This window comes from Oncorhynchus mykiss, chromosome 17 (assembly GCF_013265735.2).
Source record: "Oncorhynchus mykiss isolate Arlee chromosome 17, USDA_OmykA_1.1, whole genome shotgun sequence".
Classification (NCBI taxonomy): domain Eukaryota; kingdom Metazoa; phylum Chordata; class Actinopteri; order Salmoniformes; family Salmonidae; genus Oncorhynchus; species Oncorhynchus mykiss.
Window position 1 is genome coordinate 58194982 of NC_048581.1, and position 144179 is coordinate 58339160.

The 144179-nt window shown below is 42.4% G+C and overlaps 3 protein-coding genes and 2 long non-coding RNA genes across 60 annotated transcripts; 2 read left to right on the forward strand and 3 right to left on the reverse strand.

The window, feature by feature from the left end:
* Window positions 1-2100: 2100 nt before the first annotated feature.
* Window positions 2101-54444, forward strand: LOC110494220 (gastrula zinc finger protein XlCGF57.1). 50 transcript variants are annotated; one of them, XR_005037024.1, is made up of 25 exons: window positions 2106-2504; window positions 4083-4251; window positions 4557-4742; window positions 5245-5391; window positions 5970-6096; window positions 6348-6431; window positions 7199-7282; window positions 11891-11974; window positions 14086-14169; window positions 14492-14575; window positions 15244-15327; window positions 16682-16765; window positions 19218-19301; window positions 20225-20308; window positions 24125-24208; window positions 24638-24721; window positions 24966-25049; window positions 25905-25988; window positions 26883-26966; window positions 27912-27995; window positions 28430-28513; window positions 29487-29570; window positions 30043-30161; window positions 30836-31891; window positions 54429-54444. XR_005037024.1 is itself a non-coding variant. In XM_036950271.1 (24 exons), the coding sequence occupies exons 2-24, from the start codon at window positions 4207-4209 to the stop codon at window positions 31007-31009; spliced, it is 2226 nt and encodes a 741-aa protein (XP_036806166.1). In that variant the 5' UTR covers window positions 2106-2504; window positions 4083-4206; the 3' UTR covers window positions 31010-34300. The 50 variants fall into 50 exon arrangements, 49 of the variants coding, with proteins under 49 accessions (XP_036806179.1, XP_021424743.1, XP_021424753.1 ...); XM_036950271.1 differs by lacking the exon at window positions 54429-54444 and having other exon boundaries at window positions 30836-34300; XM_036950272.1 differs by lacking the exons at window positions 2106-2504; window positions 54429-54444 and adding an exon at window positions 2648-2876 and having other exon boundaries at window positions 30836-34300.
* LOC118940481 lies at window positions 19677-24966 on the reverse strand. Its single transcript, XR_005037025.1, has 2 exons — window positions 24255-24966; window positions 19677-20354 (listed from the first exon to the last, which is right to left on the reverse strand). It is a non-coding gene; the product is annotated as an uncharacterized LOC118940481 (long non-coding RNA).
* LOC110494223 (coatomer subunit zeta-1) lies at window positions 50132-60789 on the reverse strand. Its single transcript, XM_021569123.2, has 9 exons — window positions 60668-60789; window positions 60326-60394; window positions 57091-57172; window positions 56800-56891; window positions 56642-56697; window positions 54948-55025; window positions 52171-52222; window positions 52008-52046; window positions 50132-50845 (listed from the first exon to the last, which is right to left on the reverse strand). Exons 1-9 carry the CDS (start codon window positions 60683-60685, stop codon window positions 50798-50800), a joined length of 534 nt encoding a protein of 177 aa, XP_021424798.1. The 5' UTR covers window positions 60686-60789; the 3' UTR covers window positions 50132-50797.
* A 4481-nt stretch (window positions 60790-65270) lies between these two features.
* hnrnpa1a (heterogeneous nuclear ribonucleoprotein A1a) lies at window positions 65271-72382 on the reverse strand. 6 transcript variants are annotated; one of them, XM_036950316.1, is made up of 13 exons: window positions 72182-72382; window positions 71414-71530; window positions 69211-69357; window positions 68835-69045; window positions 68635-68712; window positions 68505-68546; window positions 68291-68368; window positions 68015-68179; window positions 67689-67891; window positions 67477-67547; window positions 66001-66955; window positions 65507-65608; window positions 65271-65366 (listed from the first exon to the last, which is right to left on the reverse strand). In XM_036950316.1, the coding sequence occupies exons 1-10, from the start codon at window positions 72191-72193 to the stop codon at window positions 67485-67487; spliced, it is 1116 nt and encodes a 371-aa protein (XP_036806211.1). In that variant the 5' UTR covers window positions 72194-72382; the 3' UTR covers window positions 65271-65366; window positions 65507-65608; window positions 66001-66955; window positions 67477-67484. The 6 variants fall into 6 exon arrangements, with proteins under 6 accessions (XP_036806211.1, XP_021424805.1, XP_021424804.1 ...); XM_021569130.2 differs by lacking the exon at window positions 66001-66955 and having other exon boundaries at window positions 67477-67546; window positions 67700-67891; XM_021569129.2 differs by having other exon boundaries at window positions 65507-66955; window positions 67477-67546; window positions 67700-67891.
* Window positions 72383-110777: 38395 nt separating this feature from the next.
* Window positions 110778-114039, forward strand: LOC110494225. Of its 2 annotated transcripts, XR_002469240.2 has the most exons (4): window positions 110778-110863; window positions 111075-111386; window positions 111477-111579; window positions 111820-114039. It is a non-coding gene; the product is annotated as an uncharacterized LOC110494225 (long non-coding RNA). The 2 variants fall into 2 exon arrangements; XR_002469239.2 differs by having other exon boundaries at window positions 111075-111579.
* Window positions 114040-144179: the final 30140 nt, after the last annotated feature.

A 144179-nucleotide genomic window follows, 5' to 3' on the forward strand; every position in this document is an offset into this window, starting at 1 on the left:
CTCTTTCACTAACAAATACAACCATGGGTTGTAAACTCTACAATTCACCAGGATGGCAAGGCAGTCTGGGAAATATGCAGATAAGGCTTTACTAGCAGTGTGTTAATTTAACACTGAAAAGTGGGGACCAGTATAGACACTGGACCGGTGTTAAATTTAACACTGGAGAATACGCTGTTTACAAATATCCCGCTGATAAAAACACAAAGGTTATTGGATAACTATTTGTAAAAGTGTTTGCATAGGCCTATGCCTATTGATAGAGAATTATTCAAAACCTGGCAATCCTTGATTCGGAGACATGGTATAGCCTACCCTTATCGTATTCTAGTCATTTGGCAGACACTCTTATCCAGAGCGACTTACAGGGGTGATTAGGGTGCCTTGCTAAAGCACATATCAACATTCGAACCAGCGACTTTTTGGTTACTGGTCCAACGTTCTTAACCGCTAGGGTATCTGCCGCCCCACACACTACCGGTCAAATGTTTTAGAACACCTACTCATTCAAGGGTTTTTCTTTATTTTTTACTATTTTCTAAATTTTTGAATAATAGTGAAGACATCAAAACTATGAAATGGCACAAATGGAATCATTTGGTAACCAAAAAAGTGTTAAACAAATCAAAATATATTTTATATTTGAGATTGATCAAATAGCCACCCTTTGCCTTTGACATCTTTGCACATTCTTGGCATTCTCTCAACCAACTCACCTGGAATGCTTTTCCAACAGTCTTGAAGGAGTTCCCACATATGCTGAGCACTTGTTGGCTGTGTTTCCTTCACTCTGCGGTCCGACTAATCCAAAACCATCTCAATTGGGTTGAGGTTGGGTGACTGTGGAGGCCAGGTCATCTGATGCAGCACTCCATCACTCTCCTTCTTGGTAAAATAGACCTTAAACAGCCTGGAGGTGTGTTGGGTCATTGTCCTGTTGAAAACAAATGATAGTCCCACTAAGCCCAAACCAGATGGGTTGGCGTATTGCTGCAGAATGCTGTGGTAGTTAAGTGTGCCATGAATTCTAAATAAATCACAGACAGTGTCACCAACAAAGCACCGCCACACCATCACACCTCCTCCTCCATGCTTTACGGTGGGAAATAGCGGAGATCATCCATTCACCCACACCGCATCTCACAAAGACTCAGCGGTTGTAACCAATTTGGACTCCAGACCAGAGGACACATTTCCACCAGTCTAATGTCCATTGCTCGTGTTTCTTGGCTCAAGCAAGTCTCTTATTATTATTGGTGTCCTTTAGTAGTGGTTTCTTTACAGCAATTCGACCATGAAGGCCTGATTCACACAGTCTCCTCTGGACAGTTGATGTTGAGATGTGTCTGTTACTTGAACTCTGTGAAGCATTTACTTGGGCTCCAATTTCTGAGGCTGGTAACTCTAATGAACTCATCCTCTGCACCAGAGGTAACTCTTGGTCTTCCATTCCTGTGGCAGTCTTCAGGAGAGCCAGTTTCATCATACTGCTTGATGTTTTTTTCTTCTTCACAGGACTGGGCAGGGATGCAGCCATGGGTGGACTTGGGAGGGCATTGGCCCACCCACTGGGGAGCCAGGCCCAGCCAATCAGAATGAGTTCCCCCCCCCAGACGATCCCACAGGTGAAGAAGCCGTGTGTGGAACTCCTGGTCTGGCTACGCGTGATCTGCGGTTGTGAGGCTTGTTGGATGTACTGCCAAATTCTCTAAAGCGACATTAGAGGTCTCTGGTGGTGGAGAAACTAATATTAAATTCTCTGGCAACCACTCTGGTGGACATTCCTGCGGTCAGCATGCCAATTGTACAGTCCCTCAATGCTTGAGACATCTGTGGCATTGTGTTGTGCAGCAAAATTGCACATTTTAAAGTGGCTTTTTATTGTCCTCAGCACAAGGTGCACCTGTGTAATGATCATGCTCTTTAATCAGCCTCTTGGTATGCCACACCTGTCAGGTGGATGGATTATCTTGGCAAAGGAGAAACGTTCACTAACAGGGATATAAACCCATTTGTGCACAACATTTTTGAAAAATAAGCTTTTTGTATGTATGGAAAATATTTCAGCTCATGAAACATGGGACTAACATTTAAGATTTTGCGGTCATGTTTTTGCTGCGTGTAATTCAACTGACACCCGAATAGACTGTGTGCATTTGACCAACAGATTGAGAGATTATTCAGACAAAATCCTAGTTGCTGGTGTTTTTTTTTTGAGGGGGAAGGCTGAAAATCTACGTGTATGAATACAGGCACTGTCGGGGCAAAGATACGTCTTTCTACACTGAAATTATACGTGGTTCAGGCTACTAATTGATCCGAACTAAAATGGAGTAACGTTTTCACCTTCCAACATGGCAGACGTATATACCCATTTTCTCCAATCACATGGCAAGGTTCTCCTCGGGGAGCACATCCGGTGGCGTTTCCTGTGTTTGTAAATTGAAAGAAATTGGAACTCAGGCCACGGGCGTCGAAACACGACAAACGAGGAAAATTTAAAGGTAAACACCAAAAAACGACGTTTGAATATCACAAATGGTTTCACTTATTGTATGTTTAGTCGTGTATCAGGCGATATTTGACAGATTCGACCTCCGTCTCTAAGCAAAAAAGCAGTGACTGACACGACTTGTTAGCTTGACAACAGGGGAGGGGGAGTACGCATCGACCATCACGAATGAATGTCTTTATCGGGAAATCTTGCTGTACTAGCTGCTTAGTCGTTTTGTGGCTAATCTGATCGCAATCCTCAAACTTGATTTTATATAGCTGGCTGTATTTATCCAGATCTAATCATATCGAAATTGCCTAACGATAAAATTATATTTCGATGTGTTGATGGGTGGCAACTGAAGTTAGTAAGATGTGATGATGTACGTGGAAGCCACTACTAGCTAACGTTAGCTACGTCGTTATTAGCTAGCTCTCTGTTTCTGTTTTGGCTAGCGGCTAGTTAACTCCGATACAAATCATCGAGAGGCTATGATTACATTAACAATTTTGTAACTAGCAGACTCTTAACCTGAGCGATTAGTGCAATAATCTTTAAATGATTATAAGATTACGAGATAATCCTTTTAATTGTTGGGTTAAGCCATTTAAATGTAACTTCAAGTAGCTAACGGTTATTTCTACCATTGCAGGCTAACTAGCAAACGTTAACTAACCAGCTACGTTTTATTAAATGTGTTTCACTGTATATTACTACTTGATTGTCCATTACCTTCCCACACTAGCTAGTTATTTCGTTAACTTCGCCAATTACGAAGTTAGTCAGTAGCTAGCTGCATCCAGGGAAAACTGCTCATATTTGCAACGATAACTAGACATTAGTGTATCAAAATGTTGCTGCTGGCTGCATGTAATAATGTTAGCTAGCTATGGGGTTGCTAAAAGATAGCTTTAGACTTTCCCTGGATCATTATTTAGCCAGAGCCATATTATTTGACTTGTTATTACATTACATATATTTAGCTAGCTAGAGTTAGGTCAACTTTTTAAATTTGGAATATCTAAATGCATGGCTTTGGCTATAGCCATTAACTTGCCAATGTTGGTGCCATTGGTTTAATTTGTAAAATGTTTTTCAGCTGTATGGCTATTCTTATAATGGTAGTCAGTTAGGTTAACCTATCTACAGTATCAGCGTTTTGTCCCAAATTCATGGTAGCTAGCTATACTGTATATAGTTCTTACACTTGTTTGCTAGCTAACATTAGCTATATGATTATGTACACAATTGGAATTGGGTCCCTGACTGAATGGCTTGACCATCCCATTTTGGATATTAGCTAGATGTGTTGTATTAATGTGACCCATGTTCAGGGCTTGTAGGAGCAGCTCTTTCAGGATCATATTTCATAGCTAGCAAAGTGACCTGATGACAGTGACAAACAAGGAGTAAACCAAATGACCGTCTACAGTTATTATGGAGATGCTAGTTTTTGAGTTATAATTGGGTTTTGTGTGGTTGGTGCAGTTACAATCTGTGACTCATTGCTGGTTTTATTGTTTTTAAAAATAATTTCATTATTATTGAATGTATTTTTATGTATTGTCCACATCCTCCTCTTCCTCAGTTTTAGTGCTAGATGAGTGTGGTGGGTGTGGCCCCCCGTCAGACTGACCATCCTGATTGACGGATTCCTGGATGACCTTGTCCCCGCCCCCATCCCCGCCCTCACATACACCGTTCCCACTGCAATGTCACACCTGCCCAGCAGCTCAGTCCGCGACCATATGAAATGGGTTTGTTTTCCAACAAAAAAATTATAAAATGGCTACAAACAACATGCCTACTATTAGGCAACATTATACAGTATCTTTTGTCACTCAGGATGTGGTCGTCATAAAATGTAAAGTGCTTGATTTTAATTTTTATCATTGGGTTTCATACTGTTTCTGGTGTAACTGTAACTTGGCCTCTGACAGTTTGAGTGTTTGTCTTCTCATTTGTTTAGCTCCTCTACACCCAGACTGGTTCTGTTTTATATATTTTCTAAATGTATGATTGGTACTGGATTTCCCTGACTCGGGCTCGGTTCTGTTCCTAGGCGGGGTTGCTTGGCTGTGAGGCTGTTCTCTCCAGTATGGCCCTGATGCAGGCCAGCTCCATGGCCGGTCCGCCCAAGAAGATGATGGCTCCGCTCGGCCATGGTCCACCACCCCAGAGGGATGGTTTAGACCGCGGTCCTCAGAGCCACATGATCCTGCCATCTGGAATGAGCTGCCCACCCCTGGTTAGGAGGAGCTAGGGAAATGCAGAGGGGGAGGAGGGAACTTTGTTGTTTATCATTGTCACCTACTGAAAGAACAACAAATTAGAAATTGATATATTTCCCATTGGCTAAGTCTCAGAAGTAACTTACTGTGGCCTGCTAATATGCCTAAATAAGTCTTCATTAATGATTTAAAGAGGCTGCCAGAATATATACACCATTTAAAAGTAGTCATAGGTTACATTCTGTATTTCTCTCTTTTGCCAATGTTTATTTTTATTTTTTACTGTTCATTATTATTTGTTTTCCCAGCATAATCATCTAAACGATTCTAAAATATCCTGTGGTTCATGTTTAAATTTCACACATTTAGAAAACATTCTTTGCATTCCATTCTTGTTTTGTTTCTGTCTTGAAATGTAGGCCTTATCTGTAAGGTCATTTCTCATTTTAAGTTTCATACAATCTCCACCAGGAAGGCTGATTCACAGGCTCCTCTCTCCCTCTTGTATGTGCTCCCCAGCTTATCCGGAAGGAGGCTGACTTCCACGCCCCCCGCCTGCTGGACGAGAAAGAGATGAGGGCCAACGAGGACATGCAGCTGAAAAAGAAGAACAGGAAGTCAGGAACGCCCTGTAAAGTGAGAGAGCAAGACGGGAGGGGAGGGAAGGTCAGTGTCTCTGAATTTTAAAGCAAAACAGCCTCCGTGTGTTTAGGAGAGATTGTGTTATAAAAACGGTCTGAAGGTGTGTTTGTGGGTGTTTGGCTCGCTTTGTGCTTCTGTGTGTGTGTGTGTGTGTGTGTGTGACTGACTTTTTTTTTGTCTCTCGCTGAGTTGGTGCCTTTGAGTTTGCACATTTTGTGTGGGGGGAGGAGTGCAGATGAGATGTGGAGGGGGTGGGGTTCTCTGGAGAGGAAAGAGGGGGGAGGGGAACACAATAACTGTTATTGTGTTTGAGGGGGGAGCAGTAACATGTGGGAGGGGGTTTAACCCTTCTCTAGGTTTTGCTTTAAATGGCCAAAATGGTCAAAACATTGTTTTAATCCTGTACTACCTTATTTTAATTCAGCCTTTATGTCAGCACTGGCTTTTCTCATACTAAAATGATTGTATCATATGTTTCCTTCTATACAACATGCTTGTGATGATTTAGTAGATGTGTACATTTGCAAGTTTTATTTATTCTGTATGGTGTATTTAGGCCTACAATTTTATGCTGAGCCACTATTCTGTCATATCCTGCCTAGGTGGTTGTTGTGGATGAGAATGGTAACTGTCCAATATCCAAAGTGCAGAAAAACTTCATCTGTGATCACTGTTACGGAGCCTTTAGGAGTGGATATCACCTGAAGAGACACATCCTCATTCATACAGGTATGTGTCCCAACCACAATGGCCTACTACTGGAGGTTCTCCATTACCAGTTAGGGAGATGTTTAACATGCTTAGCTAATACAGTACGAAAATACATAAGGCCAGCAGAAACACCCGTTTGAATTAAGTGACCAGTGATTTTAATCTTGAGATGGCCTCCAAAAAGATATTGTCTAGTGTCAGATTTTCATTCACAGTTTTTGGTGTTCTCTGTGGGGACCTTTCACTAAAACTGGTACTCTTCGGTTTAGGGGAGAAGCCGTATGCTTGTGGCATATGTGACATGAGGTTTATTCAGCGTTACCACCTGGAGAGACACAGCCTCATTCACACGGGTATGCGTCCTCTTACCGTACCCATCTCTCACTAAACAGGCTACACCTGTAGTGCTGCACCGGAACCCAAGTGTACAGGGTTTTCAGTGTTCTTTTGTCATTTGGACAGTAATTTCCAACAAAGCTCAACATTCCTTTCACCTCAACTATGTGAAGGAGAGGGTTATCACAAATGTACAAATGGGTCCCCCAACACCAATGAGAGTACAAATGAAACATCTATTTGGTACAAATGTTTATAGATTGGCCATAGGAGGCTGCACAAAGGTCACAATTTTAGGACAATGTTGCTTTTAGTAGGTGAAGGTGTTGCTAGTTTAGCAGTAGCTTTTTGTATGCAGTATGAGATTTTGAATAGAATTTACTGCATGGACATCAAGCGACTGATTTTCTGAGACATTTTGTAATATTGGTAAGTAGACCATTTGAAGAGTGGTCTATAGCTTCTATATTGGAAAATTAAACACTGCTTTACACGTTTTGCATTTTTAATTTACAGTGAAAAATATTTGATTTAGATTTTTTTGTTATCTGATATTTATGAAATTCTCATTTGACCAAAAGCAAGATGCATTCGGATCATAGTCAAGTTTTATGGGTGTGTTCATCATTTGGCCATACGTTTATCCTTGTAAATATAACCAATAATCCTACTCAAGTTCATTTGAGTGGACAGTTTGCAATTTGGAATAAATCCTTTTTTTTTTTTTTTTTTTTCAATTCTGTGCAGATTGAATAGCTAATATTTGTATGCTCTGTGTGTATAGGGGTGAAGCCGTACGCTTGTTCCATGTGTGACATGAGGTTTTTCCAGCGTTACCACCTGGAGAGACACAGCCTCACTCATACGGGTATGAGTCCTCTTTCCGTACCCTTCTCACATAAAACAAGCGACCCATTTTACTCCTGTTTGTCATAGAGCAGCCTCTCAGTAGAAATGTATTGAGTGTAAAATCAAAAAGACAGCACGGCAGTTGGCCGGCTTCAGGAGATCAGGATGTGACAAAGATCTTTATGCTCGGACAGAAACCATGTGGCCTTCATATAGATAGAAATGCAAACTTAATATACAGTTACTGTGCCTTCAGAAAGTATTCATACCCGTTGACTTATTCCACATTGTTGCGGCCTCTAATTCAAAATGGATTACATTTTTTTTCCCTCTCACCAATCTACACAAAATACCCCATAACGACAGTTCTAACATGTTTTTAGAAATGTTTGCAAATGTATTGAATGTGAAATACAGAAATATCTTATTTACATAAGTATTCACACCCCTGAGTCAATACATGTTAGAATCCCCTTTTGCAGTGATTACAGCTGTGAGCCTTTCTGGGTAAGTCTCTACGAGCTTTGTACACCTGGATTGTACAATATTTGCACATTTCTTCATTTAAATCTTTGTCAAATTGGGTGTTGGTCATTGCTAGGCATCCATTTAAGTCTTGCCATAGATTTGCAAGACAATTTTATATAGAGCTGTAACTAGGCCATTCCGGAACATTCACCCTCTAGGAACTGTTCGATCGCCAAACCAACTGTTCGATCGCCAAACATTTCTGTACGATAAGCCTTGCCTTCCAATTATTTGACTTCATCTCGCACTGTTGGCAGTAGATGCACCCGATTTCAGCGGCCTTGCACGCCGAGTAGGAGACATGTCCCATTCTAAACTTTTAAAACCATGACTAGAGAGAGACTGTCAATGTCTATATTAAAGCGCTGCTGTTTATCAGTGAGTTCATGTTTACGTTTTTACTTAGCACTGTCAACACTTTCTATTCTACACTTTTTTTCTTATCAGCTGTTCTCCCTACTTCCACTCGCTCTACAACTAGCGCTGCAGTTGCAATGAATGAATGAGAAGGAAAGTGTATCGATAGGCTTGCGTTTATTAGCGGCTTGCACCTTTTTGTAATATCGAGGAATATTTCATTTGTCTGGTCATAGGAGTAACGGCATACATTTTTGCATGAGGTAGAAACGGTGCGGCTCGAGTTTCGCCATCAGCTGGAAGAACGTTTTTTGGTCAGTGTCAGGGGAGGAAAGAGAGAGTGGAGGGATGTTGAAAGCCGGACCGTTAGTCTGCTGCCCTCTCCCTCTGCTGAGTCTGGCTCCATCAGCCCAGCGAAATAAAAATATAAAGCAAATTATTTAAATGTTATTTAACTTTTTAAATTTAACCTTTATTTAACTAGGCAAGTCAGTTAAGAACAAATTCGTATTTACAATAACGGCCTACCAAAAGGCAAATGGCCGCCTGCGGGAATGGGGGCTGGCATTAAATATAGGACAGAACACACATCACAACAAGAGAGACCACAACACTACATAAAGAGAGACCTAAGACAATAACATAGCATGGCAGCAACACATGACAACACAGCATGGTAGCAACACAGCATGGTAGCAACAGAACATGGTACAAACATTATTGGGCACAAACAACAGCACAAAGGGCAAGAAGGTAGAGACAACAATACATCACTTGAAGCAGCCACAACTGTCAGTGTCCATGGTTGAGTCTTTGATAGAAGAGATTGAAATAAAACTGTCCAGTTTGAGTGTTTGTTGCAACACGTTCCAGTCGCTAGCTGCAGCGAACTGAAAACAGGAGCGACCCAGGGATGTGTGCGCTTTAGGGACCTTTAACAGAATGTGACTGGCAGAATGGGTGTTGTATGTGGAGGATGAGGGCTGCAGTAGATATCTCAGATATGGGGGAGTGAGGCCTAAGAGGGTTTTATAAATAAGCATCAACCAGTGGGTCTTGTGACGGGTATACAGAGATGACCAGTTTACAGAGGAGTGAAGTGGCGTGTCTTAGAAGGAGCATTGGTGGCAAATCTGATGGCTGAATGGTAAAGAACATCTAGCCGATCGAGAACACCCGTACCTGCCGATCTATAAATTACGTATCCATAATCTTGCATGGGTAGGATGGTCATCTGAATCAGGGTTAGTTTGGCAGCTGGCGTGAAAGAGGAGCGATTACGATAGAGGAAACCAAGTCTAGATTTAACTTTAGCCTGCAGCTTTGATATGTGCTGAGAGAAGGGAGTATGGTTAGACGGTACACTGTCCAAGTACTTGTATGGGGTGACTACCTCCAGCTCTAAACCAGGGCTGTCCAACCCTGCTCCTGGAGAGCTACCGTCCTGTAGGTTTTCACTCTCCCTCATCTAGCGCACCTGATTCCAATAATTAGCTAGTTGATGCGCTGTATCAGGTTGGTTATACCCGGGGTTGGAGTGTGAACCTACAAGAGGGTAGCTCTCCAGGAGCAGGGTTGCGCAGCCCTGCTCTAAACCCATCAGAGGTTGTAATCACACCTGTAGTAATCACACTTAGCTGTGCCTCACAAGTAATACATTAACTGGTCTATTACCGGTGTGATCATATTGCCTACCTCAAATGTTGAAATATAATTAAAAAGTGGTCTGAGAAGAACAAGAATGCATTTAGGGCAATTCAAGCAAAGCTAATATGCGGCGATAATGTTTTGGGCCTGTAGCCTACAGCACAAATGCCATTCCTACAGTACTGTTTTATTTATTTAATTTTTTTACCTGCTTTTCCTCCCCCTTTTCGTGGTATCGAATTGTTAGTAGCTACTATCTTGTCTCATCGCTACAACTCCTGTACGGGCTCGGGAGAGACGAAGGTCGAAAGTCATGCGTCCTCCAATACACAACCCAACCAAGCCGTACTGCTTCTTAACACAGCGCGCATCCAACCCGCAAGCCAGCCGCACCAATGTGTCGGAGGGAGCACCTGGCAACCTTGGTTAGCGCACATTGCGCCCGGCCCGCCACAGGAGTTGCTGGTGCGCGATGAGACAAGGATATCCCTACTGGCCAGACCCTCCCTAATCCCTAGTCCTTGCCGATGACAACCATACCCATAACATGATGCAGCAATGCTTGAAAATATGGGGTGTGGTAATTAGTGATGTGTTGTTGGATTTGCCTTAACAAAACACTTTTTATTCAGGACTTAAAGTACATTTCTTTGCCACATTTTTTGCAGTTTTACTTTGGTGCCTTATTGCAAACAGGATGCATGTTTTGGAATATTTTTTTCTGTACATGCTTCCTTTTCACTCTGTCATTTAGGTTAGCATTGTGGAGTAGCTACAATGTTGATCCATCCCCAGTTTTCTCCAAGCTGTTTTAAAGTCACCATTGGCAGCATGGTGAAATCCCTGAGTGGTTTCTTTCCTCTCCAGCAATTGAGTTAGGAAGGACGTCTATCTTGTATAGTGACTGGGTGTATTGCTACACCATCCAAAGTGTAACTGTTTTAATTTAACTAGGCAAGTCATTTAAGAACAAATTCTTATTTACAATGGGTCCGGATGATGCTGGGCCAATTGTGCGCCACCCTATGGGACTCTCAATCACAGCCGGTTGTGATACAGCCTGGATTCGAACCGGGGTGTCTAGTGACGCCTCAAGCACTGAGATGCCTGTGCCTTAGACTGCTGCGCCACTCAGGAAATGTAATGTGTTCAAATTTTTAAAATGTATTTTTCTTTTTTACCCATCTGCCGATAGGTGCCCTTTGCGAGGCATTGGAAAACCTCCCTGGTCTTTGTGGTTGAATCTGTGTTTGAAATTCACTCCTTGACTGAGGGACCTTACAATTATCTACAAAGATGAGGCAGTTTATTAAAATAATTATGTTTAACAATATTATTGCACACAGTGAGTCCATGCAACTTATGTGACTTCTTAATTAAGCACATTTTTACTCCTGAACTTTAGGCTTGCCGTAAAAGGGGTTGAATACTTACTGATTCAAGACATTTCAGATTTTAATTTATATATAAAAAGGCCAGTAAAATGCAATCTCTATTTAATCAATCTTAAATTCAAGCTGTAACACAACAAAATGTGGAAAAAGTCCAGGGCTGTGAACACTTTCTGAAGGCACTGTATATGTTTTTAAATGGTTTAAAACTACCAGACTCATGGGGCAAAAGTCAGTCTCTTGCCAACAGAGGGAATGCTCTTGATGTCCAAGCCTTGCACATTACTTACTGGTCGTAGTTCATGGCTAGTTATTGTAACTGATAATGGCTTGAAGTTGGTACAGATTATTACTGATGACAATTTTGTTTTAGGTAAAAACTTATTTTGATGTCAGTGAAGGGTTTCCTCTCTTACACTTTGCCAGCTAACATTTCTGTAGTTAATTCCAAATTGTTGCCATTGAACCCAAATTGAATTTGATTGGGCATAAAACATTTTCTTGTTTTAACCTTAAATGCACACTGAAGTGTTTGTCCCCAGGGGTTAAGACATGGCAACAAACATTTTACCTCTAGTACTACAACTAATCAGTCCTTACATTTGTGTGAAATGTATATGGTTATAGTTTGGGAGTTGGGTGTTTTGTGTTCCACTTTATGCAATAGGAACACTAGCTAATATATTGATACTCTGTGTGCATAGGGGTGAAGCCGTTTGCTTGCAACATGTGTGACATGAGATTCTTCCAGCGTTACCACCTGGCGAGACACAGCCTCACTCATACGGGTACTGGTCCGCACACCGTACCCCTCTTAACAATGGGCTATAAACACTGATGCTGCACTTAAGCACCAATACACAGGTTCCTTATGTTGTACTTGCGTAGGGTGGCGTAAAGCCACAACAAACTAGGGTTTTAGAACCGCTTAACAATTTGTGGCTTTCAGTTAATATCTCTGGATTCACTATCTTGGCAATTTCATTGCCTTGGTAAATTGCCAAACCAACCCTTTAGTAGGATAGTACTAAAGGGTTATTATAGCCCTTTTGAAATATTTTGAGTGCATTCAGAAAGTATTCAGACCCCTTCACTTTTCCACATTTTGTTATGCTACAGCCTTATTCTAAAATTGATCAAATATTTTTTCCCTCGTCAATCTACACACACTACCCCATAATTACAAATTGAAAACAGGTTTTTATACATTTTTGCAAATGTATTAAAATGAAAGAACAGGCATACCTTATTTACATAGGTATTCATACCCTTTGCTATGACACTTGAATTTGAGCTCCAGTGTATCTTGTTTCCATTGATCATCCTTGATGTTTCTACAACTTGATTGGAGTCCACCTGTGGTAAGTTCAATTGGACATGATTTGGAAAGGCGCACACCTGTCTATATAAGGTCCCACAGTTGACAGTGCATGTCAGAGGAAAAAACAGGCCATGATGTCAAAGGAATTGTCTGTTGACCTCCGAGACAGGATTGTGTCGAGGTACAGATCTGGGTATGGGTACCAAAACATTTCTGGAGCATTGAAGCTCCCCAGGAACACAGTGGCCGCCATTATTCTTAAATGGAAGAAGTTTGGAACCACCAAGACTCTTCCTAATGCTGGCTGCCTGGCCAAACTGCGGAATCGGCCGAGAAGGGCCTTGGTCAGGGAGGTGACCAAGAACCCGATGGTCACTCTGACAGAGCTCCAGAGTTCCTCTGTGGAGATGGTTGTCTTCTGGAAGGTTCTCCCATCTCTGCTGCACTCCACCAATCAGGTCTCTATGGTAGAGTGACAAGACGGAAGCCACTCCTCAGGAAAAGGCACGTGACAGCCTGCTTGGAGTTTGCCAAAAGGCACATAAAGGACTCAGATCCCAAGAAACAAGATTCTCTGGTCTGATGAAACCAATAACTTTTTGGCCTGAATACCAAGAGTCACGTCTGGAGGTAATCTGGCACCATCCCTACTGTGAAGCATGGTGGCAGCATTCTGCTCTGGGGATGTTTTTCAGTGGCAGGGACTGGGAGACTAGTCAGGATCAAGGGAAAGATGAATGGAGCAAAGTACAATAATTATAAAATATTAGAGTGGTGTGTTAATGTGTTTTATACATCTGTTTTTTTCTAGTCAGTGGTCTCTAACCAAGTTTCTCATGTATTTGATGACAACCTGCTCCAGAGGACCTCAGAATGGGGTGAAGGTTCACCTTCCAACAGGACAATGACCCTAAGCACATAGCCAAGACAATGCTGGAGTGGCTTTAGGACAAGTCTCTGAATGTCCATTGGGGGTACCAGCCAGAGCCCAGAACCCGATCGAACATCTATGGAGAGACCTGAAAATAGCTGGGCAGCAACTCTCCCCCCTTCCAACCTGACTGAGTTTGAGAGCATCTGCAGAGAAGGATGGGAGAAACTCCCCAAATACACGTGTGCCAAGCTTGTAGCGACATACGCAAGAAGACTCGAGGCTGTAATCGCTGCCGAAGGTACTTCCACAAAGTACAGAGTAAAGGGTCTGATTACTTATGTAAATGTAATATTTCAGTGTTTTATTTGTAATAAATTAGCAAAATGTTCTAAACCTGTTTTTGCTATGATATTGTGGGATATTGTGTGTAGTTTAATGAGGTGAAAAAACGATTTAATCCATTTTAGAATAAAGCTAACTTGACAAAATATGGATGAAGTCAAGGGGTCTGAATACTTTCCTGAATCAACTGTTGAATAATGGAATGTCTCAGTGCAAGCTTTGCATGGCTATTGTGACGTCTCAGATCATTTTAATTGCTGCCCTTGTTCTGGTGCATCAGGCTTTCTTCGATGAGTGTTAAGGACTACTTAAGCATAGGGCAAGAGGCAGACTTCTCTAAAGTTGGTGCTCTGTGTGTATAGGGGTGAAGCCATACGCTTGCTCCATGTGTGATCAAAGATTTTTCCAGCGTTACCACCTGGCAAGACACAGCCTCAAACATACGGGTATGGGTCCGCTCACCGTACCCATCTCACATATTTAGGTACTCCAGTGAAATAGTTTTACGTAAGACCATCGAGTTTGGATTCGTACAAACAATGAAATATTGCAGATGGACTCCAAGAAGCTCTATAGGAACAGCTTTAATTAGTTTTGCAATGTTATGGACACGTTTCACCGCTGCCACTACTTTTAAAATAGGCCACTGAGTTTTCAAAAATGTTTGTCCATATGTTTGTCTGGCACAATACAAACCCAGTTAATATATGCATGATGCTCCTAACAAGCCTTATATACTGACATGACTGGTGATCTGTGTGTGTATAGGGGTGAAGCCGTACGCTTGCTCCATGTGTGACATGAGGTTCTACCAGCGTTACCACCTATCGAGACACAGCCTCACTCATACGGGTATGGCGTCTGCTCACTGCTGCCTCACTGGAGCTAGTGACGCAACATTATTCAGTTGAATGTACATGTTAAGTCCCCAACAGCCCCATGCATTGTCAAATGTTCTGACAAAACGTATTTGTAGGGTTAGGCCACTTTTTTAGCACTCAATTATACAGGATATTCAGTGTTGGATGTCCTTGTGTTGGTAACCCCTTCTTAATCTCAAAAGTGAATGGAATGAAAAGGCTTTGTTGGAAACTACTGTCCACTGGAAAGAGTGATCTCAATCCATGTTATCAAATATTAGTGGTGTGTTGTTTTATACATCTGGGTTTTTTCTAGTCAGTGATCTCCTACCGAAATTTATCATAATTGACTCATATTTTTAATACGGGGAGTGATTTATCACCAGATGAGATCAATTTAAGTGCTGTTTTTTTTTTTAGCTTTAGAGAAAGTCATTGTATGATATGAGAAATGTAATTGCAAGTACTCTTAAGGGTAGTTGCACAATTTTGTTTTTTCATTCTAGTTCCCCTCGAAGTGATTTGTTTATACAATTGTTTAAGTTGTATAGCAGGAAATCCAGCATGTTAATGTCTAGAATTTTTTTTTTAAATCAGGGAATGCATATTTTAAAACTGACAAAGATGGCTAATATTTGTCTGCTCTGTGTGTGTGTTTAGGAGTGAAGCCATATGCTTGTTCCATGTGTGACATGAGGTTTATTCAGCGTTACCAACTGGAGAGACACAGCCTCACTCATACGGGTATGTGTCCTCACTTTAAATCTCCCTCTCGCTTCAATCTGACATTGCAAATGTCATGCATGAGCCCCACTGCAATGAGTTGTCTATGTCATGTTGGGGTATAATGGAATTGAATTCATACATATGACTGCATCAAACTCGAGTTTGTATTGTTAAAGGCATTTTATTTCAAAATCAAAGACTGTTGTCCCATCACAGCACTACCAATACTTAGCCTTGATTCCTGTCAGATCTTAGAGAAAGGTCTTGAATATTGTTTTATTTAGGCAAAAGATTTCCAAGCTAACCAGTTTTGAGGACTATGATAGATTTGAATCAAACCCCCAAATCATTGCACAATATTTGTAAATCAATGTCCCAGGTCCGATTAAAACCTTTGAACCCGCATGTTGGAATTGAGCTTGAGGTCTGGCTAAGAGCCACAACTTCAGGCTGACTGTATTTCCAAAAATGTCCTATGGAAGCCATCTTTGATGGTGTTTAGGATAGCAGGTGAACCAGACCGCTTCAGGCTTTGAGACGTCACAATAGCATGCCAAAAATCACATGGTTGTGTCAATGTGTTGTGTTTAAATATGTACCAACTGCTTAAAATGTTCACATCTAATGTTCATATGAACAGCATGATGTGAAGTCATGTGTCCACTGCCATTTTCACCCCAAATTCTAACCTAACTCAGCAAAATTGCAATTGTTATTAGCTAAACCATTGGAATCATTGGTAGCTAGTAGCCACGCTTAGGCTACAACAGTGATTTTTCCTTGCATTATGGTGGTGTATTAAAGCATTGCCTTTTCTTAGCATTGCCCTTTTGAACATTAACTGCCTAATACTCATTGGGCGCTAAAATCGAGTCCCAATTGGATTAGTAGATTGTACCTTTTTGACCAACTGCTGTAACAAGATTTTCTGTTAAAGAAAATTGTCTGGTGAACAAGACAAACTGTGCTAAGCTTATTTAGCTGCACTAAAGGTAAAGAAATAATCCACTCAAATCTTTTGGTATTTTTTTTCGTTCGTCCACTGTTGATATAGTCCCAAAATCTTTCGCTTGTCAGCGATCAAGTTTTCAAGATATAGGTCTTTCAAAAAGCTATTTGTCACGTGCCACATCAACATGGTGATGCGAAACACTTCTTCATGATGTGGAAAGTCATCATTTCGTTCTTGAAAGTCGTATATCGGAACTCGATTGCTGAAATGCAAAACATTTTTGGACAACCATCAGTGCACTAAATTTAAAAAATAAAATATTTTTGAGTGGATTATTCCTTTAAGATTGATCATTTTTGGCAGTTGAACTTTTTTATACTGAAGTTGGTGCTGTGTGTGTGTGTGTGTGTGTGTGTGTAGGGGTGAAGCCATTTGGTTGCACCATGTGTGACAAGAGGTTCTTCCAGCGCTACCACCTGGCAAGACACAGCCTCACTCATATGGGTATGCACCCTCTCACCTTTTCCCTGTAATTAAACCCTAGTATACAGGGTTGGCAGGATTTATGAATTAGTCATGCACAAAAAAAATGTTGTTTTAATATCCCCAGAAAGTTCTTAATTTAATTCTGTTAAAGATGAGAATGGGTTAGTTTTGCCACCGGGTGACATCATCAGCTCATGTGATGTGTTATGGTTGTGGACTAAAGCATGAGGGGGGGGGGGGGGGTAACATTTGAAAGATTTTTGTGAATACCTATTACGTTGTGGCAAGTATTGAAATTAGTAGTTAACTACCAATTGATTTACCATCCAAGTATATACATATAACTAAACCTAAAAAATTAGAGGCACTAAAATAATATATTGATGCTCTGTGGGGTTAGGTGTAAAACCTTATGCTTGCACCGTGTGTAACATGAGGTTTGTTCAGCGCTCCCACCTGGTGAGACACAGCCCCAAACATACGGGTATGGGTCCACTCACCGTACCCATCTCACATATAGAAGCTAGTTAAGGATGTTAGTATATAAAAAAAAATCGCAGGCACACATTCAATAACGATTTAGGACTTTGATCAATAATTATCGTGATTTGCAGTCCTTTGCAAGTTAACGCCTTTGATGAAAAGTGTTGTATTGCATCATTGCTATGTTGTACTTGTGAAGTTCCCAGTAGAACTAGGTCATAAGCCGCCACTAGAAAACGACTTTATTTTCGCAACATCCTAAATTGAAGCACTTTAAGAAGGCCTAGAACTACCACCAGATAATACAATCCCTTAATCTGTGTTGTATGAGATCATGAAGGGCAATTTCTTACATTCTGTGGATGGATGCCTTGTCAAATTGCGGTTCATCATAAACGAGTGGCCATACCTACATTTTGCACACTTTGTCAACACCTTTTTGATGAACCCCAACAACCGCAAGCTATTGAGGTGGTAGTGTAATCAGATTCTAAACGGCCAATACCCGGGAAGTTATTGTGTGGATCGACATCAGTGTTTTTATAAGATATTTATTAAGTATACAGTGCAGTCGGAAACTATTCAGATCCCTTGACATTTTGTTACGTTACAGGCTCATTCTAAAATGGATTAAATATGAACATTTTCTCATCAATCTACACACAATACCCTGTACGGACAAAGTATAAACAGGTTTCAGATATTTATTATTCTTATTTACATAGGTATTCAGACCTTTTGCTATGAGACTTGAAATTGAGTGCAGGTGCATCCTGTTTCCATTGATCATCCTTGATGTTTCTACAACTTGATTGGAGTCCACCTGTGGTAAGTTCAATTGGACAGGATTTGGAAAGGCGCACACCTGTCTATATAAGGTCCCACAGTTGACAGTGCATGTCAAAGCAAAAACCAAGCCATGAGATCAAAGGAATTGTCTATGGAGCCCAGACAGGATTGTTTCAAGGCACAGATCTGGGGATGGGTACCAAAACATCTCTGCAGCATTGAAGGTCCCCAAGAACACAGTGAACACACATCATTCTTAAATGGAAGAAGTTTGGATCCACCAAGACTCTTCCTAGAGCTGGACGCCCATCCAAACTGAGCAATCTGGGGAGAAGGGCCTTGATCAGGGAGGTGACCAAGAACCCAATGGTCACTCTGACAGAGCTCCAGATTTCCTCTGTGCAGATGGGAGAACCTTCCAGAAGGGCAACCATCTCTGCAGCACTCCACCAATCAGGTCTTTATGGTAGTGGCCAGACGAAGCCACTCGGTAAAAGGCACATGACAGCCCACTTGGAGTTTGCCTAAAGGCAGCTAAAGGAGAAACAAGATTTACTAGTCTGATGAAACTAAGATTGAACCCTTTTGTCCTGAATGCCAAGTGTCACGTCTGGAGGAAACCTGGCACCATCCCTACGGTGAAGCATGGTGGTGGCAGCATCATGCTGTGGGGATGTTTTTCAGTGGCAGGGACTGGGAGACTAACAGGTCTCTCCGATCTAACATATCTGTAGAGACCTGAAAATAGCTCTGCAGCATCGCTCCCCATCCAACCTGACAGAACTTGAGAAGATATGCAGAGAAGAATGGGAGAAACTCCCCAAATACAGATGTTCCAAGCTTGTAGCGTCACTCCTAAGAAGACTCGGCTGTAATCGCTGCCAAAGGTGCTTCAACAAAGTACTGAGTAAAGGGTCTCAATACTTACGTAAATGTCATATTTCAGTTGTTTCTTAACACATTTGCAAACATTTCTAAAAACCCGTTTTTAAAATTTGTCATTGAGGTATTGTGTGTCGATTGAGGGATATAAAAAAAAATATATATTATAATAAGGCTGTAATGTAACAATGTGGAAAAAGACGAGGGGTCTGAATACTTTCTGACTGAACTGTAAACGTATACATCTTAATTTTGGAGGACTTTAATTGACGGACAGTGGGGCATAAAAATAATATGATGTTCTGTGTGTGTATAGGGGTGAAGCCGTATGCTTGCACCATGTGTGACAAGAGGTTTTTCCAGCGAGACCATCTACGGAGACACAGCGTCACTCATATGGGTATGGGTCCATTCTGGTATACAGGGTTGGAACGATTTTTGCCTATATTCTAACTACTGCACGAATCAAGGATGGCTAAGAAAACATCATTTGTTTATGATGAAAAACAATTCGTTGTAGAATTTTATTGACCCCCCCCCCCCCCCCCCCCAAATCTTACTGCTTGAAATCAGGATGTTGATAAGTGTTCTTTGGTTATTGTTGATCATACTCAATGTGATGTGAAGTTTATGGTATTAGATAATTCAATTCTCATCTGTGCAATTTCTTGCATTCTCTGTGGGTGACACCTAGTAAAATTGCCTCATCCTAAAAAAAAATTTTTTTTTTATTGGCCATCATTAATTCACACAACTTACCAACACCCTTTTTAAAAAAAAATATACCCCAACAACCGCAAGCTATTGAGGTGGTAGTGTAATCGGATTCTTCAAGGTGAATAACCTGGAAGTTATGGTGCGTTCGATTGCTGTTGGAAATAAAATAATATGACTTCCCAACTCGGAAATAACCACTTGAACGACCCTCCAAGTTGGAGTGGTGGGAAACTTGGGCCAGTATAAAAATACCAGAATTTCTGAGTTGCGACATATCGTCCCTGTATTTGACACTTTTTGACCAAATATGGTAAAGCGAAGCCATTTACAGTAATGTAGCTAGTTTGGCCCATAATGTGGGGTGACACATTGCTAACGTGGACAATCTAGCAACGTTGGTTCTTTGCCATCAAGTTGAAATGTCATTGTACGCACTCGTGTCATATTTACGACTTCACCAACTGTACAATACGAGAACCATTCCAGCACATCACCATTTGATATCAGTGGTTTATCAGAAGTAAATGTATACACACCTAAGCTTAATTTTGGAAGACTTCAGTCAATGGAGAGAGACTTTAAAAACGCTATTTTCTCTGTGTACAGCGGTGAAGCCGTTCGCTTGCACCATGTGTGACAAGAGGTTTTATGAGCGCCACCACCTGCGGAGACACAGCATCACTCATATGGGTATGGGTCTGTTCACCATGCCCGTGTCATTAAGATCAGGCTACACCTGAACCCTGGTATACAGAGTTGGCAGGGTTTAAATGCCAACCACTGTGCATATTAAGGATGGCCAATAAAATATACAATGCCTTCAGAAAGTATTCAGACCCTTTTGACTTTATTTGTTCAGGGCAGCATAGCCTAGTGGTTAGAGCGTTGGACTAGTAACCGAAAGGTTTCAAGTTCAAATCCCCGAGCGGAAAAGGTAAAAATCTGTCGTTCTGCCCCTGAACAGGCAGTTAACCCACTGTTCCTAGGCCGTCATTGAAAATTAGAATTTGCTCTTAACTGACTTGCCTAAATGTAAAATAAATAAAATCCACATTTTATGTTACAGCCTTATTCTAAAATGGATTAAATATTTTTTCCCCTCATCAATCTGCACACAATATCCTAAAAATTATGACAAATAGGTTTTTAGAGATGTTTGCAAATGTATTAAAAATAAAATACAGATACCTTATTTACATAAGTATTCAGACCTATTGCTGTGTGACTCGAAATTGACCTCCGGTGCATCCTGTTTCCATTCATCATCCTTGATGTTTCTACAACTTGGAGTCTACCTGTGGTAAATTCCGTTGATTTGCAAAGGCACACAACTGTCTAGATAAGGTCCCACAGTTGACAGTGCATGTCAGAGGAAAAACCAGGCCATGAGGTCGAAGGAATTGTCTGTAGAGCTCCGAGACAGGATTGTGTCGAGGCACAGATCTGGGGATGGGTACAAAAACTTTTCTGCAGCACTGAAGCTCCCCAAGAACACAGTGGCTGCCATCATTCTTAAATGGAAGAAGTTTGGAACCACCAAGACTTCCTAGAGCTGGTCACCCGGCTAAACTGAGTAATCGGGGGAGAAGGGCCTTGGTCAGGGAGGTGACCGAGAACTTGATGTTCACTCTAACAGAGATCTAGAGTTCCTCTGGAGATGGGAGAACTTTCCAGAAGGACAACCATCTCTGCAGCACTCCACCAATCAGGACTTTGAGTGGCCAGACGGAAGCCTCTCCTCAATAAAAGGCACATGATAGCCCGCTTGGAGTTTGCAAAAAAGGCACCTATAGACTCAGACCATGAGACACAAGATTGGTCTGGTCTGATGAAACCAAGATTAAACTCTTTGGTCTGAATGCCAAGCGTCACGTCTGGAGGAAACCTGGCACCATCCCTACGTTGAAGCATGGTGGTGGCAGCATCATGTTTTTCAGTGGCAGGGACTGGGAGACTAGTCAGGATCAAGGGATTGATGAACTGAGCAAAATACCTTCCAACAGGACAACAACCTTAATCACACAGACAAGACAACGCAGGAATGGCTTCGAGACGAGTCTCAATGCTTTTGTGGACCTGCCAGAGCCCATACTTATACCCGATCGAATATCTCTGGAGAGACCTGAAAATAGCTGTGCAGCGACGCTCCCCACCAAACCTGACAGAGCTTGAGAAGAATGGGAGAAATTCCCCAGATAAGGTGTGCCAAACTTGTAGCGTCATACTCAAAGAAGACTCTTGCTTCAACAAAATACTGAGTGAAGCGTCTGAATACTTACAGTACCTGTCAAAAGTTTGGACACAGCTACTCATTCAATAGTTTTTCTTTATTTTCTCTATTTCTACATTGTAGAATAATAGGGAAGACCTCAACTATGAAATAACACATGGAATCATGTAGTAAACAGTTTTAAACAAATCAAAACACATTTTAGAATCTTCAAAGTAGCCACCATTTGCCTTTGACGGCTTTGCACGCTCTTGGCATTCTCTCAACCAGCTTCACCTGGAATGCTTTTCCAACAGTCTTGAAGGAGTTCCCACATATGATGAGCACTTGTCTGCTTTTCCTTCACTCTGCGGTCCAACTCATCCCAAACCATCTCAATTGGGTTGAAGTTGGGTGATTGTGGAGGCCAGATCATCTGATTCCGCACTCCATCATCTCCTTCTTGGTCAAATAGCCCTTACAAAGCCTGGAGATGTGTTGGGTCATTGTTCTGTTGAAAAACAAATGACAGTCCCACTAAGCGCAAACCAGATGAGATGGTGTATCGCTGCAGCATGCTGTGGTAGCCATGCTGGTTTAGTGTACTTTGAATTCTAAATACATCCAGTCAGCAGCAAAGCACCATCACACCACCTCCATGCTTCACGGTGGGAACCACACATGAGGTCATCCGTTCACCTACTCTGCATCTCACAAAGACACGGCAGTTGGAACCAAAAATCTAACATTTTGGAATCATTAGACCAAAAGACAGATTTCTACCGGTCTAATGTCCATTGCTCGTGTTTCTTGGCCCAAAGAAGTCTCCTTCTTTTTGGTGTCCTTTTAGTGGTTTCTTTGCAGCATTTCAACCATGAAGGCCTGATTTCATGCAGTCTCCTCTGAACAGGTGATGTTGAGATGTGTCTGTTACTTGAACTCTCTGAAGCATTTATTTGGGCTGCAATTTCTGAGGCTGGTAACTGTAATGAACTTATCCTCTGCAGCAGAAGTAGTTCTGGGTCTTCCTCTCCTGTGGCGGTCCTCATGAGAGCCAGATTCATCACATCGCTTGATGGTTTTTGCAACTGCACTTGAAGAAACTTTCAAAGTTCTTGACATGTTCTGGTTGACTGACCTTCATGTCTTAAAGTAATGGACTGTCATTTCTCTTATTTGAGCTGTTCTTGCTGTAGTATGGACTTGGTCTTTTACAAAGTAGGGCTATCTTCTGTATACCACCCCTACCATGTCACAACACAACTGATTGGCTGAAACTCATTAAGAAGGAAAGAAATTCTACAAATGAACGTTTAACAAGGCACACCTGTTACTTGAAGTGCATTCCAGGTGCATACCTCATGAAGCTGGTTGAGAGAATGCCAAGAGTGCAAAGCTGTCAAGGCAAAAAGACTGCTTTGAAGAATCTCAAATATATTTTGATTTGTTTAACTTTTTTTTGTTGACTACATGATTCCATATGTGTTATTTCATAGTTTTGATGTCTTCAGTATTATTCTACAGTGTAGAAAATTGTAAAAATAAAAACCCTGGAAGGGGTGTGTCCATTTATGACTGATACTGTATGTAAATGTAATATTTCCTTTTTTTCCTTCAAATTTCTAAAAAAATAAAGGAATGTCTAAACCTGTTTTTTGCTTTGTCGTTACGCTGTATTGTTTGTAGATTGAGAATGTTTTATTGAGTAAGGCTGTAACGTAACAATGTTGAACAAGTCAAGGGGTCTGAATACTTTCCCAGGGCACTGTAACTAGTATATGATGAAAGTTGGCTATATTGTGGTATTTTTACTTTTCTTTCAACTCAATAATATTTGAATTGATCAAGTGTTACCATAATTGGTTTTCTTGTCTCGCGGAAACACCTTAACACACCCAATCCTGCTGCTTGAAATTAGCATGTTGATAACAATAATGCAGCTTGGTACATATTGTTGGTCATACTGTTATGTGGTGTGAAGTTAATGGTAAGATATCACAAACTTGTCGTCATCCTAGTGCAGATTTTATTGGCTACCCTTAATTCACGCATCTTGTCAACACTTTTTTTTGATAAAACCCCAACAACCGCAAGCTATTGAGGTGGCGGAGTATTTTGATTCCTCATGGTAAATAACCTGTAAATTATTGACATCCAGTGATTTATTTATTAATTAAAAAAAAAATAGGAAATCAATGTAGTATAAATGTGTATATACTTGAACTTTTTAATATTGGAAGACTTCACTCGATGAATAGTGAGACACACAAATAACCTGATGTTCTGTGTGTGTGTAGGGGTGAAGCCGTTCGCTTGCACCATGTGTGACAAGAGGTTTTATGAGCGCCACCACCTGCGGAGACACAGCATCACTCATATGGGTATGGGTCTGTTCACCATGCCCGTGTCATTAAGATCAGGCTACACCTGAACCCTGGTCTACATACTCACGCACCAGACCCTTTTCCCCCTTTATTTATTTCGGATAGTTGGTTTTCCCCACAAGCGCTACACATTGACCACAGATTTTGACGATGTATAACCTGCAGGTCTTGTATATTTCGCTAACACACCACACGTCTCTGATTTGGAGCCATGCCTCAAATTGGTTTGCTAAGATCAAACTATTACAAATACGTCACTTCGTAAGTTCACACCCACTAAGGCCAGATTTGAGTTGTTGGTGTACCACCGGCTAATAAAGCACATCAGATGTTTATATGCAGTCATTTTAGTATACAGTTTTAACTGAACTTAATAATATTGACTTAGTGAGAAACAAAAAATAATCTGATGTTCTGTGTGTGTAGGGGTGAAGCCGTACGCTTGCACCATGTGTGACAAGAGGTTTTATCAGCGTCACCACCTGCGGAGACACAGCATCACTCATATGGGTATGGGGCTGATCACTGTACCCGTGTCATTAAGATCAGGCTACACCTGAACCCTGGTCTACAGGGGTGGCAGGATTTAAATGCCAGTCATCATACACAAAGAAATGTGCAGATAAGATATTTGATAACAATCTCCCATACGTTCTGATGGAAAGCAGTGGCGCTTAAATTAATACACAATATTGGAGTACTTTTAGTGGATGAATTTTGAGAACCTAAGTAATATATTGTTTTGTGTGTATAGGGGTGAAGCCGTACGCTTGCACCATGTGTGACAAGAGGTTTTACCAGCGCCACCACCTAGCAAGACACAGCGTCACTCACATGGGTATGTCATTAAGGCTATTGGTGAAATGTTTGCATGTTAGGTTTGATATCCAAAACGCCCATAATTCCATTTCCCTTGAGGATGAGAAGGGCTAATATTACTACCAGATGTTGTCATCAGCTCATGTGATGTGTTTTGTTATTTGGGGAAAAACAACTACACCGACTGTTCGATAACTCGCACCTCAATAGCATGCGGATTCAGATAACTTGCGTTATCTAATTGTTTATTTTCAACCCGAAAATATTTGAATTGAGCAAGTTCTTAAAAAAAAAAAAAGTAGAAGTAGGTTTACCATCTGAAAACGGGTCAGTTCTGCTACATGAAAGCAGCTTGTTGATAACAGAACGGCACTCTGTACATATTATTAGTTGTCCTGTATTCTGTGTGACGTGGTGTTTTAGGTATGAGATGGTGAACTTGTCATTAAGTGTGATATTTCTACATTCTAAACCCTATATTTCCTACCATAATTAAAATGGTGTTCTATAAAGATAACATTTTGTTGCTCAGCCTCAATTCACGTATATACAAAAATATATCATTAACTTGTGCTTTGTTGGACTCCCAAAACCACCGCGAGTTATCGAAGTGGCGGTGTAATTTACATTTCTTCAGTGTGAATCCTCTGTTATAATTCAGTGTGAATCCTCTGTTATAATTCAGTGTGAATCCTCTGTTATAATTCAGTGTGAATCCTCTGTTATAATTGCATAGATTTACAACCAGTGGTTAATAAACAATCAACGCGTACACATATTAATCGACTCAAACATTTTCAATTGCTAGACTGTGAAACAGAAAAATAATACAATGATGTTGTGTGTGTGTGTGTGTGTGTGTGTGTGTGTGTAGGAGTGAAGCCGTATGCTTGCACCATGTGTGACAAGAGGTTTTATCAGCGCCACCACCTGGCGAGACACAACGTCACTCACATGGGTATGGGTCAGCTCACTGTACTCCTGTCATTAAGACCAGGCTACACCTGAACCCCAGTATACAGGGTTGGCAGGATTTATAAACTAGTCATGCACAAAGAAATGTACAGGTGAAATATATTGTTTATTTTATTATAGGTTTTAATATCCAAATAAGTCCAGAATTTAATTACCCTTTAAGGATGACTCTGTTGGGCTAATATTACCTCCAGATGGCATCAGCATCAGTCTTCTGGATAAAAGCATTACATTTTTTGGCTAGAAACTCCATTGACCACTCAGTAACTCATGCCTCAGTAAGTTTAAAGAAACATGTATTTTTTTAAATGATGGTTGTGGAGATGTCTTCCAGGATTTGTATGTGTTTTTTTTCTTTCTTCAAACCAGACAGTTATGTGTTGTTGTAAATGGAGGTCATTGGAAACTGTTAGATTTCTACAATCTGAAAACACCCAATCCTGCTCAGTGTTGCCAACTTGGCCACTTTGCGCTAGAGTCACTAGATCTAGCAAAGTTTTGGATCCCTCCTCCCATTTCTACCCCCTGAAAGTGATTAAGACAAATTCAGCAGTATTCAAGGCATTCTCAGAGGGTTTGCTTCTGAGAGGTTTCAGGAATTAGCAACCGGCTATGTGATGTTCACATTCCTTGCAATTTGTTGTCATCTAACAACTTCTAGTGACAAATTGTGCAGCCAATAGCTTCCCCCCCCCCACAAAAAAAAAAGTTGGTAACACCGGTCCTGTTGTGTGAAGGCAGAATGTTCATAATAGCCATGGGTATATAGTCAGTCCTGCTGTTTTTGTGCTTGGAGTTTATGGTGAACCAAATATTGGACTTTAATATGGCGTGTGAGGCACAACAGTAATGTATTGATGCTCTTGTGTGTGTATAGGAGTGAAGCCGTACGGTTGCACCATGTGTGACAAGAGGTTTTACCAGCGTTACCTCCTGGCAAGACACAGCCTCACTCATTTGGGTATGGTCCGCTCACCGTACCCACCGTACCCAAGATTAGGCTACACCTGAACCCCAGTATACAGGGTTGGCAGAATTGATATGCTAGTTGTGCTAAAATAAATATATAGGTGAAATGTTGTTTTAGATGTTCAGTTTCATTACCCCAAGAAATCCATGTAATTTATCTTAAGGATGAGAAGGACTAGTTTTACAACCAAATGTCATCAGGCCATGACATGTGTTGTGGACTAAAGCATAATAAATGCAGTCTTAATTGGCGAAAATAACTACACTGACCACACAGTAAAACATGCCTCAATCATTTTTAAATTGGAATAACTCACGTTTGTCGAGATGTCTTCCAAAAGGTTAGGTGTATTTTCAAACCAGTTATGATGAGTGTTTTTGGAATTGCTGTTATTGGGAACCTGCAGAAACGGTTAAAGATGTCTACAATCTGAAAACATCCAACCCTGCTCAGTGTTGCGAACTTAGCCACTTTGCACTAGATCTTTTGGATCCCCCTCTCCTTTCCCCCCTAAACATGACTAAGGAAAATTCAGCAACATTTAAGGAGTTCTGGGTTTTAACTCTGAGAGTGTTCAGAAAGTCAGCGACTTGCTTGCAGTGAATTTGCCTATTCAGAACAGCAGCATACGCACTCACTGTGCTGATGATCACATGCCTTACAAATTTGTGTTGACATTATCACACAAATCAATGTTCTACTTCGTCTACAATTTCTAGTGATATATTGCCCTACCAATACCTGTTTGCTTTCCCCACAAAAAGTTGGCAACTCCAGTTCTGTTGCGTGAAGAAGGTTGATAACAGCACCTGGTGTATATTGTCTGTGCTGTATTTGTGTCTGAAATGTGTGGTAAACCTAATAGTGGAAGACTAACGAGGTAAAGCTGTGTATTGATGCGTGTGTGTGTGTGTGTGTGTGTGTGTGTGTGTGTAGGGGTGAAGCCGTACGGTTGCACCATGTGTGACAAGAGGTTTTACCAGCGATACCACCTCTCAAGACACAGCCTCACTCATTTGGGTATGGGTCCGTTCACCGTACCCACTGTACCCACTGTGCCCAAGATCAGGCCACACCTGAACCCCACTATACAGGGTTTTCAGGATCTATATGCTAGTCGTCATGCACAAAGAAATATAGGTGAAGTATTGTTTTCAAGTTAGGTTTGATTTCCAGAAGTCTGGATGAGAAGGGATATTTTTACCGTTTAGACTACAATCATCAGCTCATGTGATGTGTTGTGGCTGTGGACTAAAGCGTTTGAAAAATACATAGTAAAAAAAAAATGGTTGGAGAAAACATCTCCCTTATTCTTCCGTCTGAATCCCCCTGTAAATGATTGCATGGATTGAAATGAGTGGTTAAATTTGAAGCATAAATGGATATACTGTACTTTAAACTTCCAATTGGAGTGTGAGGAACAAAAGTAATATCTCAATGCTCTGTGCATTCAGGTGTGAAACCTTACGCTTGTACCATGTGTGACATGAGGTTTGTTCAGCGCTACCACCTGACAAGACACAGCCTCACTCACACGGGTATGGGCCCGCTCACCGTACCCATCACACATATAGCAGCTAGTAAAGGATGTTAGTAATGGACTTTCACAGATGAAAGTATTGGAAGAGTTCTAGAAAAGAACGGTTTCTCATCTACATCATTTTGTAACGAGAAATTACTATTTTGTTTTTTTAAGTTTTAAACACTGCAGCAATGCTATTTGTAATACATTCTAGTACATGTTCCATATTATCTGTTTAAGAAATGCCGTTTTAAAGCTAGACCCCTAAAGATCTTCAGCTAATTGCGAATTTATCATTTGGATGTCAAGATAATGAATACATCATTTATTAGAATAATGAAATGTTTCCAACATGTCTTGACCAGGCACTTCCATGTAGGCTTAAATCATTTATATTTTAAAACAAGGTGGCGTTTTAGGCTTGTGAGAGATTGTCTAGCTACTTAGCTAGACAATGATCGTTTAGTGTACATTTCTGTTAACTTGTAACTACAACTAACATTGTGAAATGGTTCGTTTTCGATGTTGACACACATGGTACGTTATTTAGTGATATTTACTTTACGATATTTGGCTTTCGAGCCAGTTATTTTGTGGTCGGATAATGCATTCTGCAATGGCTTTATTGACACACAATTCCAGATTTTATTATGTACTTTAATTCGGTGCTTAGTTCACAATTAGTTCACAATTGCATGTGTTGATTGTTCATATTTAGCTACTCGTGTTTTTTTGATGTAACAATTGAAATATCAAAAGTAGTCTTCATTTGAGCTGATAAAACAAGTTAGATTGCAGCATCTTCACATCCTTGTAATAGATTGTCCACATTGTGACATGACAAAAAGCACTTACTGTAATTGTAACATGCTTATGGTAGCCAACTTTTCTCTCCACGAATAGTGTTTGTAGAGCTAGCTTGAGCTCTTTAAGTTTTGTTTGTACACATTGGAGAATGAGAGCTAATGTATTGCTCTGTGTGTGTATAGGGGTGAAGCCGTATGCTTGTTCCATGTGTGACATGAGGTTTATACAGCGTAACCACCTGGAGAGACACAGCCACACTCATACGGGTATGCGCCCATTTACCATACCCTTATCCCCAAGAAAGGCTATTTTTAATCAAAACAAATACGACCACAACAAACTCGAGTTTGGATTGTCAAGTCATTTGATGGGATGTTGAACCAGCCTCAAACTATCAAGTAAAACGTTTCAGGGGCAATCGAGTTGGTATGATGAATATCATCTTTTTTTTTTATACAAAAATGGAGATTCCACTCTAATCTACACATAATGAGTTGATGACAAAACATCTTAAAATGTTACCGGAAGTGTAGTTTCCTATCATGCTTAATTCCTGTCCAGAAATTGACTTAGTTTTGTCATGAGAACTAAAGAAACCTAGTTTCCCATCACTTTAACAAACATTTGTAGATGCAGTTAATGTAACCAGGAGACTTTAGTAAGAGCAAATCATATACAGTTTGTTGTGGTTGGACTCTGTGGATTTGATGTGATGAATCTGTTTGTGTGCTCTTTTAGGGGAGAAGCCTTTTGCTTGTGACATGTGTGACATGAGGTTTATCCAGCGTTACCATCTGGAGAGACACAAGCGTGTCCACAGCGGAGAGAAGCCTTATCAGTGTGAGCGCTGCCAGCAGGTAAGAGAACTTGCGCGCACACACACTTAGACACACACACACACTTAGACACACACACACACTTAGGCACACACACACACCCAGGCATGTACACATACACACACACGGCCGCCCGCATTGGAAAGATACCTTCTCAGTGTGAGCAGTACCAGCACATAACAGAACACGCCTTACGTGCTGGTACTGAGGAACGCATGCACACGTGGACCCACATGGAAATGTCCTCTTACGTCACAAAACATCTGTCGCAGGGTGAGCAGTGCCAGCTCATAGCAGACTGTTATCACAGAAGCACACATACATACTGATACAGGCACGCATCATACCTATGCAGCACTTGTAGCAAAGATGTGCCCTACCAGGTTAGAAAAGTTATTTTTGAGGGCGAGCAGTGCCATCACGTAAGATAACGTATCTCACTGGTGATGCACACAGTGACACATACCAACACAAACAGATGCCTGCCCGTGTCAGTGTTCTCCGTACTAGCAGTGCCAGCAGGTAAGATAATGTGTGCACGTACTCTGACAGGCGCACACGAGCCTCCATGCACGAGAAAGTCCCATTTGACCAAACAGACACAGTGGGTTTAGTTGTATTGGGCATGTGTCCACACACTCATCTGTTTTTTTAAATGAATGCTGAATAAATCCTTCTCTATGTTTGTGTTGTAGAACTTCTCGCGGACGGACCGGCTGCTTCGACATCGACGGCTGTGCCAGGGCAGGGGTGTGGCCAAGGTGGAGAACCAGCCGTGCTGCGAGCCCCGCCCTTACTCCCAGGAGCCCCCGCCCGCTCCACCAACTTGGAGCCCCCTGCACCCCCCTCCTGGTCGGCTGGCTGTCTGACTGACATTCCCCCCACCCCCATCGTCCCTCCATACACTTACACACATACACGACTACCACCTCCACAGAGAGACAGGACTTGCCACAGGGTCTTTGTCACGCAGCCCTGCGCTCAGTGGCCACACTCTGGCAAAGACTGATCCTGCAGCTCCAGTCCTGAGGTTACTATGACAGAGGGACAAATACAGGTAACTGACAAAATAAAGGAAACACTTGAGTAAATGAGGGATACAAAGTATATTGAAAGCAGGTGCTTCCACACAGGTTTGGTTCCTGACTTAATTAACATGCCATCATGCTTAGGGTCATGTGTGAAAATGCTCAGTTGTCCCTTATTTTAGCTCCTATGACTAGAAGGAGAGATCTGTGGCTTTGAAACGAGTCTCAAAGGTGCATAGGGGTTTAAAGTGTGTGTGTGTGTGTCTCAGTCACCAGATCTCAACCCAATTGAACACTTACGGGAGATTCTGGAGCGGCGCCCGAGAGAGTTTTTTCCTCCACCGTCAACAAAACACCAAATGATGGAATTTTTTGTGAAAGAACAGTGTCGCATCCCTGCACTAGAGTTCATGTAGAATCCATGCCACGGTGTTTTGAAGCTGCTCTGGCTCGTGGTGGCACAATGCCCTATTAAGACACTTTATGTTGGTGTTTCCTTTATTTTAGCAGTTACCTGTTTTTATTTGTTGTGTTTTGTCGTCTTTTGAGAGCGAGTTTCCTTCGATAGTTAGTCTAGTTTGTTCTTAATATATCAGATCCTTTCTCAAAGTTAAGTTTTGTATTATTTAGGTTTATTGTTTGTGCACTTGGTGGTACTCTTGGGGAGGGTGGGGTTACTGTTTGTCGTTACAACCTGGTAATGATGAATGTGTGTGTGTGTGTGTGTGTGTGTGTGTATATATATATATATATATATATATATATACATGAATATATAACAATATACAACAGAGGATGTCTGTGGAAAATGTAGAACATGTAGTTTGTGAAAGGGGGGAAAAGGGAGAAGTTGTCAGACTGGTACAGGTGTCAGAACTGTTAAAGAAAAAGGGGTTCCATATAGTTAATTTAGGACGGTATAAGCAAGTGGAGGACGTCCTAACAGGTCAAAGGTGAAGGGTCAGGTCAGAGGATGTTTTATTGGATAGAGGATGTGCTGATGACTCAGGAAGTGGCACAGACAGGATGACGGCGTTACCAATTCCCATTACACCCTTTAACGGTGTACGTATGTACAGAGGTCTATGTGAGAAGATCGCAGGCTCTTTCACGCTCAGTTCCATTACAGATGTACGTGGAAAACAACGGCACAAGATGGCAGCTTCAGCAAGTCCCATTACTTTGTGTTTGTACAGATCCTCATGTTGAGAGGATAGCAGGAGGTATACAAAATCTTGTGGCCTTAGAGCGTGCTTATTTTTTATATGTTTTGTATTTTATTCATTTGCCTTTTTGTTTTTTGAATTAATGGTTTAATTATTATTATACGATTATAAGGACGAGCCACTGCCTTTTACAAGCGGGGTATATTTTTCCAAAGCTGTCAACCTTATAGAACACTGCTTACTGCAATGGCACTATAAGGCATAGGCTTATAGTGCCATTGGCAAATCCTTCCTCTGTTCTTTGAGATAATTGATATAGTGCTGGTTATTATTGTTAATAATGTAACCCCTTGTGTAATCATTCAGTAACCCTGGGAGTTTGACAATTCCAGTGAGATGCTAATAGTGCTAATATCAGTCAGGCAGTGCTTTGGCCAGCTACAGGCCATATCGATCATTTTGTCATAGCTAAATCAGCAATTGCTTCACTACACACTAACAAATGCCTTTTCCTGAGTTATGTGGGGTATGTGTGTGTATAAAGGATTTGTGTTATGTTCTTTCTGGGGTTAGCCTTAACCCAAATAAGATCTGACTCTTAAATAATCAATGTAGTGCTAAATGATATTGTAATGAATGACTCTGTAACATGTAACAAACTTTTAAACATGTCTGTGGTTTACCCCCTCTAATTGTAATGGTTACAGAGCACGGAGATGCTCTAGTTAATGTCTACCTACTCTGACATTTTATCTATTTCTATGTGGGTTAGTCAGTGGGTCTGTTGGCGGTGTTCCCCAGCAGCCTGTCTGGACTAGTAGAGCAGCCTAGGAGAGGCTCTCTGAAACTTGGCCCTGAGGACTCCCTGTGTGTGCTGGACTTCACTTCAACCGAATCATTGAATTTAATTCATGTTTCTCTATATCACCATGCTACTACTGTTAGTGAAACAATGTACCTTTGTTTATTTAGTAATACCGTATGTATATTCCAGAAATGTTGCGATGTACAGTCGGCAGTAGTTAAGAGATTGAACTGTTCAATTATGCCTGAGTGATTTAGAGGATGCCATCCAGCAAACACAGGTGCCTCCTAGTACCAGGGTTAAGAGACTCCAGCTTACTGTATGATTTGGCAAGCCCATTCCCTAAGAAATGTGGGGGAAATGCCACCAGTGACCACGACTGCCCACCAGTGAGGCCGTAGGGCAAGGCGGGTTGCCATGAACTTTTAAATCCCTATGTTCTTGTCTTTTTAAGTATTGTTATCAATCTTATGGTGAAAATGCAATAGAATCTCTTTTGTCTGATCAGTTAATACAGTGAAATGTTTTTTTCTTCTAAGCATCAGACAAAGGATGGAGCGATTTAGAGAAGAGCTCTTCTCTCTTCCCCATCGCATTTGACGATTCTGTTAATGTTTCAAGGACCTTTTTTTATTTTATTTCTGAAAGTATTGTAAACACTGGAGTGATAAAAACAAAAGACAAAAAAACATGGAATATGGATATTTTTCTTTTTTAAATCAGTACTAGATTTTAGTCTTTAGACAGAGCCTCTTACTCCTCAACTTGACAAAGAAGATGGACAGAACCATTTGGATCAGTACTGTGTTGAGAGCCCAGGGCATCTAGTAATTTAAACATTTAGAGGTGGTAGTACCTCAAGACAATGACTGTTTTCATACAAATCCCCTTCTATTTGTAGTAAATGATATTGCTAGAGGTAAGCAACAGCATCTACAGTAGCTATCACAGGTTAGCCTTTTATTTTTCTCTGTTAGTCTTGCATGCAGTTCTGGTCCTCCAGTTAAGATGGGATCTTATATTGATTATTCTTTTGTGTAGGCAAAATAAGTGCATCAAAAATAAATGAAATAAACCTTGTGATCCAGTTAGTTTTAATTGTATGGAGTAAGGGGAGAGGCTTCTTACCATTATGCTGAAATAAAAAGACTTTGTAAAAGACGTGAGTTTTGTGTCTGTTTTTAATCCCAACAGTCCTGTCTAGGATCGATGGCGTGATGGTGAGTGTATGCATATGTGTCCTCAGGGGGGTGCCAAAGTTGAGAGGAAATATGAGATGAACACAGAATGATTATCAGGAATCTACAATATGACACTGACTAGCCTGAGTCCCGGTATGTGCTATCATGTCAACTTGTCACTTGGTGTCATGCCAAGCATGTTTGGCTTGACAATGAGCAATGGACTTGGCAAGAGCACAAACCTGACCTGGGACCCGGGTAATATGGCACCACTGTCTGGATAGAATAATTTGTTCTTTGGTGTTTTATTGAAACATTGCTATGCTTAGTTATATACTCTTCATTGGGCCTGATATAATAAAAAAAAACATTGATGCTGGTCCTAAAATGTAACTGGGATGACTTGTGGCGTCCTCTAGAGAGCCTATACCAAGCAGTAGTTGGTGTTCATGTGTTGGCATGAATTCGAAAGGCATAGTTGATATAACTGCAACCCATTTCTTGTCAAATTAAATGGCCCGCCTTGGGTTCAATTAAACCGTGTTTGTGATCAGGAAGTTATTTTTGAATGTATTTCCCCAGAAACACTGACCTTGGTCCTTCACCCCACATCCCCCTCAAACAATCAACACCTGCAGAGGAGGGCTGAACATAATGAGATGGCAGGGAGGAGGAGAAGAACTGAAGCAGGGAGTTAGTCAGGGGTGTCCTACTCAAAGGTCTGTTTATTCACCTTCATTTTGATAGGGAGTCACTGCTGAGACCAAAGTCTCCCAGATGAGCCCTGTTTTTCTTTTCATTTTTTTCCCTCATTTAACCTTTAACTAGGCAAGTCCGTTAAGAACAACTTATTTACAATGACGGCCTAGGAACAGTGGGTTAACTGTCTTGTTCAGGGGCAAAATGACAGATTTTGTACCTTGTCAGCTCGGGGATTCAATCTTGCAACATTTTGATTACTAGTCCAATGCTCTAACTACTAGGCTACGCTGCCGCATTGATATGGAGTTGATCCCTCCTTTGCTGCCAAAACAGCCTCCACTCTTCTGGGAAGGCGTTCCACTAAATGTTGGATCATTGCTGCGGGAACTTGCTTCCATTCAGCCACGAGCATTAGTGAAGTCGGCACTGATGTTGGGCGATTAGGTCTGGCTCGCAGTCTGGGTTCCAATTCATCCCAAAGGTTTTCGATGGGGTTGAGGTCAGGGTTCTGTAGGCCAGTCAAGTTCTTCTGCACCAAACTCAACAAACCGTTTCTGTATGGACCTCGCTTTGTGCACGGGGGCATTGTCCTGCTGAAAGAGGAAAGGGCCTTCCCCAAACTGTTGCCACAAAGGTGGAAGCACAGAATCGTCTACAATGTATGCTGTAGCATTAAGATTTCCCTTCACTGGAACTAAGGAGCCTAGCCCGAACCATGAAAAACAGCCCCAGACCATTGCTCCTTTTCCACCATACAGTTGGCACTGGCAATTCAGGCAAGTAGCGTTCTCCTGGTATCTGCCAAACCCAGATTTGCCAGAGGGTGAAGCGTGATTCCTCACTCCAGAGAACTCGTTTCCACTGCTCTAGAGTCCAATGGTGGCGAGCTTTACACCACTCCAGCCAATGCTTGGCATTGTGCATGATGATCTTATGCTTGTGTGCGGCTGCTCGGCCATGGAAACCCATTTCATGAAACTACCGACGAACAGTTATTGTGCTGACGTTGCTTCCGGAGGCATTTTGGAACTTGTTAATGAGTGTTGCAACAGAGAATGTTTATGCGCTTCAGCACTTGGCGGTCCCGCTCTGTGAGCTTGTGTGGCCTACCACTTCGCGGTTGAGCCGTTGTTGCTCCTAGACATTTCCACTTCACAATAACAGCACTTACAGTTGACCGGGGCAGCTCTAGCAGGGCAGAAATTTGACAAACTGACTTGTTGGAAAGGTGGCATCCTATGACAGTGCCAAGTTGAAAGTCATTGAGCTCTTCAGTAAGGACATTCTACTGCCAATGTTTGTCTATGGAGATTGAATTGCTGTGTGCTCGATTTTATACACCTGTCAGCAACGGGTGTGGCTGAAATAGCTGAATCAACTCATTTGAAGGGGTGTCCACATACTTTTGTATATATAGTGTATATTATGTCCTGGGAATGCCCCCAACATCCAATTTAATGGTCCTTATTGTACGGTGCTGTGATAAAGTATGTGTGCAGAAGGTTACTCCAGAAAATTCCATAATATTCAGGATAGTGTTGAGTTAACTTTCAACAAAGAAGGTTAGTTGGGGAAAATGTATTTGTTTCCATGGTTCATTCGAGATCTAACTTAAATGATCTTGCTAACTCATTGATCCTGCTTTCTGGAATACCCCTGAGGCCACACCTTTCTTTGTTTCCTTCTCAAGGATATCTTAAGCCTCTCCACCTCAGTTGACCTCAACACTGACTGCAATGCTTTCAGACTTTTGGGATTGTAATGAAACCAGCTCACTGAGGCATCACTCATAGAGGGCACTCCCTCTCTCTATATCTCTCTCTATCCCTTTGTCTCTCCCTTTCTCGTGGGTTCAGCCATACACTGTAATTTACAGCACCCTGGAGCTCTGAGCACTTAACACAGAGCCTTCCTGATTAAGGGGAGAGTATGTCTGCTGATAGGGGGGAAGGGTGTGTGTGTCTTTTCATAAAGCAGCCCACTGGGTACAGATGTCAATTCAACGTCTATTCCACGTTGGTTCAATGTAATTTAATTGAAAGGATGTGGAAACAATGTTGATTCAAACAGTGTGTGCCCAGTGGGAGGTGTCTGGGTATTGTTTTTAGAGGTTCGCTAAATAACAGACACCTGGTAAGGTAGCATGACAGTTTGGTTGGACATTTGGCATATTGCCGTGGGGAAGATTCTAGAACTTTGATCAAGCTTTTATTTATCTATTCTCATGGACCTTTCAGACGTTTCTGAAATTAGAAAGGGTTAAACCCTCCTTTCCTTTCCCAATGGTCGAGCCAGGATCCCTCACTGTCATAAATCATGAGTCATTCTTTAAAAGCACCTCAGACCCAGACACCCCACCCCTCTTCCCACCATGAGGTCCAGGGGTGGCCTCTCATTTAGTGGTTAATTAATAAATTAATCAGAAGCTCTGTAACTGCAGTGATTGGCCCTAGGTCATCTATCACGGTATCACCATGGTTACTGTCTGTGGTAATTAAAGATTATATTTAAGCTCGTCGATACATGTCCTGGAGGGGTCTGTGGCTTCATGACAGCATTTACACACACTCACAAAAAGACACAGATAAAAACATGTTAGTTGTAAATTCTCCAAACATTATGAGAGAGTAGAAAGCTATCTGGTCCATTTCACAAATGGGTGAAATGAGATAGGAAGAGATTGTGGAATTTGATGAGAGAGAAAGTCAAGCCACAAAGGCCCAGAAGATCTAGGCCAAAGATCATGTTGACTTAAAAGGAAACAGAACGGCGCTCGGTCATATGGACATACAGTGTGATCCTACATTATCACCCTTGAAAAGAGGAGCAAAAATGACTACAAAATAAATCATTAAATTACTGAGCTATATTGCTAAAAAAAAGAAGGGGAAATTAGATAATTTTATATTAATACAATTGCTTAGAGAAAGAGATTTAGTTTAACAAGGCAGGGGTCAAAATTATTGACACTCCTGTTTTCAATACATTTTGATACCTTACCTTGCGAGGATAATGGCACTGAGCCTTTTTCTAAAATGTTGTAGTTGTTGGAAAACACATTGGGAGGGATCTTAGGCCGGCAGCATACTACCCTGCATCCAGGTTTGGTCCTGGTCAGTCCCTGGATGGGAGACCAGATGCTGCTGGAAGTGGTGTTGAAGGGCCAGCACTCTTTCCTCTGGACTAAAAAATGCCCCAGGGCAGTGATTGGGGACATTGCCCTGTGTAGAGTGCAGTCTTTCGGATCGGGATGTGAAACGGGTGTCTTGACTCTCTGTGGTCAGTAAAGATCCCATGGCACTTATCGTAACAGTAGAGGTGTTAACCCCGGTCTCCTGACTAAATTCCCAATCTGGACCTCATACCATCATGACCACCTAATCGGCCCCAGCTGCCAATTGGCTCATTCATACCCCCTCTTCTCCTCTGTAACTATTCCCCAGGTCGTTGCTTTAAATGAGAATGTCAGTCAACTTACCTTAATATCCTTAATACCATTAGTCTGCACTTATGGACTGCTACTCTTCAATTCAAACCGCAGGTTTTCAATGGGTTTCAAGTCCGGAGACTGAGATGGCCACAGCAACATTTTGATTCTGTGGTCAATGAACTATTTCTTTGTGGATTTTGATGTGTGCTTGGGGTTATTGTCTTGCTGCCAAGTTTCACCACCATATTTTATGGTAGGTATTGGGTTCTTCTCTGCTTATGCATTCTCATTTCGACACCAAACTGATGCCAAACCCACCACTGGTGGGTGGAGCTCTTTTCATGGCATCTTACCAAAGCACTTTTTCCATTCCATGTGCCAATGCCGTTAAACAAACTACAGGCGTTTACATTTGTTGGATGACATGAGAATAGAGTTCTTTGGCCAACAATACCAGTGGTGGGTTTGGTGTCAAAATGAGAATTCATGAGCATGGTTGTGGATCTTTGATGTTATGGGGCTATTTTGCTTCCACTGGTCCTGGGGCCCTTGTTATGGTCAACGGCATCATGACCTTTACCCAGCACCAGGACATTTTAGCCAAAAACCTGGTTGCCTCTGCCAGAAGGCTGAAACTTGGACGCAAGTAGATCTTTCATCAAGACAATAACCCCAAGCACACATCAAAATCCACAAATAACATTTTTATTGGCCACAAAATCAACATTCTGCAAAGGCCATCTCCCATCATTGAAACATTGAAAACCTGTGGTTTGAATTGAAGATGGCAGTCAATAAGTGCAGACAAAGGATATCAATGATCTGGTAGGATTCTGTATGGAGGAATGGTAAAATATCCCTCCCAATGTGTTCTCCAACTCATAAAACCTTTTAGAAAAAGGCTCAGTGTCATTATCCTCGCAGGGTGAGGTATTGAAAATAGGCGTGTCAATAATTTTGACCCCAACCTCTTTTAGAGAGAAAATGCATTACTTGTTAACCAAAATATCTTTCTCTGATCAATTGTATTAGTGTAAAATAATGTCATTTCCCTTTTTTTTTTGCATACAACATAGCTCAGTATTTGAATTCTTTATTTTATACAGTAATTTTTGCTCATCTTTATCAAGGGTGTCAATCATTTCATACCCCACTGTATATCAACAACCAACCACTCTGTGCCTGATCTAGAAAAGACTTATGAGTGTCAGCTTGTTTACTCAGCAGTGACATAGTGGATTGGTGAGAGAACCCTCTGAGTTATCTTAAAGTGAGCGTGCATTAGCTTCAACTTCAACCATGATTTAGACTGGTCAACACTAGTGTATGGAGGGGGAGCAGAGAGGTCAGCTTAATGGAGAACTGTAACTTCACATGCTTTTAAAAGCCGTGTAAATTCCTAACTGAAGGGAAAATGACACCCCTTGCTGCTTTTTCCATGTGTTGTAGAGCTTGAAAAACGACTGCCTTAACACCACCTACTTACTGGGGAACTAATGTTATTGCCTCTAATACTGTCTGCTACCCCAACTACTAGTCCCATTGTGTCTGTGATTAAGGCTAGCTGCTGTATGATTGGCTAATCATGAGCTGGAACTAAATGTTGTTTAATTACCCACACATACCAAAATGTATGCAAGCATGATTCTAAGTCTCTTTGGACATAGGTGTCTGCTAAATGGCATATATTATATCATATTGTATTGTGGTTCCTGATTGCTTCCCTGCAGTATTGAAACCATGATATCATAGCCAATGCATGTTCATCATGTTGTTATATTTGCCATTTACTAGGACAACGTAAGAGAGCAGGCACTTTCACTGATAGACCTCTTAGCAATTCTTTCAGCTGAGATTAGTCTAATAAAAAGTTGTAAATCAAAATGAATATTGTAAAAAATAATAGTCTGCAGCATCATCGTTTATTAAACCATAAATCGATGGTAAACGGGGTGAATCTCTGAATGAGAATGAGGGTCGTCTTCTCATGGTTAGCGCAATCCAGGATCCTTGGGACGACCCTAAACCCTAACATTAACTCCTACCGTTACCCTAACCTTAACCCTTACTTCAACCATTTTAAATGCCATCTTAATGGGTGTCCCGTGTGGCACAGTTGGTAAGAGCATGGTGCTTGCAATTCCATGGTTGTTGGTTTGATTCCAATGGAGGACAAGTATTAAAATGTAAGTTGCTCTGGATAAGTGACTTACAATATTGTAACCCTGAACAAGCACACCTGATTTGAGTGTATTTTATTTTTACAGGGACATGGTACATTAATCAACGTTTCAGTAAAAGTGCCGGTTTTAGCCAGCCGGCTAATTTTCATCTGCAGTCCCTGGGCAGGTTATTAAAAACAATTACAATATAGACAATCATTAAGCAGTGAGCACACGCAGAGCAACATAGGACAAGCAAGACATAGCATACAGACAGAGCAACATAGGACAAGCAAGACATAGCATACAGACAGAGCAACATAGGACAAGCAAGACGTAGCATACAGACAGAGCAACATAGGACAAGCAAGACGTAGCATACAGACAGAGCAACATAGGACAAGCAAGACGTAGCATACAGACAGAGCAACATAGGACAAGCAAGACGTAGCATACAGACAGAGCAACATAGAACAAAAAGCAGCAAGACAAAATTCATAAAAGCAACAAAGTGTTTCCACACCTCACAAGCAACAGACAACATGGAAAGCGGCAATACACAGCTAGGGATTATGTTCACAAATCTGATTGACCTTTAGCCATGTATTCACACATTTTGTGAAAGTGTGATAGGTGGTGCAGTTATGTGTGTCTGATGGCAATGTATTCCAGACATGGGAAGCTCTCACAGAGAAAGCGGATTTACTAAAGGTGCTTTTCCTTAAGGGAACTATACAGTCACCTCTCATGGCAGACCTTGTGGATCTGCTGCCATATGTTTGGGTTTTCTGTTTAACAAAAATACTGAGTGGAGGGGGAGCCAGGCCATTTAGGATCTTGAATACAAGACATGCATCGGTGTATTGCACAAGATTTTCCCCAACTCAGGAGCTCATGCTTTCTGAGGATGTAACAGTGATAATGGCTATTGGGCTTCCTATCAAGCACTTTGAGAGCCTGTTTGTAGACAGACTGAATAGGTTTTAATGTTGTACAGAAAGCTTGGGCCCAACTAGTCAAGCAGTCTGTTAAGTGGGGGAGTATCATAGATTTGAAGTACAGTTTTGCTACCTCTGTAGTCAAACAATTTCGTATAAATCGGAAATTAGCTAGGTTGAATTTGGTTATCTGAATGACCTTTTTCACATGCTTTTTAAAAGAGGTTGGAATCAAGTATGATGCCAAGGTACTTAAAACATCTAGTTCAGTTCATCTGAACAGTTCATCTGGTTCAGTAGCATCTGTTGCCCTCTTTGTGAAGAACATGCAAACAGTTTTTTTCACATTGAGATGCAAACACGAGTCACTGAGCCACTTTGTAACCTGGACCATTGCAGTAGTGAGTTCTTGTGCAGCTTGTTGTTTGCTCTTTGCATGCATATATATCACTGTATCATCTGCATACATTTGAACTTCAGACCCAGTACAGGCAGAAGGCAGATCATTAATGTACAGGCTGAACAGGAGGGGCCCCAGTATTGACCCTTGGGGCACGCCCACATCATAGCTAAGAGTGGGCGACAGCTCATTGCTCACTCTGACACACTGAGTTCTGCCTTCAAGGTATGATTTCATCCATCTCAAGGCATCGGGGGAAAAGTTGAACTTGGACAATTTTGTGATGAGAATCTCATGGTTAACAGTATCAAAAGCCTTCCTTAGGTCCAGAAACACAGCCCCAACAACGCCCCCTTTGTCCGTCTTGGACTTCACATTTTCCAGAAGAAAGCAGTTGGCCGTTTCTGTGGAGTGTTTCACTCTGAAGCCAAACTGCATGGAGTGTAATGTGAAGGAGCTATTGTTGAGGTGGGCAATCAGTTGTTCTGCTACACACTTTTCAACAACCTTTGACACCACAGGTAGTATACTAATGGGCCTGTAGTTACTCATGTCAGCAGGGTCGCCCGATTTAAAGATGGCCGTTATTATGGCCGACTTCCATACTCTTGGAAACACCCCGAGACCAATAGACGTGTTGGTGACCTTAATAATGGGGCCAACGAGTGACTCTTTGTAGTTTTTAAGAAAGGTAGAGTCCAGCCCAAACACATTTTTGGCTTTAGAGTTCTTTAGTGAGCTAATCACCTTGTTCACCTTTGACTTAGAAACCTCCCTTATGATGAAGACAGGTTGAGTGTCATTCACTAGCACTGAGCCCAAGAAACAAGTGGAGGGGTTCTGTGTCAGTACCCTGAATGAGTCAATAAAGTAGGAATTGAAGGTTATTGCTATTTCGATTGCATCCTGTGTTAGATTGTTATTCACCATGATTTCTAGTCTTTTTGCAGTGTTACTATGGTCTTTCACTGTTAACTTTATTAGATACTCCAAAGTCAATTTAGAATTTCCCTTTGCTTCACCAATTATGTTAATAAAAAAGTTTGCCTTGGCCTGTCTGATTTCTTTAATCACCTTATTTCTCAACATGGTAAACCTACGTCTGTCATGCTCCAATTTGGATCTTAGGGCTATTTTTAGAGCATAATCTCGTTCTTTCATCAATTTCCAGATTTCTTCATTTAGCCAAGGAAGAGTTCTCTTTTGGCCAGGTTTGGATTTTATTTTCTATAGGAAACCATTTATTGTAGTCTGGATTGTGGATAGAAAAACCTGACTATCAGCTTTCACGTCTGTATGGGACAAGCGATCATTCCAGTTAATTCCCTTAATTGCGTTTTCAAAATAGTTTAATTCACTCTTAGGTATTCTTAGTTGATCCGGCTTTCTAACAGTAGAGAGGTTAAACCTGCTCTTAGACAGCTTTCTGGCTATAAGTGTCAGATTATGATCAGATAGCCCAGTAACCATATTGAATGATTTAGTCACTCTCTCTGGTTTATTACTGAACACCAAATCAATCTGTGTTTTAGAGCAACAAGTCACCCTGGTTGGTCCTTTAACTAGCTGTGTAAGGTCAAAGGGATCCGTTTGAGGGTTTTCCTACAAGACTTGTCTTCATAATTAATGTTAAAATCTCCCATTAAGATGACCTCTTTCCCAAAATCACATTCCCTAAGCATGCTATTAAACTGATCAAAAAACACACTTTTGGTGGAAGGTGGCCTATACATTACAATAAGGGTAAAAGACATTTGGGGAGACAGTGTAACGTTCAGGCCAATACATTGTAGTTCATTATCACATGACCACTCAATTTGTTTATATCGGATATGTTCTTTAATGTAAATCATCAGACCCCCTCCTCTTCCTTCAATCCTGTCTCTCCTGAAAACATTGTAGCCAGGCACAATCAAAGCAGCACATGGAGGGTTTTATGGAGCCGTGTCTCTGAGAGGCAGAGGAAGTCGAGGTTGGAGGTTGGATTCAACTTGTCATCTAATCATCAAGCCCTCAGTGAGCTGAATTAGTTGTGTTTTTCCAGGGCTACAATAACAAGGTGTACTGGAGGACCGGGGTTGAGAAACACTGTGCTAAATGACTAAAATGTCAATGTAAAATGGATGATGTCAGAGTTGGGATATCCCAAGGATTCTGTTAAGACTTTTCCTTCTCATAGGATGGTGAAAAACATCAGCCATTTTGGGTGGGACTACTCAATTTCAGCAGCTGCGTCAGGCACAAAATGGTGCTGATGTTGGGCCATTTTAGTTGTCTATCCAATGTTAGCATACCTAAACCATGTTAACTTGAAGCTTACAATGAACATACAGTACGTGTAGGTATATGTGGGTGTATATTTTCATGTATTGATTACTGTGAAGTTCCTTGATCTTCTCCACTAAAGGTTGGACAGAGGTAAACTATGGACATTGGACCTTTCCTCCCTCCTCACTGCTGACAGGTTGGAGATACTTGACTCACATGTGAAGTGGAGGTACATCGTAAAAATCACTTAACTGATAGACATGATGGGTTCAGGCTTGGACAGGTCCATTACCACTGTGGCCCCGGTATCAATCTGGAGCTGATTTGGCCTCTGTCAGTCCTACCGTCAGTCAGGGCTCCTGGTCAATGAGGGGCTCCATTGTCTCCCAATTGAAGTCCTACTTTGTCCTTCGAGCAAGATTGGCAATTCACAGAACTAACTGTTTCTCTACTGGACCTCATGTCAGAATGTATGAATAGACTAAGGCCCATGGTGGTTAGTGTGAACAGGGAGAAGGAAGGAGAAATAGAGAGAATCATGAGAAAACAAAAAGAGAATTACTTGACACATTGGAAAGAATTTACAAAAATGATATTTGGCCCTAAACAGAGAGTACACAGTGGCAGAATGCCTGACCGCTGTCTGAGCCTAAACTAAGGAAATCTTTGACTATGTACAGACTCAGTGAGCATAGCCTTGCTATTTAGAAAGGCCGCTGAAGGCAGACCTGGCTCTCAAGAGAAGACAGGCTATGTGCACACTGCCCACAAAATGAGGTGGAAACTGAGCTGCATTTCCTAACCTCCTGCCAAATGTATGACCATATTAGAGACACATATTTCCCTCAGATTACACAGACCCACAAACAATTAAAAAACAAATCAAATTTTGATAAACTCCCATATCTATTGGGTGAAAAACCACAGTGTGCAATTACATCAGGACAACCAGTGAAGAACAAACACCATTGTAAATGCACCTATATTTATGTTGATTTATTTTTCAGTTTGTACTTTGTACTAACTATTTGCACATCATTACAACACTGTATATATACATAATATGATATATGAAATGTCTTCATTTTTTGGGGGAACTTTTGTGAGTGTAATGTCTACGGTTGACTTTAATATATATTTCACTTGCTTTGGCAATGTAAACATATGTTTCCCATGTCAATAAAGCTCCTTAAAATTGACATTGAAAATAAATTGAGAGAGCGAGCGGGGGATATATGTCTACAGAAACAGACGAATGGAGGAAAAGATACACACTGACAGGCAAATGGATCGTTGCTAAACTGAAGAGAGTTAGAGACAGAACAGAAAGATAATCTGACCAACAGACAGATAGAAAAGGGAGTAAAAGTGACGTTTGGCAGTTTTCTCCTGTTGATCAGCGATGCGACGCGGTCATTCACAGCGCACCACATCCATATGATATGTCATACACTGCCTGGCTGCCCACGGAAAGATGGCTCTGGGCTGGAAGGCAGCAGGAGGGAGGAAAGGAGTGGGAGGATAAACTGGATAATGGAATCAGAGGGAAGGAGAGGAGAAGAACAGAGGCGTTCAAACTCAGAGTGCATCATGGGTAATACACAATGACCTGAAGAAGATCCTTGCAGGGTCGAAACGTTAAAGGTGCGTGGAGGAGCTTATAAGTGTGCGGGGCTCTATTTCTTTTATACCAACTTTTTTCGTCCCTGCACCCCACTAAAGGATATGCGTTTGATTACACTTTAATACACACTGTACCGCCTCCACTCCCCCGAGTCATAAAACCTGGCGCTCATCTCTACCTCTATAAAACACGCAGTGCAGTTTCACGCCTTCTTTTCTCCCTCATTTCAATTTCTAGCTTATTATTATTTTTTTAAAATAGGAACAAAGGCATTTTAGTATAGAAGGGAAACTCCTGTAATGTAAGGCCAGAAACAGTTAATGCACAAGGATTGACTGTAGAATATAACATGAGACTGAAAACCCTACTCTTGTAGAGGTATAAAGGCAGTATGAAAACCACATCCTGGGGCAGAGGTGTCAAACTCATTCCACGGAGAGCCGAATGTCTGCGGGTTTTTGTTTTTTCCTTTCAATTAAGACCCAGACAACCATATGAGGGGAGTTCCTTATTAATTAGTGACCTTAATTCATCCATCAAGCACAAGGGTGGTGCGAAAAACACGCAGAACTAGCCCTCCGTGGAATGAGTTTGAGTTGTGTCCTAGGGGATTCTGAGTGGTGCGTGACTTCAACAAAGGCTATAGGAAAAGAACATAATAACAGACTGGAAAATACAGCAACGCATGCTGCTCCTCTCTCTCTCTTTCTTGCTGTCTGCCTTTCTGTCTCTCTCCATCTCTTTCTCTCCTCTCGTCCTCAGTCTTGACTCAGGCATACCACACAACACCCTCCCCGCTCCCCTCCCCCAGGGACGCAGGTTTTACGACAGTAACTTGACACTGCTCCTGTGTCCTATCACAGACAAGGCCGTAATTCACATCAAAGGCAGGCGGCAGCGAATCGTAGTGCAGCAATAAATTTGCTTGTCATACGAGGACCAATGAGGGGCAAGCTTTAAATCACTTCTGTCAGCTTGGCGGCCAATAGCGTGGCAATAGCAGTAAATCTGTCTGAGAGGTGGGGGGTGGGCTCTGTTAATGGGTACTGCATTGCTGCTGGGGAATCCACAGGGAGCAGGATGAGGGGGATGGAGGGGTGGAGAAAAGAGAGTGGCTTTAAGAGGAGAAACATACAGGGAAATGGCAGTGTTTTTTTGTTGTCTTCCTCTTCTTCCCTTGGCTGTGTTAGAGTCCCACGAAAACAGATCTCTGGGCATGGAGCCAGAGAGAGGAGGCATTTATGACAGAAACAATCCTGAGCATGTGACCATCGAGTAGGAAGACCCAGTAGACCAGCCACATCGAAGCGGCAGTCTTCACCTTGTATAACATCCAAGAACACATCCACAATCATATACAAGATGTGACCATAAACCCATCACTATTTTCTGTTTGATCACACAAAGATCATGTAATACAGCTCACTGGATCATGACTATAACAAGAACAGTTTCTGTTCAACATTAGTTGGCCACCATCTCCTAATCAGTGACATAACTACTGTTTTTTGATCATTTACTAGTGAACAGACATAACAAACTCCAACCAACCATAATCCCAATTGGGTGAGTAAATAACATAATGCCATATACAACAAAAACAGTATAAATGCAATGGAATAATGGCAGTGTAGCCTTGAGTTTTATACACCAAACCCATAATGATGAATATAAATTCCAGTCTTTAATCCTTGAGGCCCATATGTTCTAGTTTCATGTCTCGGAGTCACACTTGATGCAGGGAATTCCTTTCCTCTGGGTTCCCAGACTCGGGGTGTGGTGCAGCTATGCAGCGCCACAGGAGTTCAGAAAGCATTACTCTGACATTATGCCCCCAAAAATGTTGATTTTGAGTGTGACTGATATGTGTAGACATCAGGCATGGTATCATTGTCATCGTATGTCTATGTATGATCTCTCTTTCTCGATCTTTCAAACTAATGGAAATGTATATTTTCCTGCCCCGCTATGTCTAATAGTAAATTACTTTTCCCTCTGTCTCTCCAGCAGCTCCTGCAATACACTGGGTGGAATAGGGAACAACTGGCCAGTTTGCTTGCTATTCCCTCTTGTCTAACCAACTTGTACATCTGCAACCTCACACCATTACAAGCAAGTACATTTACATGCAATGCGACCACAGATGAGATTTGAGAGTAATTTATGTTCACATTACTACTTGCGGTATTGCTACACGTTTTTCTGTAGAATTGGGGCGCCTGGTGGCTCGAGTGGTAAGTTATAGCCGTGGAACGAGTGGAGGGAGGGAGTTGAGGGAGGGGGGAACGTTGTGGTGATAGTGTTGTTTTTGGCTGTCTCTCCGTCCCAGGGCCCGAATTGACAGTGAGAATCTGTAAACAACAAGAAACAGCCACAGTCATAAAGCACAGTTTAAACTGCGGGGAGAAGCTGCATATCGGCCCCAGGCCCACGTCTCATAAAAACTACACAGGTACGTACACACGCACGCACGCACGCACGCACGCTCACACACACACACACACACACACACACACACACACACACACACACACACACACACACACACACACACACACACACACACACACACACACACACACACACACACACACACACACACACACACACACACACACACACACAATCCCTGTGTGACAACAACCGTTATGCTGTGGCATTATGGTCGCCCACACTGCTACACAATCCCATTTCACCCTGCTCTCACGCACGCACGCACGCACACACACACACACGCAAGCAATCCCTGTTTGACGACAACCATTATACGTTGACTTTGAACATTAAGATTGCCCACACTGCTACACAATCCCAGAATCCCATTTCATCCTGCTTTCACACACGCACACACACCTCCGGGTTTGTTTATGCAAAACACATCCCCTAACGACTGTCTTTCTCTCCCCTTTATCACATGCCTTGGGTTTGCACAGCTTCCAGGGCCATAATAACAGCAACACAGATGGGAGCAGAATGCAATCAGGCAGACTCCTGCTCCAATATCCCTGATAGCAGTGTGGCTATTCAATCATCTCGTTTCGACTAATGGTGGTGGATCCGATGATGTCAACCAAAATCCTTGATTTATTTGGCTTTGCAAATGAGCTAAGATTAACGAAGATCTATGCCGCCACACTTTTCACTGTTCGACACTGAATCAAGGTGTAGGATCACTGAATCAGTGTAGAATCACTGAATCAAAGTGTAGGATCACTGAATCAATGTGTAGAATCACTGATCAATGTGTAGGATCACTGAATTGTTTAATAGTATATAGTGCAGGTGACACTAGTTTAAATGGTAAATGTATATTTAAGCACAAGCTTTTTTCCATGAGTTTACACAAGCAGAAGTCAAGATTTGAAAGTGGGACAATAACAGACGGATGCAAACATAAAGACATGGTAGACACTGAAGATATTCATTCTGACCTGAACGGACAGACGAGAACACCAACCATGGGACATTCCCGTTGTCAATAATACACATATCATAGGCATTAATTATAGACCTCTGACATACATCAACTCACACACTTGTAAACATTCCCTGTTATTAGATACAGGCACCAACCTGCAGAACACACACACACACACACACTCAGATGCTGCCGGTCTGTGTGTATGTAAAACATAGGAGCATGCCAAACGGTGGCATTTCAGTCAATTATCCTGGTTTCTGTGTAATCAATATAAATTACCTCTCTGCCTCTTTATGGCTCTGCCGGGGTAATTAGCCGATGAGAAATGAGTCCTTGACGGCTCGGAGGTGTCACTAACGTTCCCTGATGAAAATTAAAAGGATGGCAGCAGCGCTTCCCTGTGACCTTTCCCTACCCTCTGCACACTCAGTATGCAAACCTCATACACACTTTTAGTCTCAACTTTTGACATTTTGAAACACACACACAGGGAGAAAATGTGTACCTGCTGTCAGTATACCAGGGATTCCTAAAATCTAACACATTCTAGCATAGATCTGTTGAGATCGTTATGCCTACTTTCTATTGAGGTGTCATGCGTACGGTGTCCGAATCTGCTGTTAAGCAACTTTCCAACATGCATCAGATTGGACACAAGTCAGTATGAATGATTTGTTTAAATATCTTAGTATGTCCTCTGTCACTACTCTGACATGTGCACTGTAGTGGCTTTGTCTCCCAGCAGGTGGCGATATAATTCCTTTCAACTGCAGCATCTGCCCTACTGCGGCAAAAGATAGCCTCAAACTTTTCCCCAACAAACAAATATTTTACTGCACCACAAACAAGAGAAACCAATCAAATGCTTGCTGGTTTAAATAAAGTTTATTTGATCCAAGTTCTTTTCACAACGGCAAGAGAAACGCAATGTAAAGAAAGCCTGCATATCATTGTAATTATCACATTTAAATCACAAAATGTATGCTTCATGCACAACTACACAAGCAAAAAGTTGCCACATTTAGTGGAATCTCTAATAAAGGTTGTATACAAAGAGACACGAGCACAGCAAGGAGATGGCTCAGTGTTTTACTAATAGTCATGTTTCATATACCATACAATTATTAACACAGCTAACAGCTATGCCCACTAAAATAGGCAAAATCCCATTGGAATAGGTGAATACTGGGTGATTCATACTGGTCAGATCACATTTGTTGGTACTGTAATACAAAAGGTTGGAATCACCAACAGCCATAGAGACAGTAAGGATGTGTGGAGTTGAGACAACAACAAAAAAACTAATCCTGTTGTCTGGGCGATAAGAGCTCTGGATCTCCCACCACATGGGAATGGATAATCAAGACAGGAAATGGAGGATAGAAAATGCCACAGTAGGCCTGGCTGGTTCTGATTGGTGGCTCAATCAGAAGACTTCAGTGCAATGATCTCTGGGATACACAGGAATAGGAATGATGTTATCAGGTGAGTGAGTGTTGGTACGTGTGTATGTGACAGCAGAGACAACTCTCCTATCGCAGTAAGGACCACTTGATCTGTTCTTTTGCAGACTGAAGCACCTGAAATAGAGAAGAGAAAAACAGAGTGAGGAGAACTCGGTTTGGTTAAGTGTCCCTCTAATACTGTTTATAGAAGATGAAAGCCGTTAGCAACCCACAAAAGGCAGAACTGTATAGTTTGGTAAATGTCCATCACCTCAAAATCCAACTACAGGTAGAAAAAAATATATACAGTATAAAACACTGAAGGAAGCTTCCAGAACTTTCCTACTGTGATATGAGGGAAGAGTGGTGGTGTGATGACACCAGTAATACTACTACACACAGGAACGATACATCAATGAATGAATCATTTTAATTCTGCAGACTAAAGTCTCTCAGTAACCATTATGAGGCATGCAGGCCCAGGGTTGGCGATGACGATTAATGGACAGAGTGGGAGAGGGAGACACCTGCAGCCAGTAAAATGCCTGTCAGATGGGAGCATCCATCAGCGTAGTGCTCAGAGAGCCTGCCAGGTGTGGAGACACGCCGCCTAGCTAACAGTGGAGCCTCATTAGCAGCTACACTGGGTACGCTCCCCTCTGTTCTCTTCCCTTTTCATTACAATAAAGCTAATGTAGTAGCTTAATATACTGTTGGAGAGAAATACAATTATTTTTTAAATAGCTAACAGAACAATGAGGGCATTTTAGGGATAAAAAGAGCTGGGAAGCATAAGGTACAGTATGTGCTAAAGATTGTTAGCCTGACAAACCACCTAGTCATCACTCAGCCATGTTGTTCACTGATATCCAAATCACATTACTATCAAACACACGTTTAAATTCCAGTACACCAGGCGGCAGGTCGCCTAGCGGTTAAGTAGTTTGGCCAGTAACCAAAAGGTTTCTGGTTCAAATCTCAGAGCCGACTAGGTGGAAAATAATATGTTGATGTGCCCTTGAGCAAGGCACTTAAACCTAATTGCTCCAGGGTCGCTGTCAATAATGGCTGGTCCCTGGCCGTGACCCCAATCTCCAAGGGTGTCACGTGGGATATGCCCCAAAAATATTTACAATTCACATGTGTATAATACACTTGTACATGTGTGAAATAAGACTCATGTAAGCACCTACCCAATTATTAGTAGTACTAAAATAAATTGTACACAATTTTAACAAGTTAGGGTTAGGTTTACTAGGTAATATGAGATTTTCTCGTAAATAAGAAGCGCAATTACCTGAGACACAGTCTGTTCTGTTAAAGGAACATCATCCCCCTGTAAACATGAGAGAAATATAGTCCAGATCAATTTAAATGTTGTTGACATCTGGGCAGTACAGTACTCCATGATAACAGAACCATGGTGTTTGACTGAGGAGGAGGAGGATCAATGGTCTTACTCTGAGGGCCACACGGTACACCACCTGCTGAGGGTCGCTCTCCAGAATGACTCTGGAAGACAGAAGAGCATAGATCACTCTCAATGGCTGACATCTAAATGCTAAGCAAAATGGGCATCCTCCCTAACCCTAAATAACCTTACTTCGAGGGGCTATTGTATCACCTAGCTATGGACTAGTAGGATGGTTGATTTATATTGGACTGAGAGCCTATCCAGTCTCAGAAACCTTAAATTATGTAATAGAGTATTTAACTGGTAAAATCCATCTGTGGGTATGTTTTAGATAAATAAAATAACTATAGTAAAGTAAAATAAACTAACAGGGTTGACGATTTCATCTTAAATCTGCCATAAATCCCCTCGTGACAGGGGGAATGGAAGCATGATGTGTGCAACAGGGAGGGGCAATTGAATGCAAGCTTCAAAAAACAAATTTTGGTTGTAAAAAACATTTCTAGCTATATTGGTAACAGGGTTGGCGTGTTCTGCTCGACCTGCTTAGTTTCCCACCACAAAACAAGACATTTCCAAAAGGGTTAGAACCAGTTCACCTGCTTTTACACTATGATTTGACTACTAGATGTTTAATGGTTTATAATTTTTATTGTTTCATTACATTAAAAAGAGTAACAGGATTGACCTTAAAAATGAGGGATAGGTTTATTTTCCCTTGACATTAATCACTAATCAAGTGAAATAAATCATCTTCAGAAATGACTTTTTCAAAGCAACAAAATAACTAGGGCTTTACTATGGAGAGAACCTGGAGAAATGTTGGGGGTTAAGTGGGTTAAGCTCGTCATAGAAGTCACAGAGAGACATGTCAAAACGCTGAATTGTGGCACTTCAGCAAGCCTTTATAAAAAAAAAAAAATCCGATGTGGTCAATTTAACAGGCTTTGAAAAGGCAATATTGGTGCACAATTTATACTTAAAATATCAAAAAGGGAATAATTCTGTGGAACGACCCAGGTTGCCAGAGAATTGCTTCTGGACTTCCTCTTTATCTTGGCTACAGTGGCTTGCGAAACTATTCACCCCCCTAGGCATTTTCCCTATTTTGTTGCCTTACAATCTGGAATGAAATTTATTATAATACTTTTTTTAATCATTTGATTTACACAACATGCAACACTTTGAAGATGCAAAATATTTTTTTTTTATTGTGAAACAAACAAAACAGAAAACTTGAGCGTGCATAACTACTCACCCCCCCAAAGTCAATACTTTGTAGAGGCACCTTTCGCAGCAATTACAGCTGCAAGTCTCTTGGGGTATGTCTCTATAAACTTGGCACATCTAGCCACTGGGATTTTTGCCCGTTCTTCAAGACAAAACTGCTCCAACCCCTTCAAGTTGGATGGGTTCCGCTCGTGTACAGCAATCTTTAAGTCATACCAAAGATCAATTGGATTGAGGTCTGGGCTTTGACTAGGCCATTCCAAGACATTTAAATGTTTCCCCTTAAACCACTCGAATGTTGCTTTTAGCAGTATGCTTAGGGTCATTGTCCTGTTGGAAGGTGAACCTCCATCCCAGTCTCAAATCTCTGGAAGACAAACAGGTTTCCACTCAAGAATTTCCCTGTATTTAGTGCCATCCATCATTCATTCAATTCTGACCAGTTTCCCAGTCCCTGCCGATGAAAAACGGTGTTCTCGTGGTGATGAGAGGTGTTGGGTTTGTGCCAGACATAGCGTTTTCCTTGATGGCTAAAAAGCTCAATTTTAGTCTCATCTGACCAGATTACCTTCTTCCATATGTTTGGGGAGTGTCCCACATTCCTTTTGGCGAACACCAAACGTGTTTGCTTATTTTTTCATTAAGCAATGGCTTTTTCTGGCCACTCTTCCATAAAGCCCAGCTCTGTAGAGTGTACAGCTTATAGTGGTCCTATGGACAGACACTCCAATCTCCGCTGTGGAGCTTTGCAGCTCCTTCAGGGTTATCTTTGGTCTCTTTGTTGCCCCTCTGATTAATCCTCTCCTTGCCTGGTCTGGTCTGTGAGTTTTGGTGGGCGGCCCTCTCTTGGCAGGTTTGTTGTGGTGCCATATTCTTTCCATTTTAATGGTATTAATGGTGCTCCGTGGGATGTTCAAAGGTTCTGATATTTTTTATAACCCAACCCTGATCTGTACTTCTCCACATCTTTGTCCCTGTCCTGTTTGGCGAGCTCCTTGTTCTTCATGGTGCTGCTTGTTTGGTGGTACCCCTTGTTTAATGGTGTTGCAGACTCTGGGGCCTTTCAGAACAGAGATATATATATATATATATATATATATATATATATATATATATATATATATATATATATATATATATATACACACACACTGAGATCATGTGACACTTAAATAAAGTCCACTTGTGTGCAATCTAACTAATTATGTGACTTTGAAGGTAATTGGTTGCACCAGATCTTATTTAGGGGCTTCATAGCAAAGGGGGTGAATACATATGCACACACCACTTTTCCATTTAATTTTTTACATTATTATTATTTTTTTTAAAACAACTTTTCACCAATTTGGACTATTTTGTGTATGTCCATTACATGAAATCCAAATAAACATCCTTTTAATTTACAGGTTGTAATGCAACAAAATAGGAAAAACGCCAAGGGGGATGAATAATTTAGCTGTACGCCATAGTGTGATGTCTTTGAAAGCATCCAGTCTAGATGGAAAAGTTGGTTTGGTCAGGGAGTCAAAGGACATACTAGAGGAGAATACACAGCTCCAGAGACCCCTGCTTTGGGGTGAGATAAGTACCTACCCCCCATCCACAATCTCATCCACTGCCAGGAACAGGCCCTCCATGTTCTCCAGCAAGGCCCGCCGCTCAACATTTTTCCTGCAGGAGGACAAAGAAAGGGAGCTTAAACACACATCCTGACCTCTCTATGGAAACTAACAAAGTGTTACAAATGTCTCATTCAGTTGCTTATTCAACTACACTGAACAAAAACTGTAAAACGCAATTTGTAAAGTGTTGGTCCCATGTTTCATGAGCTGAAAAAAAAAACACACAAAAAGCTTATTTCGTTCACAAAATTGTTTACATCCCTGTTAGTGAGCATTTCTCCTTTGCCAAGATAATCCATCCACCTGACAGGTGTGTTACATCAAGAAGCTGATTAAAACAGCATGCCATTACACAGGTGCACCTTGTACCCGGGGACGATAAAAAGGCCACTTTAAAATGTGCAGCTTTGTCACACAACAATACCACAGATGTCTCAAGTTGAGGGAGCGTACAATTGGCATGCTGACTGCAGGAATGTCTACCAGAGCTGTTTCCAGAGAATATAATGTTAAATTCAAATCTAATCAAATGTTATTGGTCACATACACATGTTTAGCAGATGTTATTGAAGGTGTAGTGAAATGCTTGTAATTTCTCTACTATAAGCCGCCTCCAACATCCCTTTAGAGAATTTGGCAATACGTCCAACCAGCCTCACAACCGCAGACTAAGTGTAACCACTCCAGCTCAGGACCACCATATCTGGCTTCTTATGCTGCAGGATCGTCTGAGACAAGCCACAAGGACAGCTGAGGAAACTGTGGGTTTGCACAACCGAATAATTTCTACACAAACTGTCAGAATCCATCTCAGGGAAGCTCATATGCATGCTTGTCGTCCTCACCAGGGTCTTGACCTTACTGCAGTTTGGCGTCACAACTGACTTCAGTGGGCAATTGCTCACCTTCGATGGCCACTGGCATGCTGGAGAAGTGTGCTCTTCACGGATGAATCCCAGTTTCAACTGTACCGTGCAGATAGAAGACAGTGTGTATGTCGTCATGTAGGCGAGCGCCCCATGGTGGAGGTGGGGTTATGGTATGGGCAGGCATAAGCTACGGATAACGAGCACGACTGCATTTTATTGATGGAAAATGAATGCACAGAGATACCGTGATGAGATTCTGAGGATTCCATTGTCGTGCCATTCATCTGCCGCCATCACCTCATGTTTCAGCATGATAATGCACAGGCCCATGTCACAAGGATCTGTACACAATTTCTGGAAGCTGAAAATGTCCCAGTTCTTCCATGGCCTGCATACTCAACAGACATGTCACCCATTGAGCATATTTGGGATGCTCTGGATCGACGTGTACAACAGCGTGGACCAGTTCCCACAAATATCCGGCAACTTCGCACAGACCTTGAAGAGGAGTGGGACAACATTCCACAGGCCACAATCAACAGCCTGATCAACTCTATGCGAAGGAGATGTGTCGCGCTGTATGAGGCAAACGGCAGACACAACAGATACTGACTGGTTTTCTGATCCAGACCCCTACTTTTTATTTTTAAGGTCAGTCAGGTGAAATCCATAGATTAAAGCGTAATGAATTTATTTCAATTGACTGATTTCCTTATATGAATGGTATGCATCTCAGTCAAATCTTTAAATTGTTGCATTTCTATTTTTGTTCAGTGTAAATAAAGTGCAGTCTTACCTTAGCATCTGGCTGAGCGAATCAAACAGACAGTTAAGCACTGACATAAGCATCAACTGGGGGAGGAAATAACAAAACGTATCAATGTTTTGTGGGAGAAACAGCCCAACATAGGCAATGTTTCAGTGTGTTTTGTTAGCGTACCACCACCAGCCTACCTCATTTTCATGTGAACTGCCAATAACATAAAAGTAGAGGTCAATGTTGCTTTTGTACACAACGGTAAGACCTTCTAGGAGCGCTATCTCACCTGGGTAAAGAAGCGGAGAGAGTTCAGTCTATGATACAACATCTTCATTATACCAGTTATACACAGAAGCCTTCGTGCAATTGAGAACAGATCAGCACTCAAAGCCTTTGGCAAGAGATGAAATAGCAAGTAATGAAGCCTGTGACCAAAATGTAAACTGAAGCGCATATGATTAATTAGGTCGAAAAAAACATCTTACTGTCTGTGCGGTGTGTCTTGTTGAAGATGTTCTTCTCAAAAGCTTTCTGCTCTTTCACAGTGGGATAGGTTTCATCATAGTACTGTGGGGCAGAAGTCAAACGGAGATCACATACAGTGTCTTCAGAAAGTATTTACACCCCTTGCCTCATTCTACATTTTGTTGTTACAAAATGGGATTTATGTTTTTTTTTTTTAGATTCATGTAAATAAACAATAATATATATTGATTAGATAAGTATTCAACCCCCTTGAGTCAATACATGTTAGAATAACCTTTAGCATCGATTACAGTCTTTTGGGGTAAATCTCGAAGAGGTTCTTAGTAGTATTATTCTTTTTGGAAACCCTTAAGCTCTGTCAAGTTGGTTGTTGATCATGGCTAGACAGCCATTTTAAAGTTTTGCCATAGATTTCCAAACGGATTTAAGTCAACTAACTAGGCCACTCAGGGACATTCAATGTCATTTTGGTAAGCAACTCCCATGTATTTTTGGCCTTGGGTTTTAGGTTACTGTCCTGCTGAAAGGTAAATATGTCTCCCAGGGTCAGGTTTTCCTTTAGGATCTTGCCTGTGCTTAGCTCTATTATATTTCTTCTTATCCTACAAAAATGTCCTAGTCCTTGCCGATGACGATTACTATGTAATTTAGGTTAGCATTGTGGAGTAACTACAATGTTGTTGATCCCATCCTCAGTTATCACAGCCATTCAATTCTTAACTGTTTTAAAATCACCATTGGTCTCATGATGAAATCCCTGAGCGGTTTCCTTCCTCTCCGGCAGCTGAGTTAGGAGGGACACCTGTATCTTTGTAGTGACTGGGTGTAATGGTACACCATCCAAAGCATAATTAATAACTTCACCATACTCAAAGGCAGTGGTGGAAAAAGTACCCAATTGTCAGACTTGAGTAAAATAACGATACCTTAATAGAAAATGACTCAAGTAAAAGTTAGTCAACCAGTAAAATACTACTTGAGTAAAAGTCTAAAACTATTTGGTTTTAAATAAACTTAAGTATCAAAAGTAAATGCATAAATACTTTCAAATTCCTTATATTAAGCAAACTAGACTGCATCATTTTCTTAATGTTTTATTTATTTACAGATAGCCAGGGGCACACACCAACATAATTTACAAAACAAAGTACGTGTGTTTAGTGAGTCTGCCAGAACAGAGGCAGAAGGCGTAACCAGGGACGTTCTCTTAATAAGTGTGTGAATTTGACATTTTTTCTGTTCTGCTAAGCATTCAAAATGTGACGAGTACTTTTGGGTGTCAGGGAAAATGTATGGAGTAAAAAGTAAATTATTTTCTTTAGGAATGTAGTTAAGTAAAAGTAGTCAAAAATAGAAATAGTAAAGTACAGATACCCCCAAAAACAACTTAAGTACTTACACCACTGCTCAAAAGAGAAATTCAGTGTCTGATTTTTTATTTTTTTTTACCCATCTACCAATAGGTGCAATTCTTTGAGAGGCATTGGAAAACCTCCCTCGTCATTGTGGTTGAATCTGTGCTTGAAATTCAGAACTTGACTGAGGGACCATAGAGATAATTGTATGTGTTGGGTAGAGAAATGGGGTAGTCATTTAAAAATCATGTAATCTATTATTATTGCACACAGAGTCCATTTAACTTATTACGTGACTTGTTAAGAAAATGTTTACTACTGAACGTATTTAGGCTTGCCATAAGAGAAGGGTTGGAAACTTATTGACTCAAGACATTTCAGCTTTTCATTTAAAAAAAAACATCTCATTTGTATCCATTTTAAAATTCAGGCTGTAACAATAAATGTGGAAAAAGTCAAGAGGTGTGAATACTGTGTCTCCAAGTGCTTGACTTGGGCAGGAACTCACCGGAGCAGAGTACTTGCAACTCAAATGTTATACTGCTTGAGCTTGAAGAGCTCCTGCTCCTAAATATAAAACAGTACCAGCACCCAAAATGGGTACCAGAACCTATTTCAGTCCAAGTCAAGCACTGACAGTGTCACAAAATAAGTCATAGTTTGAGCACACAGGCAATTTGTTACCCAGGTAGTCAGCTGAATGTAAAATTACAAAACTATGTTGGCTACTTTGCATCTACTCATGCAGCTGGATGAATATTGACATGCTATGAAGCAGAGAGACGCTTACAAAGCTTTCCCTCGCCCCCAGGTGGTAAGGGTAGGTAACAACACATCCGCCACGCTGATCCTCAACACGGGGCCCCTCAGGGGTGCATGCTCAGTCCCCTCCCGTACTCCCTGTTCATTCATGACTGCACAGTCAGGCACGACTCCAACACCATCATTAAGTTTGCTGATGACACAACAGTGGTAGGCCTGATCACCGACAACGATGAGACAGCCTATAGGGAGGAGATCAGAGACCTGACCGTGTGGTGCAAGGACAACAACCTCTCCCTCAACGTGATCAAGACAAATGAGTTGATTGTGGACTACAGGAAAACTAGGACCGAGCACGCCGCCATTCTCATCGACGGGGCTGTAGTGGAGCAGGTGGAGAGCTTCAAGTTCCTTGACGTCCACATCACCAACAAACTAACATGGTCCAAGCACACCATGACATTCGTGAAGAGGGCACAACAAAACCTATTCCCCCTCAGGAGACTGAAAAGATTTGGCATGGGCCCTCAGATCCTCAAAATGTTTTACAGCTGTACCATCAAGAGCATCCTGATTGGTATGGTAACTGCTCCGCCTCCGACCGCAAGGCACTACAGAGGGTAGTGCGTACAGCCCAGTATATCACCGGGGGCCAAGCTTCCTGCCATCCAGGACCTCTATACCAGGCGGTGTCAGAGGAAGGCCCAAAAAATTGTCAAAGACCCCACCCACCCCAGTCATAGACTGTTCTCTCTGCTACCACACGGCAAGCAGTACTGGAGTGCCAAGTCTAGGTCCAAGAGGCTTCTAAACAGCTTCTACCCCCAAGCCATAAGACTCCTGAACAGCTAATCAAATGGCTACCCAGACTGTTTGCATTGCTCCCCCTTCTACGCTGCTGTTACTCTATTATTATCTATGTATAGTCACTTTACTAACTTTACCTACATGTACATATTACCTTGACACCAGTGCCCCTGCTTGTAAGTAAGCATTTCACTGTAAGGTCTACATCTGTTGTATTCGGCACATGTGACAAATAAGGTTTGATTTGAAGCACATTGACTGTGGGGGCAGGTGCTGGTAGTTCATTCATCGCTGTTGATTAGCTAGTTACCTTGGCGTAAAGTCTTTCTCCGTCATTGTCCAGGATGAGCACAGCCTTCACGGTGTACAGAGTGGGTTCCTGATGAATACAATGTTGTATTTTGTTCAGTGAACATGATGCCAAACAACTTGAACGACAAGCGCTGACTGATCAATTGCAATCTGACAACAATCATAACATGCCGGCTAGCTAGCTACTAATTCTGTGAACTAGCTAGTTAAACTGTGTCCTTCTACATTGTTGGGCTAACAGTGGCAACTACCCCTGATACATCATTATCATAGTGTCATTCAAATCACAAATATCAACATAAATAGCATGAAATGCATGTTATGAGAGCGCTAACAGTACCAGGCTGAGTGCGTCCATTTTGTCTTACTACCAGATGACGTGGATTCAGGGACAAAACTCTCTCTGTGATTGGTGCAACACAGAAATGCGGTCAGATAGACTTACCGTTGGTTGCCTTTCACATCAGTCAAATCAGGTCCTCAAATGGCATTTACCCAGACTTTGTCTTTAAAAAAATGTTTTATTATTATTTTTATTTTTTTAAATTAACAACAAATCAACACATAAAGCACATGAGGGAACACAAGCATACATAGATTACAAACAATGGACAATAGAGCTAGGGGGTAATTACGTAAAAATGTTTCAGCTTTTACCCAGACTTTGTCGCCACCTTTGTACAGAGTGTCTTGACGACACAAGGTAGAATAATTGAATTGATGACGTACTCCTGAATCGTTACGTCAAATCAAATGCCATTGGTCGCATATCCCTATTTTGCAGATGTTATCGCAGGTGCAGCGAAATGCTTGTGTTTCTAGCTCTGACAGTGCAGTAATACCCAACAAATCACAAAAATAAAACAAATAAAAAATAACACGATGAGCAATGTCAGAGTCCAGAATATAAATATATATGATGGTGTGTTTTTTAATTTTTTTAAATAAATTTTATTTATTATTATTATTTATTAAAAATGCAGATCAACAATTTACATTCTTACATCATAAAAAACAGAACGCTGGTATTAAGGAGAAAATATTGGAACAAAAAAAATAAATAAATAAACAATTCTAGTGCAATTGTACTCACTATGAAAATATCTTATTGTAATGATTTAGGAAAATATTATTCTTGTTATTGTTCAATGGGGTTAATGTTTTAATAAAATATTTAAATTCAATCCAAAAAATGTGTAATTTGGGTATATAATTTTGGAATTTTTGTTTGTGTAGGAAGTATTTGGCAACAAGAATAAAACAATTCACAATCATTTCAGTGGTTTTGTTCTCATTGCGATAGTAACATATTATATATTTCGTGTCAAAAACATGGGTAGTGTTCATAATGATAAATAAGTATTTTGCAAGGTTTCCCCAAAATTCTGACACAAATTTACATTCAAAGAACAAGTGAGACAGATTCTCACCTTCTTTTTCACAGAAAACGCAGATATCATCAATAGCCACAAATTTGGATATCATAGAATTACATGGATATATCTTATGTAAAATTTTGAAGTGCACTTCCTTGTCTTTGTTTGGTATAAAATATTTGTAAGGCCTCAACCATGCATTTTTCCAGTGTGTAAGTTGGATTTGTGAATGAAGAATTTGTCTTATATATTTATTACAACAAGATTTCTCAAGTAAACCCACGCCTTCCAATCTGAGTTCTGGATAAACTTTGTGATCATTACCAAAGCTAAGATTAGACCACTGGGAATGGCTTTGATCACAGAAATAAACTCTCTGAATGGTATTGGAAACTCTTTCAATGTTATAAATTGTTCATATGTGAGAATATTACCCTTGTTGTCGAAAACATCAAGAACAAAGTAAATATTCCCCACATGCTAGCTGGGGTAGAACAATTACTTATTCCTTACTTGAAATTGTTATTTATGTCAACCAAATCCAACACTTCTAGACCGCCTTCAGCTCTTTTGTTAGAAAGGACTGACTTTTTTAGTTTGTGAGACTTATTTTTCCAGATGAAGTCAAGAAAGGTCTTATTGATCTCTTTACAAGTAGAAGGATTTACACATATCGATAATGACACAAAATGAGACAGTCCCTCTGCCTTGGACAGAAGTACTCTCATAAGTATAGAAAGATCTCTCTGTAGCCAATTATTGAATATATTTTTTGGTTTTCTTAATTTTAGGAGAGAAATTCAAATTCAAATGTTGTCTGACTAAGTGTCCTAAATATTTAACACATTCCTTTACAGGAATATTTTCTATTTCTTTATCATCAGAGTCAAATAATATATGATGGTGTGTACATAGCCGCAGGAAGTCGGGAGGATGAGGGTGCTGCAGCACCCACTGAAAAATTTAAAATGTCGGAAAAAGTTCCCAATTGTCATATTTGAGTAAAAGTAGATATCTTAATAGAAAATGACTCAAGTAAAAGCCACCCAGTAAAATACTACTTGAGTAAAAGTATCAAAGTATCAAAAGTAAATGTAATTGCTAAAATATACTTAAGTATCAAAAGTAAAAGTATAAATACGTTGAAATTCCTTATATTAAGCAAACCAGACGGCACAATTTAGTTTTAAAATGTATTTACAGATAGCCAGGGGCACACTCCAACATAATTTACAAATGCAGTATGTGTGTTTAGTGAGTCTGACAGATCAAAGGCAGTAGGGATGCCCAGGGAGGTTCTCTTCACAAGTGCGTGAATTTGACCATTTTTCTATCCTGCTTAGCATTAAAAATGTAACAAGTACTTTTGGGTGTCAGGGAAAACATATGGAGTAAAAAGTACATTATTTTCTTTAGGAATATAGTGAAGTAAAAGTTGTCAAAAATATTAATAGTAAACTACAGATACCCTAAAAACCTACATAAGTAGTACTTTAAAGGATTTTTAAAAAAGTACTTTACACCACTGTATGAGCGGAGAAAAATACTCGTCAGACAAACATCTGATCGTTTTCCTATTCTGCTAAGCATTCAAAATGGAACAAGTACGTTTGAGTGTCAGGGAAAATGTATGGAGTGAAAAGTAATTTCTTTATTTAGGAATGTAGTGAAGTAAAAGTTGTCAAAAATATAAATAGTAAACTACAGAAACACCCCAAAACTACATAAGTAGTACTTTAAAGTATTTTTACTTTAGTACTTTACACCACTGTATGAGCAGAGAAAAATACTCTGCAGCATGGTATCAGGGTGAGCAGGCCGTGGCTCGGGTGGCAGAGGTCTTTGATTATCTTCTTGGCCTTCCAGTGACACTGGGTGCAGTAGATGTCCTGGAGGGCACGCAGTGTGCACCCAGTGACGTGTTGGGCTGACCGTACCACCATCTGGAGAGCCCAGCGGTTGCAGACAATGCAATTGCCGTACCAGCTCGGAGATACAGCCCGACAGGTGTATCTTTAAAAGATCAGGAGGGTCTTAGGGGCAAAGACAAATTTATTCAGCCTCCTAATGCTAGAAATGTATTGATTTAAGGGACCAAGGGATGATTGAATAGCCAGAAATTATACATATTACCCATCTGAAGTCGTTGTGTGCCAACACCCCAATATCAGGCACACTGCAAAATCCTTGGGAACTACTACTAGGATTAAGCCATCACTGCCACCAACATACACTGAACAAAAATACAAACGCAACATGTAAAGTGTTGGTCCCATGTTTCATGAGCTGAAAGAAAATATCCCAGACATTTTTGATACGCACAAAAAGTTTATTTCTCTCAAATGTTGTGTACAAATTTGTTTACATCCCTGTTTGTGAGCATTTCTCCTTTCCCAAGATAATTCATCCACCTGACAGGTGTGGCACATCAAGAAGCTGATTAAACAGCATTATAATTACACAGAGCACTCAAAAATGTGAAGTTTTGCATGCTGACTGCAGAAATGTCCACCAGAGCTGTTGCCAGAGAATTTACTGTTCCTTTTTCTGCCATTTGAATGCACAGATATACTGTGCCGTGATGAGATCCTGAGGCCCATTGCCGTACCATTCATCTGCCGCCATCCCCTCATGTCTCAGCATGAGAATGCAATTCCTGGAAGCTGAAAATGTCTCAGTTCTGGCCATACTCACCAGACACGTCACCATTGAGCATGTGTGGGATGCTGTGGATTGACAGTGTGTTCCAGTTACCGCACCTTTGCAGTTTTTGAAGAGTGGACCAACATTCCACAGGCCATAATCAGACTGATCAATTCTGTGAGAAGGAGATGTCACGCTGCATGAGTGGTTCCACCAGATACGGACTGGATTTTTGACCCATTTTTCTAAGGCATCTATGACAGATGCATATCTATATCCCAGTCATGTGAAATCCATAGGTTAAGGCCTACTGAATCTATTTCAATACTGCTCTTTAAAAATTGTTGCATGTTGCACTTATATTTTTCCTCAGTATAGTAGCAAAGGAGAACAACTGGAGGGGGTTGAACCGCTACCCTGTTAGCAAGGCAAGCAGATTATTGTGCCATAATGAACTGTCAGATCCCTACATTTGTTTTGTTAAATTGTTTGTTTAAAGCAACAGATTCTACTTGTAATGAAAAGTGCTATATAAATATATTATAATAAAAAGGTCTATAGACTCCTTGTCAGAATGATGCCCTAACACATGTCAGCTCTGGGGTTTGAACTTGCAACCTTCCGGTTACTAGTCCAACGCTCTAACCACTAGGCTACCCTGCCACCCCAAAACATCATGCATTCTGTGTCTGAAAATGCTACCACTACTCTACTTCATACCTCTTCCTTACTCTACTTCCGTTAAACCCCGTACACAGGAATTTGACATTCAGCAAATAGGTGATAAAAACCTAAAATAAATTTCCCTCTGCACCACATACAGCTGTCTATACAGAATTAACTGCCTCTACAGAACATACAATCAAGACTTCATTTGGAAAAACAGACCAGAGCCTCATAAGTGTTTACAATAAAGACAAATGCTTAAAAAAACAAAACATTTTATTGCAAGTTAGTACAAAAGTTTAAAACTGTCCAGCAGCATTCCTGTAGTGTCCCTTCTGTCCATTTAAAATGACACTGAAAGAAAAACATTAAAGCAATTAAAACCACACATCATCTTGAAATAATCTGATATTTGGCCTGCACAAAGCAGAGAAAGTGAGGCATCACAACAACAACAAATGTAAGTATTTAATTTTTTTTTAAAAACAGCATACCCGTGTCATATTTGGTCCTGTAACCGCTGGTCATCTCAGTACAGGTGTAGAGGTGCAAGATAAGGTGCATGAGAGGTGCACTAGTGCAGACATCTTACATTCCTGAAAATGAGAGAGATATTAGAGAAAGTACATACATTTTTAGTGCTACTGAGTGGCTTTATTCTAGATTTTCATGCACTACCAACATTAGTGTAACCAGATCTAGTCATTAATGTTGAGGATATCCGGCCACTTATGTTGTCACAAATGCAATTGAGTAGCAGTCAAGGTTTGCATCATTCAGGTAATTGGGCAACCAAAAACACTGGTAGTTAACTAATTCACTAAATCTATAGCCCTCTTATTCTAAGATTAAATACCTTTGCTGGAATAAAATGCCTACGGAGCCCATGTTAGTGAATTTACCCTGAGACTTAACATGGACTGCTAACATTTTCAAAAAGGTGAGTGTTAAAAATACAAGAGTTGATCAAAAATCTCTTCTTACCTACCAGCATGGTATATAAAATACCCCTTCCTTTCTCGAGCTGCCTCTCGCTAGTCTTACAAGAGCAACCATCTGTACTCAAAGACTGCTGCTGTCCCCTGCTTCACTGGCTCCTCGCGGGGATCTTGCTACTTCTCTCCCTTAGCTGGTTCCTCCCAATGACTAGCCTCTCAGCTGGCTCCTCCAATTGATAGGCTAGTCTCAAGTTCTGTGTGTAAGCTAGACTCCAATTGATTGTGAAGCTATGAGCCAACAGAAAAGCCATTAAGCAAACTTTTATTTTGTCCAGTGGCAACAATGCTAAACTTTAGGGGAGAAACCGGCCCGGCGGCCCAGAAGCACAAAGGCCTTTGACCTCTGTATGCAAGCAGGGTATTTTCACCAAAGGCATTGAGGTAAACTATCTAAACAAAAATGCACTTTTCTAAACAATGACATGCTTGGATACTGAATATGGAACATAACGCAAGTACTCTGAGGATATTCCAATTACACTTCATACCATCTACTCATCTGTTGAGGACTACTCATCTCATGTAACACAATCAACAGGAACCCATCAATCAAAATACACAATGTAAAAAAACAAAACTGAAAAGCGGTTTATTTAATCTTGATTTGGTGGCGGTTACATCTTAAAAACACCCTATAGGTGCGGGGAAAATCAAAATACCTACATAAAACCTTAGTGGAATGCTTTACACTTCAAAGACAAAAACAGCAAAACTACAAAATCATATAATCCTGCTGGGAAGCATTTGACAAGAACGGTTTGAAAAGGACCCACCCATTCCCCTCCCTCCCTCTCCACATGATTTTTCCTTTTCTACTGTACATTTCTCTTCATGTGGCAGATGTAAACCTGCCACAACTGTGCTTGGCTGAGCAGATCTAGGGGGTAAACCTGCTGCTTCCTTTCCCTGTCACCTCTCTGGCTCTCCTCTCCTAAGTACTGTAGCCTGTTGGACAATACGGAACAACAATGTTAAACTTTTGCACCTTCCTTCTTTCGTCATTATCAGCTACATTTGAGTGGGGTCAAGAGGAGAAAAGCCAGGAGCAAGCCTTCAATTCAAGCCCGTTGCACTGCATAGCAAAGACAAGGAGGGCAGATTGTGTGTGTGGAGTTGGGGGGGGATGTTTCAAACTCAGTCCAATCCATATATGCCAAGGGGCTCAATAGATGGTAGATTCTGTGAAAGTAAAGATTTGCTGCTGGATCCCCCATACAGAACTCAGACAATCAATTTCAGCACATGTATCACGGTATATGATTGCCCTCGAGCCTAGGCCTACTGGCCATATGTAAAGGGAGTGCTTTGTTTTCTAAAAACAACTATGCTGCATCTTGGACTAGGCTGTGCCAAGGAAGCCACATAGTGGAAATGGCAATCTCAATTCCTCCAATGTACGGACTCCAAAACTACATTTAACAGTCCAATCTAGAGGTGCAGTGCAATTTTTTCAGTACAGCGCTTACCTCAGAACCTAGAACCTTCGACCTCCGGAGCCCCCTCCATATCCACCACCGGAGCCTCCTCCGTAACCACCTGCAGAATGGGCCAGGCCTTACGTAAGTGCTCAACTCAAGGGACTAGCTACTAGGGAAACGCCTATATTTTCCTCCCTTACAAATCCAGGGACTTAGGCTCAGTTCTTATTTACTTCAAGGGGAAGTGTAACATGGGACTTACCACCACCAACACCACCACCACCACCACCATATGGGCCGCTGCTCCGGCCCCCTCCACTGCCGCCACTATAGCCGCTGCCTCCTTTCATTGGGCCGTAGCTGGAGGACGACTGGCTGTTGTAATTGCCAAAGTCATTGTAGTCTCCACCACCACCACCACTTCCACTGCTGCTCCCACCACCACTACTAGCTCCATAGTTACCTGCGAGAGGACACAGATAGTAGTTTTAAATTCCAAGCTATCCATCACACACAGCTATCCCGATACAAAACTAAGTGATGGCACTATTTATATGTGCAGCGCACAATTGCTTGGTTGACCTACCACCTCTGTAGCTTCCACCACCACCACCACCACCTCCATTGTTGTAGTTGTCGTATCCTCCTCCTCCATAGCTGCCACCCTGGTTACCATAGCCACCGCCGCCGCCTCCGCCATAGCCCCGGTTGCCACCACCATACCCGCCGGGACCTCCACCATAGCCGCCACCTAAGGAAATAAGTCAAAGAAGTTAAGCTTTTGGACAAACTGGCAAATCCTCCCGAAAACATTGCCCACATTTTATTTTACAATATCTAGAAAAAACACAGAAGAACTCACCATTGCCTCCATAGTTATTGTATCCATCGTTATCACCATATCCTCCACCTCCTCCTCCTCTCCCTCCACCGAAACCACCTAGAAAAAAAAATGTTACAGATGTGAGAATAACTTGAAGCCTGCATTGCACCTGGGCAGCCAACTAGTAAATTAATTCCCTACGGAACAAGGTTGAATATGGTTTAAAAGGAAATAAAAACCAGAGTGCTCATACCTCCATATCCGCCACCTCTACCAAAGTTTCCACCTCTTGGCCCTGAAATTCAGACATCAAACAGTCAGTCACTTTCTCATCACATCTAAAGCTTCAGTTGTTGTTAGGAATCAACTGCTACAATACATACCGGACCGGTTCATGTCTTCCTTTGACAAAGCCTTCCTCACTTCACAGTTGTGACCATTCACTGTATGATACTTCTGGACTGTAAGCGGAGAAAGGAGATTGTTAAAAACAGATCAGTAAATTACTTGACGAAAAAAAGTAAAACATCTAAATACACAATAGCAGCTTTTCTGTATCAATGGTGTTGACTTGAGAACTTACTGACAATCCTATCGACTGCATCATGATCATCAAATGTAACAAAGGCAAACCCCCTCTTCTTCCCGCTGGTCCTATCAGTCATGATGTCGATAACTTCGATCTTGCCAAATTGATCAAAGTAGTCCCTAAGGTGATGCTCCTCTGTGTCCTCCTTGATGCCACCCACAAAGATCTTCTTCACAGTGGTGTGAGCACCTGGCCTTGAGGAATCCTGTCCAACATGACATTCAAAATATTAAAATCACTTCAAAAGACAAACAGAAGATAATTAAAAACAATTCCACTTCATATTCAGAAACTTCAGCAGCACCCCAACATCAAAATATGTGTAACTGGGAGGTTTCTGTGTTTCGTAGTCACAGCAGACATCGCTCACCTCTCTGGACACCGCTCTCTTGGGCTCCACTTGGCGGCCATCAACCTTATGAGGACGAGCCTCCATTGATGCATCAACTTCATCCACAGAGCTGTAAGTGACAAAGCCAAAGCCCCTCGATCTCTTTGTGACTGGATCTTTCATTACCTGAGGAATTCGGAATTGAACCATTAATTTGCTGATATAATTACAAAAGTACCAGTCAAAGGTTTATTTAGACTATTTTCTACATTGTAGAATAGTGAACACATCACAACTGTGAAATAACACATATGGAATCATTTTGTAACCAAAAAGCGTTAAATTAAAATATATTTTAGATTCTTCAAAGTAGCCACCCCTTGCCTTGATGACAGCTTTGCACACTCTTGGCATTCTCTCAACCAGCTTCACCTGGAATGCTTTCCCAACAGTATTGAAGGAGTTCTGACATGCGCTGTGCACTTGTTAGCTTCTTTTCCTTCACTCTGCAGTTCAACTCAAATTTGGACTCATCAGACAGATTTCCACCGGTCTAATGTCCATTGCTCCTGTTTCTTGGCCCAAGCAAGTATCTTCTTCTTCTTCTTGGTGTCCTTTAGTAGTGGTTTCTTTGCAGCAATTTGACCATGAAAGCCTGATTCACGCCGTCTCCTCTGAACAGTTGAGGTTGAGATGTGTCTGCTACTTGAACTCTGTGAAGCATTTATTTGGGCTGCAATCTGATGCTGGCAAATCTAATGAACCTATCCTCTGCAGCAGAGGCAACTCTGGGTTTTCCTTTCCTGTGGTGGTCCTCATGAGAACCAGTGCCATCATGGCTTTTGCAATTGCAAGTGAAAAAAAGCTCAGTTCTTGACATTTTCCAGATTCACTTCCTTCATGTCTTAAAGTAATGGGATGTTGTTTCTCTTTGCTTATTTGAGCTGTTCGACTCCAGGATGCTGGCCTAGGCATATCTCAGACTGGCCAATAAAATAAAATATTAAAAAGGGAAAAAGAACACAAACACTGGACAGAGGAACGCCGCATCCCGGAGTTGCCTTTTCACGGTTGAAGTTAAGTCTAGTGTTTTGCGGGTACTATTTAATGAAGCTGCCAGTTGAGGACTTGTGAGGTGTCTGTTTCTCAACTAGACACTAATGCACCTGTCCTCTTGCTCAGTTGTGCACTGGGGCCTCCCACTCCTCTTTCTATTTTGGTTAGAGACAGTTTGCGCTGTTCTGTGAAGGGAGTAGCACATAGCGTTGTACGAGATCTTCAGTTTCTTGGCAATTTCTCACATGGAATAGCCTTCATTTCTCAGAACAAGAATAGACTGACAAGTTCTTTGTCTATTGTTCTGGCTGTTTTGAGCCTGTAATCGAACCCACAAATACTGATGCTCCAAATACTCAACTAGTCTGAGGCCAGTTTATTGCTTCTTTAAATCAGAACCGTTCTCAGCTGTGATAACATAATTGCAAGAGGGTTTTCTAATGATCAATTAGCCTTTTAAAATGATGGGTTGGGGACAATTGGCCACTTAAATGTGCAGTTGTGTCACACAACACAATACCACAGATGTCTCAAGTTGAGGGAGCGTACAATTGGCATGCTGACTGCAGGAATGTTCACCAGCACTGTTGCCAGATAATTTAATGTTAATTTCTCTACCATAAGCCAATTCCAACGTAATTTTAGATAATCCGACAGTACGTCCAAAAAGCATAACAACCGCAGACCACATGTATGGCGTTGTGTGGGCGAGCGGTTTTTTGATGTCAACATTGTGAACAGAGTGCCCCATGATGAGTGGGGTTATGGTATGGGCAGGCATAAGCTACAGACAACAAGCAACATTGTATTTTATCAATGGCAATTTGAAAGCACAAAAATACTGTGACCAGATCCTGAGGCCCATTGTGAGGCCCATTTTTTAAAGGCATCTTTAACCAAAAGATGTACATTTGTTATTTATTTAACTAGGCAAGTCAGTAAAGAACAAATTCTTGTTTACAATGACAGCCTAACCCGGCCAAACCCTAATGACACTGGGCCAATTGTGTGCCGTCCTATGGGACTCCCAATCTTGACAGGTTGTGATACAGCCTGGAATTGTACTAGGGTGTGTAGTGCTATGAATGTATTTCATCTATATGAACAGTAACTCATTAAAAAAATAACTATGAAATTGTTGAGTTTATATTTTTGTTCCGTATTAGAAAAGGAACGCAATACTCACCACACAATCTGTGAGGGATCCCCATCTTTCAAAATGGGTCCGTAAACTCTCGTCGGTGGTCTCGAAGCTCAGCCCACCAATGAAGAGCTTGCGGAGCTGCTCCGGCTCACGGGGAGACTGAATTTAATACGAGGGAAACACACTGGATTAGAAGCAAATGGGGATCATTGCTAGCCATGGCAGGTCAGGTCTACTACTACACTCAGAAATGGCCTACCGTTACTTGCTAGTTAGGCATGCGGCCTGCTGCTTTAACGCATCGGGAGCCTGGGTTGGTAGCCATTCTATGAATAAGCCATTTAGCTAACGCTAGCTAGTAAACTATCTGTAATACAAATTAACAAGCAGTGCACATTATGAAATTAATTTAACGCAAACACACTTGTCCGCGACAAAAGCGTATCTCGCAGAGCTAACGTTAGCTATCGAGCGTCACCGCGCGCCCTCTACTAGCTAACGTTAACTGGCTAGGTATAATGGCGGACTGTACACTTTACTTGATGCAGGCGCCATAAAAATGCAGTTGCAATCGTGAACAAATGGGCGAATGTTTACAAAAATGCATCTTCATAATAAGTTGTGAAAATACTGGTGACTCGCTAAATAACAATGCTGACAAAGACCTTTACAGCTGCAGATCAAATGGCCTGCTGTCATGTTTAACGTTAGGTAAGTAAGAATGCGTCGCCTTCAAATAGCATAACTGTTACGGACTAAAACGCTACAACCTATCAGCACGTTACTGAATAGTAATCAATACAAACTTACCTCTTTCGACATTCTTTTTCAAAATATATTTAGTTCGACCGTAGCGTAAATAGAAACGAGCTAATTCATGCGAGAGCTATTGCCAAGCTAGCGTAAGCTGTGCTAGCCTAGAGACTCAACAGCACTGCTGTGATCAGAATGAACAACATAGTGATCCGCCCCTCCAGCGCGGTGATCTTCTTGTTCTTTGGGATTGCGTTGGCGAATCGCATCCTATTTAAAGTGTATACACCGCCACCTACTGTACAGGAGTGTGAGGCCATTCACGGCTTACCTACATTAAATTATTTGTGATACAGTACTACTATACAATTGGGGTAAAGGAAAAATTACCCTGACAACTATTAGACCTCTCGAAATAAAAAATAAACAAATGAATGTATGCAAAAAAAACACCACCCCATTCCACTATTTACCTTATCTAATCCTACTCCAGTACACTACCACTCAACACCTCCTGTAACTGTTCTGCAGTAAAACCTTGCAGTCTCAAGTATTTCTCTGCCGCTGCCATAACAACCTCAATTTTCTGTGACTTTCAATCTATTTCTGCAGTACAATTGACAACCATAGCTATGAATGCCAAGAAACCTACCTTACATATTCTTCCTATCACTTTCCATTAGTCTCTGCCTACTCACATGAATCCTCTCAGGATCCCTCACCGTGTACTATCTTCCTCTACCACTCTCTTCACTGCTTCAGCATACAACACATTCTGTACTACTCTCACCCGACCAACCTCAACCTGCCTTTCTCTCACTGGACACCTCTGATTTCCAGCCCCATGGGCACCCCTACAACTAAGACACACAATTTTCTCCACCAAAACGACACATTCCTTTGTCTCATGCCATCCTGCACACTTCTCACATCTAGGACTCTCCTTCCTGCATACTGATGCAACATGCCCATAAACCTGACACCTTAAACACTGAAGTATTTTCGGAACAAACACTCTCACCCGATGACTTACACTTCCTTAACCTTATCTGGCAAAGACACTACATTAAAACTCAACAGGACATACAACGTCTTCTCCGTTTCCTCAGGCTCTCCACTGGATCTGCGTCGCACCAAATGGAAAGCTACGCAGACACCGGGAATCGTCACTTTCAACGGATCTTCCTCAACATTTAATACCACCCCCGTTGTCACTCCTTTCAATGGTGCCCTGCTATGTAGAGCAAAGCAAGTCACATTTCTTGTCCCTAATCAAGTGATCAGCCAGCTTCCTCTTGTCTGAAGAAACACAATAAATCATCACTAGTCCACTCCTAGTTACTTTCAACAACTCAACCCCAACTTCTTCTCCACCCAACCTATCACCATATATGGATCAGCGGTCCTCACTGCAGGAACTTCATCCACCCTCTCATCAGGTTCCACCTCAGAGCCTCTGTAACACATGTCCCACTTTTTGCACTTGATGCCAACCTTCCTGGCCACACTGCCTCCCTCTACACTCAACTTCTTCTCAACAGTCATCACTGCACCTGCCACCACATCTAATTCATCCTCACTCTCGTCACTCTCAATTTCCTCAAGTTCTTCCAAAAGTTCTGTGAAATCGCTCATTCCCACATAACCATTTCCACTGTTCTCCTTTCTTGACCATCGTCTTATCTTTCCCCAGATCTTTCAGAAGGCCTTTGTAATCCCCCACTTCATGTTTATTCATAATATTCTCCACTTTCTTCCTTATGTCCTTTCCCGCCATCTCCTCCAATCACTAATTTCCCCCGCGGCCCCAACACAGTGATAGGTCAGTGTTCCCACTTTATTCAGTTTACTGCAAATTGCTTGGACTAATATATTATACAGAGAATCAGGATACAACTGAATAATCAGGAGAATTTGATTGAAATCAAAGATAATCACAAAAGGATCACTAATTGGTCAAAGTTAGAACAGCTGCTATTAGGTATTTTGTTTCTGAAGCATATGGTCTAATGGTTGCAATGCACAAACAATTACAATAGTTACAATATAATTAACAGTACTAGTAACATGCCAGGTTGATCAACACTCAGTCATAGTCAGCTTGAACTGGTAAGAGATTTTTATGTGGGATCCTTGGAGAGTTGAAGGTGTTGTGTTTTGAGCTGATGGTCAGGTTGATGCAGGAGTTCTAAACTATTTGCTTCAACTCTGCTGGTTTTGAAGTTGAAGGGGTCTAGAGAGGTCCTTTTCTCAGAAGCGATGCCTCTGATAGTGCTTCCACAAAATTCTGCAATACAGCCTTCAAATGGTGGCCTGGATCCAAACTGAACTGTTCCGTTTCACTTCACAAATTCATTATGGCCATCTTTTCATTTAAAAGGTTTGTGCCTGCATCTACTGTGTGTGGGGCATTATTCAAAACCTGTCAGCTTCTGGATCAACTTCAACCGACTGGTTATTTTTTAGACAGTCCAAGTACCCGTCTATTAGAGGAATGCCAGATTGAATTAGTAAAGTGAAACCATAGTGAAATGTTACATTGTTCATTTTAGATTTTAAGGCTACCATCATAGTAGGCAGAGCTAGGTCCAACTCCAGGTCCACACTGAATTACACTATGTTTCACTATTGTCTCACTCTACTAATTCAGAATAAGTGACGAGAAACAACAGTGAAATGTAACGTGATTTAGTTTGGATCTTGAGGCTACCATCATTGCTGGTCTTGGTTGGACCAAGTCTCTTTTGAAAAATAGATTTTATTTCAATGAGACTAACCTGGATAAATAAATATTAAACAAATAAATTCAAACATTTGCTCTACATTGCTCACAACAGGACCTTTTTCACAAACCTCACCCTCTCCTTCTTCATAGACCTCACCTTCTCCCTATACTCCTTCATAGACTTTACCATCTCCCTCTCCTTTTTCATAGACCTCACACTCTCCTTCCTCATCACCCTCTCCAGCACTTTCTTCATGGTCTTCGCCGATACCTTTATAAAGGCCTCCTGGATTAGGAAGAGATGTGGTGTTACTTGAGGTAGTGAAATACTGCATTGCATGAGTGTACAGAGTCAATGGGGTGTAGTGTGTCATGCCTTTGATATAGATTAGACTGTTTCATGAATTCTTATTCGTATTGTGTCATGCTATTAGCACAAGATGCCATCACCACAGTAATATCAATGCTTTGAAGCATATCATTTTCTATACATTGACCACCCCGGCCATAGTTATTTTATTGGAAGAAGAATGATCCTCACCAATCATGTCCTCAGGCTGTTGTCCAGGTGTATCAATGGAAGCCCGTTCCCGCCAACCAAAACATGTAATCTGACTACGAGTAATGAGAAAGTAAGTCATAATGATGCGCTATAAATATTATTGATATGTTCATCAAAAGAGAGATCAGGATCCAGAGTAACACAGAGGTCATTCACAGTTTTATTTGAGACAACTTTGTTTCTTGGTATCTAGAACTAACATCTCTGTTTTGTCTGAGTTTAAAAGTAAAACATTTGCTGCCATCCACTTCCTTATGTCTGAAACACAGTGTAGGCAGTTTTGGGGCTTCACCATCTTTCATCGAAATGTACAGCTGTGTGTCGTCCGCTGTGTGTCGTACCCATAGCAGTGAAATTTGACATTGTGTTTCTGAATGACATCACCAAGAGGTAGAACATATAGTGAAAACAATAGTGGTCCTAAAACGGAACCTTGAGGAACACCGAAACTTACCATTGATTTGTCAGAGGACATACCATCCACAGAGATGAACTGATATCTTACCGACAGATAAGCTCTAAACCAGGCAAAAACTTGTCCGTGTAGATCAATTAGAGTTTCCAATCTCCCACCAAAAGAATGCTGCGCAGCAGCTTTTTCAAAATATTTTGAGAGGAATGGGAGATTAGATATAGGCCGATCATTTTATATAAACATTCTGGGTCAAGGGTTGGCTTTTTCAGGACAGGCTTTATTACTGCCACTTTTAGTGAGTTTGGTACACATCTGGAGGACAGGGAGCCTTTTATTATGTTCATCATAGGAGGGCCAAGCACCCCGAAGTAGCTCTTTCAGTAGTTTAGTTGGAATAGGGTTCAGTAGTCAGCTGGAAGGTTTAGAGGCAATCACTATTTGCGTGAATGTGTCGAGAGATACAGGATTTAAAAACTTGAGTGTCTCCATTGATCTTACGTCCTGGCAGTTCTGTGCAGACTCAGGACAAGTACATTTTGGAGAAATACGCAGATTCAAAGATGAGTTTGTTGCTTTCTAATGATCATAATCTTTTCGTTGAAGAAGTTAATGAATTCATCACTGCTGAAGTGAAGGCCGTCCTCACTTGGGGAATGCAGCTTTTTAGTTAGCTTTACGGCCGTATAAAATATACATTTTGGATTGTTTTTATATCCATAGGTATCCACTTTACTCGCTACAATACTTTTACCTTTCATCATATGATTCCCCATATCTGTTAAAGGAATAATAGAGAGCAACGACAAGATGTGAATGTGTTTTTATTGTTATCATAGTGTCTTTCCATTTGTTATCTGCAGTAGGGTATCTGAATAACATTGGAATTTGGATTCACTATAACTTCAAGCGCTAACAACCATTAGGCAACATGCTCTTTGTCCAAATTGTCCACAGCACCTCCATTTCTAGCAGCACAACACCCACCAAATCATGCCCCTACATTCACATTTTATTCTCTTACCAACAATTTGATCAGCTATATTGGCATCCATGCAGGTGAAATAGGCAGAAACTTCTTCCATAAAGATATCCTGAATCTTGCATAATTGGCTTAAACAGTCTATCAGATCAATTCCCTGTATGTTTTCTTAATGCCTTTTACAATGAGGATGTTCATTGGTTGTCTGATATCCTCCTGTTGTGCAAAACATTAATATGTATCAATTGGATGTTCACAAGCCACCACATGGTTTGAAATACAGGCCTTTTGGTTGTTTGATTTTTAAAATCTATTTAGTTAAAAAAAGGTGGGTCCTCTCCTTCTATGGATTTATTCTGTCAAAGGAAAACACAATATGACTAGTTCCACATTTTTGAGAGACTTAATAAAGCCTCACAGTTCATATCAGAGATTAGAACAATGTAACAATTGAATACAGAATAACCATATAATTAATTCACATAAGCTTACAGTTGAAGTCGGAAGTTTACATACACCTTAGCCAAATACATTTAAACTCAGTTTTTCACAATGCCTGACATTTAATCCTGGTAAAAATTCCCTGTCTTAGGTCAGTTAGGATCACCACTTTACTTTAAGAATGTGAAATGTCAGAATAATAGTAGAGAGAATGATTTATTTCAGTTTTTATTTCTTTCATCACATTCCCAGTGGATCAGAAGTTTACATACACTCAATTAGTATTTGGTAGCATTGCCTTTAAATTGTTTAACTTTGGTCAAATGTTTCAGGTAGCCTTCCACAAGCTTGGGTGAATTGTGGCCCATTCCTCCTGACAGAGTAGGTGTAACTGAGTCAGGTTTGTAGGCCTCCTTGCTCGCACATACTTTTTCACTTCTGCTGACAAATGTTCTATAGGATTGAGGTCAGGGCTTTGTGATGGACACTCCAATACCTTGACTTTCTTGTCCTTAAGCCATTTTGCCACAACTTTGGAAGTATGCTTGGGGTAATTGTCCATTTGGAAGACGCATTTGCGACCAAGCTTTAACTGATGTCTTGAGATGTTGCTTCAATATATCCACATAATTTTCCCTTCCTCACGATGCCATCTATTTTGTGAAGTTCACCAGTCCCTCCTGCAGCAAAGCACCCCCACAACATGATGCTGCCATCCCCCGTGCTTCACGGTTGGGATTGTGTTCTTCAGCTTGCAAGCATCCCCCTTTTTCCTCCAAACACAACAATGGTCATTATGGCCAAACATTTCTATTTTTGTTTCATCAGACCAAAAAGTACAATCTTTGTCCCCATGTGCAGTTGCAAACCGTAGTCTAGCTTTTTTTTATGGCGGTTTTGGAGCAGTGACTTCTTCCTTGCTGAGCGGCCTTTCAGGTTATGTCGATATAGGACTCGTTTTACTGTGGATATAGATAATTTTGTACCCGTTTCCTCCAGCATCTTCACAAGGTCCTTTGCTGTTTTTCTGGGATTGATTTTCACTTTTCGAACTAAAGTACTTTCATCTCTAGGAGCGGTATGACGGCTGCGTGGTCCCATGGTGTTTACACTTGCGTACTATTGTTTGTACAGATGAACGTGGTACCTTCAGGCATTTAGAAATTGCTTCCAAGGATGAACCAGACTTGTGGAGGTCCACAATTTTTTTCTATGGTCTTGGCTGATTTCTTTTGATTTTCCCATGATGTCAAGCAAAGAGGCACTGAGTTTGAAGGTAGGTAGGCCTTTAAAGGCACAGTCGTGGCCTCCCGGGTGGCGCAGCGCCAGCTGTGCCATCAGAGTCCCTGGGTTAGCGCCCAGGCTCTGTCGTAACCGGCCGCGACCGGGAGGTCCGTGGGGCGACGCACAATTGGCCTAGCGTCGTCAGGGTTAGGGAGGGATTGGTCGGTAGGGATCTCCTTGTCTCATCGCGCACCAGCGACTCCTGTGGCGGGCCGGGCGCAGTGCGTGCTAGCCAAGGTTGCCAGGGGCACGGTGTAGCCTCCGACACATTGGTGTATCGGAGGACGCATGACATTCAGCCTTCGTCTCTCCCGAGCCCGTACGGGAGTTGTAGCGATGAGACAAGATAGTAGCTACTACAACAATTGGATACCACGAAATTGGGGAGAAAAAGGGGTAAAAAAAAAAGACTTCTGACCCACTGGAATTGTGATACAGTGAATTATAAGTAAAATAATCAATCAAAATAAACAATTGTTGGAAAAAATACTTGTGTCATGCACAAAGTAGATGTCCTAACAGACTTGCCAAAACTATTGTTTGTTAGCAAGACATTTTTGGAGTGGTTGAAAAACGAGTTTTAATGACTCCAACCTAAGTGTATGTAAACTTCCGACTTCAACTGTATATACTAATATTTAACAAGTCGAGAACACTTTTTGAATACAAACAAAGAGAACTGTTTCTTAGGAAAGATCACTTAGAAGTATTAGTGCTTGCTATCCTAAGTTAATAAATATATTTTCTCACCGTTACCTCTTCCACCATCATGGTGTCTGTGGTAAATGTGTTCCTAACCAATGCAGCAAAAAGTGATTTGCCAAAAGCATCTTGAAAGTTTTAACTTGAAATAGCCAAATAAAACGATACATTTTTAATTATGTGTGTCTCACCTTTTCAATCCAAATGCTCTTTTGAGTTTTGGTTTCACCTTGAGTGCTGTTGTTTGAAGCACCTTCTACTCCCCACCTAAAAAGTAATTTGCTTAAAAAATATGAACAACACAAAACTCTTTATCTTTTTGCGTTCTTGTAAAAATGAAAATGAAATTCTTACCTGGTCTTTGATTAAAAAAGATGCGGAGAAGTAAAAGTAAGCAAGGGTTGTGAATGAACCAAAGGATTGAGTTGAACTGTCAGGTCAGCAGGAACATTGTCTCCTCTTTGTTCAACCCAACAAGATGAACAAGATTGCTCACATAATGTAGAGAGGTTGTGATCTGTGATTAATGTGTAGGTTCATACCTTCCTCTGAGTGGTGCCTTGCAGGGGGGTTCCCCTTTCATAAGTGTGCACCAGAGGGCCTAGGTTGTGGACATAGTGACCTTGGGTCCTCTACCTGGGCAATTCAGCAAGACGGCCAAGATTCCTCACCCCCAGACTGGTCTGACCACGCAGTTTAGTTTTCATGGTCTTAGCCATCCTCTGCCAGGGATGAGGCCTCCCTGCTGCCCGACGTTATCAGACGGTCACCTCATCTGCAAACAATTCAAAGTATGGAAACTAGTAAAGTAACAAACGGCATTTGGATCAACCAGTCTTGATCAACAAGTGAACTTAATAAAGGGTAACCAGGAAACTAAGGAGAACTGTTTGACAACTATGGCCAGTTTGGTGGCTATCAGGCTCAATTATAAACTGATGATTTACTTATTCAATTATCTCTTTTTTGCCCCCCCCCCTCCCCCCTTTCCATCTCTCCCCCCTCTCTGCCCTCTCTCCCCTTCTCTCCCGAGCAGAGGCATAACGAGAGTTATAGCTGCCATAAAAAGCAGATAATGCATTGTTAACTAATTCGGTGTGCTCCAAACTGATATATCCCTTCACTCTAAATCTCTACGACTGTAATAAAAGCCCAATGCGAATGCGTGCCCTGCACAAGCTCAGATAAAAAAAAAAATATTGGTTAAAAAAGAGAAGGGTGAAGGTAGAGGGAGTAGGAGGGGAAATAAACCAGGGGAAGGAGGGATGTGGTGCAAAGTGGGGTTCAAAGCTACCAGCTAATCCAGTAGGATTCAACCATGGAAGTGACAGAGATACAAGGCAGGTATGGATGACAGTTAAGCTGTTTCACCTTTAACTCGATTAAAGATTCATGCTTTTTCGAACTGGGAATGTAAGTGGAATCATTCTAGTCGCTAAGAGAGTGGTGGATATGAAACAAAGCAGTCATAGAGACTTTTCACATCTTGTCTTCACAGAGAGCACAGCTCCAGTCCACGTATCAAGCTGAAAATAATATTAGAGAGATTGAGAATATGACATATAGACAAAGAAGAACGTTATGAAGGAAGAGACTATACTATGTAGGTGTTTAAAAAAATAAAGGCATTTCGCTTGGATTTTTGGGGACCAACTCTGTATGCGTAGATCTGCCCTCTGGCGGTGACTTGTAGAACTACATGACTCTGTGTGTGTGGCTTATCGTTGCCCTTCCTTCTGCCCTAAAGTAGCCTCTAACCAACCGTCCAACCATTAACAAAGACAGAAGGTTTAACAGACTGAGAGCGTGATGTGGATTTGTAAGAACTGTAGGCATTTCCAGCTTCTCTAGGCACTTATCAAGAAAACATCAATGGTCATGCTTACTGCGTCTGATCTGGCGACTCACTAAACTAAACACAAATGCTTCATTTGTAAATTTTGTCTGAGGGTTGGAGTGTGAAGGGCATGGCTATCTGTACATATATATATGCTTAATATAATGAATTTGAAATTATTTATACTTTTACTTTTGATACTTAAGTATATTTTAGCAATTACATTTACTTTTGATACTTAAATGTATTTAAAACCAAATACTTTTACTCAAGTAGTATTTTACTGGGTGACCTCCACTTTTACTTAAGTCATTTTCTATTAAGGTATCTTGACTTTTACTCAAGTATGACAATTGGGTACATTTTCCACCACTGGGAGACCTGTGGTGGGGTCTGATGAGATGACAAAGCCAGCTCTGGCCTATCCTCCCCAGTCCACTTCTTGAGATATCGACTCACGGCTAAACTAACCATGTCTGTGTAGTCAGCTGGGCATTTCAGAATGGTAGATGTCCAAATTGAAACTTTGCTTAATTTGTTGTTAAAAGTACCATTAGAAATTGTTCCTTACAAATTGTTCCTCCTGAAAATGTCCCATCGCTAATATATATATAAGTAGAAACAGCTTCAGACTGTGGGGAATTCTTGCTTTTAATGACCACAACAGACTTTTTCATCTTAACTATGTGAAAATGTGTGTCAGATGTGTTACTATGGCAACCAGGGGGAGGCCCCCCTGCTGAATAAAAAGCCCATCTGTTTGGTAGCTCTGCAGGATGGAGGGAGATGGAGAGAGAAACAGGAAATTACCTTCTGGCTGGCTGGGTTGGGCCCCATCGACATGGGCCTGGACTGGAGCTGCCTGGCAGGGGCCCAGTCTTGACCTCCAGGCTCAACACACCTGCTGGGCCTCACATCCAGGTGCTGCTGCCTCATCAGGCTCCCTCTGGGGCACTGCGGGGTGGGGTTGGGGGGGATTCTGGCTGGCTGGCTGGAGGGGTGGGAGGAGGAACATGTGGAGACAGGGGAGGGAAGAGGGAGGCTAGCTCAGTCTTTCCACCTATCACTGAGAAAGCCAAAGAGTGCAATGTATAGGAGTGGAGGAAGGGGAGGAGATTCACTTTCAGGATTGTTATCAATCGCCATTTTTATGCTGTTTTCAGTATAGTTTTACTGCTGATTGGACTCGGCTACTTTATGGTATTTTAATATACAGCATTTTTGCTGTATAAAAGGGCTAATATCAAAGTCATTTAGATTTCTATCAACCATGCTTGAAGAGTTTCATTCCAAAATGCTATATATACATTTTCAGAAATGTTGGTAAATTAGCTTTTATTATTGAAATAAATTATGGTGTGTTTTTGTCACTATCTAGTCATGGCATGGCGTTGTTCAATGACAGACATGTACAGTGCCTTGCGAAAGTATTCGGCCCCCTTGAACTTTGCAACATTTTGCCACATTTCAGGCTTCAAACATAAACATATGATGATAAATACAATCCACCTGTGTGTAATCAAGTCTCCGTATAAATGCACCTGCACTGTGATAGTCTCAGAGGTCCGTCAAAAGCGCAGAGAGCATCATGAAGAACAAGGAACACAAAAGGCAGGTCCGAGATACTGTTGTGAAGAAGTTTAAAGCTGGATTTGCATACAAAAAGATTTCCCAAGCTTTAAACATCCCAAGGAGCACTGTGCAAGCGATAATATTGAAATGGAAAGAGTATCAGATCACTGCAAATCTACCAAGACCTGGCCGTCCCTCTAAACTTTCAGCTCATACAAGGAGAAGACTGATCAGAGATGCAGCCAAGAGGCCCATGATCACTCTGGATGAACTGCAGAGATCTACAGCTGAGGTGGGAGACTCTGTCCATAGGACAACAATCAGTAGTATATTGCACAAATCTGGCCTTTATGGAAGAGTGGCAAGAAGAAAGCCATTTCTTAAAGATATCCATAAAAAGTGTCGTTTAAAGTTTGCCACAAGCCACCTGGGAGACACACCAAACATGTGGAAGAAGGTGCTCTGGTCAGATGAAACCAAAATTGAACTTTTTGGTAACAATGCAAAACGTTATGTTTGGCGTAAAAGCAACACAGCTGAACACACCATCCCCACTGTCAAACATGGTGGTGGCAGCATCATGGTTTGGGCCTGCTTTTCTTCAGCAGGGACAGGGAAGATGGTTAAAATTGATGGGAAGATGTATGGAGCCAAATACAGGACCATTCTGGAAGAAAACCTGATGGAGTCTGCAAAAGACCTGAGACTGGGACGGAAATTTGTTTTCCAACAAGACAATGATCCAAAACATAAAGCAAAATCTACAATGGAATGGTTCAAAAATAAACATATCCAGGTGTTAGAATGGCCAAGTCAAAGTCCAGACCTGAATCCAATCGAGAATCTGTGGAAAGATCTGAAAACTGCTGTTCACAAATGCTCTCCATCCAACCTCACTGAGCTCGAGCTGTTTTGCAAGGAGGAATGGGAAAAAATATCAGTCTCTCGATGTGCAAAACTGATAGAGACATACCCCAAGCGACTTACAGCTGTAATCGCAGCAAAAGGTGGCGCTACAAAGTATTAACTTAAGGGGGCTGAATAATTTTGCACGCCCAAGTTTTCAGTTTTTGATTTGTTCAAAAAGTTTGAAATATCCAATAAATGTCGTTCCACTTCATGATTGTGTCCCACTTGTTGTTGATTCTTCACAAAAAAAAATACAGTTTTATATCTTTATGTTTGAAGCCTGAAATGTGGCAAAAGGTCGCAAAGTTCAAGGGGGCCGAATACTTTCGCAAGGCACTGCATGTATCACTTGATGGTTTCATTTCAGAGAGAAAAATAATCATTTCTTTGCTAAATGCAGCATATCCGCCTCACTCTCAGGGAAATAAGTAGTGTTGCTCGGTTTTACACAATCAAATGTAAGAAATAACTTCATTTTTAATAAAGAACTGTAGAAAGGATACATTTGTGACATCAATATTTTTAATGAATGAATGAATGAAATAAATAAAAAATCATATCAATATATTCGATACAGTAATATGAGATCTGTATGTAAAACATTTACATTTGACATTTGGGTCATTTAGCAGATGCTCTTATCCATTCCTCTTAAGATAGCCAGGTGAGATAACCACATATCACAGTCAAATACAGGATACAAACATTACATTCCAGCTAAACAACGGATATATTGTGTTTTGCAACAACAACAGAAAAATCAAACACATCTAAAATCTATGAATAAAAAAGTCTGAGAACGGTAATATTTTACACACACATTAAGGTACCCATAAGCAATCATTACTGATGAAAAAACACAAATGTGAAATATTGGTGGATATACCATTTGGAAATAAACTTCACTTGTGTCATGGCACTATAACAAAATTATTATTACCCGGTAACACATGACAGTATTGGTCATTTGTGGACTGAATGTTTTAAAATGAACATTGAACTGTCACTGTTTGATAATCAGAACCAATGTAAAAACTATGTAATAACATTTTAACACATACGGAGAAAAAAAATACCTCTCCTTTTATCAGATATTTATTTACACCCTGGAATTCTGGGTAGACAATTGACATCATATTATTGGTAACTGAAACCTAAATGGGGTTTTGCAAATACTAAACAAAAATGGACATTTATGTTGTGCTGCAAAGACCAGAGTAATTTAAAACTAGTCAAACAAGGTTCATGGAGATGGTTAAAAGACAAAGTACAATAATGAGAATGTTTAGAAACTCATGTAGAAAAGTGCTGAAAAACCCCTAAACTTTAGGTTGGCCCTTGCTTTTCAGAGAACACCTAGATTGCGTAGCCTACAATTCATGGTCCATGAGACAACTGTCCTGTAATCCCAACTCCCTCAAAATGTATATCTAGTTCACCTCAATGTTAGTTAGGCTTGACTGTCATTTAGTTTATTATATATGTTTTTTTCAAATGATGAAGTGTACTTGTCAATGTGAGTTTGCATGGTATATCAACAGTGGGTTTGGAGTGAGCATGGCCTGCCTTTCATATTACCACAGGGGGGCAACATTGAGCAGAGAATGATGTACTGCCAATGCTTATTAAGTTGAATGAAGTGATGCCAATGCATACTGTACTAATTCCTTTCAATTTCAAGACATTTCATGCCAAACCACAAAACACACAGATATATTGGCAGTGCAGTGTGCCATGGCACCTGCCCTGTGTCAAAAGTTGTTTATGTGCACAACTATCAAGAGAGAAAACGACTCCTCCTTGCCTCGGCCATCTGTAACCAGAAACCCACCTCGGTAATGAAAATATTGTACTGGAACAGTTACAACAAGCTGGCTACAAGATGAAGACAGTAGACACATATTGTGTGGATGTGTATGGTGCAGTGTATATGTGTATGGTGCAGTGTATATGTGTATGGTGCAGTGTATATGTGTATGGTGCAGTGTATATGTGTATGGTGCAGTGTATATGTGTATGGTGCAGTGTATATGTGTATGGTGCAGTGTATATGTGTATGGTGCAGTGTATATGTGTATGGTGCAGTGTATATGTGTATGGTGCAGTGTATATGTGTATGGTGCAGTGTATATGTGTATGGTGCAGTGTATATGTGTATGGTGCAGTGTATATGTGTATGGTGCAGTGTATATGTGTATGGTGCAGTGTATATGTGTATGGGAACCCTTATGTGCATGCACGTGTATTTGTGCTCTCATAACTGCGTGTGTGTGAGTTCCTGTGTGTCCTGTGTATGTTAGGGAAAGGTAAACACCTCTGCAGCCTGTCCCTCCCCAGCCCCAGGCAGAGGCAGAGAGGAATGGAGGAGGGGGGCACATGATGGACCTGGCCTCCAGCCTCTCTTTGTCACCCTACAGGGCCCATCACATTCCCACCACACCCCACTCTCTCACCACCTCTGGACTCAACTGACAGGAGAAAGAAAAGAAGAAGGAGGAGGGATCTCACTTCCTCTTCAGGAGGGTGAATGGGCGGGTCTTGTCACTCATGTTGATTTCCATGGATCATCTGTTTTGTTCATGACACCTGGTGTTTCTAGCTGACTCACCTCAACTTAACGAATTTACATAGAATGGTAATCCGAGCCAAATGTGACAGTTCCCATGGGAGTGTAACACAAAGTCATGTCTTGTACTTCATTTAGGTCGTACTTCAGCTAATTTATAGTCACTAGAAGGCTGCGACAAATAAGTTACGATCCATAATCTAATTTTAGCACAAAGAGGATGTCAAGATAACAGTGTTGTATATCATAGTATGTACAAAGTGTGCATGCCATGGTATGCACACTTACTAACCAGGCACGCAGAAGATCCCGCTTTCACAAGACACACACACCACAGCGCAGTGTGAAACCACCATAGTCACCACACCATAGTGCCGACCCTCTCTGAGGCTTTTGAGGTCCAGGGCAGACCTCTGTGGGGAGTGAGTGGTGTACAGTGGGCTCTTCTCCACTGGCCGTGGGGTTAAATAGATAGCGCCAACCCGTTACATGTCAGTTTAACCCTTTAACTGTCTCTACTTGAAAAACATGTTGAAACAATCATTTCACCTTAAATTCCTATTACTAATAACTAAAATAAGTAATAACTTGCAATAGTTATTTTTTTCAACTTGATGTGTCACGTTCGTCGTAAGAATGAGTGGACCAATGAGCAGCGTGAGTAGAGTTCCACATATTTATTACAGTGAAACTTAAAAAAAAAGAATTAACGAATGTGCAGTACATAGGCACTAAACAAAACAATATCCCACATCGCAGGTTCGAAAAGGAACACACTAAGTATGATCCCCAATTAGAGGCAACGATATTCAGCTGCCTACAATTGGGAACCATACTCACACACCAACATAGAACTAAAATAACTAGAAAACCCCCCTAGTCACGCTCTGACCTATTACACCATAGAGAACCCCGAAGGCTCTCTATGGTCAGGGCGTGACAGTATCCCCCCCCCCCCCCCAAAGGTGCGGACTCCGACCGCATAACCTGAACCTAGACGGGGAGGGTTAGGGTGGGCAACTAGCGTCGGTGGCGGCTCCGGTGTGGGACATAGCACCCGCTCAGACCGCGAATCCAGCCATGAAGCCGGGCTGAACGCTGTGCTCGGACTGGGCACTGGAGCAGAGGAAGGCTCCGGCCATGGAGCGGGACTGGACGCCGTGCCTGGACTGGGCACCGGAGCAGAGGAAGGCTCCGGCCATGGAGCGGGACTGGACGCCGTGCCTGGACTGGGCACCGGCGCAGGAAGCTCCGGGCCGTGGACCGTCACTGGAAGTTCCGGGCCGTGAACCGTCGCTGGAAGCTTTGGACTGTGAACCCTCGCTGGAAGCTTTGGACTGTGAACCCTCGCTGGAAGCTTTGGACTGTGAACCCTCGCTGGAAGCTTTGGACTGTGAACCCTCGCTGGAAGCTTTGGACTGTGAACCCTCGCTGGGAGCTTTGGACTGTGAACCCTCACTGGAAGCTTTGGACTGTGAACCCTCGCTGGAAGCTTTGGACTGTGAACCGTCGCTGGAAGCTTTGGCCTGTGAACCCTCGCTGGAAGCTTTGGACTGTGAACCCTCGCTGGAAGCTTTGGACTGTGAACCCTCGCTGGAAGCTTTGGACTGTGAACCCTCGCTGGAAGCTTTGGACTGTGAACCCTCGCTGGAAGCTTTGGACTGTGAACCCTCGCTGGGAGCTTTGGACTGTGAACCCTCACTGGAAGCTTTAGACTGTGAACCCTCGCTGGAAGCTTTGGACTGTGAACCGTCGCTGGAAGCTTTGGCCTGTGAACCCTCGCTGGAAGCTTTGGACTGTGAACCGTCGCTGGAGGTTCCGGGCTGTAGACCGTTGCTGGAGACTCACTCTTCAGGGTGAGTGCGTGGAGCCGGCACAGGCTTCACCGGACTGATGACACACTCTTCAGGGTGAGTGCGGGGAGCCGGCACAGGATGTACCAGACTGGGGAGGCGCACTGGAGGCCTGGTGCGTGGAGCCGGCACAGGTTTCACCGGACTGATGACATGGCTTCTAGTGGCTTCTGGTTGGGGTATGTACGTACGGTCACTGTGGGGACGACGTCATCGATGCACTTATTGATGAAGCCAGTGACTGATGTGGTGTACATTTTCAGGTGGTGTGTAGTGTAATCTCCCTCAGGCATTATTTTACAGGTGACATTAAGTCATGGGTCATGAAATGAATAACCTATTTATGTTGCCTAATATAGTGCATTGTCAACAATTCAATCATATTTACATTTTTAACTATCTTCATACTCCTACTCTTCAATGTCTACTAACAGGAATGGTGCAATATTAATCCCTCACCAACTGAATTTCTGCCTTTTATCCCATATCTTTGGTGACTGATATCAAGTTTTCTTAAAGCCCTCTGAGTGGGCAAAGCTAGCGTGCCACAATTGAACTGCCTTAACCAAAAAGGATACAACATATGTAAATTGATGCAAAAGGGCTGGGAGAGTTGACCAATCAAGTTCAAGTGAATATTTTGTTTTATATCCACTTCTAAATCCATTGTCAAAACATGCTCTACCAGCTGGTTGAGAATAGGGTTGAAGGGTTAAGAGATAGTGCTGAGTGTAATTTACCCAGCAGGCGTCTGTATAGCCTTATTTATGAGGCCCGCTGTCAGGTGTTTATGTGTCGGAGCGAGATGTGCAGCTTAAACCACTTACTCCCCAATAAATCACAATAGTTCCAGCACCATGTGTGTGTGTTTATATCCATCCCTCTTAAGCATTAGAACGTGTTGGCCTGTGTGTGTGTCTGCAATGTTAGCTATGTATTTTAACCGTGTGTGTGTGTTTGCAGGTGTGCAATCTCATTTTGATGTGTTTAGGGCAGCAGGTAGACTAGCGGTTAAGAGCATTGAGCCAGTAGCTGAACGGTTGCTGGTTTGAATCCCCAAGCTGACTAGTTGAAAAATCTGTCGATGCGCCCTTGAGCAATGCACTTAACCCTAATTTGTCCTGTAAGTCGCTCTGGATAAGTGTCTGCTAAATGACTAAAATGCCATGTAAAAAATGTATGTTGTGTATGAGTTAGGTTATGCCAGTGAACCAGAGAGTGACTCCTGGCGTAAGCATACAGATGTTATGATGAGATGTTATTACTGTAATGTAAAAGAGTTTACGCGTCTGATACGAGACAAGCCTATGTAATGTGTGCTCCTTGACTTTCAGTATACCAAAACATTCCAGGGAAGTCTGTACCACCTGTAAAGAAGAGGCTACAAGATAGTTGAGGCTAAGAGGCAGTTAAGTGACATAACTCTCAACCCAAATTATATTAATTTACAACTTCCTCTCAATGACACAAGTCCAGTAATATGAGCCACAGCACCACTAGGTGTTTTCACCTAGAGATGATATGGTTACGGTGATGAGTCATGTTGGTCATGAAGGTTGGAAGACAGAGTTAGAGGGAGCTGTTGCAGTGCATTATGGGATCCCACCTGGTCTGGCTGAGTGAAGTACACATACACACTCATGCAAGCAGACACACACTGAGTACTCTCACCCCCCAATACCCCCAACACCTGTTCCAGTCCTGGGCCATGGCTGTCCTTGCCAGATTTATGGTCCAGTGCGAGCGCATTTGTGTGTGTGTGTGTGTGAGAGAAAGAGAATGTGGGACACAGAGGGAGAGATAATTTAAGTTGTGTTAGTGTATGGCGGTGCATATGTGTTGACATCTTGTGTCCGTATGTGTAATGTGTTCATTTGTGTCTGAATAATTGAACATTCCTGTGGAGTAATAGACCCCCCTATCCCATCCTTTCCTTTCCCTCTGTCTCATAGCCCTGTCCTCCTTTCCTTTCCTTTCCCTCTGTCTCATAGCCCTGTCCTCCTTTCCTTTCCTTTCCTTTCCTTTCCTTTCCTTTCCCTCTGTCTCATAGCCCTGTCCTCCTTTCATCTTTAGAACCCTTCCCCCTTTCACCCTCTCTCCTCTTGTCCTTATCTCAGTCTTGAGTCCTAAACCTCTGTGTGTGTGTGTGTGTGTGTGTGTGTGTGTGTGTGTGTGTGTGTGTGTGTGTGTGTGTGTGTGTGTGTGTGTGTGTGTGTGTGTGTGTGTATGTATGTATGTATGTATGTATGTATGTATGTATGTATGTATGTATGTATGTATGTAACATACATACGTGTGCGCGTGCGGTGGGGAGCTTGTGGGGGCGAGTTTAAATGAGCTCCTCTGGGTGTTTCTGCAATGGGCTTGGGCTTAAGACATAAAACCAACCGGACGACAGTAGACTAATCTTTGTACTGAGTATGTGCAGCCAGGTGGGTGTTGATGAGACAGACCACTGAAGCACTGGCTGAAGCTTTTTTCTCTCTTCTTTTCTCTACCTCCTTTATTATGGTGTCCCAGACGTCTCTCTGACTCAATTCAATTCAAACGGCTTTATTGGCATAGGTTACGTTGCCAAAGCAAGTCAAATAGATAATAAACAAAAGTGCAATAAACAATCAGAAATGAACAGTAAACATTACACTCACAAAAGTTTCAAATGAATAGAGACATTTCAAATGTCATATTACTATGTACAGTGTTGTACCGATGTGCAAATAGTTAAAGTACAAAAGAGAAAATAAATAAACGTAAATATGGGTTGTATTTACAAAGGTGTTTGTTCTTCACTGGTTGACCTTTTCTTGTGGCAACAGGTCACAAGTCTTGCTGCTGTGATGGCAAATTGGTATTTCACCTAATAGATATGAGAGTTTATCAAAATTGGATTTGTTTTTCAAATTCTTTGTGGGTCTGTGTAATCTGAGGGAAATATGTGTCTCTAATATGGTCATACATTTGGCAGGAGGTTAGGAAGTGCAGCTCAGTTTCCACCTAATTTTATGGTCAGTGTGCATATAGTCTGTCTTCTCTTGAGAGCCAGGTCTGCCTATGGAGGCCTCTTTCAATAGCAAGGCTATGCTCACTGAGTCTGTATATAGTCAAATCTTTCCTTAATTTTGGGTCAGTCATCTGTTTAGGGCCAAATAGCTTTCTAGTTTGTTCTGATTTTGGTTAATTCTTTCCAATGTGTCAAGTAATTATCTTTTTGTTTTCTCATGATTTGGTTGGGTCTAATTGTGCTGCTGTCCTGTGGCTCTGTTTGTGTTTGTGAACAGATTCCCAAGACCAGCTTGCTTCCTTTTGGGCAATTGTAGAATTTAACATTGCTTTTCTGGTTTTTGATAATTAGCGGTTTCGGCCTAATTCTGCTGTGCTGCATTATTTAGTGTTTGTTTAATGTTGAACACAGAGGATGTTTTAGCAGAATGCTCTCCTTCCCCCTTTCTATTCCTCTCTTCCTCCCTTATTTCTCTTCTCTGTCTGTCTGCACCATCTGCAGTGGCCTGCCTTTTATTGCACTTGAGGCTTCAGCCTCCCCAGCTCTGAGATCACTGAGAGAGCAGCTGCACCTAAATTGCCCGCCATAAAAACACTGCAGCTAGAGGGGAGGTGTGTGTGTGTGCGCGCGCGCGCTCCCGCCTGTACGTCCGTGCTCGTGTTGGGACTTAAAGGTGAAGGAGTGAAGGTGCAGCAGTGGGCTGTGGAAATGTACGTGCAGCAGTACGTTTTTTAAAATTTTTTATAAACATCAATTGCTCTTAGAGTTGGACATGCTACAATTCTGACTGAGTCCAAAACAGTATCCAGGGAAATATGAGGATTGTTATTAGTTGAGATGATTTACATAAATTAAAAAACGAAAAATGAAGTCATGACTCACGACTCAGTAGATCCCCATAAAGCAGCTATATTAGTCCATAATAATAAAAATAACTGAAGAGGACAAATTAACCACCAGGGGGAGACATTGAACTATTCTCTGTGTCCATTAGCGCCACTAAAACAGACCTGCCAGGTGCAAACACCAAAAGGCAGCTAGCTATTTTAGAGAAACAGTACCAAGTATCTAATATATAGACCGTTATATTATACTGAATTATATTCTATTAATCACAATATAGTATTCTACAAACATATTGTTTCAATCACAATCAACATTGTACAGAATGTTCACAGGTTGAATAATTTGACATTTCTGATGGTGCTGGAATCCCTCCCTCCCCTTATCTGTTTTTCACCTCTCTTCACCTCTCCACGGCCATCGTGCTCTTGCTATATCCAGCCTTCTGAAATGTCAACAAGAAATGCGGAAGCTCAAAACGAGCCGCAGTCAGAGGAATTAGGGGTGGAGTTGGAGGATGGAGGAGAGAGGAAGAGGAGGAGAGGATGAGGAAGAGTCACCTGCGTACAGGTAACTTTTCCCACTACACATACATGCACACAGAGTCACACACACACACAGAGGAGGAGCTGAGTGACAGGGGAACAGTGGAACTTGCACTCACTTAACTACCTATGTGTGATCAATCAATCTGTCCTCTTCGGAGATTCACTCACTCACTCACTCACTCACTCACTCACTCACACGCATGCACATTCTTCAACCTCACACCTGCTCAAGCACTGCACAAATGAACACCTCAATCGAATCTCAAAGACAAAAATACTTACTTCATGTTCAGACATTTTCCAATACTCTCACAAAGTTCACTAGTGGCATAACATAAGCAGGTAGCCTGGTGGTTAGAGTGTTGGACTAGTAACCGGAAGGTTGCAAGATCGAATCCCTGAGCTGACAGGGTAAAAATCTGCTGTTCTACCCCTGAACAAGGCAGTTGACCCACTGTTCCTAGGCCGTCATTGAAAATAAGCATTTGTTCTTAACTGACTTGCCTAGGTAAATAACTGATGGGCCATTTCTATGACAATACCTGAAATTCCATTGAGGTCCCTGATAAAGAATTTACATTTACTAAGAGTCTGATCATCCTGACAGTCAAAATGACTTGATTATAATCATTAGAGGCTGTCAGCACGTCAGGGAGCTTTTGGCCTTGAGTTATGTGCTCAAACTGTACATACCTGCATGCAAGCAGTCGTCGTTACAGCCAGGAAAACTCTGGGCCGTAATTACAGACTCTTATAAGAACCTGTTGTTTTTCATGATGAAGTCTAATGGACCGAGTGTGTGTTCTATATCCCCAATCCTTTTTGATTTGGAAGAATCTGTTCTCCCTGTGCATGAGGTCACAAGCTGCTCCACTACACAGTCTTTGTCCTCTTATTGACTCTCCCCTCTACATAACGGATCAATTTGTACACAATTTGCATTGAAGTACTCTTTGTGTTCCCCATCCACATCAATAGCCATTTGTGGTTATTTGTGGCTTTTTGTGGCAATTTGTCGAAATACGCAGACCATGCCATATCCCCTTTCACCACTAGGGGTCGCTTGAAGCACTCTGATGAGGGGTCTTTACTACATTACAATGTAATGTGATTTGGATATTTTTGTCTGTTGTTATTTTGAGTCTCTTAATGTGGGAAATAGACGAGGAGAGGAGGATGGAGATGGAAATGGCTTTTCCCCATGGAGAGCTAAATGAGGCCTGGCTTACTGCTCCATTTAGGACAAAACACAGCGGGCGGAGAGACCTGGAGATGCTCTGGCTGCAATGACTGGAATACAAACGCATCATAACAACATGCTGTTATATGGAAATGAATTCAGAGAGATTAAGAGGTTTAATAAAGTCCTACAGTGCTGTTCACCAGGTCTCTAGGTACTTTATTATTATTTTTAAACTGTTTCGACTGTGAAGCATGTGGACTCCTTAAGCAGGGTTGGCAACAGGCGGACCAAAGGTCAAAAGCACGTTGATTAGGAAAATCTCCCTAGAAAGGACAAAACCTAGGAAGAAACCTAGAGAGGAACCAGGCTATGAGGGCTGGCCAGTCCTCTTCTGGCTGTGCCGGGTGGAGATTATAACAGAACATGGCCAAGATGTTCAAATGTTCATAAATGACCAGCATGGTCAAGTAATTGGTCTGGGACAGGTAGCACGTCCGGTGAACAGATCAGGATTCCATAGCTGCAGGCAGAATAGTTGAAACTGGAGCAGCAGCACGGCCAGGTGGACTGGGGACAGCAAGGAGTCATCATGCCAGGTAGTCCTGAGGCATGGTCCTAGGGCTCAGGTCCTCCGAGAGAGAGAGAGAGAGAGAGAGAGAGAGAAAGAGAGAAAGAGAGAATTAGAGAGAGCATACTTAAATTCACACAGGACACCGGATAAGACAGGAGAAGTACTCCAGACATAACAAACTGACCCTAGCCCCCGACACATAAACTACTGCAGCATAAATACTGGAGGCTGAGACAGGAGGGGTCAGGAGACACTGTGGCCCTATCCGATGATACCCCCGGACAGGGCCAAAAAGGAAGGATATAACCCCACCCACATTGCCAAAGCACAGCCCCCACACCACTACAGGGATATCTTCAACCACCAACCTACCATCCTGAGACAAGGCCGAATATAGCCCACCAAGATCTCCACCATGGCACATGGCCAGAGCCTTTCCGTTCACTTTCACACTCCTGGGCCAGACTACACTCAATCATATGACCCACTGAAGAGATGAGTCTTCAGTAAAGACTTAAAGGTTGAGACCGAGTTTGCGTCTCTCACATGGGTAGGCAGACCATTCCATAAAAATTGAGCTCTATAGGAGAAAGCCCTCCGGCTGTTTGCTTAGAAATTCTAGGGACAATTAGGAGGCCTGCGTCTTGTGACCGTAGCGTACGTGTAGGTATGTACGGCAGGACCAAATAAGAAAGATAGGTATGAGCAAGCCCATGTAATGCTTTGTAGGTTAGCAGTAAAATCTTGAAATCAGCCCTTGCCTTGACAGGAAGCCAGTGTAGGGAGGCTAGCACTGGAGTAATATGATAATTTTTTTTGGTTCTAGTCAGGATTCTAGCAACCGTATTTAACACTTACTGAAGTTTATTTAGTGCTTTATCCGGGTAGCCGGAAAGTAGAGCATTGCAGTAGTCTAACCTAGAAGTAACAAAAGCATGGATACATTTTTCTGCACCATTTTTGGACAGAAAGTTTCAGATTTTTGCAATGTTACGTAGATGGAAAAAAGCTGTCCTTGAAACAGTCTTGATATTTTCGTCAAAAGAGAGATCAGGGTCCAGAGTAACGCCGAGGTCCTTCACAGTTTTATTTGAGACGACTGTACAACCATTAAGATTAATTGTCAGATTCAACAGAAGATCTCTTTGTTTCTTGGGACCTAGAACAAGCATCTCTGTTTTGTCCGAGTTTAAAAGTAGAAAGTTTGCAGCCATCCATTTCCTTATGTCTGAAACACAGGTAACTAGCGAGGGCAATTTTGGGGCTTCACCATGTTTCGTTGAAATGTACAGCTGTGTGTCATCCGCATATCAGTGAAAGTTAACATTACGTTTTCAAATGACATCCCCAAGAGGTAAAATATGTAGTGAAAACAATAGTGGTCCTAAAACAGAACCTTGAGGAACACCAACATTTACAGTTGATTTGTCAGAAGACATACCATCCACAGAGATGAACTGATATCTTTCTGACAGATAAGCTCTAAACCAGGCAAAAACTTGTCTGTGTAGATCAATTAGAGTTTCCAATCTCTCCAAAAGAATGTGGTGATCGATGGTATCAAAAGCAGCACTAAGGTCTAGGAGCACGAGGACAGATGCAGAGTCTCGGTCTGATGCCATTAAAAGGTCATTTACCACCTTCACAGGTGCAGTCTCAGTGCTATGATGGGGTCTAAAATGGAATGGAAGATTCGATATAGGCCGATAGTTTTTTATATTTTCTGGGTCAAGGTTTGGCTTTTTCAAGAGAGGCTTTATTACTGCCACTTTTAGTGAGTTTGGTACACATCCGGTGAATAGAGAGCCGTTTATTATGTTCAACATAGGAGGGCCAAGCACAGGAAGCAGCTCTTTCAGTAGTTTAGTTGGAATAGGGTCCAGTATGCAGCTTGAAGGTTTAGAGGCCATGATTATTTTCATCATTGTGTCAAGAGATATAGTACTAAAACACTTGAGTGTCTCTCTTGATCCTAGGTCCTGGCAGAGTTGTGCAGACTCAGGACAACTGAGCTTTGAAGGAATATGCAGATTTAAAGAGGAGTCCGTAATTTGCTTTCTAATAATCATGATCTTTTCCTCAAAGAAGTTCATGAATTTATTACTGCTGAAGTGAAAGCCATCCTCACTTGGGGAATGCTGCTTTTTAGTTAGCTTTGCGACAGTATCAAAAATACATTTCGGATTGTTCTTATTTTCCTCAATTAAGTTGGAAAAATAGGATGATCGAGCAGCAGTAAAGGCTCTTCGATACAATCCATGTCTCAATTGTCTCAAGGCTTAAACATCTTTCTTTAACCTGCCTCCTCCCCTTCATCTACACTGATTGAAGTGGATTTAACAAGTGACATCAATAAGGGACCATAGCTTTCACCTGGATTCAGCTGGTCAGTCTATGTCATGGAAAGAGCAGGTGTTCTTAATGTTTTGTACACTCAGTGTATCCACACATGTTCATAAAATCTCAGCTAAGTTGTTATGCTACAAAGAGCACAAGCAAACACATCAGACATGCGTGATGTAATATTGCAGCTATCCTGTGTGCGCACCACACACACACACACAAACACACACACCCTCAGGAGACTGAAAAGATTTGGCATGGACCATCATATCCTCAAGAAGTTGTACAGCTGCACCATTGAGAGCATATTGACTGGCTACATCACCGCTTGGTATGGCAACTGCTTGGCATCCGACCACAAGGCGTTACTGAGGGTAGTGTGTATGGTACAGTATATCACTGGGGCCGAGCTCCCTGCCATCCATGACCTCTATACCAGGCGGTGTCAGAGGAAGGCCCTAAAAAATTGTGAAAGACTTCCGCCAGCCAAGTCATAGACTGTTCTCTATGCTACCGCACGGCAAGCAGTACCGATGCATCAAGTCTAGAACCAACAGGACCCTGAAAAGCTTCTACCCCCAAGCCATAATAGTGCTAAACAGTTAGTTAAATAGTTAACCAAATAGCTGCTCTCTGCATTTATGCATTTATCCCTACCTATATGTACATATCTTCCTCAATTACCTTGTACCCCTGCACATCGACTCGGTACTGGTACCCCATGTATATAGCCAAGTTATTGCTACTCATTGTGTATTTATTCCTTGTGTTATTATCCTTCTATGATTTTTCTATATATTTTTCTCTCTGCAATGTTGGGAAGGGCCTGTAAGTAAGCATTTCACTGTTAGCTGACACCTGTTGTTCACAAATCATGTGACAAATAAACGTTGATTACACACACACACACACACACACACACACACACACACACACACACACACACACACACACACGCACACACACACACACACAGAGTGGTGGTATGTCAGACTGCAGCGGCTTGCGGCTCTGTCAGCGTTGCTGATGGAAGCTCTCTTACTGCTTCCCCTGGATTATCAGAGGAGTTCAACGGGAGGGGAAGGTTATCCATCAGAGAGGGGGAGAGAGAGAGGGAGGGAGGGGTAGACGGGGAGGGAGCGAATGAGAGAGAGCGGTGAGGGAGGGAGCTAGAGATAAGAGAAGAAAGTGCAAAGGAGAAAGAGAGGGAAGGAAAGGGGAAGAGAAAGAATGGAGAGTAAGAGAGAAAGATATGAAGAAAAGAGGAGAGGGGAGGAGGCAGGGGAGGTGAGCAGTAGAGGACAAGAGAAAGATACGCTAAAGGCTGAACAGAGATGGAGGGAGAGATACTTTTTTTCTGGTGTAGATTTGTATACACCCTGAGGAGAGGGAGAAGAGGGGGGTGAAAGTATGGAACAGCTGTGCACAGAGACAGGGAAGGTCGACAGACAAACGCACACACAAACATGTACTCCCAAAGAAGTCACACACACACACCGAGGGTACTCGCAGCCCGGCGCAGCCAGCGGAGACACTTGAAGATGAAACAGAGGCTCGGTGGTGTAGGAGTTGAGTGGTGTGACAGGGTAATCCAGGAGCACAGCCTAATCATCATCAGATAGAGCATGTGGTCCACATCCTGTACTCACTGTACCAGGCACCACGCAGGATCTGCATTCGTTTAGTCTGCCTGGCCTGGAGATCACATCAGACCTCACTGATGCTCTTACTGTACTACATTTATTCATTTAGCTGTTGCTCTTATCTATAGCCAGTGCACAGAAAATGATAGTATAATAGCATATAATGTCTTAATGCATATGATAGCTTAGGTAGAAAGGGAAATCGTTTTTGAAAAAAGCTTAGATATCACTCTGAAAGCTCAGGGGGGGGAAAAATCTAGTTCCTGTTACCCAGGTCTGGACTTAAAAAGAGATACACAGGGAGGAATCAACAATAAAGCATTATAGTACTTCAATCAGATTACACATTGCCACATACCAGTTACAGATTTATTTGCTTTCAAAACTTTATATTACAGATAGTAAAATATTGGTTAACCACTTGACCACAATAAGATCCCTCTACAACTAATAAGGCAATAGATATTAGAAAGCAGATCATGTATATTTGTGAACATTTTCCTCTAGCCTCTAGCTTACCTCAGCCAGTGCAGTAGAGCTGATGGCTTTGTAAGGGACTCATTAGGCAGTGCTGAATGGGACCAATAGGCTTGGCATTTGGAAAGAACAGAGAAGGACTGGGGAGAGAGGGAGAGCTGTCTGGGGTAATGTGTGTGTGTGTGGTTAGAGGTTGGGGTCAGGGCATGGTCACAGGGAGGCAGACGGATGATGACCCTCTCACTGCCCCTCATCCAGCCTCTAGTCGGAGAACTTCTAGAGGTCACAGTTGGGAAGGGGTGTGTGTGTGTGTGTGTGTGTGTGTGTGTGTGTGTGTGTGTGTGTGTAGACGATCGGGATCATCACTGCAGGGTGTTGTATTTGCATATATGGGATGATGACTTGGAATGAGGCAGAGATGTGTGTGTCATGTGTGTTTGTGTGTGCGTGTGTGCATATGTGTGTGGTTGAGTACCATTTTGTCCGTGTGAGATACCTTGGAATGAGGCTTACCTGTATGTGTGTGTGCGTGTGTCCATTCTACTAGTGCATGTGTGTGTGTGTGTGGTTGCTTTGTGTCATTGCACATTCCAGACTGGCCCAGGGAGCCCTGCTAAAGTTATTGCCTGTGTTCTGATGGATGGAGAGGCTCCTGTGGATGTCTGCCTGTACCTCCCTAACATGTTTAGAGGCCCGTGACCGAGGATCTGGTGGCGGGGGACCAACACAGGAGGGGAAGGACGGAGACGTCTGAAGGGCAACGAGTGAATGAGAAAGAGAGAGACATATTCTGTGACACTTGCATCCTCATCATACCACTTGACAATCAGCCCTTGTGTAGGTAATGATGAGATATCAGCAAGCCACTAGAGGGCGCTCTGTGATGTATTTTCTATGGAGGCTCCAGTCAACTATCCTCTTCTTTCTCTGCTTCCTCAGAATTTCGATAATACTTGGTTTTACAGCAGCTATTACTGATCAAGTACTGACTAAATACCCTGCCTATTATTGCTACTGATGATAATGAAACAATATGATATTATTGTTCATAATATGAATATTGTTGTTAATGACTGATTACAATGACTGAAGGGTGATTACAATGATCATTTGGTTATTATTTTAATGATGACCATATCGTTATTTTCAAAACAAGATATGTATACACTTTATGATGTATACACTGTGTATGCCTAAATATTAGGACACTTCACAAACAGACCTGCAGCCATGACCCCTTAGTAAGGTGAGGAGTCAAAGGTGAACTCACTTGACCCCCTTGTATCCAAGTCCCTCCTGGATAAGATCCGGTTAAGACCTCTAGAACAGATAGAAACACTGACAGAGACCGTAGGGCATTACTTCATTCATATCTTAGAGAGGAGCAAACTATGATACTATAGGGTCATTCCATGCGATATCAATCACTTCCTGACTGCACCCCATTTGATTTGAACAAAACCTTCCGTACATGTTTGCACATGGTGGAAGTGGTTAGAAAGTGACGTTCTGGACCAGAATGCAGGAGATAAATGGGCTCGAAGTTGGTCCGTTTGCATATCCCACCCTACCATGAGACGCCCATGTCTTCATCCAAAAGAGAAGCGGTTGAGTTTGATATAATTTGAAAGCTTACAAACAATGTTGTCAAAAAAAACGTTTTTAAATACAAAATAGACACTTTTTTTTTTTTTTTACAAAACACCCTGACCTCCAGGGGACCCCATTGATTTTGTTAGTCATGGCAAAATGTTTAGAATTTCAGGAAATTAGCTTTAATACGGCAAAGATGTCTCTCCAATCCATGGCAAAATGTGTAGAATTGCAGGAAATTACCTGTAAAATTGCCCATGTTTCTCTCTGCCGTCAATCTCGCCTAGGGCCCCCAAAAGGCATGCACCCACACACAGGCACCCACACACAGGCACCCACACACAGGCACCCACACACAGGCACACACACACAGGCACCCACACACAGGCACCCACACACAGGCACCCACACACAGGCACCCACACACAGGCACCCGACAGGCACCCACACACAGGCACCCGACAGGCACACACAGACACACGCCCCCTGAGCTTGATAGGGGAAATTACAGGGAGATGTTTAAATACCATCTATCAAGCGAGCTCATCTAACAGTGTGCCGTTCAGACATGAATACATGCAAACACACTTCCGATACACACACACAATATACACAGGCACGCAGGACAGGTACAGTGAACAACACATAGCTCAAAATGTGCCGTGTCTAACACCATTGTGAGACATTGTACAAAGACAAATTCACGCAGAATGCACAGAGACAAGCAGGCAAAATCATTTTGCAAACAGGAACAAGTACACCTATGCTTCCTCCATCCTCACTCATCTTCACCATGAAGACGCCAACACACACTCATAGAGATACATGCACACGGGGGTTAAATGATCCATGGTGAAATTGATTGAAGTGTCTGGCGGTATTTTGTTTTGCTTTGTTTCAACCCCTTTCTTCAAACACCTGCACATATCCATAAAGAACACCGAATAAGCAAAAATGGCCGTCCCACCCCTCAAATAATAATAGGAAAACAAAAGAGATAGGAAGTCTCCTTTTTCATGGCGAAACAAACAAAAACCCTTCCACTGTCAATACCATCTTTCCCTTGTATGATAATTAGATTCTGTTCAGTCCCCCCCCCCCTCCCTCTCCCCATCTGTGTGGCACATACTCCTCTTTCTCTCTCCCTCCCTCCTTCTCTCTATCCCCTACTCATTGCTCACTGTCCTCCATATGCTGCCAGCCATCGACCTACGACCTCACTCAGGTTCAGCTGCAGGTCAGGCGTGGGAGGGGTGTGTGTTGTTGGGGACTGCAGGCTCTCTGCCTGTGCTGCGGATACAGGATACAGGGCTGCTGGTGTTGCCATGGCAACAGCACCAGACTGGCTGCACGGAGGAGCTGGAGCCCTGGTCTGAAATGTAACACTCCTGTCATCTCTCCCAGTCACTCCTTTACTGCATTCTCTCCCTCCCTCTCGTTCTATTTTTCAATTTCCCCCATGTCCTACTCTTCCTCCAGGTGTATATCTCTCTTTTCTGTCTCTCCTGTTTTTCTTCAGCATTCTTTCGCTGGATTGTTTATCTCTGCATTGAAGAGAGGATCATGAGATGTACAACATAAAAAAAACGAAGATACACCCACAAGGAAAAATCTACGATAAATCATCAATACGGAAAATAATTACATCACCTTTGAACATTTGCCATTAGTGTTAAAAATGTGTTTGTTATACTTTATTAGCGGTTCAATTATTGTTCAATAACTGTGGACCACTGCGATGACTAAAAGTGCAAAGAAAGTGTTGTAAAAACATTGATCCATTTCCAGTTGAGTGTATTGTCACCTAGAATTGGCACAGATGGTCAAGAACGCCTATGAAACAGTTACAGGATGTTGTAGACAAATACTGAATAGTATTTCTTCATGTGGGAAGGTTCAGAGCATGGCAATATTTCACAAGCTGAAACTCCAAACTATAGTATACTATGGTATACATACTATAGTATTCACCTGTAGGGTTTTTGCAGACTATACTGTAGTATACCGTAGTATTTAACTATAGTATATATACTGTCGTGGAACGACATTTATTGGATATTTCAAACTTTTTTAACAAATCAAAAACTGAAAAATTGGGCGTGCAAAATTATTCAGCCCCCTTAAGTTAATACTTTGTAGCGCCACCTTTTGCTGCGATTACAGCTGTAAGTCGCTTGGGGTATGTCTCTATCAGTTTTGCACATCGAGAGACTGAAATTTTTTCCCATTCCTCCTTACAAAACAGCTCGAGCTCAGTGAGGTTGGATGGAGAGCATTTGTGAACAGCAGTTTTCAGTTCTTTCCACAGATTCTCGATTGGATTCAGGTCTGGACTTTGACTTGGCCATTCTAACACCTGGATATGTTTATTTTTTAACCATTCCATTGTAGATTTTGCTTTATGTTTTGGATCATTGTCTTGTTGGAAGACAAATCTCCGTCCCAGTCTCAGGTCTTTTGCAGAATCCATCAGGTTTTCTTCCAGAATGGTCCTGTATTTGGCTCCATCCATCTTCCCATCAATTTAACCATCTTCCCTGTCCCTGCTGAAGAAAAACAGGCCCAAACCATGATGCTGCCACCACCATGTTTGACAGTGGGGATGGTGTGTTCAGCTGTGTTGCTTTTACGCCAAACATAACGTTTTGCATTGTTGCCAAAAAGTTCAATTTTGGTTTCATCTGACCAGAGCACCTTCTTCCACATGTTTGGTGTGTCTCCCAGGTGGCTTGTGGCAAACTTTAAATTACACTTTTTATGGATATCTTTAAGAAATGGCTTTTTTGCCACTCTTCCATAAAGGCCAGATTTGTGCAATATACGACTGGTTGTTGTCCTATGGACAGAGTCTCCCACCTCAGCTGTAGATCTCTGCAGTTCATCCAGAGTGATCATGGGCCTCTTGGCTGCATCTCTGATCCGTCTTCTCCTTGTATGAGCTGAAAGTTTAGAGGGACGGCCAGGTCTTGGTAGATTTGCAGTGGTCTGATACTCCTTCCATTTCAATATTATCGCTTGCACAGTGCTCCTTGGGATGTTTAAAGCTTGGGAAATCTTTTTGTATCCAAATCCGGCTTTAAACTTCTTCACAACAGTATCTCGGACCTGCCTGGTGTGTTCCTTGTTCTTCATGATGCTCTCTGCGCTTTTAACAGACCTCTGAGACTATCACAGTGCAGGTGCATTTATACGGAGACTTGATTACACACAGGTGGATTGTATTTATCATCATTAGTCATTTAGGTCAACATTGGATCATTCAGAGATCCTCACTGAACGTCTGGAGAGAGTTTGCTGCACTGAAAGTAAAGGGGCTGAATAATTTTGCACACAGAATTTTTCAGTTTTTGATTTGTTAAAAAAGTTTGAAATATCCAATAAATGTCGTTCCACTTCATGATTGTGTCCCACTTGTTGTTGATTCTTCACAAAAAAATACAGTTTTATATCTTTATGTTTGAAGCCTGAAATGTGGCAAAAGGTCGCAAAGTTCAAGGGGGCCGAATACTTTCGCAAGGCACTGTATATGTAGGTTATGGTTATGGGTGGCACAAACTGTGATATAGGGCAGGGGAATGGGCAGTGTATAAGCGTATTAAATGCTGTAGAACTGTAGTGCTTTTGGGGACAAAAATGTAGTATTTACCACAGTGTTTTTTTTGCAGATAGGAAGCTTTTAATGCCAACAGATATTGCATAACTGTCACTAATAAAAAAACTGTAGCAATGTGTTTAACCTTTGACCTGGAGTCTCAGAGGACAGGAGATAACACTGACACACGTTAGTAATAACTAATTGCGCAGCCATTAGTAACATCAAAGATCGATGGCAGGGTTCGTCTACCATCTTGCTATGAGTGTCAAAGCTTTGCTCATGCTACTTTCTCCGTGTTCTAGGTCATGCAAAGGACAAGGAGAGAGAGAGAGACAGAGAGAGAGAGAGAGAGAGAGAGAGAGAGAGAGAGAGAGAGGGGGGGGAGAGGAAGAGAGAGAGAGAGGGGGGGGGGAGAGAGAGAGAGAGAGAGAGAGAGAGAGAGAGCGAGAGAGAGAGAGAGAGAGAGAGAGAGAGAGAGAGAGAGAGGGGGGAGAGAGCGAGAGAGAGAGAGCGAGAGAGAGAGAGAGAGAGAGAGAGAGAGAGAGAGAGAGAGAGAGAGAGAGAGAGAGAGAGAGAGAGAGAGAGAGAGAGAGATTATATTAACATTAAGATTATAGACTGGTTGATCCAAATGCCATTTTTTACTTTACTAGTTTACAATTGTTTTATTACTTGTCTGCAGAAAGAGAGAGAGAGAAACCATATAAATAAATTGTGAAACCTATCCAACCAAAAGCACAGAGACCAAGATCTGAGCCTTCACTGTGGTGAAACACTAAAACAGTACAGAAAAACAGTAAGGAAAAAGAAGGAACAGCACGTCAGACACCATCTCAATGTAATTGGAGAATCCATAGAAAATAAGTTGCAAGTTGCAGAAGTCTAGACATCCTGTGTGAGGTAGGGTCGTACTCTGCAGATGTTGTAGAGCATGAACCTGCAGGAGTGAGTCACTGCTTTGATGTTGGCAGAGAATGACAGGGTGTCCAGGGTCACGCCAAGGTTCTTTGCACTCTGGGAGGGAGACACCATGGAGTTGTCAACTGTGATGGAGAGGTCTTGGATTGGGCAGGCCTTCCCCAGGAGGAAGAGCAGCTTAAAGAGTTTAAGTATATTCATTTGCAATTTGTGGTCTGTATATTTTATAATTTCATTTAGGATACCATCAACACCACAGGCCTTTCAGGGTTAGAGGGTTTGAATTTTGTCCTGTAGTTCATTCAATGTAATATTACAATTTTCCCAGAAGTGGTTTTAACCAGAAAGCTGCAGCCTCCCTGGTGTTCAACCTTCCCTAATTCACCCATGTCACCTCGCTCCTCCTCACACTCCACTGGTTTCCAACCAATGCTCTTATCCAATATAACAACATGGTACTTGCATATGAAGCAGCAAGAGGAACTACCCCTCCCTACCTTCAAGCTCAAACCCTACACCCCAACCAGAGCTTTGCCACCTCTGGTCTCCCTACACCCCAACCAGTCCAAGCTCCCACTCAGCCCAGTCCAAACTCTTCTCTGTCCTGGCATACACTGATCAACTTGCAAGTGTCTTCACTGACATTATCAACCTGTCCCTGACCAAGTCTTTAATACCAAAATCTGGACCCCTACAAATCAGCCAGGCTAGACAATCTGGACCCTTTCTTTCTAAAAAATGATCTGCCAAAATTGTTGCAACCCCTATTACTAGCCTGTTCAAACTCTCTTTCGTATTGTCTGAGATCCCCAAAGATTGGAAAGCTTCCGCGGTCATCCCCCTCTTCAAAGGGGGAGACACTCTAGACTGAAACTGCTACAGACCTATATCTATCCTACCCTGCCTTTCTAAGGTCTTCGAAAGCCAAGTCAACAAACAGATTACCAACCATTTCAAATCCCACCGTACCTTCTCCGCTATGCAATCTGGCTTCTGAGCTGGTCATGGGTGCACCTCAGCCACGCACAAGGTCCTAAACGACATCATAACCGCCATCGATAAAAGACAGTGCTGTGCAGCCGTATTCATCGACCTGGCCAAGGATTTCGACTCTGTCAATCATCACATTCTTATCGGCAGACTCAACAGCCTTGGTTTCTCAAATGACTGCTTCGCCTGGTTCTCCAACTACTTCTCAGACAGAGTTCAGTGTGTCAAATCAGAGGGTCTATTGTCCGGACCAGTGGCAGTCTCTATGGGGGTGCCACAGGGTTCAATTTTCGGGCTGACTCTCTTCTCTGTATACATCAATGATGTCGCTCTTGCTGCTGGTGATTCTCTGATCCACCTCTACGCAGACGACACCATTCTGTATACTTCTGGCCCTTCTTTGGACACTGTGCTAACTAACCTCCAGACGAGCTTCAATGCCATACAACTCTCCTTCTGTGGCCTCCAACTGCTCTTAAATGCAAGTAAAACTAAATGCATGCTCTTCAACCGATCACTGCCCGCACCTGCCAGCCCGTCCAGCATCATTACTCTGGACGGTTCTGACCTAGAATATGTGGACAACTACAAATACCTAGGTGTCTGGTTAGACTGTAAACTCTCCTTCCAGATTCACATTAAGCATCTCCAATCCAAAATTAAATCTAGAATCGGCTTCCTATTTCGCAACAAAGCATCCTTCACTTATGTTGCCAAACATACCCTCGTAAAACAGACTATCCTACCGATCCTTGACTTCGGCGATGTCATTTACAAAATAGCCAACAAAACTCTACTCAACAAAGTGGATGCAGTCTAACACAGTGGCATCCATTTTGTCACCAAAGCCCCATACACTACCCACCACTACGACCTGTATGCTCTCGTTGGCTGGCCCTCGCTTCCTACTCGTCGCCAAACCCACTGGCTCCAGGTCCTCTACAAGTCTTTGCTAGGTAAAACCCCGCCTTATCTCAGTTCCCTGGTCACCATAGCAGCACCCACAGGTATATTTCACTGGTCACCCCCAAAGCCAAATCCTACTTTGGCCGCCTTTCCTTACAGTTCTCTGCTGCCAATGACTGGAACGAACTGCAAAAATCGCTGAAGCTGGAGACTCTTATCTCCCTCACTAAATTTAAGAACCAGCTGTCAGAGCAGCTCACAGATCATTGCACCTGTACATAGCCCATCTGTAAATAGCCCATCCAACTACCTCATCCCCACACTGTATTTATTTATTTTGCTCCTTTGCACCCCAGTATCTCTCCTTGCACATCCATCTTCTGCAAATCTATCACTCCAGTGTTAAATTTCTATTTCGTAATTACCTCGCCACTATGGCCTATTTTATTGCCTTACCTCCCTTATCTTACCTCATTTGCACACACTGTATACAGTATATACTTCTTTTTTATACTGTATTATTGACTGTATGTTTGTTTATTCCATGTGTATCTCTGTGTTGTTGTATTTGTCGAACGGGTTTGCTTTATCTTGGCCAGATCGCAGTTGTAAATGAGAACTTGTTCTCAACTAGCCTACCTGGCTAAATAAAGGTGAAATAATTTTTTTTAATAACAAACCCCAACTTGTTTCAAGCTGACCACCACGGTCCCTGTGCCCAAGAACATCAAGGTAACCTCTAACGGCTAACGACCCATAGCACTCACATCTGTAGTCATGAAGTGCTTTGAAAGGCTGGTCATGGCTCTCATCAACACCATTATCCCAGAAACCCTAGACCCACTCCAATTTGCATAACGCCCCAACAGATTCACAGATGATGCAATCTAGATTGTTCTCCACACTGCCCTTTCCCACCTGGACAAAAGGAACACCTACGTGAGAATGCTATTGACTACAGCTCAGTGTTCAACACCATAGTGCCCTCAAAGCTCATCCCTAAGCTAATGACCCTTGGTACTAAACACCTTCCTCTGCAACTGGATCCTGGACTTCCTGACGGCCCGCCCTCAGGTGGTAAGGGTAGGTAACAACACATCTGCCACGTTGATCCTCAACACGGGGGCCCCTCAGGGGTGCGTGCTCAGTCCCCTCCTGTACTCCCTGTTCACCCATGACTGCATGGCCAAGCATGACTCCAACATCATCATTAAGTTTTCCGACGACACAACAGTGGTAGGCCTGATCATCGACAACGATGAGACAGCCCATAGGGAGGAAGTCAGAGACCTGGCAGTGTGGTGCCAGGATAACAACCTCTCCCTCAACGTGATCAAGACAAAGGAGATGATCGTGGACTGTAGGAAAAGGTGGGCCGAACACACCCCCATTCTTATCTACAGCTTGAGAGCTTCAAGTTCCATGGTGTCCACATCACCAACAAACTCTCCTGGTCCAAACACACAAAGACAGCTGTGAAGAGGGCACGACAACACCTATTCCCCATCAGGACACTGAAAAGATTTGGCATGGGTCTTCAGATCCTCAAAAAGTTATACTGCTGTACCATCGAGAGCATCTTGAGCATGGCAACTGCTCGGCCTCCGACCACAAGGCACTACAGAGGGTAGTGAGTACAGCCCAGTACATCACTGGGGCCAAGCTTCCTGCCACCCAGGACTTCTATACTAGGTGGTGTCAGAGGAAGGCCCTAAAAATGGTCAAAGACCCCAGCCACCCTAGGCATAGACAGTTCTCTCTGCTACTGCACAGCAAGCGGTACCAGAGCGCCAAGTCTAGGTCCAAAAGGCTTCTTAACAGCTTCTACCCCCAAGCCATAAGACTCCTGAACAGCTAACCAAATGGCTAACCGGGCTATTTGCCTTGAACCCCCCCCCCCAAAAAAAGAAATTGTAATTGTTTACAGACAGATAATTTTATTGGAGGTGTACCTGTGGATGTATTTCAAAGCCTACTTTAAAACTCAGTGCCTCTTTGCTTGACATCATGGGAAAATCCAAATAAATAAGCCAAGAAAATTGTAGACCTGAACAAGTCTGTTTCATCCTTGGGAGCAATTTGAAGGTACCACGTTTGTCTTTACAAACAATAGTACGCAAGTATAAACACCATGGGACCATGCAGCCGTAATACTGTTCAGGAAGGAGACACGTTCTGTCTCCTAGAGATGAATGTACTTTGGTGTGAAAAACGCAAATCAATCCCAGAAAAACAGCAAAGGACCTTGTGAAGATGCTGGAGGAAACAGGTACAAAAGTATCTAAACCACAATAAAACGAGTCTTATATCGACATAACCTGAAAGGCTGCTCAGCAAGGAAGAAGCCACTGCTCCAAAACCGCCATAAAAAAAGCCAGACTACGGTTTACAACTAACTGCACATGGTGACAAAGATCGTACTTTTTGGAGAAATGTCCACTGGTCTGATGAAAAAAAAATAGAACGTTTGGCCATAATGACCATCGTTAGGTTTGGAGGAAAAAGGGGGAGGCTTGCAAGCCGAAGAACACAATCCCAACCGTGAAGCACAGGGGTGGCAGCATCATGTTGTGGGGGTGCTTTGCTGCAGGAGGAACTGGTAAACTTCACAAAATAGATGGCATCATGAGGAAGGGAAAATTATGTGGATATATTGAAGCAACATCTCAAGACATCAGTCAGGAAGTTAAAGCTTGGTCGCAAATGGGTCTTCCAAATGGACAATGACCCCAAGCATACTTCCAAAGTTGTGGCAAAATGGCTTAAGGACAATAAAGTCAAGGTATTGGCGTGGCCATCACAAAGCCCTGACCCCAATCCTATAGAAAATTTGTGGGCAGAACTGAAAAAAACGTGTGTGTGCAAGGAGGCCTACAAACCTGACTCAGTTACACCAGCTCTGTCAGGAGGAATGGGCCAAAATTCACCCAACTTATTGTGGGAAGCTTGTGGAAGGCTACCCGAAACGTTTAACCCAAGTTAAACAATTTAAAGGCAATTCTTCTTAATACTAATTGAGTGTATGTAAACTTCTGACCCACTGGGAATGTGCTGAAAGAAATAATTATCTCTACTATTATTCTGACATTTCACATTCTTAAAATAAAGTGGTGATCCTAACTGACCTAAGATAGGGAATGTTTACAAGGATTAAATGTCAGGAATTGTGATAAACTGAGTTTGAATGTATTTGGCTAAAGTGTATGTAAACTTCCAACTTCATCTGTTGCTTCGTTACTGTTATTTTATTGTTGCTCTTGAATTATTTTTTATTTTAAAAATGTATTTTTAATATAAAAAAAGTCAGTTTATTTACTAAATACTTTCTCAACACTTATTTTTTCTTAAGGGCTTGTAAAGGAAGCATTTCACCTTAAGGTTGAATCGGCGCATGTGACAAATAAAAATGGATATTTGTTTTATTTGTGAGAGGCCGATATGTGCCCACTGCCCACAAAATGAGGTGGAAACTGAGCTGCACTTCCTAACCTCCTGCCAAATGTATGACCATATTAGAGACACATATTTCCCTCAGATTACACAGACCCAAAAATAATTAGAAAACAAACCCAATTTTGATAAACTCCCATATCTACTGGGTGAAATACCATAGGGTGCCATCACAGCAGCAATACTTGTGACCTGTTGCCACAAGAAAAGGGCAACCAGTGAAGAACAAACAAATTGAAAATTCAACCCATATTGATGTTTATTTATTTTACTGTTACAACACTGTATATAGACATAATATGACATTTGAAATGTCTTTATTATTTTGGCATTTCTGTGAGTGTAATGTTTACTGTTTATTTTTATTGTTAATTTCATTTTTGTTTATTATCTACTTCACTTGCTTTGGCAATGTTAACATGTTTCACATGCCAATAAATTAAATTAGAGGGAGAGAGAGAGGATGGCTCCAAGTAAACAGACTACCCATAATCACTATAGCTTTTGATTGTAGTGTTACCTATATAAGTATGTGTGTGTCGTCTTGTCGAACCCGTCTCTGTACAGATCCGAGGACACTCTTATCAGAGACGGAAAACCATTGAGCTTTGAAACAGGATAAAATAGACACACTTCTGTGTTCCCGTAGAAACATACCATTTGATATTAGAGCAGTCAACGGTAGGTGGTGCTGTTTACATAAAACAAAAAGCACCACCTCGTTTAGAATGGCTAGGGGCCGATCTGCGTGGAACTACCACTCCCAGAATGCAATTGCTTGGCTTTGTTGCCGGAAAACATCCGTTCACGATGAACAGACATGAACTCCAAAGGTACAGAGTAACTACAGCAACAAAGGTGCTGTTTTAAAGACAGTAATGCAGCCGTTCTGGTATAAGAGAGCTGCGCATTATCACTGTTATGCCTACTTTAAAATAACTCGTAATTGTGTATGTGGATATTGAATGTAATAGGCACTAACGTTGAGGGCTAACTGAGTTAGCACTCCAATTAATAAGCTAAATACCATTGCTTTCTTTGTAGAGATGGAAAGGGAGTTGTGGAGAAGGACGAACCGAAGGAGAACAACATTTGTTCACTCACACTGGGTCAGGTGGTCAATGTTGTACGGTTCCATGGTAGCCTCCCGTTTTCTGCACGTGGAGTTGGAGCTGAAAGTTCACCTTCGCCACCTGTAGTTTAGTGAGCCCGTGCGCTACAATCCACTGGAGTATGCCTGTGAACTGCACTGCTGCTTCGATTAGACATACTGTTGCTGCGGACAGACGATTCCTTTCGGCTGTCAGCCGCATCTGTCCGATGAACCCGGGACGCTTCGGCATGGCTCAGGCCCGGGTAAGGATGTGCAAGCAGGTCAACGAATGCTGGTGATTTGTTAGCCTAGTTCATCCATTCAAGGGCCCTCTACCCTGCTCTCTTTCCAAGGTCGTGGATTGCCACTGGAATGCTCGTGATTTGTTAGCCTAGTTCTTCCATTCAAGGCCCCTCTACTCTGCATTCTTTCCAAGGTCGTTGTAAGTGGCAAAAGGTAAAGAGAGATTTTGGTTGATAGAGGATAATATAAACTCTTATCATGTATGAATACTGGTAATTCTCATCTTCACCATTGCAGAATGAAAAGGTCTGGAATTGGGATGAAAAGGATATTAAAGGGTACACATGAAGAATGTTTAAATAACATTGTCCACTCTGTTTGAATCTGATCAAATTCAAGGTAAAGTAGAGTATTGTATTATTATCCACCTAATCATCAGTCCCCTGCTCTCAGGTCCCCGTTGGTAAGGTCAACCATGTCCATGATTGGCTGAAGATCACTGGTGAGGTGGGACATCCCCCTTCGGAGCACCCAAAGCGACGAATTAAAGGCATGGCCTGCATTCAGAGGGAAGTGAGAGTCACCCATTTCTGGAACTTCTTCCGCAAGCTGTGTGCTGAGCCAGCTGTATTATTCTGCCATTTCTTCGTACACAACCCGTGCCCACGTGTTCATGGGTACCACCGGCAAGAACCTGATGCCCCCCCGAGCTAGTCATTGGGAAATGTGAGGCCCTCCTGTGCCCCCTGTGACATAGCACTGTGCCAGGCCGTGGCTGCCCTGGGCGTGACCATGGGGATTGGGGGTTGCAGAGAAGCAAGCACAACAAGCCCTCTCGGCTGCGGGCATGGAGGTACAAGTGGAGGGCATCATGCACTCCTCTGCTGGGAGGCGGTGTCCAAGGCCAAGCTGGAGGAACAAGGCGTCCTATCCCTCCTGAGCACATAACCTCTAGCCAAGCAGCCTCCATGAACAATGCAGTTCGCTAGCCTGGGGGTAGGAGTTGCTTTAGATCAGCATCTAGGGGCAATGTTTGATGGGATCACTATCCTCCACTGTACCTTAACTTGAACACACTCACATTGTGTTTACAAATTGTTTTATGACTCATCACTCTGCTGTAACATTGCTGTCAGATGGTGTTGTCCTGCCTCTCTGCTCTCCCAGGCCCTCTCACACAGCAGTTCCCGGTTGAGCAGCATTTCCCCCAGAGCTCTCATGTTTATAGGCCATGTGTAAGCATACTGCATCACAATGACTCTCCTCAGATCCTGTTATATCCATTACAGAGAAGATAAATGTCTGTATTTACCTCACTGTGGTGTGTACTGCCTCACAGCATGTAGACAGCTGCCCTGTCTCTGACCTCTGACCTTTGTGAGGACATTCTGTAGCATATTACCTTGAAGCAATTACACCCAGATCTGGCTAAGAAATACCTCACTACATATTCCAGGTAAACGTAGTTTGTCAATCACACCTCCTAATGAGTTTTCTATTCTCTCACCCAGTCTCAAACAGCAGAGCTTGTTACCAATAATGACCCGCTATTATGAAGAGCCATGACTTTATGTTGCCATCATGATGTAGCCCAGTGGGGCGTGATCCTTGGGGGGGACGTGAGGGTTTGGGAGGAGGGGCATGTCCCCCACCCCCAAAACAATATATATGCAGGCGTGTTCCCCAATGAGGAACGGGGCCCGAGTGAAAACGTTTGGGGAACCACTGATTTAGCCGGAGGCTAATGACATCTTACTCTCAATTTAAACCAGGGTCCTTCTTGTGGTCATTATGGTAGTTGTTCTTGTTTCCCACTTGGTCTCAGCAGTGGTTTGCAAATTGGGAGTGAATGTAGACTAGTTTTTTTTTGGCCTTTGTAACAGCATTGCAATAGCAATGTTTCTCCTTTGACCAATTTAGTACATGTTCAAGCCAACGATTGACCTTTGCTGATGCTGTATGTATGTGGATGCCCTGTCCTTACCTTTGTTACATCTTGGAAGGACTTCTGCAGTCTCTTCATCTGTTGGAATCCTACCATTACTACTAAGAAAGTTCTGACTGTCAATGTCCTACTGTTTACCCACACTAGTGCATAGTACGTGTAAAGCCCTCTCTGTAATGTACGCCCCATTAGGTAATGTATGAATAAGAATAAGCCCTTGTTGATGACATAGAGGGCACTCAAATGTTCTTGCACCATGTTGTTATACCACTCAGGTTAAGCTTGTAATGGAGGTTAAGCTTGTAATGGAAAAGGGGCTCAAGTGTACAGTCCTCCTTGCAGGCTCCTCTCCAATGATGCTTCCTCCCTTACACACCATTCTGAACAACTCAGACAAAATGCCACATAGCGGGTGATCAAGTGTGTGTGTGTGTGTGTGTGTGTGTGTGTGTGTGTGAACCTAAATCAGGTGGTCCCTTAATAAGAGTGATGTTTTTCTATATGCATGGGATTCATCTTATACTATGGGGTTGTGATGTACTTTAGTTTGTACTTGAAGTTAGTGTTTTGTTTTAAAGATTTTGTCTTGTCCATGTTTTTTTTTAGATGTACATTTCTCATTGCCTTGAGTTTTCTCTAGCATTGTTATAATGAATATTTTTGCACATTAACTAATTTCCACTATGTTGCAATTATTTTGTAAGGCAATAAATGGACTATATACTGCATTCTCATTATTAGATTTTTTTGATCAGCCGGTGATTATTATTATACGCTGTGGCTTAGTGAGTCATTACACAGTAGTGCTGTGTAACAACATGCTAACAGAATGTTGTAACTAAATTGCACTGTCATAAGCAACTTTAGTGTAAAGGACTGCCACGAATACTCTCTGTTCCTCTTTTGACTCGAAGGACAATGTCTCCCAGTCACCCGGAGTTTGTGGTGTGATGTTGTTTGTCTTGATCCTGGATAATGAATACATCACACACACCAGCGACGTCCCTCTCCACTGCAGGGTGCATGTGTGTGTGAGAGAGAGGAAAGGGGCTGCCATCTTAACTGAGTTTGTCAGGAGGACGTGTCTGTCTGGGGAGGGCTTGGTGAGGCGGGACTGGGTGTCTGTAAAATGGCCATTATTTCTCTCTCACACACAAACTCTATCTCTCCCACTCTCTTACTCCAAAGCACCTGCAGTCACACGTTCAAAGTCACATACATTTAAATGCAGGCACTCTATCTGAACTCTCGTCTCTGCCGTGACACACGTAGTCATGTCTGTGTGCATTCTCACATCCTCCCCCACGCTCACTCATACACACACACACACTTTCATATAATACAGTCACAAAAACACACACAAGCTCCCTTGCATTCTTTATCTCTCTCATACACACAATAAACACACACTGGCACAACACCACAGGGCTGAGAGAGCACAGCTGCAGCTCCCTAATGACTCCCATCTCGCTCTGTTTTGTGCCGCATTATTAATTAGCTCAATGAGCCTTGCCAATGGGACGCGGATCTGTGGATTAAAGTCCTGCAGTACAACACACACAAACACACACACACTCACTCCACAGTAAGCACCCCCCTGTGTGCTGTGGTATGGGCTCTGGCTGTGGATTTGGGTGAAGTTCAGCTGCTGTGCTGTGGAGAGAAAACGGCCTGGCAAGATGGTGGCTGACAATAGAGGGGTTTGTTTTATGCCGCAGTATTTCATACATCTGTTTTGACACACAAATGTTGCTCATACAGGTAACTGCCACAGTAATGGAAACACTTGCATAAATGAGGGTTACTAAGTATATTGAAAGCAGGTGCATCCACACAGGTGTGATTACTGAGTTAATTAAGCAATTAATATCCCATCATGCTTTGGGTCATGTAACAAAGACGCTGGTCAGGCCATTATTTAGGTTACCATGGCTATGCCCCCATAGGATGACAATGCTCCATCCACAGGGCACGAGTGGTCACTGAATGGTTTGATGAGCATGAAAACGATGTAAGCCATGGCCGTCTCAGTCACCAGATTTCAACCCAACTGAACACTTATGGGAGATTTTGGAGTGGCGCCTGAGACGCTGTTTTCCGTCCACAAAACACAAAAGGATGGAATTTCTCATGGAAGAATGGTGTCGCATCCGTCCGATAGAGTTCCAGGCACTTGTAGAACTTATGCCAAGGTGTATTGAAGCTGTTCTGGTTTGTGGTGGCCCTATTAAGATACTTTGTTGGTGTTTCCTTTATTTTGGCAGTTACCTATAGGTAAGACACACATAGGTACATTCATCATTATGGTAAATGAGGGAAGAAAATGCCTCCTCAAATATGGTCCAGTCTAATGCTTTAATTGATGCTGTTGTTTCTCAAGTGCGTCATTTGCCATTTCAAGACGGATCCCTTCAACATGTGTTTGACTTGGTATTTGTAGCTTGCTTGTTGCTCCAGCTCCAGAAGTAACTTAGCCATTCATTGTAGTCAGTTGTAGGTCAGTTGAGTTGCAATTTTCTCTAGTTTTCATGTCAATTAACTTGTTACATTCCGGGATTACTCATTATTTTAATAAAGTCTGATTTAATCAGCAAATACGATAGTCAGTTTAGAAAAGGTTAAGGTTACAAGACTGTGTACATATGTCTGTGTTGGCAAACTCACTACATATCCCATCGAGCCAAGTGGGGAGAGGCTGCCCGTAGTCACAGTTTCAATACCAGTCAGAAACCCTATCCACCCTATCTAACCCAATCCACCAGTGATATTGGTGGATCTCAGAACGGAACTTAGGTCCGCGTTAAGTAGCACTGAGGAAGTTCGATTAGACTGAACCAGGGTAAATCGTGCTATGGGCAGTCACGTCGCCGGGCAAAAGTGGTTAGGGAGGAACGCCCTGCTCAAATCGAGCATCACCGGGCCATAATGTCAACAAAACAGCATGATGAATCATTCAGAAACATAAAACATGTATTTTTTACATACATTTTCATAGCAGTTTTCCTGTGGAAAGCAGGTAAAGCCCCACCCAGCCTAGGAATGGGCCAAACAGGTTTTGTACCTCGTTTCCCTCCTTCAGGGAACAGTAGTTATAGTCATATTGTTATGTTCCCTTTCAGTCAGTCAACTTTGGTACAACATACTATGGTGAATATAATCACATCACAAGCTGACACCAACGGATACTAAATTAAATTGCCCATGGCAGACCACCCAAACCTGACCCCACCAAATGCGTCAGTCTGGGTATTGCAAACATGGCCCGCTGCCTAGTGACTTTCCCCTGTCGCAGCCGTAAGCACACTGTGTGATATACTGGGAGCAGTGACATCCAAACGATACAACCTCACAAAGGTGTGTGGTGATGCCCAACTCGCCTCAGCGCAAATATCTCCTACAGGCAACCCTTTAAACAATGCCCAAGATGCTGCCAGACCCCTGGTGGAGTGGGCGCGTACACCGTTAGGTCACCCTTGCCCCTTGCTGCTGTATGCCAGGGAGATAGCCTCTACAATCCAGTGAGAGAGATCCTGCTTAGAGAGCGCCCTGCCACGAGCTGGATTAGCAAAACAGACAAGAATTTGGTCACATAACTGGATATCCCGGGTCTGTTCAATGTAGGTGCGTAAAGCTCACACCGGACACAGGGCATGTAACCTCTATTGCTCTTCAGAAGCAAAAGGAGGAGGTGAAAAAGGGAAATAGCTCAAAAGCTAAGGACCTGTAGGGCATAGCATTGACTTTCGGGGCGAAGGCTGCATTTGGACACAACATCCCCTTAGATTTGCCCGGGGCTAAATTAATACAGTAAGGGTGTAGGTCCCCAACAGGTTTAGCCGAGGCTAAAGTCCTGAGCAGGGATGTTTTGTAGGAGTGGATCTTCAGATCCACCGAATCCAGAGGCTCAAAGGTGCCTCCAAAACACAGTGGCAACTCCCATGTGGGCCATCAGTGGTTTAGAGACCGGTCTGAGATGACATACACCTTTAGGAACCGCACCACCAGGTGGTGAGCCAGGGTCCTGTCAATTCCCACATGACACGCTGAGACAGCGGCTATGTACACCTTTAAAGTGCAGAATGTTCGAAAGAGCTCAAACGCTTGCCACTAATACGCATACAGCCCTCTTGTGGAGGGCACCATTGCAGACTGAATGGTAACTATGACACTTGGAGGTTAACCTCTAGCCATCAGATTGGCCCTCTTAGAGCCCAGGCCTATAGGAACCAAATCTCTGGCCTCGCTTGCCAAACCTGCCCTAGCACCTGGGACAACAGGTCCCTGCGCAATGGGAGTTTCCACGGGTCCCTGTAGGCGAATCATCTCCATGAACTAAGGCTGGCTGGGCCAACAGGGAGTCACAAGAAAGTATTCAGACCCCTTGACTTTTTCCACATTTTGTTACTTTACAGCTTTATTCTAAAAATGTATGAAATAGTTTTTTTCCCTCATCCATCCACACACAATACCCCATAATGACAAAGTAAAAACAGGTTTTTAGAAATATTTGCAAATAAATAAAAAATGGGAAATTATTCAGACCCTTTACTCAGTACTTTGTTGAAGCACCTTTGGCAGCGATTATAGCCTCAAGTCTTCTTGGGTATGACGCTACATGCATGGCACACCTGTATTTAGGTAGTTTTTCCCATTCTTCTCTGCAGAAAAGCTCTGTGAGGTTGGATGCGGAGCATCGCTCCGCAGCTATTTTCAGGTTTCTTCAGAGATGTTTGATCGGGTTCAAGTCCAGGCTCTGGCTCTGGCTGACAACTCCTGCGTTGTCTTGGCTGTGTGCTTAGGGTTGTTGTCCTGTTGGAAGGTGAACGTTCAAGTCATGAGCACTCTGGAGCAGGTTTTCATCAAGGATCTCTCAGCACTTTGCTCCCAGTCCCTGCCTCTGAAAAACATCCCCACAGCATGATGCTGCCACCACCATGCTTCATCGTAGGGATAGTGCCAGGTTTCCTCCAGACGTTTCTCTTGGCATTCAGGCAAAAGAGATCAAACTTGGTTTCATCAGACCAGATAATATTGTTTCTCATGGTCTGAGTCCTTTAGGTGCCTTTTGGCAAACTCCAAGCAGGCTGCATAGATGATTGTCCTTCAATTGAATTTACCACAGATGAAACATCTCAAGGATGATCAATGGAAACAGGATGCACCTTAGCGACATTTTGAGTCTCATAGCAAAGGGTCTGAATACTAATGTAAAAATAATTTCTAAAAACATGTTTTTGCCTTGTCATTATGAGCTATTGTGTGTAGATTGATGAGGAAAAACAAATAATTAATCCATTTTAGAATAAGGATGTAATGTAACAAAATGTGGAAACGGGGAAGGGGTCTGAATACTTTCCGAATGCACTGTACAATCCTGGAATCAGCTTTAACTGTCAATAGTAACACAAAGCTTAAAATGATGTTTGAATGAGAAACACAGAAAATAAATGAGGTCACTTCCAGACATTCCTCACCACTCTATATACTGTAGTATTTACTATAGTGTTTTTGTAGAAATTACTCTCGTGTTTACTATTGTTTTAAAAAATATACATTTTCTACTTGAGGAAACCTAATGGAGAAAGACGAAAGAACACACAGCATTCCAGCTGTAATGTGTGTGCTGGGAGTCAGGAACCAAGTTCAGGGAGTGAATAATTTAATGAATAAATTAAAACATAATACAAAACAAGAAACACGAACACAGACATGAAACTGGAACAGAAACAATGATGCCTGGGGAAGGAACCAAAGGGAGTGACATATATAGGGAAGGTAATCAGGGAAGTGATGGAGTCTTAAGGAGTCTGATGACGCGCGGGTGTGTGTAATTATGGTGACAGGTGTACACCCTAACGAGCAGCCTCGTGACCTAGAGGCCGGAGAGGGAGCACACGTGACAGTACCCCCTCCCCGACGCGCGGCTCCAGCCGCAGGATGCCGACCAAAATGACGATCCCGGGATCAGGAGCAGGCCGGCGCGGGAAACCTGTCAGTCCGGCTGAGACGTGGGAGCATGGCGACCTAGAGCGCCGGAGAGAGCATACGTGATGGTATCCCCTCCCCGGCATGTTCAGCTCCAGCCGCAGGACGCCAACCAAAGGGACGATCCTGGGGATCAGGGGCCGGATTCACAAAACATTACTTACGAAAAAACTTAAGAAGCTGCTTAAAACAAAAAAGAAGAACTTCATAAGATAGTTCGTAAATACAATTCCTCAAAATGTTCTTAGGAATTCATAGTTTTCTTAGGAACTTAGTGATGTGCTAGAAACTAATAAATAAGCCTATGTGACAGGGATGACATCAAAAAGAGAGGTTGGGCGAGAGTGGCCGAGTCTGTCTCTGCCATTGGGGGTATGGCAAAGGACAGTGACGCCGTAAAAAAGAAGTGGTTCAACATCAAGTCGGCTGCTAAGAAGAAGGGAGCTGAGAGACCATTAATGTGGACCAGCTGGAGGAGAAGGTGTCGTCCATGATAGAAGAGATGGTGGTAGAGGGACTGCGCAACCGGTAAGTTAGGTAGCTACCTTAGCTAGCCAACGCGTCCCGACATTATAGCCAACAACATAGCTAACGACGTTAACGTTAGCTAAGTTAGCCAAGTTCTTCTTTGCAAATTGACGAGATAACGCTTGCTATTTAACACTTTAACACTCTAATATTGTAATATATTGTTTAATTTGTTTTCTTGCTGTATTTAAATATCTGGTAGCCAACTGTGTCTGTGATGCAAGAATACGTTCATGTTTACAAAAGTATCCATTCATCTCAAGAGGGTTTAGCTGTCCTAAAGTTAAGTACATTTCCAAGAAGAAATCCTAAAGCATTATTATCAAGAATCCCATTTCTTCTTAACCTTTTTCTTAGGAAGAACCAGGAAAAACCTTAAGAACATTTCCAATAACTTTATTGAGGAATAGAAACTTTGCTTAAATTTCTTCTTAAGTCTATAGTTAAGGAAAAAATGGCAGTTAAGAATCCATTTCTTCTTAAAACTTCTTAGGGCTGCAATCCCGTTAACGGGATCGATATGACAACCGCCAGTGAAAGTGCAGGGCGCCAAATTCAAAACAACAGAAATCTCATTATTAAAATTCCTCAAACATACATGTATCTTATACCGTTTTAAAGGTAATCTTGTTGTTAATCCCACCACAGTGTCCAATTTCACGGCGAAAGCACCACAACCGATTATGTTAGGTCACCACCAAGCCACAGAAAAACACAGCCATTTTTCCAGCAGTGTGTCATCAGAAATTCTGGGTTCACGCCCAGGCTCTGTTGTAACCAGCCGCAACTGGGAGGTCCTTGGGGCGACGCGCAATTGGCCTAGTGTCGGGGTTGGCCGGTAGGGATGTCCTTGTCTCATCGCTCACCAGCGACTCCTGTGGCTAGCCGGGCGCAGTGCGCACTAACCAAGGTTGCCAGGTGCACAGGGTTTCCTCCGACACATTGGTGTGGCTGGCTTTGGAAGAAGCAGTGCGGCTTGGTTGGGTTGTGTATCGAAGGATGCATGACTTTCAACCTTCATCTCTCCCGAGCACGTACGGGAGTTGTAGAGATGAGACAAGATAGTATCTACTAAAACAATTGGATACCACAAAAACAGGGTAAAATTTAAAAATATATATATATATTACAGGTCGAAGAAACATTTCAAACTAAGTATAAAATCAATCATTAGGATGTTTTTAACCAGATAATTCCTTTGTGTCTACAGAAGCGGAATGTGCATGACCGGGAAATGGCTCTCTGCCAGTAAGCTGACTCATTCAGCTCTTATTCAGCTCTTATTCAGTCCCACAACACAGCAGAAGCCTCATTCAAGTTTCTAAAGACTAATATCTCTAATATCTAATATCTAGTGGAAGCCCTAGGAATTGCAACTTCATTCATATCCCAATGTGAATTCAACAGGGAATGGGTTGAAAATATACCAACCTCAGATTTCTCACTTCCTGTTAGGATTTCTTCTCAGGTTTTTGCCTGCCATATGAGTTCTGTTATACTCACAGACATCATTCAAACAGTTTTAGAAACTTCAGAGTGTTTTCTATCCAATACTAATAATAATATGCAACTGAGACTGAGGAGCAGGCCGTTTACTCTGGACACCTTTCATCCAAGCTACTCAATACTGCCCCTGCAGCCATAAGAAGTTTTAAGAAGGTTTTGTGAATCCGGCCCCAGGAGTGGACCGGTCACCCTTGCATGGGACCTATCGCTGGCTGGGGCACGGGAACCTGACAGACCGGCTGAGGCAGGGGGGCTTGGCGATCCAGCTGAGGCATGTGAAGGCATGAAAGCCCGACGAGCCGGCTGCAGCAGGGGAGCCAGGCGTTCCGGCTGAGGCTTGAGAGCCTGACAAACCAGCGGATGCAGGGGAGCCTGGCGATCTGTCTGAGGCATGAGAGCCTGTAGCGGCTCCCGGACCCGACGTCATTCCCACCGAAACAAAAAAAACACTCCCTGATGCTTCCCTTAGGTGAGGCGTCATTCTATAACGTGTGTGCTGGGAGTCGGGAAGCAAGTTCAGGGAGTGAATCATTTAATAAATAAAGGAAAACAAGAACACGCATAAAACTGGAACAGAAACAATAACACCTGGGGAAGGAACCAAAGGGAGTGACATATATAGTGAAGGTTATCAGGGAACTGGTGACCTAGAGGCCAGAGAGGAAGCACACATGACATCATCTCTTTTCTATAATCTTAATTGAACACAACATATTGTCTATACTTGGCTAGTAGGTTTCTCACTTATGGGTGGCACAAATTGGGATATGGGGGAGGGGAATGAGTGGGGTATATGCAAATGAGGTACTGTAGTATTTACTATATTTAAAAGTGTAGTGTTTTTGCAGAGATTACTGTAGTATTTACTATAGTATTAATCAGTATACTACAACATTCTATATATATATTTTTTTTTCTGGTTTTATTTAACTAGGCAAGTCAGTAAGAACAAATTCTTATTTGCAATGACGACCTACCCCGGCCAAACCCGGACGATGCTGGGTCAATTGTGCGCCGCCCAATGGGACTCCCAATCATGGCCGTATGTGATACAGCCTGGAATCAAACCACGGACTGTAGTGACGCCTCTTGCACTGAGATGCAGTGCCTTAGACCGCTGCGCCACTCAAAAGCCCATAAAGCCCATATAATAAGTACATTCCACAGCAAATGATACAGTATACTACAGTTTACAACATAATTCTATAGTAAACTAGTATTTTTTCATGTGAGTGGTATGCGCATGTACATTTCAGCATCTTACTCCCAGGAACAAAGGCGCTGGGCGTGCATATTGACAGCCTGACCTGCAGGTGACCCCACGGCCGCGTGAGGAAAGGACAGGGGAGCTTTAGCCTCCTCCGCGCCACTGCCGGCCTGTCAAAGCCATCGATACTGTGATGAATGGAGGCGGCAGTTATTAAACCAGAATTAGAGCAAGGGAGGGAGGGAAGAGAGGGAGGGAGGAGGGGAGATGGGACAGGTGATAAATTAAGGGATGAGGGGTTCTGCGAGAGAGGATGAAGGAGGTGTGGGTGGAGAGGAGAGAAGGAGAGGAAGGGGGATGTTGAGGGAGGTGGATGGCACAACATCAGCATCATCACTCTTTTTTATACTCCAGGGCCGCCCGTCATATGAGGAGACTGAGGGCACGGGGGTGGCACACCTAACTGATAACCTCCACACAGTCCACACATACAGCAGGAACGTTTTTTTTAAATGTGCAGTTTTAACCAGCCTCTTGTTTTTGGAAAATCTTCTAGAAAATGTCATTTAAAAAACATCCTGCTTATAAGAAAGGGTTACTGTGAAATGCATTACATAGATTCTTGCAAGATGAATGTTATCATTAAAAAAGGATTTAATGTTTAACTTTAATTCTCCTAAGTGTTTTACTTATCATAAGAATTGTTGTTTTAATAAGTCTTGTGTGACTCCCATTTTTCTTAAGCACTTATTTTTTTCCCCGGCTGCAAAGCCCATCAATCATGGTGTGCTCTCGGAGCGTAGGACGGTGCACACATGGTACACACAGATAAGTCATACAGGCTAAGGATATTAGTCGGATCAGCAGGGGGGAAAGAACAGTGAGGGTTCACCGTGCGGTTACAACACGGACATACATGCACACGGTCATATGGGGCATTGATTTTCCCAGGCAAATCCGTTTACCATTGGCCATTACTGTTTTCAGTGTGTCTCGAGAAACTACGAAACGAGACAGATAAATCGCCACGTTTCTGCACCGAGCACTGTACTAATCACTTCCCTTCTCCCTTCTCTTCTCTTCCCCCTCCACACCCCCACTCCCTCCTTTTTATTAGTGGTTTATTTATCAATGTTTTAGTTAATGTCACTGCTAATTTCTGCCCGGGTTTGTCTTCATTACATCTCTGGAGTCATTAGAAGCAGGGAGAGAGCTGTGTGCTGCTGGGTTATGTAGAGGCACCACACTGCTTCTCACTCACTTACTATGCTAATTCTCTGGCTCGGTCACGGCCTACCTCCCTGTACTAGCTCAAACCACCCCCAACACTTTAGCAGCAACTTAACTCAGTTTGGCTCCTTCAGTAAATGTGGATTTTGTCTATGTTTAGGCTGAGTTGTCCTGAAACACTAGTTTACTGAGAGGAATCGAAGGTCTTGAATGAATTGATACGATGGGACAACTGCTATGTGTGTGTGCGTGTAAGACAGCAAGTTGAAACACATTTGATAGACGTGGCCATTGTATGCAAAGTAAGATGAGGCACATTATTAACGTGTATGATTACACTATATATGTGGATCTATATTGAAAAAATCCCCCTTGGTAAAAGCACACCAGCAGAGAAGAGTTTATTGACTAAACATAAAGCTGACACTATCAAGAGAAGGGTTTTTTATTTAGCTGTGTGTCAGTAAAAACACTGGGGAAGCCAGAAAAGGAAAACATACTACAACCTATGTGTTGTGATAATTGCGTTGTTTGCTTTATAACATATTAGTTCATATGCCTTGTGACCGTGATACATAGGCCTAAGGCCGAGACAATAAGAAGACACCGTGGCAGAATAAATTCAACAACACCTTTGTTTTATCACAAAACCGGAGAGCAACCTCTGTACGGTGAAGTCCACAAATCATATTGCATGTAACAAACAGTTACATAATCTACAGCATGGTCAAGCAAGTTGATGTTTCCAACATTTTCGGACTACTAAACACCTATTGATTTAGAACCATGGAGAGTTACCGCAAGTTGCAAAGAAAACAGGAGCTGCCTCCACTATTTCAGCATCATTTCAACTTCAACATTTTAACATCATCTATTTGCCTATGCTTAGTCTAATACAGTAACAACTAAAATATACCAAAAACTATTTAGTCTAGTCAACGTAAGCTAAATATGACGTGGCTGTCCATGGTTCTGATTTGTGTGTGTGTGCGTACGTTCATGCATGAAAGAATGTTGACTCACCCTAATTGTAGAGAAACGCCAATGCCATCCTCTTCTCTTTCATTATGACGAAACAATCTATGACTGTCATACAGTAATTTTTTGTTTTATTTGATTTATTTCACCTTTATTTAACCAGGTAGGCAAGTTGAGAACAAGTTCTCATTTACAACTGGGATCTGGCCAAGATAAAGCAAAGAAGTTCGACACATAACAACAACACAGAGTTACACATGGAGTAAAACAAACATACAGTCAATAATACAGTAGAAAAATAGGTCTATATACAATGTGAGCAAATGAGGTGAGATGAGGGAGGTAAATGCAATAAATAGGCCATGGTGGCGAAGTAAATACAATATAGCAATTAAAACACTGGAATGGTAGATTTGACAGTAGATGAGTGTGCAAAGTAGAAATACTGGGGTGCAAAGGAGCAAAATAAATAAATAAATACAGATGGGGAAGAGGTAGTTGTTTGGGCTATTTATAGATGGGCTATGTACAGGTGCAGTGATCTGTGAGCTGCTCTGACAGCTGGTGCTTAAAGCTAGTGAGGGAGATAAGTGTTTCCAGTTTCAGAGATTTTTGTAGTTCATTCCAGTCATTGGCAGCAGAGAACTGGAAGGAGAGGCAACCAAAGGAAGATTTGGTTTTGGGGGTGACAAGTGAGATATACCTCCTGTAACACGTGCTACGGGTGGGTGCAGCTATGGTGACCAGCGAGCAGAGATAAGGCGGGTCTTTACCTAGCAGGGTCTTGTAGATGACCTGAAGCCAGTGGGTTTGGCGACGAGTATGAAGCGAGGGCCAGCCAAAGAGAGCGTACAGGTCACAGTGGTGGGTAGTATATGGGGATTTGGTGACAAAACGGATGGCACTGTGATAGACTGCATCCAATTTGTTGAGTAGGGTGTTGGAGGCTATTTTGATAATGACATCGCCAAAGTCGAGGATCGGTAAGATGGTCAGTTTTATGAGGGTATGTTTGGCAGCATGAGTGAAGGATGCTTTGTTGCGAATAGGAAGCCAATTCTAGATTTAACTTTGGATTGGAGATGTTTTATGTGAGTCTGGAAGGAGAGTTTAGAGTCTAACCAGACACCTAGGTATTTGTAGTTATCCACATATTCTAAGTTAGAACCGTCCAGAGTAGTGATGCTGGACGGGCGGGCAGGTGCAGGCAGTGATCGGTTGAAGAGCATGCATTTAGTTTTACTTGTATTTAAGAGCAGTTGGAGGCCACGGAAGGAGAGTTGTATGGCATTGAAGCTAATTTGGAGATTTGTTAACACAGTGTCCAAAGAAGGGCCAGAAGTATACAGAATGGTGTCGTCTGCATAGAGGTGGATCAGAGACTCACCAGTAGCAAGAGCTACATCATTGATATATACAGAGAAGAGAGTCGGCCCAAGAATTGAACCCTGTGGCACCCCCATAGAGACTGCCAGAGGCCCGAACAATAGGCCCTCAGATTTGACACACTGAACTCTGTCTGAGAAGTAGTTGGTGAACCAGGCGAGGCAATCATTTGAGAAACCAAGGCTGTTGAGTCTGCCAAGGAGGATGTGGTGATTGACAGAGTCGAAAGCCTTGGCCATGTCAATGAATACGGCTGCACAGTATTGTTTCTTATCGATGGTGGTTAAGATATCGTTTAGAACCTTGAGCGTGGCTGAGGTGCACCCATGATCAGCTCAGAAGCTAGATTGCATAGCTTAGAAGGTACGGTGAGATTTGAAATGGTTGGTGATCTGTTTGTTAACTTGGCTTTCGAAGACCTTAGAAAGGCAGGGTAGGATAGATATAGGTCTATAGCAGTTTGGGTCAAGAGTGTCCCCCCCTTTGAAGAGGGGGATGACGGCAGCTGCTTTCCAATCTTTGGGAATCTCAGACGACACGAAAGAGAGGTTGAACAGGATAGTAATAAGGGTTGCAACAATTTCGGCAGATCATTTTTTAGAAAGAAAGGGTCCAGATTGTCTAGCCTGGCTGATTTGTGGGGGTCCAGGTTTTGCAGCTCTTTCAGAACATCAGCTGACTGGATTTGGGAGAAGGATAAATGGGGAAGGCTTGGGCGAGTTGCTGTGGGGGGTGCAGTGTTGTTGACCGGGGTAGGGGTGGCCAGGTGGAAAGCATGGCCAGCCGTACAAAAATGCTTATTGAAATTCTCAATTATAGTGGATTTGTCGGTGGTGACAGAGTTTCCTAGCCTCAGTGCAGTGGGCAGCTGGGAGGAGGTGCTCTTATTCTCCATGGACTTTACAATGTCCCAGAACTTTTTCGAGTTTGTGTTGCAGGAAGCAAATTTCTGCTTGAAAAAGCTAGCCTTGGCTTTTCTAACTGCCTGTGTATATTGGTTTTTAACTTCCCTAAAAAGTTGCTTTTCACGGGGGCTGTTCGATGCTAATGCAGAACGCCACAGGCTGTTTTTGTGTTGGTTAAGGGCAGTCAGGTCTGGGGAGAACCAAGGGCTATATCTGTTCCTGGTTCTAAATTTCTTGAATGGGGCATGTTTATTTAAAATGGTGAGGAAGGCATTGAAAAAAAATAACCAGGCATCCTCTACTGACGGGATGAGGTCGATATCCTTCCAGGATAACCGGGCCAGGTCGATTAGAAAGGCCTGCTCGCCGAAGTGTTTCAGGGAGCGTTTGATAGTGATAAGTGGAGGTCGTTTGACCGCTGACCCATTACGGATGCAGGCAATGAGGTAGTGATCGCTGAGATCTTGGTTGAAAACAGCAGAGGTGTATTTAGAAGGCAAGTTGGTTAGGATGATATCTATGAGGGTGCCCGTGTTTACGGCTTTGGGGTTGTACCTAGTAGGTTCATTGATAATTTGTGTGAGATTGAGGGCATCAAGCTTAGATTGTAGGATGGCCGGGGTGTAAAGCATGTCACAGTTTAGGTCATCTAGCAGCACGAGCTCTGAAGATAGATGGGGGGCAATCAGTTCACATATGGTATCCAGAGCACAGCTGGGGGCAGAGGGGGGTCTATAGGCGGCAATGTTCAGAGATTTTTTCTCAGAGAAGTGGATTTTTAAAAGTAGAAATGCAAATTGTTTGGGTACAGACCTGGATAGTAGGACAGAACTCTGCAGGCTATCTCTGCAGTAGATTGCAACACTGCCCCCTTTGGCCATTCTATCTTGTCTGAAAATGTTGTAGTTCGGGATGGAGATTTCAGAGTTATTGGTGGTCTTCCTAAGCTAAGATTCAGACACGGCTAAGACATCTGAGTTGGCAGAGTGTGCTAAAGCAGTGAATAAAACAAACTTAGGGAGGAGGCTTCTAATGTTAACATGCATGAAACCAAGGCTTTTACAGTTACAGAAGTCATCAAAAGAGAGTGCATGGGGAATAGGAGTGGAGCTAGGCACTGCAGGGCCTGGATTCACCTCTATATCGCCAGAGGAACAGAGGAGGAGTAAGATAAGGGTAAGGCTAAAAGCCATGAGAATTGGACGTCTAGGACGTCCGGAACAGAGAGTAAAAGGAGCAGGTTTCTGGGGGCGATAAAATAGATTCAAGGTATAGTGTACAGACAAAGGTATGGTAGGATGTGAATACAGTGGAGGTAAACCTTGGCATTGAGTGATTATGAAAGAGATATTGTCTCTAGAAACATCATTGAAACCAGGTGATGTCATCGCATGTGTGGGTGGTGGAACTGAAGGGTTGGATAAGGTATAATGAGCAGGGCTAGAGGCTAAATAAGCCAATAAACACTAACCAGAACAGCAATGGACAAGGCATATTAACATTGAGGAGAGGCATGCTTAGCCGAGTGATCATAAGGGTCCAGTGAGTAGTGAGGTTGGTTGGGGTCACAGTGATTCAGACAGCTAGCCGAGCCATGGGTAGCAAGCTAGCAGAAGATGGAGGTCTGTTTTTAGCATTTCCGTCTGTAGATTAATGAGTTCCGTGTAGTAGAGGGGACCAATCCAATTGTCAAAATAGTTATAGTTATAGTGGCCCAAGAAGATTGTTCGATAGACCTGTTCAGGTAGCAGCCGATATGCTCAAGACAGCTAACGATTAGCGGGCCGCAGTTAGCCGATGGGCTTTTGTTGTCCTAGGGTACCTGGCTAATATGCTTGCTCGCTAGCCTAACTTCCTTTCCTGGGCATCATTAGTTACACGACATGACCAAATGTATTTGGACGCCTGCTCGTCGAACATCTCATTCCAAAATCATGGGCATTAGTATGGAGTTGGTCCCCCCTTTGCTGCTATAACAGCCTCCACTCTTCTGGGAAGGCTTTTCACTAGATGTTGGAACATTTCTGCTGGGACTTGCTTCCATTCAGCCACAAGAGCATTAGTGAGGTCGGACACTGACGTTTGGCAATTAGGCCTGGCTCGCAGTCAGCATTCCAATTCATCCCAAAGGTGTTCGATGGGGTTGAGGTCAGGGCTCTGTGCAGGCCAGTCAAGTTCTTCCACACTGATCTCAACAAACCATTTCTGTATTGACCTCACTTTGTGCACCGGGGCATTGTCCTGCTGAAACAGGAAAGGGCCTTCCCCAAACTGTTTTCACAAATTTGGTAGCACAGAATCATCAAGAATGTCATTGTATGCTGTAGTGTTAAGATTTCCCTTCACTGGAACTAAGGGGCCTAGCCCGAACCATGAAAAAACAACCCAGACCCAGTTCCTACTCCACCAAACTTTACAGGTGGCACTATGCATTTGGCAGGCAGCATTCTCCTGGCATCCGCCAAACGCAGATTAGTCCCTCGGAGTGCCAGATGGTGAAGTGTGATTCCTCACTCCAGAGAACGCGTCTCCACTGCTTCAGAGTCCATTGGCGGCAAGCTTTACACCACTCCAGCCGATGCATGGCATTGCACATGGTGATCTTAGGCTTGTGTGCGGCTGCTCGGCCATGGAAACCAATTTCATGACGCTCCCGACGGACAGTTCTTGTGCTGACGTTGCTTCCAGTGGCAGTTTGGAACTTGGTAGTGAGTGTTGCAACCGAGTACAATTGATTCTTTCGTGCTATGCACTTCAGCAGTCGGTGGTCGTGTTCTGTGAGCTTGTGTGGCCTACCACTTCGCAGCTGAGTTGTTGTTGCTCCTAGACATTTCCACTTCACGATAAGAGCACTTACAATTGACCGGGGCAGCTCTTGCAAGGCAGAAATTTGATGAACTGACTTGTTGGAAAGATGACATCCTTTGGTGGTGCCAAGTTGAAAGTCACTGAACTCTTCAGTAAGGCCAATCTACTGCCAATGTTTGTCGATGGAGATGTGTGCATGGCTGTGTGCTCAATTTTATACACCTGTCAGCAACGGGTGAGGGTTAAATAGCCGAATCCACTAATTTCAAGGGATGTCCACATACTTTATATATATAATGCAGTTAACTATATCTAGCCTTCAACATTTAGCATATTACATATTGAACTTCTATCCTCTCAGTCCAGGGGCACAATGTATGAATTTATGGTTAGAACAGAATCGCTGTTATAATCATTGGCCAGTACAGAGCATTAAGTAAAACCACAAGTCCAAAACCCTATCTCCATCCATGGCTAATTTAGGAAAGGGACAATTTTAGATGGCTAGCTAGCTATCCATCAGAGGACAACAACACAACAACAATGCAAGATGTTTATGTCAATTACGTATTTATTTTGATGAAGTTTGATAGAAGTGAAGCCAAATCCAAACTGGCTTCCATTGATACTTTTTTTTGGTGCGCCAGGACCATTCACAGTTGAGCTCACTCAGTTTAGCCTTGGCTGAATGGCTATTTTTTTTAAATGTATCAAGTGAGGCCAAATGCTCACTGGCTTCCTTTGTATTCAATGCTAATTGCAGCAATAATGTCATACTCTTTATGATCAGAAAGCATCAGATAGATGGCCTACACATACAGAGACAGAGGCACGCTGTGGCTTTCTCTGGTGAGATACTTTCACTGGTGTCATACTTTCCAGGTCCATACCAAACAGTTTGAACTTCTAATTTTAAAAATGAATCTCTCCAGAAATAAGTCTCTCACTGTTGCCACCTTCTACCGACCCCCCTCAGCTCCCAGCTGTGCCCTGGACACCATTTGTGAATTGATCGCCCCCCATCTAGCTTCAGAGTTTGTTCTGTTAGGTGACCTAAACTGAGATATGCTTAACACCCCGGCAGTCCTACAATCTAAGCTAGATGCCCTCAATCTCACACAAATCATCAAGGAACCCACCAGGTACAACCCTAAATCTGTAAACATGTGCACCCTCATAGACATTATCCTGACCAACTGGCCCTCCAAATACACCTCCGCTGTCTTCAATCAGGATCTCAGCGATCACTGCCTCATTGCCTGTATCCGCTTCGGGTCCGCGGTCAAACGACCACCCCTCATCACTGTCGAACGCTCCCTAAAACACTTCTGCGAGCAGGCCTTTCTAATCGACCTGGCCCGGGTATCCTGGAAGGATATTGACCTCATCCCGTCAGTAGAGGATGCCTGGTCATTCTTTAAAAGTAACTTCCTCACCATCTTCGATAAGCATGCTCCGTTCAAAAAATGCAGAACTAAGAACAGATATAGCCCTTGGTTAACTCCAGACCTGACTGCCCTCGACCAGCACAAAAACATCCTGTGGTGGACTGCAATAGCATCGAATAGTCCCCGCGATATGCAACTGTTCAGGGACGTCAGGAACCAATACACGCAGTCAGTCAGGAAAGCAAAAGCCAGCTTTTTCAAGCAGAAATTTGCATCCTGTAGCTCTAACTCCAAAAAGTTCTGGGACACTGTAAAGTCCATGGAGAACAAGAGCACCTCCTCCCAGCTGCCCACTGCACTGAGGCTAGGAAACACTGTCATCACCGATAAATCCACTATAATTGAGAATTTCAATAAGCATTTTCATACTCCAACCTCCGCCAACAGCTCCCCCCCCGCAGCTACTCGCCCAAGCCTCCCCAGCTTCTCCTTTACCCAAATCCAGATAGCAGATGTTCTGAAAGAGCTGCAAAACCTGGACCCATACAAATCAGCTGGGCTTGACAATCTGGACCCTCTATTTCTGAAACTATCCGCTGCCATTGTCACAACCCCTATTACCAGCCTGTTCAACCTCTCTTTCGTATTGTCAGAGATCCCCAAGGATTGGAAAGCTGTCGCGGTCATCCCCGTCTTGAAAGGGGGTGACACCCTAGACCCAAACTGTTACAGATCTATATCCATCCTGCCCTGCCTATCTACGGTCTTCGAAAGCCAAGTCAACAAACAGATCACTGACCATCTCGAATCCCACCGTACCTTCTCCGCTGTGCAATCTGGTTTCTGAGCCGGTCACGGGTGCACCTCAGCCACGCTCAAGGTACTAAACGATATCATAACCGGCATCGATAAAAGACAGTACTGTGCAGCCGTCTTCATCGACCTGGCCAAGGCTTTCGACTCTGTCAATCACCATATTCTTATCGGCAGACTCAGTAGCCTCGGTTTTTCTAATGACTGCCTTGCCTGGTTCACCAACTACTTTGCAGACAGAGTTCAATGTGTCAAATCGGAGGGCATGTTGTCCGGTCCTCTGGCAATCTCTATGGGGTACCACAGGGTTCAATTCTCGGGCCGACTCTTTTCTATGTATATATCAATGATGTTGCTCTTGCTGCGGGCGATTCCCTGATCCACCTCTACACAGACGACACCATTCTGTATACTTCTGGCCCTTCCTTGGACACTGTGCTATCTAACCTCCAAACGAGCTTCAATGCCATACAACACTCCTTCCGTGGCCTCCAACTGCTCTTAAACGCTAGTAAAACAAAATGCATGCTTTTCAACCGTTCGCTGCCTGCACCCGACTAGCATCACCACCCTGGATGGTTCCGACCTAGAATATGTGGACATCTATAAGTACCTAGGTGTCTGGCTAGACTGTAAACTCTTCTTACAGACTCATATCAAACATCTCCAATCCAAAATCAAATCTAGAGTCGGCTTTCTATTTCGCAACAAAGACTCCTTCACTCACGTCACCAAACTTACCCTAGTAAAACTGACTATCCTACCGATCCTCGACTTCGGCGATGTCATCTACAAAATAGCTTCCAATACTCTACTCAACAAACTAGATGCAGTTTATCACAGTGCCATCCGTTTTGTTACTAAAGCACCTTATACCACCCACCACTGCGACCTGTATGCTCTAGTCGGCTGGCCCTCGCTACATATTCGTCGCCAGACCCACCGGCTCCAGGTCATCTACAAGTCCATGCTAGGTTAAGCTCTGGCTTATCTCAGTTCACTGGTCACGATGGCAACACTAACCCGTAGCACGCGCTCCAGCAGGTGTATCTCACTGATCATCCCTAAAGTCAACACCTCATTTGGCCGCCTTTCCTTCCAGTCCTCTGCTGCCTGTAACTGGAACGAATTGCAAAAATTGCTGAAGTTGGAGACTTTTATTTCCCTCACCAACTTTAAACATCTGCTATCTGAGCAGCCAACCGATCGCTGTTCATAGTCCATCTGTAAATAGCCCACCCAATGTACCTCATCCCCATACTGTTTTCATTTATTTACTTTTCTGCTCTTTTGCACACCAGTATCTCTACTTGCACATGATCATCTGATCATCATCTTGGCCAGGTCGCAGTTATAAACGAGAACTTGTTCTCAACCAGCCTACCTGGTGAAATAATAAATAAAATAAAAATACATTCAGCCTCTTGCGAATTTAAGGAAAATAATAAAAACAGAGAGGAAGGATCAAATAATTTATGTTTTCTTCTATTTTTCTTGGTCCATTTTTGGGGGAATTCCCTTGGCATCCATGAATACATGCCACTGCTTATTTATGGGGTGTAGGCATTGGGTGCAACTCTGAGTTATGTGTGAACCAGCCATAGGACCATCGACAGCAGACAGACATCCCGCTGCCTTGTCTCCAGACTCTATGGGTTTAGAACGGTGCCCATTGTGGTGCGGCTGGTAGTCTTTATGGTATTTCAGAAGTTGTGATACTGCAGAAGCAACGATGACAGATTCTGTTCTCTGAATTTACAGATGGTATTCCTGAAGTAGTCAGTCTTTATTTTATTTCAACTTAAAATTGTTAATTTGTTCTGAGTGATGACCTGTCAAACTGATAGAGCTCATATAAATTGCTGTCCTGCTCAGGTGATACTTGTGATTGAGTTGATGGATGAGAAAACGGCGGTGGCACGTAGGTGGGAGAGGGCGAACCAATCCCTCACTTAATTAGAAATGCTTTAATTCCACTGTGGGTGCAGCTTTTAGAAACATATTCAGGTCTGAATGTTTGACCTGCCTCCGACAAATGTGACAACCTTCATATGTGTGTTGCGAGATTTTGAGGATGCTCTTAAAAAGCACAATTTTAAGTCATATGAGCAAAGATATATTTATGACTCTGCCCATTGGGAAAAACTGGGTGAATCAACGTTTTTTCCACGTCATTTCAACCCAAAAACTCTGTGATAATGTTGAACCAACGTAGAAAACTGATTGAATTTTCATAAAGTCATCAACATATGGGAATTCCACCTTTTTTTCACCCAACTTTTAACCTAAATCCAATGATATGGTGAATTTTTTTTGTGGATTTCACTTTTAATTCACCAAATGTAAATCAAAACTAGATGGTGGGTTGCGACTATGTTGAATCAACCTGCAGTTCTTACCACCACTACGTTGTTCTTATATACCTTAAATATATAAAATGACTGTCTGGATAGGTGTAAGCAATAGTACTTTGTTCGTCCATCAATTACTACATAAATGTGTCTCTTGCTCTGCTCTCATTCTCCTTAGACAACACACATTAGGGAGGAGAAGGATCTGCTGTAGTGGAGTTCCCTTGAAGGGTGCAGCGTTAATGCTTTGCTCAAGGGCATAACAGTAGTGGACGGTAGTTATCATCTGAAGCCAGTTCAGTTCTACCTTCATCATCCTAACCAGAATTTGAACCAGCAACCTTGCAGCTACTGGTTCACTTTTCAGACCTCTGGGCTACCATCATACCAATACCAATCCAAACCTTTTAGATCAGACAGGGACAATAAAGAGGTGTGTAATGGTCAGTAGGGGCTATAGGTCGATCACAAATCACACTTTTCTTTTGCTCTTTCTCTCATTGTCTTTCTCTCACTCTTTCTCTTTCTTACCAATCCGTCTAAAAGCCAATGTATGCTTGACCCAAAAATGTGGTCCAGAGGCATGCAGAGGCCAAATTGAGGTTTGTTCCGCATCGCTGTGCGGCTTCCAAATTTTGAAACAATGCGGAGGGCTCCGTATAGCTCTGCATTGACATGATTGGTTGACGGTAGGTGGGGGCGGGAGGTCCAGTATAAACACAAACTCACTTCCTTGACAGCTTCCTTCACAACAGCTCTGCTCTGTTCAGCAAAGAGCAAAAATAATAAATGCCCTGACTTCTGCAGAGGCCGCATCGCAGTAAATGCTGTACGGCCACTGCAGATGACGGATTGACCACGTAGAGCCTTTAAGGCAGGGGTGTCAAACTCATTCCATGGACGGCCTAGTTTTGGGTTTTTCCCTTCAATTAAGCCCTCGACAACTAGGTGAGTTTCTTACTAATTAGTGAACTTAATTAATCAATCAAATACAAGGGAGGAGTGAAAGCCTGCAGATACTCAGTCCTCTGTGGAATGAGTTTGACACGTGGTCTAAGGGCTCAACTAGATCAACAAATAAAAGCAATTAAGAAGGGCAGCAGCCTACATCAGGGAGTGGGTAATTAGAGAGCGGTGTGGACAAGTTCATTCTAAATAGGTACTAAAAGCTCCATCCATCATCTCCACGGTGAAGGCTCCCGTTCAGGTCATGTGATTCACACACAATGCTGTGAGAGGAACAAGCAAGAGGAGTGACGAGTGTGTGCATGTGTGAGAGAGAGACTATGAGTGTGTGTCAGGGGTTAATGGGTGTCTCATCTGGAAAGGTTTGAAAGCTGATTGGATAGATGGAGTCTTTTGTCATGTCCTTTCCGTCGTAGCTCAGGCAGAAGTCAAATAGACCTCCCGTTGACCTTGGGTCACATGACAACAAATTAGGGAGGGATGAAATGGAGGGTTTTAAGAGACAGAAAAGACTATCATTTTTTTAAATGTATTATACAGACAGCGTACTTTAGGGAAATTGTAACTACAAATGCATATGTTTCTGTGATGCCATTCAAATTGTGCTGCCAATTTTGCATTGCAGAATTCCCTTGTGAGTGGTTGGATGCAAGGTGGTGAGGTTGAGGATACAAAGTTCAAAGTTCATGAACTGGGCACTCCCATTGTGAGCTGAAAGTAATGGGATGATGAAACACAAAGGACACTCAGCATCCTTGAACTGTGCTGTTCCCCCCACACTCTAAAAAGAAAAGGTTCCTGGAGTATCCTTTCGGGGTTCTTCAAATTGAAACTGTGGGGGCTAAAATGGCGCCGGAGGAGATGGCCGCCGTTTTACGGTCTCCTAACCAATTGTGCTATTATGTGTTTTTTTTTCGTGAAAAGAGCTTCTAGGTATCAGGACAGCGATCACTCACCTCGGATTAGACAAAGATTTTTTCAACAATAACAACAGCAGCAAGCAGGACTCACACGATATTCTCCAAACACCCCACAGGTCAGACATCCCAATTATTCGCAAAAGGAATCGACACAGAGGAAGAAGAGCCGGATGCTTCAACCGGACCCGCAGAAGACAACTAGGAAAGCTGCCGTTACCGTCAATATTACTCGCCAACGTGCAATCATTGGACAATAAACTAGATGAGGTACGATCACGAATATCCTACCAACGGGACATCAAAAACTGTAATATACTATGTTTCACGGGAATCGTGGTTGAATGACGACATGGATATTCAGCTAGCGGGATACACGCTGCACCGGCAGGATAGAACAGCACACTCCGGTAAGAGCAGGGGGGGGGGGGGTGGTCTGTGCATATTTGTAAACAACAGCTGGTGCACGAAATCTAAGGAAGTCTCTAGATTTTGCTCGCATGAAGTAGAGTATATTATGATAAAGTGCAGGCCACACTACTTGCCTAGAGAGTTCTCAGTTATACATTTCGTGGCTGTTTATTTACCACCACAGACAGATGCCGGCACTAAGACCGCACTAAGCCAGCTGTATGCGGAAATAAGCAAACAGGAAACCACTCACCCAGAGGCGGCGCTCCTAGTGGCCGGAGACTTTAATGCAGGGAAACTTAAATCAGTTCTACCAAATCTCTATCAACATGTTAAATGTGAAAAAATAGGTAAAAGAATCTAGATCACCTTTACTCCACACACAGAGATGCGTACAGAGCTCTCCCTCGCCCTCCATTTGGTAAATCCGACCACAACTCTATCCTCCTGATTCCTGCTTACAAGCAAAAATTAAAGCAGGAAGCACCAGTGACTCTGGTCACCTATGATGAAAATTACAGGCCTCTCTCATCTTTTTAAGTGGGAGAACTTGCACAATTGGTGGCTGACTAAATACTTTTTTGCCCCACTGCATTTGTTTATTGATATTCATCACAAAGCACTTAACATGGTGCACGCACAGTAGTGAAGAGGGCACAGATTTGCTATTGACCCTGGGATCCTCACAAAGTTCTACAGCTGCATCATCGAGAGGATCTTGACTGGTTGCATCACCACTTGGTATGGCAAATATACAATCCATGACCGCAAAGCGATACAGAGGGTGGTGTGGACAGGCCAGAACATAACCGGGGGTGAGCTCCCTACCATTCAGAACCTCTATATCAAGCGGTGCCAGAGGAAGTCCCAAAAATTGCCAAAGACTCCAGCCACCCAAGCCATAGACTGTTCACTCTGCTACCGTCCAGCAAGTGAGAGAGACTTTTCTTCAAACAATCAATCTTTATTTGATATTGATTAATTATTGCAATAATAGAGCTGGTCAACGACCCACCCGTAGGTGATTCATTGAGAGCCCAAATAATACAGAAACGCTAGGGGTTTATATAGAAACCCAAACACTTCTTAGTCCTGCTTGGTTCCACCCATCCCCAGCAGATCGAGGCATCATAAGCTACCTTGTTTTCTTCTTGTGGCTATGTGTATCGGTTCGTAGCAAACAAACAAGTGAAGTGATAACCTAAGTTTCTCTCTGTTCAAGCCAGCCTCTGTTTGCCTCACATCTCCACACAGTTGTGCCCTTGAAATATATCAGAAGAACAGGATGGATTGAGACACTGTGATCACTCTCAGAGGCTCTTTGTCTTGACCATGTGGCTAAGTTGAACAGAAGCGAAGATGATTGGAAACATTCTGTTCCTCAAGTTTATCTCTATACCGAGTCACAAGTTATCTCTGAGTTGCCTCATGTCCTTGATGATGCCCCCAGACCAGCTGCAGGGAGCAGAGAGGGGTGAACCCTCCTTTCTCAGAAGCACAGTATTGCAAATTATGAAAATCTCTTAGCCAATGTTAAGCATATAATTGTTAACTATTAAAATTAAACAAAGCAGGTAAACACATATTTTTTCTCTCACACAGCTTCTACCCCCAATACATAAGACTGCTAAACAGCCAGACAGCTAAATAGTCCATTAAGAGTACCCAAACTATCTGCACTCTTTACGCACACTCACTATGCTATATACAGTATACAAACCATATACACACTCACTCACACACACTACATTGACACACAAAAACAACACACATGACAATGGAGCGTGCCTAATTTGACTGGAGCTATGGAGCGAGATTTCCAAAGGCTGGAGCCTTCTCGCCTGCCCCAGTAGTGCTCCAGTAGTGCTCACTTCACCAGCTCAGGGCATGCCCGCCCCAGCACGCATTTGTAGTCTACTTGTGTGCTGCTATAGCCCCTTGCTTTAGCTATTGTCATGGAGTTTGTTAAGTATTTTCATAAAGAAACTGATAAAACACACAGGTGCTAAATCAAGGTGACTTACAAAGATGAGGACCAAGAGCAAGAGAGGGAGTGCGGTGATTTAGTGTCCACAACTAAAGAATCATTGTGGAATCTGAAAAGACACGTATCCCAAACGCTTGCTATGTGCCAGTGGCAACCCGTTGTTCAGGGCAGACGGGGCAGAGCCCCATCTGTTTTGAGACCCACATTTTTAGCAAAAAACCCAACATGTTTTGCATGTTATTTGGGCATTAATACGTGTCACACATCAGTTTGCAAACAATGTACAAAAAATATATACAATTATTGAGTTAATAAAGCCACAAACAAACATGATCTTATTTGTGTTTTCTTGAGTAAGGTGTTTCAGCCTAGCTCAGTGCTTTATGTGGTGGTGATGGGGCAGCCAGAGGAAAATATGGAGCGTACGGGTTGGTAATGTTCTCTAGTTGCGCCGTGATTGGCTCAGTGTTCTGTCACTCATGGGGACACTGTCACTACCAAATCTAAGGATAGAGCCCAAAAATTCAAGCCCCTTGGATGCTGCCACAGAGTTACATTAGAAGTGCCCATCCAAGAAGGTTCAAGGTCATTGGCCACAAATAAAATTAAGTCAAATCATGTTTTATCTACAGTAGCTTTGATTGGACTGATCATGTCAACATAATACTTTCAAAATCTTAGCTAGCAGTCACCATCATGAATCAAGTCAGCAATCTACTGAAAAATCATTTTTAATCCTTGTCATACAAAGAGAAATAATGAAGAGAAATGATAAATAAAACGTATCGGTGCTCATCGGCCATTGGACATTACACAACAAGTTGGAAATCGCAAATTCAACAATGAGTGGTTTGGAAGGAATCAGTGGCTAACTGCAAGCATCGCAAAGCAATCACCAGCCTGCTATTCAGTGTAGTGGTTGTGTTGTCCCAAGTCTGGGTTTAAGGGTTTCTTTCCAAGCTTAAAATGATAAACATTCAACATTGGCCATGCTGTCAATCCAGCATGATTTCTGCCGCGCTCAAAACAACTGTTAACTCAGAACTGGGAAATCTGACTTCAGTGAGTTCAAGACAACTGGGAACTCTGGGAAATCTCCAACTCTGAAAATGTGTTTTGAACGGTCATCCAACTCGGAATTGTAAGTCCGGAACTCAGGCCTCTTTGTAGAGCTACAACCTGAAGATCACTGATTTCATCATGATTTAACCTTGTTTTTTTTCCGAGTTCACAGTTGTCTTGAAAGCACCATAAATCCAGAGAATGCCAGACTTTGATGACAAAGTTTGACGACAGAATTTGCCCACGAAGGACCGCTGTGCCACCTTACTGTTCAAGTGAGAAAGGTGAGTCCAAAAATGTTTGTATGCTGCTGCATAAATATCTAATATGCCAGGGAGATATATATAGTGTAGCGAAGAAAGTAATACTGAGTGTATGTTGTGTTGTAAGCTGTTACTAGCTCATGTGCCTCACCCAAACAATTAGGTCTATTTTCCCCTCTTAATTTTGCCTACTGTTCTGACTTGGTGGTGCACATGTAGCCTATAACCTGTATGATAAATGCCAATCCGACCATCACCCCTGGTGAGACAAAACCTTGACGGTTTTGTCTCACCAGGGGTGATGGTCGGATTGGCATTTATCGTCGAAGGAATGAGCGTTACACCAAGGCCTGTACTCTGGAGCAGGATCAAGGGTCCTTAATGGTCTGGGATGGTGTGTCACAGCATCATCGGACTGAGCTTGTTGCCATTGCAGGCAATCTCAACGATGTGCGTTACAGGGAAGACATCCTCCTCCCTCATGTGGTACCCTTCCTGCAGGCTCATCCTGACATGACCCTCCAGCATGACAATGCCACCAGCCATACTGCTCGTTCTGTGTGTGATTTCCTGCAAGACAGCAATGTCAGTGTTCTTCCATGGCCAGCGAAGAGCCCGGATCTCTATTCCATTGAGCACGTCTGGGACCTGTTGGATCAGAGGGTGAGGGCTAGGGCCATTGCCCCCAGAAATGTCCAGGAACTTGCAGGTGCCTTGGTGGAAGAGTGGGCTAACATCTCACAGCAAGAACTGGCCAATCTGGTGCAGTCCATGAGGAGGAGATGCACTGCAGTACTTAATGCAGCTGGTGGCCACACCAGATACTGACTGCTACTTTTGATTTTGACTCCCCCTTTGTTCAGAGACACATTATACCGTTTCTGTTAGTCACATGTCTGTGGAACTTGATCAGTTTATGTCTCAGTTGTTGAATCTTGTTATGTTCATACAAATATCTACACATGTTCAGTTTGCTGAAAATAAACGCAGTTGACAGTGAGAGGACACCTTTTTTTGTTGTTGCTGAGTTTATATATGCTAGATTTAGAGATATTTGGCAACTTTAGCCGTCAATGATATAAACCTTAGAATGTCTTATAAATCAAAATATTTATGGGCTGCATGGTGCGACTACAGGCTATTGATGATTTGAGAAATATGTTTCTTGCCCCAGGCTGCACAGCTGTTCTCTCATCAAGTGATCATATTTGCCCCGTGGTCAAATGGGTAGGGGTAGGGGGAAAAAAACGTGTCATCTGTATGCCTCAAATAGCAAATGGAGGCCACGTGCTTTCCTTGCGGTCGGTTTTGTAGGCTACTTCGTTTTTATAGCGGAGTATGTGCTTAATATGAGTAGCTGAGAAATAAGCATAAGAACACTTATTTCACTCAATGCATCAACCACTGTTTGAGGAGCATGCTCTCGCTGCCTGAGTGTCATGCCTTGATCCGTTTCACCTGTCTTGTGCTTGTCTCCACCTCCCACCAGGTGTCTCCCATTTGTCTCCATTATCCCCTGTGTATTTATACCAGTGTTTTCTGTTTGTCTTTTGCCAGTTCGTCTTGTCCCGTCAATCTTACCAGCATGTTTTCCCGTTTTCGAGTCTTTCTAGTTGCTGTTTCCTAGTCTTCCCGGTTCTGACCATTCAAAGTACATTGTTTTCTTTAGGAATGTAGTGAAATAAAAGTAAAAGTTGTCAAAAATATAAATAGTAAAGTACATACCCCAAAAAACTACTTAAGTAGTACTTTAAAGTATTTTTACTTAAGAACTTAACACCACTTAGTGTAAGAAATAATGTGCCTAAGCCATTTAAACTGGGAAAACCATTTCAGTAATGTGTTAAAAAAATCTAACTGCAGTTAATGATCGGATTGGTTTCGAAAAATGTGTTGTTTATCTTTGTGAAGAATAATATTAATCAATCAATCAAGTACATGCAAAAACAAAGATATTAAAAACAATTCCCCAAAAACCTACCTGCAGTAGAGCATGCTGGGTAAAAAGTGAATTTGTTATAAGTTTAAAAAGTTGATGCTTTTAATTTATTATCATCTAGTTTTGAATCAGTACCACAAACATCTCAAGTAATAACTTTTCATTGACTCTGAGTTAAACTTATTACAAGTATTTGAGTTCAAAATGCCTTGGGGTTTACAGTAAATGCTTGGTTGTCCCTCAGTCAGCCCTTTGTCCTCCGCTCCTTACTGGCTGGGCATTCTGACGAAGCAAGCGATCAGTCTCTCCATTTTCAATTCATCACACAGTGCCTTCAGAAAGTATTCATGTCCCTTGACTTATTCCACATTTCATTGTATTACAGCCTGAATTAAAAATTGATGATTTTTTTTCTCACACATCTACAAGCAATACCCCATAATGACAGAGTGAAAACATGTTTTTAGAAAATTTGGCACATTTATTGAAAATAAAACACAGACATATCACATCCATGAGTTAATACTTTGTAGAAGCATCTTTGGCAGTGGTCACACCTGTGAGTCTGTCTGGGTAAGTCTCTAAGAGCTTTCCACACTTGGATTGTGCAACATTTGACCATTATTTTTTCAAAATTCTTCAAGCTCTGTCAAATTGGTTGTTGATCATTGCTAGACAAACATTTGCAGGTTTGCCATATATTTTCAAGTAGATTTAAGTCAAAACTGTAACTCGGCCACTCAAGAACATCCACTGTATTCTTGGTAAGCATCTCCAGCATAGATTTGACCTTCTACTTTAGGTTATAAGGTGAATTAATCTCACAGTGTCTGGTGGAAAGCAGACTGAACCAGGTTTTCTTCAGGGATTTTGCCTTTGCATAGTTCCATTCAGTTTCTTTTATATCCTGAAAAACTCTCCAGTCCTTCAAGATAACAAGCATACCCATAACAGGATACAGCCTCTACCATGCTTGAAAATATGGAGAGTGGTACTCAGTAATGTGCTGTATTGGATTTGCCTCAAACATAACACTTTGTATTCAGGACAAAAAGTGAATTAATTACTTTGTCACATTTTTTTCAGTATTAATTTAGTGCCTTGTTGCAAACAGGATGCATGTTTTGGAATATTTTTATTCTGTACAGGCTTCCTTCACTCTGTCAAATAGGTTAGTATTGTGGATAACTACAATGTTGTTGATTCATCCTCCGTTTTCCCCTATCAAAGCCATTAAACTCTGTAACTGTTTTAAAGTCACCTTTGGCCTCCTGGTGAAATCCTTGAGTGGAAGTGGTTTCATTCCTCTCCGGCAACTGAGTTAGGAATGACGCCGGTATCTTTTTAGTGTAAGTAGTGTAAGTAATAACTTCACCATGCTCAAATGGATACTCAATGTCTGTTTCTTTTTTACCAATAGCTGCCCTTCATTGCGAGACATTGAAAACCTCCCTGGTCTTTGTGGTTGAATCTGAGTTTGAAATTCACTGCTTGACTGAGGGCCCTTACAGATAATTATATGTGTGGGGTACAGAGATGAGGTGGTCATTCTAAAATCACGTTAAACACTATTATTGCACAAAGAGTGAGTCCATGCAACTTATTGTGTGACTTGTTAAGCAAATGTTGAACTTATTTAGGATTGCCATAAAAACAGGGGTTGAATACGTACTGACTCAAGACATTTCAGATTTTCATTTTGAACTCATTTGTAAACCTTACCTTGCCATTGTGACATTATGGGTAATTTGGTGTAGGCCAGTGACGAAAAAATCTAAATTGAATCGGTTTTAATTCAGGCTGTAACACAACAAAATGTAGGAAGGGTCAAGAGGTGTGAATATTTTTTAAATGGCTAAATAATTTAACAGTGCACCAGGGGTACTTGCTACTTTGATTCCTGAAATGCAGTCTGTTGACGGAGTAGTTTTCAAAACCTAAATAATAATTTTGTTACATTGTTTGCTAGCTCAGCTGTTCATCTAGGAGACAGTTTGACATTTACTAGGGGAATAATGATCTGCAGACAATGATCAGCTAGGGTGAAATCATATTTTCAACATTTTGATGTCATATTTATAACCATATAACATAGTGTATTTGGAAAGTATTCAGACCAATTTATTTTTTTCACATTTTGTTACAGCCTTATTCTAAAATGGATTAAACAGTTTTTTCCCCTCATCAATCTACACACAACACTCTATAATGACAAAGCAAAAACAGTTTCGATTTATT

Excerpts from the sequence above, each read along its gene's own strand:
- LOC110494220 (XM_036950271.1), top strand. The coding sequence starts at position 4,207 with ATGTCACACCTGCCCAGCAGCTCAGTCCGCGACCATATGAAATGG. Across the intron at positions 14,576-15,243 it reads ACACAGCCTCACTCATACGG|GAGTGAAGCCATATGCTTGT; the intron begins GTATGGCGTCTG and ends GTGTGTGTTTAG. Across the intron at positions 27,996-28,429 it reads ACACAGCCTCACTCATTTGG|GTGTGAAACCTTACGCTTGT; the intron begins GTATGGGTCCGT and ends CTGTGCATTCAG.
- LOC110494223 (XM_021569123.2), bottom strand. Across the intron at positions 57,173-60,325 it reads GAGAAAGACTTTACGCCAAG|TACTATGATGAAACCTATCC; the intron begins GTAACTAGCTAA and ends TCTGCCCCACAG. Across the intron at positions 55,026-56,641 it reads TCGCTCAGCCAGATGCTAAG|GAAAAATGTTGAGCGGCGGG; the intron begins GTAAGACTGCAC and ends GTCCTCCTGCAG.
- hnrnpa1a (XM_036950316.1), bottom strand. Across the intron at positions 68,180-68,290 it reads CAATAACTATGGAGGCAATG|GTGGCGGCTATGGTGGAGGT; the intron begins GTGAGTTCTTCT and ends TTATTTCCTTAG. Across the intron at positions 67,892-68,014 it reads TGGTGGAAGCTACAGAGGTG|GTAACTATGGAGCTAGTAGT; the intron begins GTAGGTCAACCA and ends GTCCTCTCGCAG.